Source organism: Haemorhous mexicanus, chromosome 14 (genome assembly GCF_027477595.1).
Source record: "Haemorhous mexicanus isolate bHaeMex1 chromosome 14, bHaeMex1.pri, whole genome shotgun sequence".
NCBI lineage: Eukaryota > Metazoa > Chordata > Aves > Passeriformes > Fringillidae > Haemorhous > Haemorhous mexicanus.
Window position 1 is genome coordinate 12,713,972 of NC_082354.1, and position 136,181 is coordinate 12,850,152.

Here is a 136,181-nt window from a genome sequence, read left to right on the forward strand (position 1 = left end):
ATACTTTGCTTACTTGGTAAATCTCTAAAAGCAAGTTCTTGTACATAAAATTCTGGCACACCCTTTGTTGCTTTGTATGTCCTGTTTGTAAACCATCTGGCTCTGACACATCCCATTATCCAAACCAATCCTGATACTTTGAATAGCCAACTCCTCTTAATCTTCACAGATACTTCATCCCATTTCTTTTTCTTTTATGCAAAATTACCAAGGCTTCCATTCTGAAGACCTGATGTATTACACAGCAGTTTTACAGAAAAAATAATTAGAGGAACACAAAATATGTAATGTGGCCAAACTAAGGTATAGAAAAAGTGTGTGCCAGGATGTCATTTGAAATATGTTCCACTAATTTTTCAAGACTAAAAAAACCCTGCCCACCCTTAGGCAATATAAGAAAATCAAAAATGTTAATGAACAACAGACATTTCTATTCTTCTCAAACAGGTAGCAAATATGATGTACCCAATGTGAGTATCAGCTACTTAAAACAGGTACATATACAGTACAATCTCCAGATATATCTGTGAGTTAAGCTCTTTCAGCCATAAATAAGAAAAGATCTGGAGGACTTCTCTAAACTGGGACAATTAAGTAAGAAAAGGATAGATAGAGAAAATGTGATCATCTTCTTGACACCATTGTCCAAAACCAGCTGTAATATAATGGCCACTCCTCATCCTTTCCAGATGTGTGAATGCACAAAGGAAAAACAAGTTGGTTTGTTACCAATCTTTTCATAGCCTATCTAAAAAAGAGATTTTTCTGTAGAAAATCCAGAAAAATTATTCAGCAGGACAGAAGGCTAATCCTTAGGGCATATCATTTATGTAATTAATTAAAACTACAAATAAGTGTATCTTCTGAAATGCAGTGACTGTATATATTCTAATTGGACTGATACTAAGCACTTCTTTTTTGGCCAAATTACTGTGACAGCTTTCCACTATATGACAGTGAAATGACAGAACCACTCCAATATCAACAGCTTCAGAAGTTCAGACAAAAATTCATCTTGGACCATTAACTACATCTGAAGATACAAGTAAGAATTCCACTGGAATTCCAGCAAAAATAAGGAATAGAAATTGAAAATTCAGCCAACGATATTATTTCAGAACATTAAAGACATCAAAAAACATGCATAAGGATCTTCCTGCAAATCCAGGAAAAAGAGGTTTTCTGTAGTATCTGAAAGAGCTGCAGTGCAAGAGCTTTTGGATGTCTGTGTCTCATACATCTGCTGACTGTAGTCAAGATATACCTTTACTACTGATATTTAGAGGTCAATTAGCTCCAAAGGTATCTTGTATTGGATTGATAATAATGAGCTTCACACCTCTAAGTAAAGTAATTTGGAAAACTCTCACTATATGCTTTTAAATATTATTTGTTGAAAGATAACAATGAGGAAGGTGCTAACCATATTTACACACACTAATCTCTCTTCCTCTTTCTTAAAATTTGTGCTAAATTTAGAGCCTGTCTGGCACAAAAGCACATAGAAGCAAAAATGTGGCTGGCTTGTTATAGGCACATTTGTATTTTGCTTCAAACAGCTAATGGGTGAATTTATGGATCACAACATTATTTTCTCAGAATACAAATAATTGCAGGTATTTAGAATCATGCATAATAAACATTTTGAAATGTGGTCCAGTTACTATTTGAAGATGATTTTTGTCACAAAGACTTAGAAGCTTAACATTTTATAGACACTACAGCCAAGCTAAATACCCAGCTGAAGTCCTTTTATTATGGCATTTTTTTACATATCCTTAAAACTCCCACCCTTCCCATATGAACTACTGGAACCATATTTACAATTGATAGGATTTTGAAAACCATGGATGTTAAAAATGTCGCTGGATAAAAGAATTACTGAACTGTGTTCTTCCTCCTGAATCTGAAGCAAGTTATTAAAAAAGAGGCAGAGAATGAATGAAAGCTTTGGGAAGGGGAAGAAGGAATAAAAGAATTCTGGAAAAGACATTTTCTCCAACCACCTCTCAGAGAAAAACAATGAACTTTCAGAGAAAAAATCAGGAGGGGACATGCATGACTTGTGGTGCTAACAAATCCCTCAATTTTGTATAAGTTATTTTGATGTGCTGCAAGTTTTTAAACCACATCTCTCTGATTACTTGATTTTTTTCCAAAAGTTATTAAAGCACCATATAATTTCCAATTCAATTTAAGCTGTTCTCAGAGCTCATATCTGTGTGAGACCATGAGTGGCAAGCAGGAGAGAACTCCTATCAAATGACACATCTGTCAGGTTTGCTCTCAGTGAGTACAATCCATCCTCTCCTGAAGTTGTGAAAGTTTACCCAAAAATGGAATCAGCTGCAGTAATCTCAACTTTAGAAATATCTGCTCTGAGGATGTATGAAAATTATAATTTCTGACTTAGATTTTATTATTTCAGACTAGGGCAAGTTTACTCTCACTGAGTGCAATTGGGGTATGTGGACCCCAAGTCACTTTTTAAAAGAGAAAGGTCTCTTACCAGTAAATACAATTTCTCCTTCATGTCCCCTGTCCAACAAAGCTTTTAGCAGCAAATATGATAAAATGCTAATTTCTATATACTCTATAGTCCTTCTATTTACAAAGTAGTTTTACAATTTATTATATTCCATTGTACAACTTTACACAGTATGCCATTGTTTCAATTCATAGTTCAGCAATTCAACATGTACTTAGGTAATTGCCTTTCCACATCCTGCTGTTCATTTAGCTTAAAAAAAATAGTAGAAAACAAGCACAGTGGTGCAATGTCCAGGCACTTTCAATGTTGCTCAGCAAAACAAGCAAGCACCCTGTTTGAAAGCATGGCAACTTTTCTTGTGGGGAAAAAAAAATGAAGCAAAACAAACCAAACCACCCTGCAATTCAGTCTTTGCTCATCATGGATGGTTTTAAACATCCTTTGTACAGTTCCAAGAATTCCTGAGGAGGCTCTGTAAAATATGACTGATATGTTTATATGTCAGCAGCGGGTCTGAGTGAGCAGTAACTTCCATCACCAGAGGTTCCACTGATGGCACAGAAGACATGAAGGGAGTCCTGCATCCATGGTGAATGCATTGTGTCTTCATGATAGATCTAAACAAAGCAAAACAATCACAAATTCAGTACAGGTTTCACTTCATTATGATAATCAAGCTGTTTAAAAAGGTATGCAAAAGAGATATCCAACCTTGTCTTCAAAGCTGTTTCACAAAGGCAGCATAACAAAGAAATGAGAAAGAATAGTTTAGTGATTTCTGTAGCATTAACACAAACACCCTTCTGTGTATTACTGGATCACTTTTAGTTACAACTATGCACTGTGGGAAAGAAACAGTTCTCTGCATAACAAATTTTTATTATGTCTCAGCAGCAACAGAATTCCAATAGGTTTTTTGTGAGCCTGGGGAGTACATGCAGCTAAAGCCCAAAGACACTCACTACCTCTGTGTCCAGATTTTGTACTTTGCAGCCTGAAGGACACCCTGACAGCTCAGGATCCAGCTGGAATGGCAGGGCTGACTGTGCATTTATTTTCACCATGTGGTTCACCAGTCAAGTTAGTTACTTTGAAATTGCAGTAGTGAAACTGAGATCACTGGCCATCATAACCAGCCTCTGGACATCCAGCTTTCTGCCAGTCTCTGGAATTTCCTGGACCTGTTCAGCTGCAGTTTATACATTTTTTGTGTTTACATCGTAGCTTAAAAGATCTGCAAATAGGTCACAGGCTGACCCAGTGACTACCTGTCTGCTGACAATATTTAGAAAAGCATGTGCTATTTGCAGTGAGAACCCTAAGTTAATCCACTATACTTTTTACATTTAACTGAGTAATGTTGCAAAATAAGAAAACTTATTCCATTAGGATGAATTTGTTAGATATTAGGTCATTTGATGGCAATGAAAAGTTCAAGTCAGCTGTTGTACATCATGTTGTGCAACACATGCACATGTATAAAGAACAGGGATCATAAATATGGTATTTTAAGCTGCCTTTTGAGCTATTACAAGAAGAAAGTGAAAAGTATATCCTTCCCAGGGAGCCCTTCACTTGGACATTTCAGTCATACTTTCCCCGTTAAGCAAAGACAACACAGCAGTGGATAAATCTACTGAGGTAGCAGGGAGTGTGTTTTAACTGTTTTAACAATGCTTCTTTGTGCTAAAATAATCTTAGCTACTGTACTTTGACAGTGCAGGACTGAGTGATTTGTTTTTTATTTGACTATTGCAAAATTCAAAAGCCACAAAAGTTTCAGCAGCTGCATGCAAATTAGAAGTTTTGGCACTGGCAAATAGCTTAGAGTAAGCAGGTGACAGCTCTTATGAACAAGCCTCTCTGCAGGTAGTGGCAATGAAAAAACCAGTGTGGCAAATGTGCAAAATCAACAGTTTGCACACTAAAACAATGGTGGCCACGAGCAGGATAGAAGGGGAATCTAACAAAAGCAACAGAAATGCAGCAGTCACTCTCACATGGATCCACCCTTACACTCCTACAAGAAAATTCATCCCATCATGAGACTGTTTGCCTGAAATGATACTGTACTATTCCACGACAAGACTCTGATTCCCATAAGCATTATTTTATTGTAAATCAACCTCATTTACAAACAGCAGCCTGGTGCAGTTGTATTATTTTGCTATTTGTAGATTTTTCACTTAGTGTGAACAACTACTCTACTAACTGTGGAATTTATCTATCCAGTTTTAGTGAGTTAACATGTTGCATCTTTAATTCATAGTCAGACTGTATATTGACTAACTGGGAGATCCTGAAAGCATTCTTCTAAATTTCAAGTTCTGTGGACCACAATGCAGTCTGTACTGTTGATTTTATATCCCTGATGCTATAAATCTACAAGCTTTCTTTTGTCACAATGAAGGTAACATTAAAGAGCAGAGGCATGGAAATGACTTCATCTAATTTCACAGCATAATGCTAGATAGAAGTACAACTGCTCTTTGAATCTCTCACCTCTCTGATGCTACTATTAAAAAGTATTTTCCTAGAAAGATCCAAGAAAACATAAAATCATAGATCAGATAAACTAGCATGAATTTTAACAGTGCATAGAAATGGCGTGTTGGCATTAGGCAAAAATGATAAGAAAACATATATGAGGAAAAATAACATTAAAAAATCCCCATAAGCTGGCTATAACTGAGGAAATGGAAATTCTGCCAGAGAACTTTGACCTGTGACCTCTTTATAATTTTCAAATATGATGCAGAACGTGGCACAGGATTTCTGATGACCATGGCAAGCAGTGGTGTGTCCTGAAGACTCCACCCTGCAGCACTCTGAATACCAACATCAGGCTGACACATCCAGTCAACAGAAAGCATTTTTAGGAATCCACCAAATCTGCTGCTTAATTTTCACGTTCGCTTACTCGCCCGTTTATATTTAGCACAGACCACGAGGAGTGATCCCATTTTCAGTTCCCAGCCAGTTCTCAGTCAGTTTTCAAGCACAGAGAGTCACCTCCACGGGCTCCCCACGTGCAGTACGTGCCTGTTCATGGATGATGTCAGAAAGCTCTTTCACCATATCCTGAAAGTTTGATTTTAACCCCTCGTGGTACTCCACTTGATCCTCCTTAATGAGACGCTCGTTGAGCTCCAGAGCAATTCCACAGGCTTGGATAAACTTCCTGGGGAAGAAAGGAATGAACTTGGGGCATTACAATAGCCCAGTCTTCTATCAAAGCAAGCACCTGAACAGACAGGCAAATCTCAGTATTCCCCACCCCCTTTTCTCCAGTGTTTGGGGCAGACAAATTCCAGGGGTATCCCTGGCCCAGTGAGTCAGGGAATGAAGAAGGACTGCAACACAGGCACTGGGCTTTCTGCTGGAGCTCCTGTGAGCCTGGCTCCTCAGGAGGTGGGACAGCCAGTCCTGCAGGGCTGGCCAGAGCTGGGTGCACGTGGCACAGCAGGGCTGTCAGAGGTCAGGCACCCTCCAGAAGGAAATTCACACCATGGAGACCTGTAATGCTCTTTCTGAGGTCTGTTATTCATTCTTTGCTTCATTTAACACACATACATTCCTTTTTTATAAAACTCAATAAAAACACATTCACAACTGAAATGGAGACTGTGTTTGCACTGCAAGGCTGGAAAGTAAAACCATGCATGGCATGTTCTCAGGGATTGCTCCCTGATTGTCAGGTTACTTGGTACACAGAAGGAGAATGGGATTGGCCCAAGTGCTGCTTTCTTCATACAATGAGAGTGGAGAAATGGGTGAAATGGGAGCCACCAGCACAGAGTAAAAATGCAGGGGCTGGTGGGCAGGTGGTTGCATCTGAGAGGTCCAGAAATTGGAAAAACACCTGTGCAAGTCACACAGTTTCAAAAATTAGCAACAGAAACAAGAACAGTGCTCTTCCATAAACTGAGACAGGATCTGCTTTAAAATATTTTAAGTTCATCATTAGCTAGCAAAAAATCCCCTTGGAAAAACTGGCAAACAATGCACAATATCAAAGACCCTTGAGCCCCTGGACTGTCAGATCTCTGGTTTTCAAACATACTTCATGTGATAATCTCAAAAACCCACACAAACTGTGGAAGCAAGTGTTCAGCAAATCTCCTCATGGAGAGCACAGCCCTGGAATTGGGAATGTATCTCTTGATAGATATAATTTCATTGGCTTTTTTCATTGTGTGAGCACCCACAACCCCATCAGATTTGGATCTTTATAAGACATAGCTAAGTATCCAGCATCTGCTGAGTTTGGAGACAGACAAAACCATAATGAGAGCAGGTACCATCTTGCAGCCAGGTGCTAGTTTTTATTGCATCAAAAATCCTACCTGAACATTTCTTTCAACTCATTCACCTTCTTAGCAGGGTATTTGCTGGACTGGCTGTCACTTAGGAAAGCTCTGGCATAGGCCAAAGGACCAGCATTAACCTAGAATGAAAGAAGAAATCATTTATGCTAGAACTCCTGCTGAGATAAAAGAGATATTATGATTGCTTCCTCATATTTTCCTCTTATTTCTGTGTGGAAAAGCAGTGTGGTCTGAGCCCTAAGGTCACTCACCAGCTTCAGAAGCCAAATGGCTCTTTGTGCCTGACCCTTACAGTACAACCTTCAAAACTTAAGTATGTTTCAGCAGTTACTTATGGCTAATTAATGTGCAATTACACTTGGACTTGACACTGGAAACACCACTGGAGGAAATGTTTATTCCTACAAGCCAGCTGCCTGTGCAGCACTGAAGGGGACAGGGAGGCTGTGCTGGAGGCTGCAGCCCTGAAGCCTGGGTAGTTAATGATTTCTGGAAAGTAAATGTGCTGTGACCATGCCTCACCCCGAGCTGTGCATGCAAATGCAATTCTGAACAGACATCAAACAGACTGACCTGCACAGAGACACAGCCCTGCAGTTTGAGCTGCAGCTGGATCATGTCAACATCACCAGCAGAGCTGCAGAGTTTCTGCAGCTCTGCTGTCTTGTCCTTTATTTCATCAGTAGCGACATCAATTGGCTTTAAATTAACTTGATGTTCATAATTGACTGGAATTCTCTTCTTAACATATGGAAAGGAGTTCAAAGCTAGCAGAAACAGCAAAAGAAATGTATAGATTGAGGAGTGATGCAGCACATAGGAGTACTCTTCATAGAACCTATACAAGCAGATTCTTGCCCCTGGGGATGTGAAATCCCAAACAAGGCTATAATTTACCTGGAAGGTTTTTTAATCTGTAAAAATGTGCACTTAAAAACACAAGGTAAATTCCCCCTCCCAACCAGAATATTGTCTCACAATTCTGATTAAGCTGAGAGAATTTGTCACACTTCTTGAATATTTTCATGAGCTAGAACAAGTCTCCTAATAGTTACTGATCCTGTTTCATGTTCAGGTATTTTATTGTACTTACTAGTCAGGATGGTCCTTTTTTTGCATTGTTCTTCCACACTGCCATGCTTTTTTCCAGATAAAGTGTAAGGAGTTTCAAATACAAATCTATTGATATTATGATTTCTTTCAAATTCAGTTTTTCTTTCAGACATTTCTTTGTCTTCAAAGTAGGGCTTCACATAAGTCACTTGAATATGGGCATATTTGGGATCAAGGTCTTTAATGTTGACCTATGAAATAAGAGGGTTACTCACAGGGGGAGCAAAGGTTAGTAAATTATAATTGGCTAATCTATTCACTGGGATCTGATTTAAATTCTCTGCTGACCTGGCCTCACTGCAGGAAGGCCAATGCCATGCCAAATGCTCATTTTGCCTTCAGCTGTTGTGTCTAGCCCATCCACCAGCAGCTAAGACAAGGAGGTGTGGCACAAGAAATACAGCACGTGGTGCCAAACAAGCTGTTCCTGCAGCAGGCAGCCAGGTCCCCTGATCCACCAAGGCAGCACAGGCCTGAGCTACTCAGTCCTTTTAATAAGACCACAGAGTTTCCTTTTAATATGATCACCACCATGTGATCCAGAGCTCATGCAGTGCTGGGCCAGCCAAACCTGCAGGCCTGCACTAAACCAGCTTTGGGATCACCAGCACTGTCTTGGGTAACCAAGATAAACCCCACTGCAGCCTAAGGATGTGCACAGCTTTTGCAGGGAGCATAAATAAGTATTCCATGTGAAAAGAAAGGAGCTAAGGCTGCAAGGCCCCAAGAGGTTTTCTTTTGGACTTGCAGCATCAAAGCATCAAGAAGTAACTTTGCTTCCAGTCACCTGATGCTCTGTGCTGGCTTCTAATGCCTTCAGCAAGGCTCAGTGCAATGGGGATTGCAATTTCCATTCATAATTCACACCTGGGAGCCACAGCAGCACCAGCACTTGTCAAGCTGTGCACACACAGGAGCATGAGGACACCAGGGGCAATTGGAAGCATTTAAGAGGGTGGAGGAGAGGGCTCGTTCCTCCCCTCCCACTGGCAGGGGGAAGGGATGCTCTGCCAGCTTCCTGCAGCTCCACAGAGCATGCAGTTTAACTCTACCTTATTAGAATCCTGGATAATCTTTACAGTCTCTGACCCAAATTTTTCTCCATACAGTTTAAGAAGTCTGAAGGAGATCTCCGAGAGGCCGGTCAGTTTGGGCTCCTTATAGACGTATTCTTTCCCATCTTCTTCCTCAAAGAATGTCTGGCATTAACCACAAAAAAACACAAAAACAAAAACCAACAAAAAAAACCAGTGAGGAATATCTGTGTTTTATCATTTGGAAAACTTTTATGTTAGATTTGCTGCTTGTACAGCAAGCTTCTAGTAACATTTCAGAAAGCCAAAAGGTTTTGGAAGGCTATGGCTCACAAAGTCTCACTGAACTTTGCCTGTTTAACAGCTTCCTTCAAAAATGGTCTAAAAAAATAAAATTCTTCAACCCACACAAACACAACGTATCATTACTTGAGTACAACCAGTGAGAAATCTAAACTATCTGGAAGATGGTTTGGCCAGCATTTGACCTTTTGGAAGGTTAGAAAGAGATAGGCAGGAGAAAAAAACCACAAAAACAAGGTACAGGGAAGGAGCAGAAAGATAAGTGAGCTGAGGAAGCCCTGACAGCAGAGCCACAGGAACAGTCTGAAATTCAAGAATCTGTGTAAGCTGCAAGAGACTTTAAGCAATAAAAAAAGAAATGGATTTCCTGTGCTTTAATTCCTCTTCTATGCAGGGAAGTGGGATTTGGTGTATTTACTGTAAATGGAGACCAAAACACATCAAAGGCTGTGCTTGCATCACCAGTCTTACCCATAATGGAAACAGCATGGGAACCTCATCCTTTGGTGGGCTGTTCCAGTTAGAATTTGTGACACACTGTTAAGCTATCTGTGTGTAGCTGAAATATAAAGCCAGAAAAGCTTCAAAGTGCAAAACTGGATCAAGTACTGGTTGTTGGGATGCTCCACAGCTCAATTTTAAGGGCTGATCCAGTTATTTCCAACTTCTGGAAAACTAAGCCAGCAGTTGTTTCCTTTTGTCTGTTGCTAACTTTATTTACTTTTTACATATCCAAAGTTACAGAGAAGATGAGGGTAAATATAAAATGCATGTCTGCTGCAGCAAAAGTCACTGCTCTGGTATGTTGTGACAGTGACATTCAAAGGTAGAAACCCATGATGGCTTCAGGGGTATTCATCACCTCCTCAAAAAGAAGGAACAAAGAAAGGCAAGGCTAATAAAATTTATATGGTGTTTTCTAAAGAGGGGTCCTGCACCTCCCCTTGGTTATGAGTCCTCAAGCAGAAGCAGGTTGCTCAGAGACAGAAAGGACATGAGGGTATCACACTTTATTAACTGCTGTAGGTGGAGAAAAGAAATAAAACCACAACTGCTTTTAAGCTCAGAAGACTTCAATGAGATATGATAAGATCATGCCACTTCCTGGGACTCTGAGCCCCAGATCTTATTCACTTTTCCATCTACCTCAGCTAACACCAGTACTACCTATCTCTACATGTGTGTAATCAACACTGATAGATATTTTGCCTCCAGCTTCTCTCATAAACCTTTACTCTGCTAATACCCAGAAGGGAGCAGCATTTTTCTGTAGAAAACAATGTCTGTTACTACTACTGTTTATATACTATGGTTACAGTTATATACTGTTACTAGTTATACACTATACACACTAAATTGTGTCTGTGTGACCTACAATAACTATAATTACAAAAAAACCCTCAGCATTTTCTGAGCCCACTAAGGCATTTCCTAACCACTGAGTTGTTTTAAGAAAAGCCTACCAGCAGAATCATAAACTTTATAATAAATCAAGTGCTCTTGAAAACAGATACAAACCCTCATCCCCAGTGTGCAAAGCACTCATGTAGACACTGGTGGCTGTGCCAGAGGAGCTTTTCAACTCCAGGTCTGACAGAGCAGCAGCTTTTGGCCAGGGTGCCTGGTGAGGGGCAGCTGGCAAGCCAGTGTGTATACTTACTTGCCCATAAAAGGCCACTCTGAAAAAGGTTCCAAGGAGCCTCTTCCTTGAGTGCATTACTTCCAATATCTTAGCATATGCTCCGTGGAGTGTTCTGTACAGCTGGGTGAGTTTCTGGAAATCAGATTTTAACATTATGAGGAAAGCCAGGTTTTCCAAGCAGCACATTCTAGCTAACACCAGAAGCTTCAGAGATACCTGAACACAATCCTCTGGAGAACCGAAGCCTTAATTTCTAAAAAAGTTGAACTCGTGCAGTCTTGTTTGAAAAACCTGGTTTTAGGCAGATGCTTAGTGTCAGGTCTGCAGGGCACCAGAGACTGCAGGAGCAGCACTGCCCCTGCAGAGAAGGCTCAGTGCACTGTCTCAGGGTGTTTCCTGACTGAGACTTCACACGCAGAGCAGCTGGCAATATTTTACCCAGGAAGTTTTTTTTTTATTAGAAACAGCTTTACAATGAAAAAATAGGTCAAGGTAAGGCTTCCTGCCCTCTCCCCAGGTTCAGTTATAAGGCTGGATGGGAGGGAAGGAGGTCGTGGCAGAGGGAGGGAAAGTGGACCAGTATTAAGCTGAAGCACAGGTCACAGCACGTGGTGGAGAGGAGCAAGGCTGGGAACAGCCTCCTTCCTTCCTCTCCACTTGCCACTGAAGTAGCCACAGATCTAGTACTTTCTTTGAGCTGTTCTCATTCTGTTTTTAACCCTTACAAACCTCAGGTCTCAAAAAGAATCCAGCTTCAATGAGCATATGGAATGACAGGTTTTTTTAAGAGGAAGGAAGGTGGTAATTATTAACTAAACATGAGTCATCCATGTCATTAGCTTTGATAAACACCTTTCAGATCATTGCTTTCACTAATTTCTTTAATAACCTGCAATGAGGCACAGTGTGTGCTTTACTGACACCAATTCAGTAACTCATAACTTCAAAAATAAACAAATTTTTTACTTCTTATATAAAAAACAAAAAGTTTTTTATTTCTTATTCTTTTATTTCTTCATTTCTTTTTTATTTCAGTCTAGAAAATTGGCCGCTCTATGCAAACTAGTTGAAAATACCCACCTCAAATTCACGCCGCTTTTCATAAATAGGAATGATCAGTTTGGAAACTTCAGAAATTGTTTCATAACGTTCTGCCTTCCACAGGCCATCTATACACTGCTCCAGCAGCTCCACCAGGACCTCCTGTGATAGCAACCAAATGGGTGGTGTTACTAACACTCCAGCTTAGAAGATAAAACCATTTGAACTTCAGACACTTCTATCAGATCCCAGAATAAGTAATTGCAGTTACATAAGTTTAACCACTGTGTATTCCTGGCCTTTCTAAAGGTATTCTAAATTTTGGGGAGGGGGAAGGGGAAGAAGAAGAAGAAAAAAGACAAGTTATTTTTTAAAAGTTCATTAATTCTTCATAAACCATTAGCATAATAGCCAGCAAGTATGTCCTGGTTATTTAGTTACTCCCCCAAGAAAATGCAAAAACTCTGGGAGAGTACAGACAGGACAGCACTGGAGATCAGAGGTGTGTGACTAAGAAACACACCCAAGGAACAAGTATTGGCTGTGATGCCAAGGATCCTCGAGCCTTGAATGGGCAGCTGGGCTGCAGGGCCACCTTGCTCAGCCACATGGCCAAACCAAGGCAGCTGCCCAGGGATGGTGCAGAAGCACTTGTGAGACTTCATGACTCATGGGTGGATCTACCCACTTCCCCAAGGCCTTGCTAGAGTTTCTGGATTGTTCTGCTACCATGGTGTCCTGCAGAACAGCCCTAACTCCAGGGGGACCCTAAGATGACCTTTCCCTTGCAGAGCTTGACTTTGTATTGCCCCTTCTTGGAAACACCACACCCAGCTGTGCTGCCCTGTGCTGGCAACATCAGCGTTTGCATAACACAGCAGGCAGAGGTTGTGGTGCAGCTTTTTCAGCCTCAGTGCTAGAAAAGCTCTTCATAGAACCAAGAACTTACATCAGTTTTACCTGTCTGAATCATACACAGGAAATTCTCCAGAGCAAATTTCTCTTGGGAAATTGGAGTGGAACAGTCTTGTTTACAGATACCAGTGCACAACTGCAATTTGTTAGAGCTCATTTGAATGAAGCCTAAAACTAAATCCTAACCAGATATCATACATCCTACCATCCTCTATCTACAGTACAGGACCTCACCTCACTGTAATGTACATCCATCATCCCACCATCTTCCTTCATTGCACCTTCCTCATCAATGTTGGGAGTGATCTTCCTGAAGGCAGCGCATCCACTGGGAAACAGTTCTGCAGCAGACAAAAGCAACTGGATTAGTGGAATTATCTCAAATGTGTCATGCTGCTGTACTTTAACCTGAGCTGGCAAATCAATACCACTCAACAACTCTCTCACTGCGCCACTCAACCCTGGTGGGATGGGGAGGAAAATCAGGGAAAAGAAGTGAAACCCATGGGTTGAGTTAAGAACAGTTTAATAATTGAAACAAAGTTAACTAAGGTAATAATAATAACAGAGAGAGAGAGATATAAACCTCAAGAAAATCATGTGATGCACACCACAGTTGCTCATCACCTACTGACCAATGCTAAAACCATTCCCACACTGGCCCCCTTTCCAGGTACCCCCCCAGCAAATGTATTGGGCACGACCTTCTGAGATGTGAAATACCCCTTTGGCCAGTTCAGGTCAGCTGCCCCAGCTCTTCTCCTTCCCAGGTTTTTGTGCAGCTCCTCACTGGCACAGCACGAGACACTGCAGAAGTCCTTGGCTTAGAGTAAGCGCTACTGAGAAACAACCAAAGCAGCCGTGTGCTGTCTGCATTACTCTCACACTGAACCCAAAACAGAGCACCTGCTACCAAGGAAGAAAAGTAACTCTATCCCTACCCAGCTATTGCTGGAGAGCTGGGTGGTAAGCACACAGAGCTGCCCACTCCTAGCAAGGAAGCACAGTTAGGTACCCCAAAACTTTGGGTAGTTCAGCCTTTACTGAATCATTCCAGCCTCTGTGTATGTAAAGAGTGCCAGTGACAGAAATAACTCAGTGTTCAAGCTTCATTTAATATTCCTTTGGACTTGTTCCTCTTCCCTTTTAGGAGTTCTCCTTTACCACTACTTGTGGTAAGCAGCCTTTGTGTACAAATAAAACATTGCAAACCTTAAGTACCCCCCCTCTGCAGCCATGTGAAATGTGCATATGTATCACACAAACAAGTCCTGATTTTTCCCACTTTGCCAAGACAAAGTACAGAATTTGGAGGGACTCCAATCCCCCTGAGCAGGGCACTGAAGAACTTTCCAGCCAAGGCAGTGTATGTAATCAGCTTTCATGCAGCCTTAACTTTCTGAAATGTTAAGGGTCCACTTCAACAATTACTCCCTTAAATGGAAATGAGAAATGGGGTCAATATATCAATTGCAGAACAGGTATTTAAAAGAAAACCTGCAATGTGGTGTAACTTGAGAACACACAGCTCTGTCCTTCCTTCCTGTTTTGCACTAAGCCACAAAACTCTCCTTTTTTTCTGATTGTTCTTTACATATGCATATGGTTAGGCTACAGTCTCACTTCTTGCCTGAATTCTGACTGCTTTATTCTACAGTTTTCTGTACTGCCTATAGTAATAATTCTGATGATCATATTGAGTCAGTTTTTAACACGGCCTTCCCCAGTGAGCACATTTCCTAATGTAAAAAACAAGTGAACATTTAAACCAAGACATGATGTGTCAGTTCTTATTTCACTCAGCACCATGCTAGCATGGCTGTCTAAGTGAACAGGAATGAACAACTGTCATTTCTTAAAAACTACTCATCATCTTCTAGCTTTATACACTGCAATAATTTCTTTTTCCTTTTCAGGTTGTTTATAAAATAACAATTTACCACATGGAGAGAGCCTTGTCTTTAAAAAGATTCTGACACCCCCAAACCCCACCATCATCTTCCTCGCGTCTCCCAAACAGCAGGCACTTACTCTTCCTGTGCAGGAACTCTGCAACGAGGGCTGCTACATGAACATAACACATGGCTGCCTGCAAAGCACAAAGGGAAGTTATCAAAATGTCATCTGTACATCTGTCCTGTTGTGCACCAGTTTTCAGTTGCACAAATGACCTCTGAGAAGTCTCCGTTCTTCACGTGTATCTTGGCCATGCTGTCCAGCCACGTCTTCCGGAGCTCGGGGGTGCTTGCGTAAGACTTGGCCAAGCTGTACTGGAGATCCACCAACATTTCTGGGTCCTTCTCATGTTCCTTCATTTGAGCAGTGGCCATGAGCACTGTGCGGATTCTCTTTGTCAAATCTTTGACTTCAGAAGGAAAAGCCGTTGCCTGACACAAAACAAACTGAATTAGAAGCTAATACAGAAACACAGGCTTTGCCAAGGAACGACCCCTTCAGCCAGCTTCACTTCTCTGAAAACACAGAGAACACAGTAGATAAGGCTAATTAACTCTTCCTTACTGAGCTCACACTGCACACAGAGTACAGTATTTCAGCTGCATTCAGGGGCATTTCAGTCATGACATGCACAGGGCCAATCTCTCCAGGTTGTGCCCAGGATGCCAGGCTGGCTGTTCCTGTGCTACAGTGAGGCTGCCACTTTGGCATCCTGAGAAGCTGCTCTGAGAGCAGCACAGACATGCTCCATGCATGCAAATACCTCTGGATGAGACCACAAACCACAGCTCCAGTATTTTTTCATGTCATTCAACATCTGGCTTGTTAGGCTCTGATGTGGTCTGTCTTCAATTCCTAAAGCACTGAAGGCATTTGTAGAGCTTCCCACCACAGGAATGTAGTAGAGAAGCATGTGCTCTGATCTGATCCCCTGCTCAGAACTAGGCCAACATTGAGTTAGACCAAGGCTTGTCCAGCCAAGTATTATAATCTCCTAAAACAGAAAATCCACCCCCTTTCTAGGCCCTGCCCCAGGGCTGCACAGTGCTCTTGGGAAATAATTTTTATCTTAACCAAAACTGGAATTGTAACTTGCACACACCGCCTCTTGTCCTGCACTCCACACCTCTGAAAAGAGCCCAACTATAACTCTATAAACTGTCTGCTGTGGAAAGAAGAAGGTAGGTTCCCCCTCAGCTCTCTCCCTTCCATGATGAGCCTGATTTATGCTCCCTCTCCTCAGATTCCTGTAGCCCAGCTGCTGCTGTGGTTGTGCATGCTATTCTCTCAGTGTGCTGAAATCTCTCCTGTACTCTTGCACTTACACAAATACAAAACTTGATATAATGATCATCTCATGATGTAAATTACAAGCATGTCTTGGTAAAACCCTTACCAATATCTGTGTGCAGAAAAGAACTGAGGTTTTTGCCAGGTATATCCTATCTATAAATTTGTTAGATCACAATTAAACATTCAATGGAAGTTCCCATTAAGCCTTTAGGTCACAGGATAACTGTGGAACTGTAAAAATACTTCCTATTTCCCCTATCCTGCCTTGGCAGCTACTCAGCTACTCTGTGAAATGGAGCACGTTGCAATTGCTCAATGGATTGGGTACAAACCACTAATTCTAACACACAGAGAGCCAATCATTTTCCAAAGAAATACAACCATTAATCTCCACATAAGAGCTTTCTTACATTACTGACACTCAGTTGAATAAAACAGAATACTGCTAATTATTACCTTCAGGCAACAGAAATACCAGAGCCTCCCTTGTCATTTCCCTCAAAGCTGGGAGTTCCTGGAAAGCTCTTTGGACAGTCTGGCAAGCAGAACATGGCAAAGCACAACCTGAGCTGCTGAGCTCCCTCCCCTTGGTGTGAGGCCTCACATTTGGAGCACGACCTGCCTGAGCAGCTTGTCCTATTGCTGCTGGCACGACTCTTGTTTGCTGAGCAAATGCAGCCTACTACAAGCCCATAAATCACAGTTCCAGTCATTAGCCCAACCCTTAAACAGTTTCCTGGAGTCTGTCCCCAGCCTTGCAGCAACAGCTGATAGCACAGGGTGGGATGTGACGTCTCCAACTCACCTTCATAGGTCTGTCACTGTTTGCAAAGTTGTTAATGATGAGCAAGGAGTCCTGAAATCTGGTCCCACCACTGAGGGCCACATCTGCAATTAACTGGCTCACTGCAATTATTATCTGTGGGAAAAGGCAGAGGCTTTATTTAAACAAGCCCTGATAAAAGGGTTTTATTAAGGTCACAGTTAATAGAATGCTCAGAGGAAACCATCACATCTTTTCCACCACGTAAGCAGCGTCTGGTGTTGTGGCTCAGCTCTCACACCCCTGAAGGACAGACACTCCCCAGAGGACCAAACTGCTTTGCAGAACTAACAATCCAACTATTCTAATATGAATCCCAGTTTGGACATTAGCTGCCTTCTTCTGTGATTCTTTACAACCCACAGGGCCTTCATCTGTCCCCCATGGTATCTATGTTTGCTTCAAAAACTACCAATGCCAAAAAAGCAGCTCCTAGGAAATCCCTTCTCCTGCCTTAAGGGCAGCTGTCCTTTCCACCCCATCCCAGCCAGTCTCTGGCACAGAGATGTGTCTGGTGTCTGATACACTAAAACTCAACAGCTTGGAGTACTGGATGGCAATTATTTTACTTAAAGGTGCCTGGACAGGTCATTGGAAATAGGAATTAGGCAAAGCCTGGAAAGCAGGAGGATTTTGGTCCATATGGCAATGACAGGATCCTTTGCAGGTGTGAGGTCACAGATCTCTGTTGCTGTAACTGTCCTTAAATCTGAGGTGTCCTGTCTCTAGCTTTTCTCCAGCCACTGACCTGAAGATGTGTTCTCAGAAATGTTCTCCTTTTGGTGAACTCAAAATTATTTCTCATCAGGAGGTACAGAAGAGCAGAGGCTTCGTTCCTTGTGGAGGACACCTTGGAAGTGCAGCACTTCAGGATCTCATAGCAGAGGGCAGCACACATGTTCACCCTTCCTTTGAAAAATGCTGAGGGAAACTTCACAAGAGACATGCAAATATTAGAAAATACACCACTAAATGGCATAAGGCTCAGATGGGCAGGGGCACAGGGCAACAAACTAAGCTCCAGTCTGGACAACCTCAGCAGAACTTCTGTCAGAATTCTGAGCCTGAAAGTATTTGTGGGAATGAATTTGGGGTCTATTTTTAACCACATTTCCTAGACCGATGGGAACTTTCCTGTCACACTTCTTGGGGATGTGATTGCTTGTGTCCATCTAACCCTTCCCCTGACAACATCTGGGTTTATTGGCAAAATCTCACCAAACTGGACTGACAGAATTATGTTCTTCCAAAAGCCATAATCCCAAGCAGTGGGGCAGAGAGAAGAGGTGCAACAGACATTCCCACCACAAGGTGCTATCTGAAATATCAGAAAATCCATCAGAGCCCCACCAGGAATCCAAGCTCACTGGGAAATGTGACCTGCAATGCTCACGCATCTACTTCTACATGACCCCCCAAAACCATCTAAAATCATGCCTGCATGCCCTCAGGAATGCAAACAAGAGGCTGGCTGGTCCCTTAGAGCATAAAATTCAATGACCTGCCCTGCCTTCCCAGCCAGGGCCACCCAGGGAGCAGCAGGACCAAGCCAAGCCACAGTGCAAGCTCCCTCAGCCACAGCGGGGCTCAGGGACCTGCAGCAGGGACACGGGGAACACCAGCACCCTGGTGGCCTGTCTGTCCCCTCACCAAACCCCTGAGCACAGCTGTCAGGGCAAGCTCAGCCCTGCCTGGCAAGGGACACCTGCAGCAGACAGGTGGGACACCTGTCCCAGTGGGCAGCAGCCTGCTGGGGATGCCAGGTGTGTCCCTCTGGCTGCGGTCACAGGAGGTGGCTGGCAGGGAGGTGACACCACCCTTGGCTTCCTTCCACCTCAGCACAGAGGCTGAGCACAGGGAAGCAGAACAAGGAAGGGCTTTGTGCTGGCATGCAGGGACCTGCTGGGGAGGGGAGATGCCAGCACCTCCCGAGGGGTGGAGGCTGCTGGGATTACACAGCAGCACTCTGCTCCTGCTGCTGCAGCTGGCAGCCAGGCCCAGAGAATTTCCTGGCAAAAAGAGGCAACAGAGCCAAGCAGGTTTCACCTATTCAGAGGAAAGATTGCTCAGTTTGTTCGAGACCCATGGTCCTCATGGGGCACGGTCCATTAGCCACTTTTATCTGCCCCACTACCTTCTGCCCATGGGAGGTGACAGTAAACAGTGGCAGTCAGAGGCTGAAGCTGTTACTGTGGCCCTCCACTCCTTGCATTAAGTAAGTTTGTTCTAGGAAAACTGGGACTGGGACTGCCATGGCTACCACCATGGCGTGGTGGTGACAAAGTCTTAAAACAGGGATCTAGGACCAGTGGCTAGCAAGATACTGGGATTGCACCAAGCAACCAGAATTGGGGCACAGAACACTTCTTGTTCACTGCCTCGGGCCAACAATAATCTTCAAAAAACAAAATGGGAGAAAGAAGGAAAGAGGCAAACAAACATCATAATAACACAGGGCCACACAGATCGTGAGTTCCCCTTGGGAAAGGAGCTCCCAGGAACTGCTGCCCACTGCAGTGCTGCCATCCCCAGAGCCAGACAGGATCATGGCCAGCCCTGGCTGGCACCTCTCCCAGCAGGGACACTGCCTGCCAGCAGAGGCTTTCCAGACACTTCCAAGGCACTGCTAGGGACAAAGCCCTTGCCTGGGAATCCACTGCAGGAGGAGCCCTGTGCACTCCCCTCCACACCAGCTCTGGAGGAAAACCTGTGCCCTTTTCACAGGGAACTGTGTCCCTTTCTGGAGCCCAAGCAGATGCAATGGCTCCTGGTCCAGGTCCAGGGAAGCAGATCCAGGGGTGAATGGCTGCTGGAGGTCCAGCCAGGTCAGGTGCTGCTCCCCAGCTGGGCCAGAACCCTGGGGAGGGCATGGAACAGCCCCTGTGGTGCTGACTGTGCTCTCTGCAGGAGCCCATTTCTCATCCAGCCCCACACCATGGAGCAGAGCAGGGTTCAACCCAGCAGCCAGCTCCCAGAGAGGCCTCAAAGGGACCTGAGGGCAGCACAGCCATGGGCACAGGCAGAAGGATGTCTGAGCCAGCCTTTAATGCACACTCCTCCTCTATGCATGTTTTCCTTTAAAACCTTGAATTTAAAGACAATTCCTAAGCATGCATGGGTACTTATATATGTATTTATCTGTATGTGATGCCCTGAAAAGACAGATTCAGTTCTTAAGAAAACCTAGAGTGTGAAACAAGAACAATCTAGCTTTTGTGGGTTCTTACCAGCCAGTAAAACAGAGGAAGCTTTCTTGCCCAATTCCCAAAACAAACACACGTGCAACCAAAACCAAAGATGCAAATAATTACAGAAGATTTTTGTTCTTTGCTCTCTTACAACATTTTTTTAAAGTCTTTTGCCTATCAAATAACTGGATTTAATGTAGAAGATAAATTATGGGATGCAGAATACATTTCAAGAGTTTTTTCCCTCCAGCAACCATTTGCTGTGACCACAAATAAGAGGGGGATTCTTTTCAATGTAATAGCTACAGAAGGCCCTAAAAATGAAAAATCTTCCATTCTAGCTGTGACAAAGGTATAACTCCCTTTTGCTTTCCTTGAAGTTACACAATACAGCAGAGCTAGTATTTGAAAACAAACTTGCAGGAAAACATTTCATCCTTGACTTGTCATGCAATGCAGTGACCACCTGCCTTGGCCACCATGGCCACTTCAGGCCTCAGAAGAACACTTGAAAGGACTTAAAAGGAAGTCTGGGACTAGTGTGGTTATGGAGTTGGCAAAGAAAACACTTCCTCCTTCTAGATATCATCTGCTGGGCTCATATCTTGCTTTTACAGAAGCCATATATGTCCTGTCATAGGGGAAATGCGAGAAAGCTGAAATCAATAATTTGTGTCTTTAAAGACCCGTGATGTGAAATTCAGCGTGGATTTAGACTGGTATAAATCCAAGAAAACAATCCCACTGCCCCATCCTTGCAGCAGCCAAGCATGCAGCCTCCTTGCTGCCACTGATGTTTTGGAAAGCAAGTGTGGAAGCCCTGGAGGGCTCCAGGCTTTGAAGGCTGACAGTGAGATCAAATTGAGCAGGTGTGCATGTCTGGCTTCACATTTAAAAAAACCCACAGAAAATATGCCAGGAAGGCAAGGAATGTCTATTATTTGCTATAGGCACAAAACAAATATTTCTGGCTAAACAAACTTTTGGCTAGCAAGGGGGAGAGCAGGGTGTGTGCAGATCTGCAGCAGGATGGATCTCGAGGGTAAGCAGAAAAGTCAAAAGAAAGGCAGAGCAATAAACATGCACTGAACCCTGCAGGAAAACTGAGTGATTCCTGCCCCTGCCAGTTGCCAATCCAGCAGGCTTTAAGAAGCCCCATGGAAAAACACCTTGTAGGAGACTACGCTGACTGGAGCAGACAGGGAGCCCTCTGCATTTCTGCTTAGCACAAGCCAGAATCCAGCCCTAGACTTACACTAACTCTTAGCTTTGCTGTGGGCTTACAGCAAAATATAGAAAGCATGGGATTTTTCCACCTTTGAAAAGCAGTTCAGCAGTCTCTTCTTTCAATCTTCTTTCAGATTTTGCTCAGCAGCTAGTGCAAAAGCTCCTTTGGAAGTTACTCTTTGCTGCTTACCACTCAGACCCCATCCGTGCCTGCCTGCAATCTGCCACCTGGATTTTCCTCATTAATGAGGTGCTGAGCTCAAGGGTTTTGAGGTGTTTTAATTAATTTTGTATTTATGATAACTGCACAGCTTGGGAGGAGTGGTGTTCTCATGTACATCAGGTCTGGAAAAATGTCCTTTTGAGCAGTGGCAGGTTTTGACAGGGGCACAAAGGGCAATGTCAGCACCAGTCACTGATCCTTTGTGGTCAGCTTGGCTTTGCCTCTGCTTGAGTTCAGGGCATTAAACAGCCTCACTACCTGCCAGGGCTCAGAGAGCACAGAACAAGGCTCAGCAGAACTATCTTCTCTGCCAGCAGTGGGTGAGGAGCTGCCTGTCAGTGCATGCATTACTCAAGCAATAGCACTGAGGGCAGCACTGGCAGTTTGGGGCAAAGATTCAATCACCAGCTGTTGGTCATACAGACACTAATCCTTGTGACCAAGGCAAGTGTGAGAATTCCTCATGATTTCTCCTTTTGCTTCCAATAAATATTAAATAACTAGAGAATTTAACTTGGGCTGTTCTTTAAATCAGTGAAGCTGTTTTCTAAAACACATCTCCAAAATATCAGTTTAACAGGAGTGTAACCATACTGGCCTCTCTGCCATTCTCACAAGTTCTCCCACACCCTTGTCATTGCACCTACCTTGCTAATGAAAGCTCTCAGAGAGGCAAACACATGCTTAAGGGCTGCTTCTGACTGCCCATTTTTGAGGAAAGCCAGATGAATATCAAAAACCTTCTTCATAAGTGGATTGTGGCCATCGTTGCTTAAAAGCTGGGTCTGGAAAGCAACAGGAGAATTTACTTAGCAGAAATGTTGTACCTGAAGCTGGAAATGACAGAGACAATTTTGCATAACTAATCACATTAATTCTTAAGCCAGATAAGCAACAGGGCCTTCAGTGCAAATATAACAAATAAAATGTGACAATCAATAAAAACTCACAGTAGTTAGCAGAGGCTGTTTTTGCAGCAGAGAAAAAAACGAAATTATTTTATCACTTTTGAATCACTAATTCCAAAACCTAAGTCAATATTCTGTACAACTGTGACTTGTTGCCTAGTTATTTTAAATAAAATATGCTGTTATCAATGTAACTATCACTGTGGAGTTTTTTTCCATTTCTTTTTATTTTTCTTGAAAATTGTTTTGTTTGCAGTCCAACAGAGAGAGGGGGAAGAAAAATAAAATAAGGTCCATTTTCTCACTGGACAGATTACTAGCTGTAGTTAGTTAGATTTCACTTCCCTTGTTTCCTGCAGAATTTTGCCAGTTTGCACCTTGTAGAGATATGGCAAAATGGAATTACTTGGGGGTAATTGATACAGTTTGGTGTCAGACCAGGTGGGCTGTGCCCACTGCCATCCCCACAGGGCTGTGCAGGAGGTTTGGGCATGACACAAGGATGTGGATATCCTGTACTGACAGGAAATCAACAGCCCCCATCCCACTGCCAGTCCTCGCAGACCTTGGGCTGGCTCAGATTTTGACACCTTGCACAGACCTCGTGGTAAGTTCAGGATCCAGAGTTTTACACTGAGCTCATTTCCTGTGGCAGTGGAACAGCACCAGCCCAGCTGCTGCAGCACAGGACCCACTCGTGCCTGGTGTGGCCATAAAAGTGAAGCCAGGGCCCTCTAAAGAGGAAGGGAATCCAGTCTGTCCTGTGGTTTGGAAATCACATTGGTTTTTGGTTCAGCAATATTCCAAAGGAAGCAGCTGAGAAAGTCAAGCAAGTTTTAAGTGTTGCATCTAAATCCTTTTGCTGTTACCAAACTTCTAAGGAGTAATTTAACATCTGCACCAGGATGGCTTTTTGGCCCTTCATGGAAGCTGAAGCTATGAATACCCTTCTCTTCATCTCCATGTAAAAAGGAAATCTTCATCATGCTTGCTCTGAAATCCAGAGCTGTTCTTGTGACACCACACAAGACACGTTGCTACATGCAGGATTCCTCTGACTACCCTTCAGGAAGAGCATTTCTGGGACAGTATTTTGCTGCCATCCTGGGGTTCTCTTCACCACAGAGGCCTTGGTTTTTGTAGATGGCAATGGCTGCCAGAAGCACGAATCCCAGTATAGAAGAGAAGACTTCTACCCATGGTTCTGGTCCTGTCTGCACTGGTAACCACAGCTGGAGAGCCTCAGCCCCAGAGATATTAATGTATAGTGATTCACAGAAAACTGGGCCTTGCTTCTAGGTAATGCACAGTACAAAAGAGTGACTGTGCTAAAAATGTTGGACATTCATTTCCCTTTTCTCTAGTCCTTCTTTTCTACACGATATACATTTCCTCTTATTCTATTTTTGTAAAACCTACAGTCATGGTATAACATACATGGGATTTTCTCTGGCCTTGCAGCTTTGAAGAAATGGAAAGATTGTGTATGGGTATAATTACTCTGAGACCCTGTGAAAGACTGTTTTGGAAAATAAACAAACTGAAAATGATTTGCTTTTGTAAGGCCTTCCATATTCTTCCACTCTAGGAGAACAGATCACCAAAATCCACACACATATAAAAACACAGCACACTTCTACAACATTTTTGATTTCAGTGCTGACCTTGAAACTCTGAGTGAAAAAAGAGATGGTGTCCAGGACTGTTAGGCACACTTCAGTGGCAATATTGCCCTCCAGTAATGCCTGGTGCACAATATCTGCTTCTGAGGTGCCTGCATCTGTGGACAGAGAGAAAATTAGGAGAAAACAGTGTTCAACACTCCAGCTCCCAAAAAATCTAAGTGCTGATATAGATAAGGTTCTCCCCTTGCACTTTCACTGTATTTGGGAGATGATGCAAGAATAGCAAGATGCTGAATTTGCCAACTCCATTCAGAGAAGCTGCCTCAGCCTGATGCCACACCAGAAAAACAGTCCCTGTATTGCCCCTTACTATCACTGTCTTTAAAGGCAGACAGAGCAAGAGGTGTCCAAGCTGTCTCCAGGGAGGGGAGATGGCAAAGTGCTTCAGTGGGACAGAGTGCACCCACATGGAGAGGCTTGGAGCAGATCCCAGCACAGGTCTCTGGGCAGTGCAGTTCTGCTGTTTGCCCTGTTCTCTACCCAAACCAAGGTATCACCTGCCCACACACTCAGCCAAGGAGCTGAGCCAAGACGGGCAAGAGCAGAAAGCCACACAAGTCCTAAATGCCAGGGGTGATTTTTAAGGGGCTGGCTTGAATGCCACCCTCACCCATCCAGGAATGCTGCAGGGAGGCCTGGTGACCACCGCAATTCTGTAAAACCTGAGGAACCTGTGGAAAGCAAGTGGAAGATGGGTGCATGCAGCTTTCCTGAGGCTGGCACACGTACTGTGGTTGAGGGTGAAGGAGCTCTCCAGGCTGCCCAGGTGCTGGAGCCGCGCCCCGGCTCGGCTGCGGAGCGCCGGCATGGTCTGGGACTTCCTCTCGGCCGCCGTGTGCTTGGATAGCCAGGCATCCTGCACCCTGCAGGGAGCAAACACAGCCCTTGGGCAGCAGCAGCAGCCACACCACTACAGACTACACAAGGCACCAGGATGGAGACCTCTTCCCCCGACACACCGATCTGGGGCAGCCCCAGTGGGCCTGCCCACGCTGTGCCAGTCTTGCTGCTGCAGAGGGCCCTAGGGCTAACACGAGAGCAGGGATGCTGCTCAGGAAGCAGGGATGCAGCTGGGGCTCTTGTCTCACCTGCAGCTGGCTGGGGGGGACACTGCCAACCTGCGCTCGCCTGAGCCTGGGGGTCTCATGCAGGAGCTGGAGGGGAGGGAAGGGGCAGGGAGCTGAGATCAGGGGCTCCTGCTCAGGGCACAGTGCTGAGCAGAGCCCCAGACCCACCGGGGTTTGCCCAGCATGGGTGTGCACCAGCCCTTCCCACCTCTGCTGGGGCAGGGAGCACGGCCATGATCCCCACACCCCAGCACCAGATGGAAGGATGCAGTACCTGGCAATATTTCTCTTCCCCACGTATCTGAAGTGAAATAAACACACCCTAGGAAGAAAAGGAAATATGTGTCTGTTACAGATCCTGCAGATCAGGAACGATCCAGCACATTTAAAACCTACCCTGTTCTTGCCTGCAGCCACACTTCTCTCTGCACAAGGGCTTGCATCTGTATTTACAAGTCACTTGTCCTAAAACACTCTTGGTTTCAAAATTCTATGGCACATTTCTGTCTTGTCACCCATCTGTTCTCCCAAATTTGCTGCAAAGTGGAGGCTGTGAGAGTGAAGGGGAAGCTGAGCCCACAGGTGGTGGGACACACCTCAGACAGAGCACAGGGCACTGCCACCAAACCATACTTCCTCAATTTACACTTGCTTCTCCTCCAAGGGAGGAAGAGCATGTCATTCCAACCTGGCCAGACACCCCCAGGGTTGCACAGGACAGTGTGTGCACTGTGCTCTCCTCCTTAGCCATTCTGACCACACCAAGGTGCAGTGTTTGAACAGCAGCCTCATGATACTCACTCCAGAAGCATGAGGACATTGATCAGCTCCTGGGGGGAGAATTTGTTCCAGTAAGCTAAAAGAGTATCTGAAAGAAAAGGAAGAACAGTGCACTGAGATTTTAAAAAACTCAAAGGGGGGACCTTACAGACCAGAACTGATGGTCCCTTGTCTTTCTGGCTGCCCCCAGGGAGCAGGAGGCACCAACCTTCAGAGATCATCTTCACGATGTACAGGTAGCACATGAGAAGTGTCCGGATCTCGAACTGGTCCAGCCGGCTGCAGTGGGACACGCTGCTCCTCATGGAGCTCCTGCGGATCTGCTGGGACACAGCCGTGGCACAGAGGGCTCCTGGCTCTGCACAGGGGCTGTGCAGCATGGGCACAGCAAACCTGGCACACACCAGGTGTGCTGGCATCCCTCCTGCCCCCCACATGTGCACCCCACAGCACCGTGCCTTGGAAACAGCTCATCCAGCAATGAGCAGCCTGGAAATCCTGGGCACATCCACAAACACCCAAACACTTCTCTGCTCAGAGAAAAAATGCCTGGGCAGTGAATGACAGCTTGTCCAGCAGCCTGCTTTCATTTCCCCTGCTTTCATTTCCCCTGCTCTCTGCAGCACCTAAGCTCCTGGACATTTTTAAAGCCAATTCCCATAAACAAAAATTCACTGGCTGCCACCATGTAAAGCAAAAATCTGACTTTCTGTTAAAGACATACACTTCAAAACAAAATATCAGTCATTAAAAAAGGAGGACATTTCATCTTAAGAACTGTCTCCTCCCCTTGATTTTTGGAAGTGTTTCAATTTTCCTCCTCCTTAAGTGACTCAGGCAAAATACGTGAAATCCTGCTGATGAGTCAATTTATGTGGGAAAGGCTTGGGCATTGTGTGGTGGGAGCATGACTTCTAAAGTTACACCAATTTTATTTTGCATTCTCTGTGCTTGCCTGAGCTGTATCTTTTGATAAATGGATACAATGAAGCCCTAGGCTTCTCCTAAAGCTTTGCCTCACATGTTTGGAGAGGGATCCACAAATCTTATTTGCTGTTTATTCTGGGATAAGCTGTGGATGTGAGTCATAATAAAGCAGAAATAAACAATCATGTTAGAGTTGGAGACATGGTGCTATGGCCAGAGATTTGCTAGTGACCATGCCAAACTCTCAAGTCAGCACACAATTCTCTCCAGGGGAGCGGGGCAATGAGCAGAGTCTGTGAAGCTGTGATCCTCCATGGGGAACTGCTTTTACATGGCTCTGTGGAGATTGCATCCCCTAACAGAAAGATTTGCTTCCAACAACTCTGAAAAACGTTCAGGCACTTTTGAGAGGAGGATGTCTGGCCATGGGGGAAGAGCTGAGCTGGAAGCCACAGCACCTCCTGCAAAGCCCATCAGCAGGGCTGGAGCTCAGGGCTTTGCTGGACAGTGAATGGCTCGGCTGTACTCAGTCCTGGAGCTCTTTATTGATTTATGGAGGAGAGCTGGCAAGGCCTCACCTCTTCCAAGCATGGCAGGAGACAGCCATGAGCCCAAGTAATCTTTGCCTTGCTTGTTACAAGGGCCAAAGTTTTTGAAGATGCATCAATGACTCATGCCAACCCAAGATATCTGCAAAGCGCCTTGAGGAAAACCAAGGCTTGGTTTGCACAAATACCTGATTTTCATGCGTGCAATCTGCCAAGAAGAAGAGTACTGAATACCCCTCCCTGACTGAACAGAGGGGTCAGAGGTCTTTGTGGCATGACAGTCACCTTCTATTTGGGCCTGTGGTTACTCGCCTGGGCTGGTTTTCCTGCAAACACTTTATCTTTAGTCAGTGGTCACTGGCAATCTCACACCACGGTGCTTTGCTTCTCAGACATCTGGAAACCAATTCCCAGCACCAGGTAGTGGGGTGCAGCCAGGCTCAGAGCCACCCACCCACAGGGAGCACACCTGAGTATGGACAGATGCACCATAGGAGCTGAGGTCTTCCACACAGATTTTGCCTTTCATCTTCAACAAGTAATTTGTCAGCCATTCTATTTTTGGCTCAGGGATGTTTGAAGAAGGAAAGCATACCAGACTTGTGACTCTGACCTTTGCTAAACATCAATCTGTTTGTTTCCAGAGATATCGAGAAGCTGCCTTTGGAGAGTGTTACCACGGGGAACTCCTTTTCCCTCCCCCTGTTTCACACAGCCTGCAGGCTGTGCTGCTCTGCCCAGCCCCTGGTACATTACATTTTCACTCTGATCCGGGGAACTGGTTGCTCCTTCTGAGTTCAGGGATCCTTTTGAGTCCTCTCTCTTTATTGTATGGCCATTTGGAAGGGCTGCTCCACAGGCTGAAAAAAAACCCCCGACCCCACAGTTAAACCCTTTGCACTTGTCAGCACAGCACAGGCACAGGCAGCACAGATGGGACTTGCCAAAGCCCCATGTCAAAAGCTGGAAAAGGAAAAATCTGGAAAGGACAGTTGGGGTGACACCACACCTGGGGAAAACCATGCAGTCTGTGAGGTCTTTTAGGAGATGACTGTTTCAGGTTTTGGGTAATGGGTTTTGGGTGCTTCAGGCTGGTAACAGCTGTGTTAAAATAAATGGGAAATTTAGAATTTAGAAAAATTAATTTACCTGGATCTTTGTCTGCAATAAGGCTGGATCTGCTTGAGGGGGATGGAAAACTGCATATGAATTCATCCCTGGAGGCCTGTAAAGCAAGATAAGGTTTTGTGACCAATCAAAGATAACATCTATTCTCTTACAGAAGGGAACAGTGCAATACAAAATGGCAGATTAGAGCAGGTTTTAAAAACAATACAGACAAAATCAAAGATTTCCTTACTTCTGTAACAAAGAGACAAAGGACTTGGGGAGAAGCACAAAGAATAGCAGAACATATTAAATAAGTCATGGTATTGTTTTCCTTTTTGTTTTTCATCATTTGAGTTGAAATTCTGAATTGATTTTCTCAGATGTCCTGTTTGTTATTCTTCTGGCCCAGCAAGGAGGAGAGCCCAAGGCCACTTGGGAGCCACAAGCACAGCTCTTGGGAAGACAGGCAGCTCCCCACAACAGCTGCTGCAGTCCCAGGCCAAGTCCTGCTCAAGCTCGTTGCTCTTGGAGGGACTCAGCTCCCCTCAAGCACTGCACAACCTGTCCAAAGACATGCCAGATGTGGAGCACCCCAGCTTTACTCACAGGGCTGGAGGCAGGGCAGGAGGTCAGTGCCTCGGGGCCGGCCACGCGCTGCAGGTTCTCCAGGAGCACCCCGAACAGGGGCAGGTACAGCTGGGCAATCTTTGCCTGCTGGTTCTGAAAGCAGGCACAGAGAAAAATCTCAGTAAGAACCCAGGTTCCCAATGGAGTGAAGAAAGGGGAACTCTTGTATTGTACTTGCTGGAGCCGCCGTGGCAGGAAGGAATGATGAATCTGACTCCATGTTCTCAGAAGGCTAATTTATTATTTGAAGAGATTATACTCTATTAAAGGATACTAAACTATACTAAAGAATACAGAAAGAATACTTACACAATGCTAAAAAGATAATAATGAAACTTGTGACTCTGGAAAGAGTCCCAACACAGCTTGGCCCTGATTGGCCATGAGACAAAACAACTCACAGCAGAATCCAATGAAACAATCACCTGTGGGTAAACAATCTCCAAACACATTCCACATGAGCACAACACAGGAGAAGCAAATGAGATAAACATTGTTTTCCTTTTTCTCTGAGGCTTCTCAGCTTCCCAAGAGAAAATTCCTGGGCAAAGGGATTTTTCCAGAGAATGTGAATGTGACACTCTTGAGCCAAAACACATATATACATATATCTCTATTTATACACTGTATGTGGTGTTCAAGAATGTGAGCTGGTTTGGCTTCTCACCTCCACTTCTAGAGCTGCCAGAGAGGTATTACCCTTCTAGCAACAAGCTTGGGGCACTCGGGGGTTTTGGAGGCTAAATAACATTCCCAGTCACACAGGATGTGTGAAAAACTAAGTCCTGGATTTCCTAACTCTTTAACTGGCACTTGACTTGTATAGTTTGATTTTCAAGTGCAACATCCAGGAGTAATGTAGCAGAAATATTTGCTCCATGCCTGGTGCTGGCTACTGCTTCCAGTCAGAAATTCTCCACAGCAAATGCCTCTAGTGAAAACACTTTGTAGGAACAGATTAATGTGGATTTACTGGTACAGATCAAAATGATTAGGTTGACATTTTCTAAATGGAGGACTCTTTTACATCCAGTTCTTTTTTGTTAAACATATATTATCCTGGATTTGGCTGAAAGGTTAAAAAAATAAATTTAAGGCTTGCAAATTGAGAAGAACCTTTTAAATAATAAATAAATCTAATTTTTTCTTCTGATTCAGTATGGCAAAAGATAAAAGAAATCTTGAAAACCCTCATGGGTTGACAAAACCCTCTCTCAGCTGTTGATGGAGCTGGGGTCTCCTTGGCTGGAACAAGGCTGTGCCAGCACATGCTCAGCCTGTCCTGCCCATGCTGGGATTTCTTTGCTTTGGAGTCTCTGGACATAGCTGAGCATCCTGCCCTGGCTCCAGGCAGCTTCCTGGTCACACTGCCCTGAGCACAACACATACACAAATATATGGATTCACATCTACAACACATGAGAGCCCCTGGCACATTTGGGGCACTCTCCCACCCTTGGTGCCAGGAAGCCATCCATGTTCCTGGACAACGCTCAGGAATGCAGCACACTAGGAGCAATGTGAGGACCAAAACTCGACACAGAGGCATGTTTTCAGGCTAGAGCATGGGCAGGCAGTGTCTGCACAGATAGCTGGGCACTTTGGAGGGCATGTGGGTCAGCAGGGAGCAGCACCAAGATAAAACAAACCCATTTCCAGCCTCTTTCAGCATCATCACATGCTGAGCCTCGGACCAAAGAAAACTGAGACCCACCCAGAGGAAATCCAGCACCTTATGAGAATCAAAATCCTCTCCTCTGAGTCACTAATCAGTAAAACATGCAGCTGACTTGTAACAGAGATCAGCTCTGTTTCCTGATTATAGCATATTAATCCAGGAGATGAATTTAGGCCCAAGACCAGAACATCACTGATGTCCTAATTTTGTTGATCAGCTCTTGGCTAATGACTCTCTCCCAAGTTCCTTAATGGTCTAGGGATAATCACCTAAATACTCAGCATGAGTAAGAGGGCTGCAGTTATTTCCTAGATGTTTTCTGAGCTATTACTGTTGTTCCAGAACTGTCAGTTACTCACAACAGTTCCCTAAAAAACAATTAGAATACCCTTGGTGCACACTGAAGTTCTAAACTCTGGTATGTGATTTTTTTCATAAAATGCAACAACACTAAGTTAAAAAGCCAACAAAACAGGCCTGACCTTGTGCTGGTATCTGTTGTCAAAGGCATGCTTGATCAGGAGGTTTTTTAAGACTGAGATGGCTGTATATCTGATATCATAATTGTCCTGCAAGGCAACAGAGGCTTCTCTAAGAAGCATCCCCACGAGGAAGTGATGCCTGCAATACTCATCAGTTAAACTGTACTCAAGATTTGTATCTGAAAGAAACAACAAGGCAATGGTTAAGGGAAATGTTCCAAGAGTCTGTTCAGAGCAAGACATAACAGTCATGTAAGCCACAGAGTCCTCAGACAGTGTTCACCAGTCTCCTGCAGTGCACTGATCTCTGAATAAAGCTGAACTGACCATGCAGTGTTCTCCAGCAGTGAACTAAGTCATATCAAAGAACTCTGTGCCTTCCAGCCCAGGCTGATCATTAATTTCAGCCCTCACTGTTTCAGCAGCACCTCAAGGAAGCATTTCTGCAATGTGATGCTCTGCAAAGCTTCTCTCTCCACAAGTAATTTGTAAGTCAGAGATGGCTGAAATGGGGAAAGACAGCACAATTTACTGCCTGGGGGTGCTCTGCTCCTGACTGGGGGCTGTCCTGTGGATCCCCAACCAGCCAGGCAGCAGGGACACCAACCTCACCAAGCAGCTGGGGGGTGGCAATGGGCAGTGCAAACGGTGGGTTCACCTGGCACCCAGCCCTAGCAGTGCTGCTCTGCAGCTCATCCCATCCTCCAGCAATCTGTGCTCCTTCTCTGAGGTCAGAGAGCAGAGCAGTGGCATGTAGTGCTGCTGGGATGAGGGATGCCAATGAGACATGGTGCCAAGGGACCAGTCTGCACCCCAGTCTGCACAGCTGGGCAGCTGCATGGCCAGGGAGCCAGGCTGGGGCTCCAGGCTGCTGCTTGGAGAGGCAGATCCTGAACACAGCTCCTCAGGTACAGGACACAGCTCTTTAGATCCTAAGCACAGCTCCTCAGAGGCTGCACTGACTGCCAAGAGAAAGCCAGCTCAGTACCCCATCCCCTTGCTTAACTAAACCTGTGCCCTGCACCTGACACAGATTCCAGCAGATGCTGTGGTCAAAGCAGAGGCTGCTGCCAGGATAAAGCATCACTGCTGCTGAGGAGCCTGGGCAGAGCAGCAGGGAAGTGACAGACACACTGACTGTGGTGCTGGCTGCATGTGCACTGGGGCTGCTGTGACAGCCTTGTCCTCTGCCAGGCCATTCACCAAATTAGAACCAGCACAGGGATAACCCCAAAGTCCTGTGTTCTTCCCCCAGAAGTACAAATGCCATATGCTCAGCTCAGACTTTTTTTTTCCAAAACCCCACAGGTATGAAAGTTCTGCTGTGGTAAGGCAGGGTGCATTCAGCTTTGAAAATCCCAGCCAAAGGGGTCCAACAGCTCTGTGGCTGTAAAAGATATTTTTAAACTCATTGATTCAAAAGCAGCATTTACTGGATTGTGAAACTCTGATTCAGAGGAAAGAAAAAGCAATCTGGAACATTACCTAGCTTTCACTGTTAATCATGCTAGCAAATGCCTAATTGTCACACATGGTTGTTACATTAGTTGGATGCAAGCTAACTGATTGGAAAGTGCATACTTAATTCAACATTAGAGGAGCTGACCATGCCAGTTGGACCTACCTACTGAAGTGAACCATTCCACAGCAAATGAAAAAAATTCTAATCATGTGTAAAAAGAAAAGGGACAAATAAAAAGACAGCAAAAATAAAGAGGAACAAGTAATGCTCTAAATCTTGGAGAAACAGGACAGTATGTCATGTTTTAATATTATTTGTGAGGCCTTAGCTTAATTTCCAGCTTCTGTCAATCGCTTGGATTCTTTCCCATCACAACATTGCAAAAGTAATTGTGTGCTGCTGGCCATGAGGCTGAGCCTGGGGCTTGCTCTGGCTGGTGTCCCCACGTGAGGCAGCAGGGACAGACCAACAACCAGCCCTGCATTAGCTGGGAGGTTTCAGAGCTGCTGTTTCACAATGCAACACTCAACTCAGCAGGATGTGGTTGCAGGGCTGTGCTCTGCCAGCCTGCCCATCTGCACTGGCTGAAGCTGCAGAAACTCTCTCTGTCCACCTCCCTGAGGGCTATTCCTTCTTCTCCTAGAAGCAGAGCAGCAGGAGTTTGGGCATCCCCTCCCTGCACCCACACAGCCTGGTGAGAGCTCAGACACACCAGCAGGGTCTCTCCTGAGCCCTGTAACCACAGGACTGTCCCTAAAGGCAGCCAAGTCTGCAGTGAAGGTGGCTCTGCCATGACAGGCAGGGCTCAGGCACCACTGCAGAGGCACCTCTGCTTCCTCAGCAGGGGCTGCTCTGCTGCCAAGGGCTGTGTGTGAACCTCAGCTGGTAGGTGCAGTCACAATAAAACACAGCAGAAAAGAGGAGCTGCCCTTACAGCTTTTCAATTTAACCATCACAAAGGCAAAGGTGAATGTTAACCAAGAAAGAGCATCCTTATGTTACCATGCCACGAACAAGATCAGGGAGGCTGTGGATGTGTTTTTCTTGGCTGTTTCTAGCAATACTCTTTGTTAAACAATGCCAGGCAAGTAGCCAAACTGAAGTAAGAGATGAGCAGCTGGGCCAGAAAGCTCTGAGGGGTCAGATATTTATTAAAATAAGGGATATTTCATTTACTTCTGCTTCTGCCACCTGTATGTGTGTGGAAGCACTTTGGGACTTGTATGGCTTCACCGTGAGGCACAGCCAACATCCCCTTTCCTCCACCAGCACACATCATCCAACCATAAATCCACAGGGCTTTTACCTGGGGAATCCCAATCCTCCTCTCCAGCACTTACACTGGCCAGGCTGTTGGCACCACACCTGGCAATCCTCCCTGCAGTTCTGCAGCACAGATGAGCCACGAGAGGGAAGGGGGCTCTGTCTGCAGCACTCCTGGGGCTGGCAGGGGCTGCACTGCCAGCAGTGCCAGAGCTCCAGCCACAGCAGCTGCACACAGCCTCGGCTCAGCCCCCTGTGAGCCCTTCCAGCCCCTGCTGAGCAGCTCCAGGCAGAGAGAACAGGGTGTGACAGTGACAGGGTGGGGCTGTGGGGGTGCCACAGCACAACCACCCTTGGTGTGCACCGAGGACCGGCACGGGCTCCAGCTCTGCTGGCTGCCCTCAGGGTGAGAACAAGCTCCAGCACTCTGGGCACTGCTGTGCCTTGTTCAGTGTGAAAGCAGAAGGTGACCTGATCCCCTTCTGGGGGCCACAGGGAGAGCTGGCAGCAGGGCAGTGAGTTCCATCTGTTCTCCTGCATCCCCATCCCCTACAGGACCCCAGGGCAGGCTGGCACTCCTGAGAACAAAGGGTTGCATTGCACAATTTGCCTATTTACTGAAACACAGGCACTGGTTTCCAGATATTGCTAGTCCCATGTAAACTTAAATATAGGAAATACCAAAAAAACTGACTGCATGCCATTCTGGAACAAAATTATTCAAACCTAACAGAAAAACATCTTGTCCTGAGGTTAATGTCCTAACCAGGACACACAGTCCCTTGACACCAAACCAAAGTTCATCTAGTCAGAAGCCATCAGGACTAATAAATCAGCTCTTTAGCCATCTCTTAAGAAAGAACATACCTTGAACTCTTTGCAGCTTGGGTTTGGAAAATGTCATTGGTAAATTCAGAGGAATGTAGTGCTCATGATTGCAAATAGTCTGAAGAAATTCAAACTTGTATTCAACCAGCAGCTGAGATAAAAAAAGACAAACACAAACTATGTTTTTAGTTTGGCCCATTTTCTTCCAGTTCAATGTACTTGTTGCACAAGGACTGGAGAATCTAATAAATCTTCTTTGCTATCTAATAAACAGCATCTGGTGAAACTCACTAATAATTGGCAAATTTTTGTGTTGTTCTGCCTAAGTGTCAATGCATACAGGTGTCACTTGGGACTTCTTTATCTTTTTCATCCAGGCTACTAATCACTCTTTCCTGTCATTCTGACTCTTTACATCACTTTAAAGAACATCTGGCTACAGGCTCTCAGCCCAGACAAAGAGGTCTCTGCTTCTAAAAGACTCTGCAGGAACAGAGTCTAAATGGCCTCCAAGAGTTGTATAAAATAATCACTACAAAGCTTTGACTGATGCAGATATGTACAGCTGCTTTTCAAGAAACCACTTTTCAAGAAACCTACTGCTTACCTTGGGGTCTTTTGGGCTGAATCCAGAAATGTAATCATTTATCAAGTTAAAAACAAATCCTCTGTCCATAAAGGTCAAACAACGCTGGGGAAAAAATAGCAACATGTGACCAACCATTAAAAATAAAAGCAATCATGCTAAATCCCCTCCATACAACTGTCCTGCCAGCAGCCAGATTTCATCTTCTGGCTTGCTGCTGACTTTCCAAAACACACATGATCCTGTTTTTCTGAAGTAATTTGGATGGCTTTACTTAAGTCTCCAGTGGACAACAGAAATATTTAAAATGAGAGTAGATAAATTTCAGGTTCCAAACAGTTGCTAGGAATGCCTGAAAACCCTCAGTAACATGCAGAGTTACTGTCTCTTTGGAAAGAGAAGGTTTCTTTTCTAGGGCAGCTTATCCCCTCGAGAGTTTTTACAACTGACAAAACCAAAGACAAGATAAATTAAAACCACATTTGTTTGCTTGCTCCATATTTCTCGTTGTCAATATCTTTTTTTTTTTTTTTTTTCCCTGATCAAATCCTGGGAGAAGGACAGAAATGCTGACCTTCAGGAAGTTAGCCAGGCTGAAGTTGACATTCCTGGACTCTTCAGGGATCTCGTTGTAGCGGATGGTGACGTGGGGGATGATGGCCAGCAGCAGCGAGTGCAGGGCGTGCTGGTAGGACTCAGGGAACCTCTGCCCTCTGGGCAGCTGGAACAAGAGCACGTCCCAGCTCAGTGCTGCAACTGAGCTGGGACAACTGAGCACAGGCACGAGCTCTTTAGCACTTGTTTTTGTTGCTTCCTAATGAAAGTGATCAGAGAAAGTATTGGCTGCAACTGCAGCAGGCAGTAACAGAAAAGGAGGCTGCACAAGCCATAAGGACTTCTGGAATTTCTAAATTACAACTGAGAGTGAAAGGGTGGAAAAGGGAAGAGTGAAGTGAAAAAGAAAGTGAAGCTGTTCAGCTTGGCAGGGTTTTTTTATAAAATAGAGAGTCACACAGCTTTTCAGAAAAGCTTCTGGAGGAGTTTGTGACAGTTCTGTAATGCAACATTGACCAAATTTATATTTACCTTGATTTTGTTTTCTTCCAGTAAGTACATTGCCATGGACTTTGCCAGTGCTTCAAAGAAAAACCATGAGTACTAGAATGAACAAAGACTACTGTTACTTTTCTCAGCAGGATTGAACATGACTGATACTCCCCAGCTATGTGGGGAAGCACCTGTGTGGGAGGGAAAGCTCACATCCAAATGGCTTTTTGTAAGCACAGCTGTGCTGGGAATAGATGCCTTTGCTACCCAGAGATGTGCTGCCAGTCTTAGGGTGGGAATAGATTTAGCCCCTCTGCACCCCAGTGCACCCTGCCAAGAACCAGCAGAGCTCGGGGTGCAGGCCCTGCAAAGGCCCAGAGAGGCAGAAACTCAGTTTGCCTCCCATGAGTCACCCTCCAGGTGTGGCTTGAGGAAAACAGGTAAAACTGGCAAAATGAACAGCCTTTTGCTGCCTCCTGCCATGGGCCTAAACAGAGGGTCCCTGCAGGAATTCATCTCTGTTTTAAGAGGAGAACCTCAAGGATGTGATGCAGGGAGTTGGTTTGCATGCAAGGTTTGCCCCTGCAGTGGGTTTAGACGGGGGTAAGTGTTGGGCTTTACACCAGACCCCCTTTTCTTCCCCTCCACCCTCGGCAGCCAGGTACTGCCAATACCTCACCTTGAGGAGCTTATTGATGGCCAGAAAATCTGCTGACTGCTTCAAGATGGTGGCCATGGAAAGCACCAGGATTTCGTGGGTCATCTTGGCCTGCTTGGCACTGGGTTTCTCAGCTCGGAACACGTACTGGGGCAAAAGAGCAGGGCCAGGGTGAGCTGTGCCCCAGGGCAGGGAGCCTCGAGGGGCAGGTGTCACCACTGACTGGGACAAAGAGCAGGGCCAGGGGGAGCTGTCCCCACAGGGAGCCTCGAGGAGCAGCGTGTCAGCACTGACCTTCAGGAAGGAGCGCAGGTAGTGGTCTAGCCCTTCCTCATGGCACTTGGACACGATGTGCAGAAGAACCCTGGGGAGAAATGTGGTTTGTGTTCAGCAGCCACAGCAGGACAAGTTCCTCTAGCTCACAAAAGCAGACACACACACACGTGTGTCCCACCTGCCCAGCCCAAAAAGCCTCACGAGGCCACTGGCACGGCCTGATTTGCAGTGACAGCTCTTGCAGGGCAGCACCCCACACACAGCTCCTGCACCACCCTTGCACAAAGCACTCACAGGAGGTGCCCAAAGCCTCCTCTCCACTTCTGTGCTGGCCCAGGAATTACCCAGACAAGCTGACTTTTAGCACTCAGGACTCCTTGCACAAAGAGGCGAGACAGAACATTTTCCATCCTTGTTATACTCTGATGCCTCCTTGCATCCCCGGGATTTATTAATTTTGGAAGCCTCCATTTTTTTTTTTTTATAATTTATTTATATCATGTGCTCCTTGTTATGTGCACTGGATTATTTTGGGTTGTTGCCCTGCAGTGTGGGAAGGTCAAGCAGATGCTGGAGAACATGCCAGCCCTCTGGACTCACTCCCAGGTGGCTGATCAAGGCAGCAAGAGCCTGGTTTCCCCAGCCACTACTGGGGATTTACATTCCACTCCCAGCCAGAGGGAACAACAAGATATTGCATGTTGTCACAGACCTCAGAGGCCAAACCACAAGGAGGAGCTTACAAGCCATTTATCAGATAAAGTGGGTTTTAAATTCCACTGTGAGATCTGATGAGAAAAGATACTGACAAACTAGAAAGCATCAGGCCAAGCTTTGATAAAAATCTCTGGAAATGAAGGTGGCAGCTGGTCACCCAACAGGTACCTGGGGTCACCTGTTGCCCTGTCCTCGCCCTCTTCAAACAGAGTGGAATTACAGTGCTCCACAAAGGAGAACTTCTCATGGTGCAGGGCTGTGACTGCAACATCCCTGGGGACTGGGGCTCAGCCTCCAGTTCCATGGGAGCAGGATGCTCCTGGCACATGGAGGGACCAGAGGAGGTGACATCCAGCACCCCCTGTGCACAGCAGCAGTGCTCTGAGGCAGCACCACGGGAGGAAGGTGCATGTTCTGCATGGTTTAGTGCATCTCTGGGTTCCAGGGGTCCCTGCCAGTGCCAGGCAGGGAAGGTGCCCTGGCTGCACTCCCTGCAGGGAAGGTGCCCTGGCTGCACTCCCTGCAGTTCTGCCCAGGTCACTGCTGCCCTCTCGGGGCTGCTGGAGCTCAGAGCCTGCACAGCTGGAGCTGCAGCAGCCCTGGGGCTCTGGGAGCAGTCCTGGCACCAGGGACTGGCGTGCCAGGATGAGATCAGGACACTGCTCCCCACATCTGCTGCCTGCAGCGGGGACACACCTGGGCACTCTGCAGCCTTTGGTAAGACAACTTGGCTCCCAGAGCCACAAACCCTTTCTCTTTTGAGAAACAAACCAGGAGTATCTTTAAAGTACCACGTTTGTCCTCACACCACCCCCAGGAGAAGAGCCCCACAATGCCCCCATGCCACCCACAGGATCCGGGGGAAGACAGCAGCAGGGGACAGCCAGTGCTGTCACTTAGCACCCTGTCCTGGGAAACCAGCCCCTGCTCTGCACTGCATTTGTGGCCTTGCATTTGTCACTGGATGGTTCACCCAGCACTCACATGGTGCAGTTGACAGCTACTTCATCCTCCTGCGTCACGTTTGTGAGGACTCTAAATAGTTGCATAAGAATTACAGGTAGAAACTGAATCATTACTTGGATCTCCATGGCGTGCAAACACTAAAACAAATGTTCAGAACACAGACACTTTTAGTTCAACATGTTGCAGATGTTAAACATTTACAGTCCTCAGACATTTCTGTGGCAATGGGACAGCAAAGGCTTCAGGCTGTGCAAATGCTTCAGCCCACTGGAGGACAGGGCAACTGGGACCCATAGCAGGACCTGCTGACAGATCCCAGCTGCAAACCTTCAGGGGCAACACAAATCACTCATGGCAGGTATTAATCCTCCTCTCAGATGTGTCCAGCCAGATATGACTTCATTTGAGGTCACATGCTACTAATCTGATTTGAAAAGCCCAGAATTTAAGTTTTGCTCTTAAGTCTTCTCATCACTTGTGTCAGTTTTTTGGAGTCCCATTTCCACAAATGCCTTTGGAGCATGAAAAACTGCTGCCCAGTGACTTTCAGAGAGACTTTTCTTTTCAAAGAGCATAGCTTGCTCCATAGAAAATGGAGTTTAAGGCACTTGGTGAAGGTCAGGATGGTCTTGTGCCTAGGCTCTCCACCAGACTCACAGAGCTCTTGTGCCTGAAGCTCATGATATGAGTCTAGGAAACACAGCATGTTTCATTTTCAGTTTTCAAACCTGCAAATCTAACAAAAGGTTTTTAAATCTGTATCTAGCTACTTAAATTACTGAAATTATTGAGGTGGTGGTGGTGGTGGCTCACTTGTGGTTAGCACATTCCTATCTCCCTGTCTGAAGGCTGCAGTGAGGGTGCTGGGATGGCAGGACTGGGAGCTGGCAAAATGCTCACAACAAAGCAACTGTGATTTTAGTGCTAGGCTTCAAAACCTGCTATTATTTCTATTTCTTTTAATATTTACACCTTATCTGACACATATTAAGTGATACATCCTCACCACTGGAAGTGGAGCTGTTGCTACAGCACCACTCTGAAAAACAGGCAGCTATGGAAGGAAACAAGGACAGAAAACAGCCAAGAATAACATTCCCTGCAGAAGCCCTTGCTGGACCTGCTCCAAAGCCCTTACTCATGCTGCAGTGATTTCCAAAAAGCTGGGTCTAGGTCATAGGTCACCTCTGCTCAGATTTAACTGGCTGATAATCTCACGTATCTTTTTCAGCCTGAAAAAACCTCGTGTTTCGAACGGGCTTCCAGAAAACAAGGAATTGTGCTAGAGTTTAAAGGGCTGAATCAAACCTAGAGCAGCAAGGGAGGAGTGTGAGAGTCCACCAGGAGAGAGCTTTGCCACGAGCATGGCAGAGCAATGCTGACTGCTTGTTTTATCCCTTGTGGAAGGCAGAGGGAAGCAGCACACAGAAAATCGTCTGACAAAATAAATGAATGTAGGGACATGAAAAAACATTTAATTTAAATCCTAGCCCATCTGATAGGATAAAGCAAAAGGAGAGGTACTGCACAATGCACCCAGCAAGGGTGTGTTCCCACAGGGCAGGTTCTGGGTGTTTGCTGACAGTCTGTAGGAACACAAATGAAGCCCAGTGACAGGCACTGTTCACCTTTAGGTATTTAACAAGCTCTCCTGGCACTTCCTTAGCTCCCGCCTGAACCAGCTGGCAGTAGTGGAAGAATTTGTGCAAGTGCATGTCCTGGAAAAGATAAACAAGTTCAGTTCAGCATCCTCAACAACTGTCAGCCCCTACTTTGTCGCTTGCACTTGGAAATCTGGTGACTTTCCTGCAGCAGTGGGCCACGTCCCCAGCAAACCCCATGTCCCTGCCAGTGGCACTTCGGATCCCCAGCTGCCATCTCCCAGGACTGCTCTCTGTCTTTTCCAACATACCCATCCCCTGCTCAGCCCCTGCCTCCCAACTAACCTCAATATTAAGCATAAAACTTCCAGCAGTGCTAAAATTCTCCTGTGGTTGTACTACCCTGAGCCCCAGACCCCAACCAACACTGGCCTGGAGAAACAGAAGCCCTGCCAACAGCTGCAACTCACAGAAACTGCATCAGCAGCCTCCTACTGTCCATCTGGGGCAGACTCTCCTTCCCATTACTCTCCCTCCTCCTCCAAGGTTAGATTTAATTACTGGGTTATTTAACTCTGAAAAGCATCTGGAAATGTAATTTGGTGGGAAGCATAGCTACTATGCTGCTGTCAGTGCCATACAGAGTCAGTAAATCTCCAAAACCAGAATTAGATGCTGAAAGGCATTTTTTCTCAATGTAAATGTAGCTGATGGCATCCAGCCAGGGGCATTCCCCCAGGAGCAGTGCTGACAGGACAGCCCTAGAGAATGTGCTGGGGATATTTGCTGCACATCACGTGAAACTTTGGGAAGTCCACCACTACCATAAGACAGCAGAACACAGCAGGACTTGGTAGAAGAGCCTGAACTGCTTTCAAAGGGAAACCAGGACTGTTTTCTTGTGTCTGCTGTTGTCAGAGAAGTTTTTTTAAAAAACTTAATAAAAAGTCTAATACTAGTTTGGAATCGATGATCTTAGAGGTCTTTTCAACATTAATGACTCTATAGTTTGGGTCAAATGTTTCCTTCAAATGTTTCCTTGGTCCTGCCAGTTACAGTGCACCTGGCCAAGGGAACATCAGCCTCTCCCTAGGCTCATTCAGTCACACAGTTATCTCACCCCATCCAGCCAAGGAGCAGATCCCAGGCATGCTGCTTCAGAAGTATCTCAGTATCTTTGCAAAGCAGGTACCAGGGCCCTCTTTCCCACACCCACTATGGTTTAGCTGTAGTAGAGACACAGCAGTCTCTTCCTTTGCATTTCTGCTGGAAGTTTTTAAGGTGTTTGACTTACCTGGGTGTAAATGGTAGAGTCCAAATGGATTCTGATTTTAAACAGTGGCTTTGCTCCATCCACCCACTTTGCATCCATGCTGGGCTGCTGTGAACAGACAACATCCAAGTGCTTGCTTTCAGACTGTGGTGAGAAGGTGGCTCTGTGCAGACACCTGCTCACAAGGTGTCTGCTCACTACCTGGGGTGGAAGAAGGGGTCCACCCCCAGCACAAACACCACCTTCCCCATGAAAACAGGCACACAGAGCACGGGCTCATTCTCCTGCTCTGTGCCATCTGCAACAGCCCAGCCTGCCACAGAAATACCCTCTGCAACTGGCATACCCAGAAAAAGTGGAATGAAAGGGGTCCTGCCTCCCACCCCTAAGAACTTTAAACTTTGGGAGTGCCCTGCAGTAGAGGGCAAAGCACCAACAGAAACCCACCAGAAAAGTGGTAACAAAAGCTCAGCTTCCCTCCTCTGTGGTATTTTCTGGGTCCCCAGGACAAAGGAGGAATTGAGAATCTGACTCCATGCTTTTAGAAGGCTAATTTATTATTATATTATATTATATTATATTATATTATATTATATTATATTAATACTATACTAATACTATACTAATACTATACTAAAGAATAGAGAAAGGATACAGACAGAAGATTACAAAGAATGAACAATGAAAACTTGTGACTGCTTCCAGAGTCCCAATACAGCTGGACTGTGATTGGTCATTAAGTCAAAACAATTCACATGACACCAACCAAACAAACACATGTTGGATAAACAATCTCCAGACCACATTCCAAAGCAGCAAAACAGGGAGAAGCAATCGGATAATTATTGTTTTCATTCTTCTCTGAGGCTTCCCAGGAGAAGAAATCCTGGAGAAGGGATTTTTCGGGAAATATGACAAAGACCCTCCTCCTTTCCCACTGAAGCCCATTTCAGAATTTGAGATGGCCCCTACCTTGCGTGAGTCAGGGTCTGGGAGCCCCAGGTAGCCGGGGGGCAGGGTGCAGGACACGGGCAGCTGCCGCTCCAGGGGCACCACGCGCCCGTCCTTCAGCAGCGGCACCCAGGAGAACCCCACTGCAGAGGCAACCAGGCACAGGGTCAGCACACACACCCAGCTCAAAAGCAGCTCTGGCTCACCCCAGGAAGTCCAAGGGATCAACCACAGCAGTGTCACTAAAGCATCTCTTGCCTGGTGAACCAAATTCGGACGCGGCGCAGAGCAGCGTGGGGGTGAGGGGCAGGAACCAGCGTGAGCCATGGCTGTGCCCACGGTGAGGGTCCTCTGAGGGCTGCATGAAGGGAGAGGCTTCCCAGCCAGTGGGACCCAGGTGTGCACATGCCTGGTGTTGCCAGGATCAGCCCCTGAGACCCTGATCTCGCAGCAAGTTTTTATTGGTGACTTGCCTGACAACAGCACATTTGTGCAAGTCAGGAACATACAGAAAGAGCTGTCAGAATGCAGCAAAAATTTGAGATTTAATATAAACTGAAACCATGGAGTTTATTCCATTTTTGACCTACAATATCATATTAGGTTGCATTTAGAAAACAAACTTCCTATAGGCTGGTATGTTAATCACAATTTTTTCTCATGTCCCTACATTTGTTTTATCTTGGCCTTTTACACTCCAACAGAAGTAATTTAAGCATCGAACATACCTTGAGTTTCAACGGTGTCTTGTTTTTTCGATGTTGCCTTTGTATTAATTTCACAGCTGACATGATAGAAGGTGAAAAGCAAATGATGCTTTTGATGGAGGTGAATTGGAAGCTCAATTTTAATCTAAAATGATACCATGATAGATCAGACTGTATTTTTAGTTGTGGAGTAATATTTTAGCTCTACTTCATTTCACAAATGTTATGTTGTATGCAGTTACACAAGACACATTCTAACCCATCTTAAATAACTCCTAACATTTTCATCACATTTGCAACATTACTTATTAATGGGGGTGTGTGATTGGAGTGCACAAAGCGTGACAGTAAAGACAGCAGAAAACAAACTGACATTAAAAACTGACAAAGGCTCTGGCTGTGCTGAGCCCTTCTGCTGAGGCAAAGGGCTGGTAATTATCTTTACCCGTATTTCACCCAGCCCTGGAAAAAGAGGTATTCTGAAAGCCCCTTGGCATTGTAGCATCCAGGAAAATCTGCTGTTTCCCAGGCTGCTTTTACCTCATCATAGAACTCGGGGCTCTGGTTGTGGTGCAGCACAGCAGCGTAGGCGTGTGTGGTCAGCAGAGGGCCCCCGGGCTTGCCATATATGCACTGCAAACACAAATGAAGAGCTGAATTCAGGGTCCTGCCACCCTAAATCAGCTGGCCAAATTAAACCAGTGACCATGGGAACTCAGTGCTTTTCTCCTGCCCTGCTCAGCCTGGCTGGTACAGAGCACCCAGCAGTGGCCAAACAGCAGCCCCGTTAAAAGGTAACGTTAACCCACCTTTAATGGTCTGGCATCAGCTTCATCTGAATCCCTGAACTCCACACAGACAGCAATATTCCTTGCCTGAAATGGGGGAGAACAGGAGCATGAGCAGCAGCATCACCCTGAGCCACACCAAGCCTGGCTGCAGGTCACTCCCTGGGTCACTCCCTGGGTCACTCACCTTTGCAAACACCTTCTGGTTCTCATACTTCAAGTGCAGGGGGTAGACATAGAGATGGTTTTTGTAGACAGTGAAGGGGTAACAGTATTTTGCAACTTCTGGGACAAGCTCCTCTACTTCAACTGCAATGTCCTCACAGCCCTTCTCAAAAGGTTTTATAGGAATGTAAGAAGCTGTGAAACAATCTGTAAGAGAATAAGAATGGAAAAATTAGATCCACTAGAAAAGCCTTTTGGACAGGAGATTAGCCTACCTAACCTGTGACAGGAGTTGCCAAAAGCCCATGGAATGACACTGAACACGTCACAAGTCCTTTCTTTGCTTCAGTTTCTTTAAATGCAAGGTAAAGAATCACCCTGACCATGTTTGAAAAACTCTACAAAGTTATGGATCAAAAATGTCATATGAGATTGGTGCAAAAGCAGGCAGCTGGCTTACTTCAGATTTAGGATGTGATGGCCAAAATGTAGAGAGGATCAATCCCTCAGGTAAATATCTGCACTTGGACCACATCTCCTCCACACAATGCATCAGAAAGACTTACAAGTCAGTGGTTGTGCTGAATTACTGATTTCTGATGGCAGTCCTGAGATACTCTTGTTAATGCAACAGCAAAATCCCCCCTAGAAGCGTTAACTCCTGAGGCTCAAGCTATCAGCACTTCTGCTAAGATCCAAGATCCTTACTTGTGAAGTCCAGTGGGATGTCTTTGATGATGATATTTAACTGGGCTGGAATGACCTGCAGCTTTGTCTTCTCTGGTCTGTGTTAGGGAGAGAGGAACAAGAGTGTGAACCTTGAAAGCTCAGGTGCTGAGCACATCATCAGCATTTTTTGCTACCCTCCAAATATTTTAGAAATTGCTGTCTCATGCTTACACTTAACTGTTTAAAAATGTATGTTTAAATGCCTGCCTAGCCCTTGCACCAGTCTCTTGTACTTACTTCTTATACTCAGCTAAAAGCTTCAGCATATCTTCATTTGAGAGTTTGCCACTGTCTTGCTTGTACAGGGGTGAGAATTTTCCATCAGCATCAAGAGTGCCCTGGGAGTCCTTGAAAACTGGCCTGCAGAAAGAAAGAGGTGTATTTTCTAAATGCTGGTAAATATACAGACACTGAGGTCTCTGACACATCTCAAAGGCAGTTCATCAGGCAAGGGGTCCACTGGCCTCTGACTGCTCCCAGTACCACAGACCTGACTGCTCTCCCACCCTGAGCTGGTGCTTAGACCCCACCCAGGCTGCAGCTGTCACATGAAATCACATGGGACATCATTACCCATTCCCCCCTCTCCAGCCAGGTCAGGACACATTCAGCCCATTTCCAAGCCTGGTCCACAATCACAAACACCCTTCCATCCCCTCCCACTAACACCCAGTGGTAAAGCACCTTCACATTGGGCTCAGAGCATAGAAATCCTCTTAGGAAAGGAGGGCACAATAAAAACCAGTTTGGAGACATGCACCAGCTTCCTCCTGGAGTCAGAGCAAGAGACTGGACTCTGCCCTGGATGAATACCAGCATCTCTGCCCTTGAAAATAATAGGTGTCTGTGTATAATAACATTAAAGCATCTGCACTCTGCTTCTGTGCAAGCACGTTCCTCTGAGCCCCACAGGGAAATGTTCCAGGGATGCAGAGCAACACAGCTCCCTGCACAAGCCCCCTCAGCTCCTTGGTGTCCAAAGGCAGCTCTTTACCCAGCAGGAACAAACCTGGAGCCAGTCCAGGTCAATGCCCACCCAGAGCCCACCATTAGGGGAGGGTCCCCTTGGAGGAGGGCTGAGTGCTGGCTGCCAGGATCCAGCTGCATCCCAAACCCACCACCTCAAAGACAAGCAGCCAGCACCGCAGGAACACCCAGTTCAAGAACACACATTGCAAGCTCCAGCCCACTGTGACAGCTTCCTGTGCTCCCGTGTCATTCCCAGCACCAAAATGCAATTTAGCACTAGGAGGCAGTAGATGACCTTGCCTTCCTCTGACTGAGCTTTAAGAAAGTTAGCACTGACATACTTTTGAGTCCCAGTGAAAGAGCAGCAAGGGAATGGGATCACTGCCTCCAGCCATTCCCAAGAACTTTAATTAAAGCAGAGTTTAAGCTAGAAAACAAACCCATCTGATTGCCACTGCCAGGCTGCGAAGTCCTCTGCTCTCATCCTGTCCCTGGCAGTGGCTGGTGCCAGGAAGGAATTTCTGCAGTGATTCCCTTGGTAGCATGGGATGGTGTATTTTGTCCCCAGGAACGTTCTGCCCTGACAGCAGTAGCTGCAGGTCAGTAGGAAGGTTACTGCCTTCCCAGCACTGTTTACTTTTTAATATTTTGTTTCTAATTCTAGATAGAGGATTTCAACCCATCCCAAGTCTTTCTTGGGAGTTGGAGCCAAACTCTGCCCTCAGCTGCAACCTCACTGACTTCAGTCACTTGGCCCCTTGCCCAACCACGTCCCAGGTCACTCTGAGCAGCAGCAGCAGCAGCAGCTCCCACTGAGGGCAGAGCCCAGCCCAAGGTGAGGCACTGACCTGGCAGCCCAGCCGAAGGGCATCCGGTACTGCCCCAGACGGCTGCACACCTGCTTGGCCACCTTATGGACCTTCTGGGCAGTCTGCAAAACACAGAGAGGCAGGTCAGGTGTGCCAGGGCTTGATGCTGCCCCAGAACAGCAGTGAAGGGTGCTGCAGTCTCCAGGGAGGTCCACCTCTCTGTCTGCTCCAGGCACCAGTGCAGCTGACAGACATCCCTGTGTGTCCCTTCACAGCAGCCACAGCTGCCAGTCTGCAAAGCAGCAGCACAAGTTGTGGGCAGCCATGGTAAACCTCCTCAGGACTGAACTGCCAGGGTGTTTATTAGTGCTCTATTTGCCAAAAGCTGTTAGTGTATTTTCCAAAACTGACTGCACTTAGCTCACCCTGTACACTCACAAAGTGTGCCAAGGGAATGCCATCATTACCAGGTATTCTAAAACTGACTTTTCAGGAACTACTCTTGACTGGCTGCAACAGGGCACTATCAGTTCCACATGGATGCAGAGACTGAAGCTGGTGGCAAACAGTAAGGCCTCTTCCTTAGATGTCAGGAAAAATTTCTTCACTCAAAGGGTTGTCAAGCATTGGAAAGGCTGCCCAGAGAAGTGGTGGAGGTGTTTAAAACACATGTGGATGTGGTGCTTAGGGACACAGTTTAGTGGTGGAGTTGACAGGGCTGGGTTAATGGTTGGATTCAATAATCTGATAGGGTTTTTCCAAGATAAAGGATTCCATGATTCTATGCAGACACTTCATTCTGGGGATGAAGTATCCCACTTTTTCCTGTCAGTTCAGCCCAGGCTTTGGCTTGCTGAAGTGTAATGGGGAAAGGTCTGGCCCCAAATGCTTGGCTTTTTCCAATCCTCTGTCTCTTTCCAGGGGAAAGAACCAAGTCTCCCAGGACAGGCCAACTGAAGCCAGCCTGGGAACAGTGCAGACAGAATGGACAAAGCCTGTTTTTGCCAGCAAGAAACTGAAGAGCTGCAGAACAACCCATGTTTCATCCCCCTCTACTCCCTGCAGCAGCAGCAGACAGCACCACTCAGTTGACACTCCCATGGCCCCAGCCAGTACCTTCCCAGGGTCTGAGTTTTTCATGTAGGGCTCTGCACAGTGGGCAATGCTGCCCTGCAGCACCTTCTCCACTCGGGCCACCAGGAAGATCTCTGTGTGCGGGTTGGTCACGGAGAACACCCCCTGCAACAGAGAGGCAGCAGCTGTCACACAGCAGGACCTCAGTGGGCACCACGGGGTCTGGCCTGATATCCCACTGCCCTTCCCACACCCCACACACACCCTGCCCTGGGGATGGGCCACAGGGGTTCACCAGGCCTGAGCATGGCCAGGTCTTGGAACACTCTCCCTGCGCTTTGCCCATCACTGCCAGCGAGCCCTGCACAGCAACTTTAACACTGACCAGAACTCAAGAGAAAAGCTGGCTTCTGGTTACCACACAGTGGGGAACAACACACCCCGACGTCACTGGAAGCCTCGGCAGTGGCACAGAAGGAGGAGAAGGCGAGGCACTGACCCGTTTGACGTAGCGCAGGCAGGACTCGGGCACGCCGTGCACCAGGCTCTGCCCGGGGCCGTGCCCCGAGGCTCCCTCTGCCCGGGGCTCCGAGCCCTCCTGCAGCATCTCCCGCACACACGCAGGGTTCAAGTCCACGTGGAAGTCAGCTGAAATCTTGCAGTTACTTTTCAGGTCGAATAACGCCAAGCTTAGGAAAAAGGGCTCGACCTGGAAATTGGATTGAACACGTGTGTCATAAAAAATGCACAGCACAGGCTCAAGAGTACCAACAGCACTGCTTTCCCTGACAAGGAAACTGGGAACCTTCTGCTCCTGTTTGTTCCTTTAGTTTGGTACACCAGCATTTTACAGAACTGTGACATGTAGACACACTTCTCTTCACAGAAAAGCAAGGCACAGTTCTTCCCAAGAATGTTTCTGTGATTCACATTCTCTGAACCTCAGAGAAAGGAAAAACAATTCTTATCTCGTTTGCTGTGCCTGTATTGTGCCAAAGTAGAATGCAATATGGAGATTGTTAACCCAAAGTGATGGGATTTTGCTTCCTTGGCCTGTCAGGGCCAGGTGTGTGTGTGTGTCAGGACTGTCAGAACAGTCACGAGATTCTGTGCAGTGGAGTGCTTGGCAGATTCAGTTTAGATGTAATGTAATAGATGTAATATAATATAGAATAGCATAGTATAATAATGTAATTAATTAGCCTTCTGATAGGATGTAGTCCTCCTCATCATTTCTCCCTCATCGGGGGCAAAAAATACCCACAATAGTGACCCACAATCCATGTTTATCTGCTTTATGAATATACTGATCTATTTTTTCCTGCATCTTCTTGCATTTTGATCTAGTCAGTTTCAACATGGCTATATGAAATATAAAGAATGAAATCCATATGTTTTTTACCTAAATGGTAAACTATAAAGTCAGGAAGAAAAGATGAGCTCAATTTATTGGAGCTGTTTTAAATTCTGCAATAAGAAATCAGCTTAAGAGTGTTTAGGATCACCTGCTAAAGATCACTATATTTATTTTCCGAAGTCCAGTGCTCTGAATGGCTCAACTGTGACACTCAAAATGTTCTTCAGATGCTATCCCAGGAGGAAAGTTAGCTCTCCCAGCCAGGAGAGCTCAAATACAAGCCTGACACTGCTGAGGAAATGCATGTGCAAAATCTGCCAACTGTTTTGTAACTACTGACCTTAACAGCACCAGGCAAGTGGCAATAATTCATGTATTTCTAATTCAAACATCCTAGTAGGCGTGCATCCATGGAAAGATAAAAATGCAGGCCTGAAGATAAAACTGTAGCATGCCCAAGACATTCCAGCATGACTTGGAGGCATTACATCAATGCTGAAAATGTGCTGATTAGGTCTCACTCTGGACCTGATTAAGGATGGATAACAAGAATCTTTGCTATTAGCAATGCATCCCTCTGCTGGGAGTTACTGAGCCTGGTGTGTCTCAGAGCTGTGAGCTGCCAGTATGAATCAACCATCACAAAAAAGCCTTTGTGATTCTCCCAGGCATCAGACAGGGCAGCATCAGCAGAGATGGGGCAGTGCTGGTGCCTCTGCCTGCCCTGCTGCTCTGCACCCCTGCAGAAAGGGCAGATTCCAGCCAGAGCAAGCACAGGACGTGACAGCAGGGATTTGTTTTGGGAGGAAGGACTGGAGGAGACTGGTCTGTTCAGCCCAGCAGAACAAAGGCTGAGGTGAGATGTGATAGCTGCCTAGAGACATCAGAGGCTCAGGAAATACAAGGGTTTTTTAGGCTAAGGCACAACTTTGGCACAATAACAAATGCATATAACAAAGTGACTGTAAATAGAGTTAGGCTGGGAGTCAGAAGAAGGTTCCAGAACAAGGAAATCCCTTGCCATTAGGGGAAACAAAATAAAACACAGCCGTGAATGGTCTGGAGATGGAGCCTAATCATTTACCAACAGGACTTTCACAGGGATGCAGAATTTGGCAGACACACAGTCCCCATTCCCTGTGCCCCTGAAGCACAGGTTTCCATCAGCACAGACCCTGTCCCCAAACACATTTCTGAACTCTGGGCCAGCAGCCACCGCCTGTCCAGGTCCCACTGGTGCTCATGGCAAAATGGGATCATTTTAACCCTACAGATTAATTTGCCAAGGTGTTTTCCTGCTGGTGAGAGGAAAAAAGACAAAGCAGGACATGCTGGAGCTCCCCTTACGTTGGTGGGTCCTTCTTCTGCCCTGTCACTCAGCTGAGCAAGGAGGTTGAGGGAGAAGTCCTGGCAGCAAACCACGAAGCGCCGGCTGCACTTTTCCTCAAAAGGCTTCACATCTGGCTCAATCCCTGAGAAATCGAGTCTCTAGACAGCAAACAAACACATCTGGTCTCATTAAAAAAGAAAACAACCCCCTGAATCATGTTAAGGGATCACATTACTGCCAATACTATCGTTATCAACTTTTTGAAGCGGTCTGAAAGGTATAAGACATTACAAACGAGTGCAATTTGATGATGTTACACAAAGGTATTCAGGACATGGATTCATGGGGATGTATCAATTTTTAGCAACCTGTTTTGTAGAGCACAGCAAACTAAACCTCAGAATGATTTCAGTTCCTTCCTGCTTTGTTGTAACCCAGGGGATCTTCCCAAACACCACTTAGAGCTTGGGCAAGAAAGCGGAACACAAGACAACAACCAGAAAAGTGCCTTCCACCATGAAGTATGGCCAGCTTAGAGATGGCCCCTGTGCCTGAAATACAGAGCAGGCACACGTGGGACTGTAAACAACATTTCACAGTGGAAGGCAGGTCCAGCTGCACAGCAGTAACTGGTATGGCTAGAAACAGCAGAGAGTGTCTGGCTGGGAAATCCAAACAGGCTCGATGATCATCACCTCCTCCCCAGCCCAGCACAGCCACACCTGGCCTGTGCCTCCACACCCTCCCTCCTCAAAGAGCACACAGCAACCAAAGACCCTCAGCCTCTGACACACCCATTGTGCTGGGCTCTGGGGACAGAGCTGCCAAGCACCCCTAAATACCAGCAGGCATTTTTGCTTCCCTTATTTTCTTTTCAAGAGGAAAGTACATCATAGATACATGTTCCTGCTCCCAGCGTCCTTAGCACCAGGCATACAAGTGTGCATGTACCAGCACTGGCTGGAGCAAAGACTCTGAATGCCTGGGGTTACAGCAGATCCAACTGACCCACACCAGAATGAAGCAGTCTGGACATAGAAAGAGGGCACTGAATTCAGCCTAACCATTTGGTTAGGTAAAAGAAGTTATCTTAGATGCTCTACACTGAGCAATATTTCCACTTTTATTATCTGACTAGAATACAGGAAGCTTCTCAGAGCTTCTCTTAAAAAAAAAAGAAAGAAACCAAAAAGCCTCCTGGATGCTTATCTTCCTTCTGCTAAAGACTCTAAAGAATTGCCAAGAGAAAAGCTCATTTTGTACAACTAAACCTTTTAAAGACTAATTGCATTTCCTTGTTAAACCAGAATGTTCTATTTTACAGGTGTGAACACGCCAAACCAGAAGGAGAACCAGAAACCATGCCATACCCTGGAACAGTTCTCTAAAACTGTCAGCAATTCCAGCTCATTCCACTGAAATCCCACACCTGGACCCTGGCAGAGAACTCAAGTTCAAAGCCAAGAAGAAAACAGGCCAATAGACAATGACCCCCTACTCCAGTGCAGCAGACCAGCACAGGGTGTTTCTTTCAGTTCCTCTGTCCCTACATTTGAAAACTCCCTGAAGACTGAGGCTCTCCCTGTAAACCCCTGCCATGGCCTTTGCCCCCACTGCTCCCTGCACCAGATGTGCTGAGCCCATGCAGCATTGCAGCCATCCATGCAACACCTCTTCTACTGCTTCTTCTTGCAAGCAAGAGAACTTGTCAGAGCCCCATAAAAAACCTGGTGTGAAATCCAGCAACATCAAGATGCATCACACAAATGCCAGCAAAGCTGGAGGGAGGCCATGGGTGGGGCTGCTGCTACTCTTCCCTATATTAGAGCTACCTCCTGAGCACTGACACCTCCTTCTGCTCTCACTGACAGGAGTATGGGCTGCACTTCTGCTCTGCACTGGAAAACATGCTGCTTCTGCAGGCAAACCCTGTGGCCATGCAAGGGGACAAGGGAGGCACACACAGTGAACAAAACCTCACACTGGGAAATGTGGGAGTGTTTACCTGGACTTCTGGGTCAAAAGAAAAGATGTTTTGTCTTCCATCATTCCTGCTCAGTTTGTTTAGTTGATCTGTTTCTCTTCCATACTAGGACAAAGGAAGGCATTGATATTAGTGCCTGGCCACACAGAGGCAAACGCTCGCTAGTGGGAAAGAACTGAATCAAAACAAAATAATTATTTTTCAGGTTGCCTTTGTGATATATGAGCTGATGGAAAGCACTGCCATGGTGCAAGGACAGTGCAGGGAAGTGGCTGTGCTGAAGGAAAAAACAGGCAGGAGCAGGCAACCACATTAGGAGGTGAGGAACACGCAGCCTCAAACCATGGGTGAGACAGACAGGTGGGATAACAGAGACCCCAGCAGGACTTGGTGCCTGCCTGGAGCTGGAGACACAGAAGGCAGAAAATCCCTCCCCTAGAGAAGCTGGACAGAAGTAGCTGTGGATGGGGAGAGTGATCCTGCAAACACAATACCTTCATCAGCTCTGGATGCATGCTTCTCTCCAGGCTCTCCAGGATGTTCTCTGACTTTCCCTGCGTGCTCGATTCATCATCTGCAAGGACACGAGAAACAGATGTTCAAAACAACTGCAGGAGCAGCACTCTGCCAGAAAGCATCCTGCAGTATTTGCTAACAATAGCACAGAAACAGTTTACAGAGACTCTTCCATTCCTTGGGAGTAAGATTTTTCCATGCATTACCAGTATCAAAGTGCACTATTACAGTCTGCTACTCTGTCCAAAGCAGAACCTCACAGAGCCAATTTTCCAGGAGCTTTGAAACTTTGCTATGGATTTCCCTTCCAGAAGAAGGGTCACATTTCCCTCTGCTTTTATTCCTCAGACTATCATCTGTGTTATGCTAAGCCCCTTTGCATGATACTGTGTGTCAGCCACAATTCTTGCTTCAAATTCAGCGCAGTATACACTTCTCCAGGCACACTGCCCGTAAAGGGAGGTGTTTGTTTACAGACTGACCTTGCACAGACTCCACAGCATCTTTCTTCTCTTGCACCAAACTCTCAGTATTGCTCTGAATGATCTTCCTCAGAGTTACCAGCCATTCCTCCATCTCCTGCTCAGTTTCAGCTGCAAGGTAGTGGCTGTACTTGTCTATTGTCTTCAGCTCAAACGCGTAGCGGCGCATCTTGGGACACTGAGCAACAAAAACAGATCTATGCTACATTTCCCTCAGCAACCCAGCACAGTACCTGCCACACAGCTCCTCTCTGGGAAAGCATCCTGAGCTGAAACACCACAAAACACAAGGCAGGCACCCTCCCTGACACAGCAATCTGGCTGCAATCACAGAGGGCTTTGTGCCTTGAGCAGTGCACAGGTCCATGGCCAGCTGCTCTGAGTGAAGGAAAGCCAGACTGGAGCACAGACACTGCACCAAGGAGCAGGAACAAGCTCCTTCTGATATCACCAGACCTTTAATATTTACCCAGAGAAGCCAGGAATTGGATTTGTCTGACATGGTAAGTAATGCTGCACTCCAGGACACTTTGAGGCATCTATCTTTAAAAAGCAAGTGGTACATTGCAGCTTTTTGAAGCTGTGCTGGCCTTTAAACAGCATTTTCCAACCAGAAGCCAAGGCAAATCTGATGCAACTTGGGAAGTACATCCCATAGATCACTGAGGTGTGTGCATTATTGCTTTCACTGTGTTCAGAAAGATAAATGGAAACTCACAGCTCTGACTCACCCATGCTGAAGCAAACCACTGGGGTAATTTAAGCCACCCTGCACCAAGCTCAGTGCTTGCAGCTTCTGCAGAGACAGCAAGGGCAGAAGGCAGAGCAGCAATCCACTGCTGCACCTCACTCTAGCACAACCAAGCAAACCCAGGATTTAGACCTGTACAAAAACCTGCTCCCAAAACCTTATGACCCCTGAGTAGGTCCTGGATTCCCAAGGACTACCTGCTTGCATGGACTTACCAAGGCACAGCTTAAGAAACAAGCAGCTGGAGCAAGCAGCAATTAGAGGAGGAAGGTGCCCCAGATAAATTAATATCATTTACTCACTGGACTATTGATCAGTTTAGCTGGCCAGCTTTGGGTTGGTTTGCAATTCCATGCCTTCAGACCTCGAGAGAGCAGGCCTGTCTGTCTCAGAGCCAAATCCATAAGTCCATGCAGAGCCCCGCAGAAAGGACACCTACCTGAACCACATCATTGCAAGCATCCAAGAAAATGCAGCCCTTGGATTCTTTTGAAATTTTCTCATCTTTGTAGGAATTCAGAATATAGGAGCCATCTGTGAGCTGAGACAAGTAAAAATACCTCCTCTTGAATACCTGCAGAAACAAAAAATCTTGCTCAGGCAAGTATTCACTCTGCTGTGCATCACAAACCACAGCCATGGTTTCCACATCTGCCCTCCCTGCTCTTGAGAAAAGAGTGTAACACAAAACACTGCTGACCCCAGAGTGTTCAGATTCACCCATTTGAATATGGTTTGCTTTTACACAGAGAGATTTCCATCATCTTCTTTAATTTTGATGCCCGTGTTGTTATTGTAAGTTTGCCCATCTAAAGCAATGCCCCAGGGCTCCCAGCTCATCTCTCAGCTGGCTCCAGCCTCATTTATCTTTACAAAGCAATGCTGCACAGTAAATTCAGATCAGCACATTACTTGAAGATCCATCCCACCCTAAAGCAGGTATTTCCAGAGCCTTTTTCAAACAGACCTCAGACTTACAAAGCAATTGTCTGGAAGACTTAGGAACAGACATGTGGAAATTCCTGGCACCCAAATGCAAGGCAAGGGACAATGCAATCCATTCAACTGCTTGGGGTTTTTGTGGCTTTGGGTTTTTTTATACAAACTTATTTTCATGAACTGGCTTTGGCTTAGTGTCCAACTCTTACATCAAAAAGCAGCAATTTCAGGAGAATTGTCCCTGTGTTTGTACTACTGATTTTCATGAAGAAAAAAAAGCACTCCAGTATCTCTGAACACCTTTCTTCATGCTTGTCAGCCAAAAGCTACTGGACTATAATTCAGGAGACCATTTTGGCAGCAATTGTGGTAGCACCAGATGCTGTAAGGAGCAGGGTGCATTTCACTGTTGCTGGGTATCTGTGTGAGGAGGATCATGAAGGAAGCCAGGCCAAGCAGTACTGCAAGGATTTCCACCATTCTACCTGGAAGATCTATGAATAAATATGAATAAACACAGCATTTTTCATCCCACATGGGAGATTACAAGTAATTTCCTGTTTCCATCATTACTGACACCAGCACAGGTTCAGTAAAACCACTGGCTTGCAGGGAACTGGGAGGGAGCCTCGTGCCCTGAAGCATCACCCATCCCTTCTGAGAGTAACCTCTGGCCTCATCTGGATGACTAATTTGCTGCAGAGATGCTCCACGGGCTGTTGAGCTTTAAGTTTTATGAGATTAAACTGAACCTTTAGCTCAACAGAGCATAAAGATACATGGAAAGGCAAGGATGTGAAGCACTAATCCAGCCTAAACACTGATTTAGCACTTCACTGAAGCCATCTCAGGAATTTTGGCAGTGGATGCTACAGAAACCCGTGACAGATCTCTCTCTAGATATTACAGGGTTGATATCCCTTGTGGTTATGGGATTTCATGCTAAACAGTTTGCATTTGCTGAACTCTGTTCAAAAGCAAATGCAGAATCAAACAGCAAACACTCTTCCTGTGATCTCCCCCCCTGCAAGCACTGCTGTCAGAAATCACTGTCAGAAGAGAAATTAATACTCTAAACCTGTGAGCAGAGGGAGCAACCCCTCTTATCAGGCTACAGGGGCTGCTGGTGAGCACTGAGACTGCAGAGGGAGGGCTAGAGCACTGGGGAGGTGCATTTGTGCAGAGAAGGACAGAAGGACAGTCCTGGAGCCGTGGTTGTGGCACAGGCCACCAACAAACCACGCTGCAAACCAGAGAGGGAGAGCTGAGCCAAACCAGGGCAGGTCTCTGCACAGGACAGGGTGCTCTGAAACAAAGGGTGGCAGCTGCAGCCTGGTGAGAGTTTGCTCTGCACATGCTTAGCACAGTGTGAGACACAAGAGCCCAGCAGAGAACCAGCCCTGACAAGGACACGCCACAGCAGCCTCTGCAAGAGGTGGCAAGGCTGAAGAAGGCCAAAGTCCTCAGCTTCCTCACATGTGCCTTAGAGGTGATTATGTGGTAAACCACAAAACTTTCTAAGAGGAGAACCCCAGAATCACAGTGTAGTTGAAAAACAGACTGCCCAGTTTTAGGTCTGGACATGAAGAGGTTTCCTTAGTAACTACTTGGCTTCCTCTTTTTCCTCTTCCTATGATGCTCTGTTTCAAGGGAAAAAACATGAGAAATGTGACTAATCTTCCAGATAACTTAGGAGACCCTTGGCTCAGCTCAGAGAACAGCTCCTGATCCTCAGTACTTTGATATCAGAGCTTCACTGGAGACTCTGGATCTTATAAATTGAACTGAAGTCAGTGCAGCTCAGGTACCTTCTCTGAAAGGCAGGTCTGAGCTGCAGGGCACTGAGGCTCAGACTAGAACAGACCCAACTGACTACCTTGAGCATGAGTGACAGCACCTCCAGAAGTTTCAGGGGGGGGGAAAAGTTGCTTTAAACTTGCCTGGAAAAGCAGAGGATCAGAAAATCCTTTTCTGTCTATCTCCTGCAAGCCCATTTTAAAACTCAAATTAAAATTAGCCCTATGAACAGTCCTGTTCCACTTCCCCTGGAAGCATAACTCACTGAATCAAGCCTTGGCACAGTTAGGCTTTTTGAGCTTATTTCAATACATCCTTACACACTCCCTAACAACCCCTGTGTGCTGTGACAAGGCAGCTGCATGGTGGGACAGCAGACAGGCTCCCTGCCATAGCAAAAACCTGTGGTGGAGCCACTCAAAATCTCTGCACCATCTGAGCAATGTCACACTGGATTATGAAGAGCAGAGAACAGGAGACAAGGCAGCTGTTGCTTTTAGGTCAGTAATGCTACATCTCTGCAGCAATATCACCCCTGCTTTAAAAGCAAAGATTTATATTTTATTTTAAAGCTGGCCTCTCCACATGTTTCCAACAGCAAGGAAACTGTAAATTCAGAAAGCTGTCTTTGCAGGGCAGCTGTTTCCTCTCCTGGGCCTCAGCTGCTCATCCAGAAAACAATCTTGCTTTACTACAACATGCTTCACCTTCTTGGTTAGCTTGCCTGTCGTGGTCCAACGTGCATCAGCCTTGCATGCTGGGGAGGGGAGGGTCAGAAACTGCTGCAGACTGGGTTTTCCAGCCCCCCATGGGATACAAGAGGGGCAGATGCCCATCCCAACCCAAACCCAGCCATTGGGCTCCTGGGAGCTTTGGAGATGTGGCCTGAGCTTCACCTCATCCATCAGTCACTGCACCAAACTCACCTTCATGGTAACAGTGATGGTGCTGTTGACATTTGCTTTGTGCAGCCAGCCCTGCTTTATCACACCACCCTTCTGGGAGCACAGGGAAGAGGAGTCCTGAAAGACAGCAATCATAACAAGAGGTCAGGCAACTGCTTCCCTCAGGAAAGTCCCCTTGGACAAGGGATTTGTCCACCCTGGAAAGCAATACCATTTTAACTACAGCAATACAGTGACATTTAGAATGTATGTGCAACAGGTACAGCTGTGCACACAGTGCTATCACAAATAAAATAAAATAAAATAAAATAAAATAAAATAAAATAAAATAAAATAAAATAAAATAAAATAAAATAAAATAAAATAAAATAAAATAAAATAAAATAAAATAAAATAAAATAATGAAATTAAATGAAATAAAATGAAATAAAATGAAATAAAGTAAAAAAAATAAAATAAAATAAAATAAAATAAAATAAAATAAAATAAAATAAAATAAAATAAAATAAAATAAAATAAAATAAAATAAAATAAAATAAAATAAAATAAAATGTCAGTGATATGCCTTTCCAATAAAGAGGTAAAACAGTTGAGTCACCTTTTAAAAAAGAAAAATTACATCTATTTTGATAGAGCTGCACAGTGATTTTGCAATGAGGCCTGTTGGTTCTTATGCAGAATTTCAAAACTTGAGGAAGATGGAAATTTTCAAGATGGTCTGTTTAGGAAGTTGCAAAATGCAGAACTCTGAACTTTTCCTGTCATATCCTTTTGTCATTCTCATATTTTAAATTTCAGCAAAAACCACCAAACCCCAGTAAAATAACTGAAATGTAACTGGCTGATTTCACATTTACCAAACCACAAAGTTTCAAGTGACCCAACCAGGCTGTTTTGGCACACCAATGGGTTCCACCTGCTCCTGTCCCATGGTCCCAGAAAGAGAGAATGGCTCTCCACTCACACCAAACCATGACCTCCACTGGGGAGGGAGGGAAATGAGAGCCCAAAGTGATGGAAGAATCTCACCCTGGGGTTTCCAGTGGCTCAGCAGCAGAGGCAGCCCCAGCCTGCCCTGCTGAGCCATGAAGGAGCAGGTTTACAGAGCCTGCTGCATCCTAAGGGACAGGGCTTCATTCTTCATGTCCAGCTTCCAGAGTAAACTTTCTGATGCTTTATTTCCCTGGGTAAAACAACCCATGGTTTCTCTTTTATAGTGGTTCACCTTTTTTTATCAAGAGATTTCTTTCACTTGAATTTCCATTACAATTCTAATGCAAATGCTCTGTCAGGAAACTGTAACAGAATCCTTTAGATATGGCCATGCCAAAAGATACAAACCTCAAAACATCTGTGAAAGCCCTTGGAACACTCTTCCACAACAAACCTCACTAACTTCTCTTGTTTGAGGATTTGGGACACTGGCCAGAAGAAGAAAGGTCTCCAAATTTTGATATAGAGTATTTTTGTCCTTTTGCTTTTCTGGAAGCATGCTGATACCAGAACACAGCAATGTCTCCAGCCCAGAGCAGATATTTTTTAAGAGGCAGCACCCCAAGTTGGTGATGTAATGCAAATTACCAACATAGCTAAAAAAAGATTAAGGCCAAAATTGACAAAACATTTCCATTTATAAAGAAACAAACGCAGTTCAGACCTGAGGTTTGCTGGGACATACCCCAGTAATTTGAGAAATGTGCATGAAACAGCCCCTCCAAATCTCCACCTCTGCAACAAAGTTCCCTTTTCCTCTGTAAGTTCCTCAGCAGCAACATATTGGTGCCACGGGAATTTTAAACAGCTGGGCTAAACCCTTCCCTCTGTAAACAAAACCTTCCTAATCTCACGAGCATGGATTAATCTCCACGTGGCACTTGAAACAGAAAAACACTGCCCATCCCTTCTGCAGCAAATGTGCTGCTCATGGGCAGGAAACATGGCATCTGCACCGTCCAAAATAACCAGCAGGTCTGAGATGTCCCTACTGGCAGAGCCCCCAGCCCACCCCCACAGAGGAGCCCCAGGGCTGCCAATCCTCCCTGATGCCAGCTGAGCACAAAGATGCCACTCCAGAGGTGCCAGCACCTGCCAGCACTGGCACAGGATGGGCAGAGCAGGACTGACACACTGTCAGCAGGGTGGGGCAAAGTGACTGGTGAAAAATTGCTGATTATGGGGTAAACCACAAAACTTTCTAAGAGGAGAACCCCAGAATCACAGTGTAGTTGAAAAACAGACTGCCCAGTTTTAGGTCTGGACATGAAGAGTTTTCCTTAGTGACTACTGGGCTTCCTTTTTTTTTCCTCTTCCTATGATGCTCTGTTTCAAGGGAAAAAATCATGAGAAATGTGACTAATCTTCCAGATAACTTAGGAGACCCTTGGCTCCAAGAGATTATCATGTCATACTTTGAAATAAATCACTGCCTCACTTTTGATCCCATTTTCACAGCAGAAAGCAACTCACCAGAAAACTGTTCCTAGGAACTGAATTCTGGCTTTGCCTTGTGAAATTTACTTTTTAATATATTCCTGCTTTTTTAACAGGAATACATTAAAAAAAACCCAACCAAAAAACCAACCTTCTCCTTACCTCATCTTTTTCAAAGTCTTCATCAATTTCAAACACATGGCTTGGAATCTTGTCTGGCCTAAAGGATTTGCTGAAATCACAACACATTTTCATGTTTAATGAATGGAACACGAGGGTTGTATGAGCCAGCAGCTGATGCTGGATCCAGAAGCAGCAGCCAAAGTGCAGGCTACAGAGCACAGAAGATAGATTGCAAGAGACCTACAGCTCCTTGCAGCTGGGGAAAGCTAAATTCTGAGTGCATTTCATGGAAATTAGGCACAAGCAGCCTGTAATTAGCTTTCTCTTGTTAGCTCTTGGATTCTGCAGAGTTTTTGCTGACTTGCATTTATGGAACAAAGAGAGAGCACTCTGGTTTATCTTCCATCTTTATCAAAAAAGAAGCAAGATCAGACTACAAGATTATTCAAAAATTTTAACATTATTTGATCAGCAGTATGACTCCATTGCTGCTTCACATCCCCTCGAGACCCTCAGAACACACCCACTACATCCAATTAAGAAGAAAAAGCATTTAACAAGCTTCCAGCACATGAGCAGCCTGGACAGAGGTCCAGACATGCCCAGAGTGTGGGCAGTGAGCAGAGCAGGCACCATCACACAGGAAATAACAATCCAGCAGAAATCTGAGATGGATGTGCCTGCCTGAAAAACCCAATTAGCTCTGGAGCTGGAAGCACTGGCACAGCCCAGCTTTTCCAAGCACAACTCCCCAGCACTGGCAGCACCAGCAGCAACACCACATCACCCTCTCTGTGCTGGGCACAAGGAGAATCTGCTTGGCCTGTGTGAGGCACACAGGGAACATCAGCCCAGTGGGACAATGAGGCTCCTGTGCAGGCACTGCCAACACTGTTTATCCTGCCTGGGTCTGGGCTGCAGTCCGTCCTCATCCCAAACAGAGGGGCTGTGCACACACTGGCGGGTGGGAAGCACTGACCCACTCAACATTGTGGGCATCTCCCTGGCACAGCTGAGGGGCAATGGCATGGCAACACAAACCTCTGGCTCTAACCTTGCTTGTGGGACAGGCAGCAGGGAAAGGGCAGACTGCTCCTGCTAAGGCCTGTGATCACACAGCAGCATTCCAAGGCAGCACGACACTTACCATGGCAACATCCGAAAGTCTCCTGAGTATTCCTCATATTTGTAGTTTACCACGAACCAGTCAGAGCTGTAGGTTTTAATGCACTGAAAGGAAAACAATACAGCTCTCAGAAAGCTACAGCAAGCAAAACAAAGCCCAGCACCAGCCTGAGAGGTTACACACTGCAGGGTGAGGTAAGCACAAGCGGGAAAGGCGTGGGCAAGGCTCCTTCACTTGCTCCATGTAGCAATGCAGAATTTCATAAGGAACCTTTTCAGCAGAGAGACAAAAATCACACAGCATCTGGCCTGCCACACAGCCACAGATTTTGGATTTACATCACTCCAAGGCTCTAAAAAAGGAACAGTGATTTGGGAGGAGACTGTTTTCCAGAAGGCAAAAGTTTTCTGTCCTCAGAAACAAAGCGCGTCTTACTCCACATGACACCGCTTTTTGTTCTGCTGCACTTGAAGGGAATGGTCCTGGAGAGCAGCTTCACAACAAACCCACAGCACTCCAGATGCTCCAGGGAGGTTGTGCATCCCTTTGTCAGGCAGGTGGTGCAAAGCCACACACCTTGGCTGTGTCCAAAACCCACTGCAAGGACACTGCACGTGGGATACCGGTGAGAACTCTCCTGAGCAGCAGGTCGGGCAGGGCTCCCCACAAAGGAGAAGCCAAGGGAGCTGCAATGCTGTAGATCAGGAGCTACAGCTGAGCATCCTGTCCAGGGGCCATCGAGGGCTGAAGGCAGGTGTCACATGGGCTTAGCCCCTACCTCTTTGACAAAGAGACTCTGAGCTTTCTTTAGAGCATCTTCTGGCACCGTTGACTGGACAGTCCTTCTCTGTCGGCCGATGACCGAGATCTGCAGGAAAAGGAGAAGACTTTTTCAGCACAAACTGCATCTTCAGGGCTTGACACTCACTTTAAATAAATGTGGTGGGCCTAAGCCACCAGTGGGTCATTTTGGTTTTATGTGTCAGTAATGCAGCCAAAATTAACATGTGGTTAATGGTGGAAATTTTCCAAGGTAAACAGGACGGGAGACGAGTGAGCCTCAAAGATGGGAAAGAGCCAGAGCAAACTCACAGACACATCTTCAATTGGAAATATCAGGAGGTCCCGGAGGGGATCGCTGTAGATCTGAACTCTGCGCTGCAGGATCACGTTCTCATAGTCCAGGGGTTCCACCACTTTCGTTTTTTCCTGCAGGAAAATCAGATTATGAAAAATATTACCTATGTGGAACAACTAAAATAACCAGACATCTAGACTAACATCTTGTGCTAATTTCAAACTGTATGACCACTGGACTGCCCATTACTCAGCACTCTGCTGCTCCTGTGCTGCAGGTCACCATGCTGAGCATGTTCTGCAGAGAGGGAGATGGAGGGTTAAGTTTGAAGCAATAAGCTATGGGAATAACAAAGCACTGTGCTGCTCTGTTTCAGCACAGTCTCTAATTTCCTAATGGAGCAAGAAAGCCTCCTGGACAGGCTTTCTTTAACAGCTGCAAGATCTTTATGTTTGAGCAGCTCATCTGTGCAGCTTGGCAGAAGCACAGGAAGGCTCCTGCACTGGCTCTGCCCAGCTCGGGGCTGGCTTTGCTTGAGGAGCAGATGAGAGCTGTGCTCTCCTAGGAATGAGGAGAGCAAGGCTGCAGCTACCACTGCCAAAGCAGGAATCTCAGCCCCTGGAAGGAAGAACAGCATCCCTCTGGAAAGACAGGAAAGCCCTCTCCAGAAACTGCAGCCCAGACACAGCCAAAGGCTAGAGCCCAGTTTTATTCTCGCTCACATTTCAGGGAAGCAAGAGGAACTTCTCCAAAAATCCCTGGAGTCACAAGCAAAAACTATTAGAAGAGTTTCATTACATTCCTTATTGTACCAATTTTGTCTGTGTAACGAGTCCAGAAAGCAGAACTTAGTAAAATGAGAAAAACAACTTCTGAAGCAGGCAAATGCCATCTCAGCTGCCCAGCCTGACTTCAGGTTTCATGAGCAAGAGTCAGGCTCTTAGCACTGCACTGTGAAAATCAAACTTCACACCAAAAGCCAGCCAATGACTCTGTATAGGACTGGTCACAATAAAAAAGGAACCAAGATCTGACCCATCACCTCTGTCTTGTTTTGAACCTCAACCAAATCCTGATCCTTGTCCCTGCCACAGACACAGTTCATGAAAGCCCTGCAGCAGCACGAGATGCCATGTGCCTCTGGACATCCTTGCAGGACAACATGGGGAGCTTGGGCTCTCCCCTCTCAGAACAGGGACATCAGATGCTTCCCCATGGGCAGCACATGTGACTCTCCAGCCAAATGGCTTTTCTGGGATCAACTGCTCACCATGACTGGAGTTAAGGACAAGACCAGTACAAGATCTCTTGCTGAACACAGCACAACCAGCAGCTTAAAAAAATGAGTTCCAAATGAGGACTGAAAGCTCAGCATTGCATAACACCACTGGATAAACAGCCACACCGCCTTGTTTGAGAGTCCAAACAATTCAGTATTTTCTGTGATATGTGAAATAAGCAAGGAAGTCAACATTGCTCTTCTATAAACAATCCTAGCCAAAGGTCCTGTGCCTGTTCTGTGCCTTTGGCTCCTGGGATGCATTAATGAAACACCTCCTGCCTCAGACAGTTTTGCATTTAAAATGTCTCTTTTCTGTGCTGCAGAAATCCAGCATGAATTAGCTCAGTTATCTGAAAAAGTCACTTTCTTAATCACTCTCTGAAAACTTCACTTTCCTGCTTGCACAGTCCTGAAAGGAACCTCACACTCCTCAGATTACCAGTGAGAAAGACAAAGGTCAGGCAGCAGAGAGCCCAGGCTGGCTGCCAGAGCATCCAGGGAGCTCCCTCAGCCACGAGGGATTTGGGAATGGGGTGACAAATGCTGCCAGTCCCACTGCACACACAGAACTTCTTGCTTCTACATCCAAGACCTGAGCTGTAAGGGATTTAATGAGAAAAGAAAGAGTCCATCTGAAAAACAGGAATCTGAAAAACCCAACAGGTAGACAGAGAAAAGGAGCTCATTTACTCTCAGTCAGTCTCATGCTCATTAATTGCTTAATTGAATTTGGTTAATCACCTGAAACACCAGTCTTATTTCAGGATAGCACTGTGCACTTCTCAAAGTCTGCCGAGCTCTGCAAATTAATGTGAATTAACAGGACATCCATTTGCAGGTCTGGGGCCCCAAAGCTTTTCCCTCCCAGGACAGCAGGCAGGGGCCCAGAGAGCAGGCACACAGCTCTGCCAGCCTCTGATTCCCTGCAGCAATCCTGGCAAAACTCAGCAGCCCTGGTGGGTTAAAGCAGTGCCACGACCCCTCACACAGGCCCCCCTTACCTCACCCTGCAGCAGCTGTGACAGTAAATTAGAGCCCTCCACATCTCTTTGGGAATGCAGACCTTCCAATCACACTGTATTGTTAGTCCTTTTTTGTTTTGCAACATGGTCCTGAAACTAGGACTGTGTTTCTAAAGGTGTCCCTTTAAAAAGTTGGGGCTTTGATGGCATTTCTGTTCTAGATCTGATACGTCTGATGACCAGCAAGACAAAGTCCTGGCAGTCATCCTGGTGGGATTCAATGACAGCTGAAGGGTAAGAGCTGCAAAGCATCCCAGATCCTCACATGAGATGTTTGGAAACTCACAGAGCACTGCCTACAACAAATAAAAAAAAAAATCCATAAAACTTGCTGCAGCCCTTCTAGTCTGGTGGATGTAATGATATTGGAAAAAACGTGTGGTGCAGGCTGTAATCCATATCTGACAAACCAGTGCCAGGCCCTGTGACATGCAGCTGATGCCTGAGGGATGGAGGGACATGCACTGGCACCCAGAAGGGCTCTGCAGCACCCAGACAGGCATTTCTCCTCTGGGGCTGTCAGAAATGCAGTCCTAGGGCTCCCCTGCCCCTGGCTGTGCCAATTCCCTGTCTCAGCACACAGCAGCCCTGGGTCCATCCCCTGCAGCCCAGCACAGCCCATGCTCACACCCAGCACATCACCCCTGTCTGTCGTGGCTGAAGCAAAGCAGAGGGTGTAGGTCAGGCTGTTTGTCAGCAAGCAGCTGCTGAAGGAAGGATGTGGCTCCTGCCTGCCATCGAGGAAACAAACCCCTCCCTCCACCCTAAACTGTGCAGGCTCCCAGTGGGACCAGGCAGGCTCGGGTCCTGCAAACAGACCCTGGGGTAAGGAGGGAGCCATCCCAAATATCTGCTGCCCTTTTGACCCTTTGAGTCCACACACTCCCATCAGTCCAGAAAGGCTGGAGATAAAGCTGAAAATGGGATTTCAAAGTCTTAGTTTCCCTGAAGGTTGAAGTGTACCCCAGGCTCACACTGCCCAGCACTGTCACAACAGCAGATGGCACCCACCAAAGTCATTACAAAAGCAAAGGAAAAACTATTACACTAAAGTAATTAGAGTCTTAGAAACCGCAAATTCCTCCACAGGGGAAGCCAATACCCAAGTACAAAGAAATGCTGCCAATCCAGCAACAAAATCAATCCATTTCTGCAGGAAAAAACGTGCAGTGCTGCCAAAGGCACCCTGCTCTGTGGCACACGCAGCAGCTCCTCATCCAGGCAGCAGACACTGCACTGGGACCCTCCTGAGAACACAGCAGGGACAGCCTGGGCTCAGCTGCCCTCTCCTGTGGCTCCTGTGGATGCAGCACCTGAGCTCACCCAGCAGCAGCACCCAGCCCAGAGCACCACAGCTCACTGTGCTGGGATAAAAAACAAGTGAAATACCTCAGGGAAAAACAAGCATGACTTTAAACAAAGACAACATGAGAGCAGTGTACCCTCCCAGATAAGCCACTCATTCCTCTTTAAAAAACCTCAGGCTGAAGACCCCACACCAGTCTGTTCCCAAAACACACCTTGCTCCTTCTGCCCTCTGCCTCTGCCCAGCACAGAGCTGAGCCCAGGGCTGTGTGCTGTGAGCCCAGGGCTGAGTGCTGTGAGCCCAGGGCTGAGTGCTGTGAGCCCAGGGCTGAGCCCAGGGCTGAGTGCTGTGAGCCCAGGGCTGAGTGCTGTGAGCCCAGGGCTGAGTGCTGTGAGCCCAGGGCTGAGTGCTGTGAGCCCAGGGCTGTGTGCTGTGAGCCCAGGGCTGAGTGCTGTGTGCTGTGAGCCCAGGGCTGAGTGCTGTGAGCCCAGGGCTGAGTGCTGTGAGCCCAGGGCTGAGCCCAGGGCTGAGTGCTGTGAGCCCATCCACCAGGCTCACGGGGCTGCGCTGGGGCAGCAGCTCAGGCTGAACAGGAGCCTGAACCCAGGGCCCTGCTGGTCCCCCTGCCTCGGGCAGCCTGAGCCCACACCCTGCCCAGGCCAGACACCAGCAGGGAGGGCAAACACACTCACCGACACGCTCACACTCTTGCACACTACTCACACTGGCACACTAATCACACCCTTGCACACTGTTGCACACTCACTCACACTCTCTCATTGCAGCCCTGCCCAGTGTGTGCCTGCACATCCCAGAGCAGCCAGGGACCCACATGGGATGAGTTTTTAACATGCTGGCTGTTCAGAGCAGCTGAAGAGAGGAGGAGGAAGAGGACGGATCACGTGTATGGATGTAGCTGCATTATCTCAGATTGCACAACTGCTCCCCAAAATTCAGCCACCTTTTTACAGCTATCTATTTGCTGCCTCACCTGTTGCAACCATGCAATGCACTTATGTGGAAAGCCAAGCAAAAGTCCAAATTTTAAACTAAATACCAAAGGGCCAAGTAGGTGAAATGCACATAAAATGAGAGGAAAAGCTAAAATAGGAGGTGTACAACTACCCTTGGGACACACCTGTCACAGCTAAAATCACATCACTTCTGAGACTGGCAACACTCCAGGGCAGAGGGACCACTCCCCGCTGCAATGCACAATCAAAAACAGCAGAGAGAAGTCCCCATTTTTTTATTTTGCTCAAGAAACCTGACTGCACATGAGAGAATTCAAATGATGCCTGGGAACTGAGCAAACTCACTTGGCAAACCATATGGGCATGTGGAAATGAGCAATTTCTATCCACAGAAAAGCTTTTCCACAGCCGGGGATTCAAAGATCAGGTCAGGGAAAACTCACGCTGTGTGGCCTTTAAGAGCTTTTTCCTTTTAGTATCACATTTGTGACTTTTTCCACCCCCAGCTCCTGCACTGCCACCTGATCCCATTGGCACACTCTCACTCAAGCTTGCAGAAAGGCTGCAGAGCTCAATTTACAAAAGCTCAGATTCACTTCACAGAAGTCATCCCTGCAGACTGCTGGGCATAAGAAAGAATCATGAAAACCCAGAAACTCTGGGCTTGGCCATCCAGTGCTCATGGAAGTGCCATAAAGCTCTGCAAAGCCAGAATAAGGCCTGAGCCCCAAGGACTTGGCATTCAAAATTCCAGGAGAAGGGAAGAGGTGGGAACAGAGCTCAGGGAGGAAGGACACGCAGGGAGACAGTGTGAGTCAGCACATATGGCAGCAGCCACAACACAGGGCTGCCTCACTGATGCCAGGAGGTTTGGGCTTCTCAGCTAAGCCACACTTTGGGAAGAAATCAGCAGGGAGGCAATGAGGCAGCTCTCAGCAGGTGATGGGGAGCTGGTGTCCACGAGCCTGCTGCAAAGCCAGCACTCAGCTGGATGCAGCAGATGCACAATGGTAAAACCTCAAGGGTGAAAAACAGTCCATAAAGCTGGGTATGAGCAGGCCAAAACTATTTTTACACTGGCTAGAAAGAAGGAAGCTTAAAAAGACAAGAAAAATGTCCAGACAGGAATCCTGGCTCTGCTAAAGACACCAAAACACTGAGATACCACAGCTGCACCTGGGACAGGTGAGAGGGATGGGCTGTAAGGTGGGCATGCAAACACACAGAGCATCCTGTGAAAAGGCAAGGGAGGAAAACCTCACCAGAAGGAGGAGAAGCAGGGGAAGGATGGAGAGGGAAAGGTCTCAGGAGCTGACCCAAGGTGGTGCAGGGAAGGGCAGAATGGGGGCTGGGGGCTTTACCCATCTGGGGATGGATCTGTGCAGGGGCCACATCATGGGAAGTATGAATTGTGCCAAGGTTGGGCTGTGTAGCTGTGAGAGGCAGGAGATGGGGTCAGGGAGGCCAGGAGGGGGTGGCAGAGAAGGAGGGCACTGCAGACTGGGGAGGAGCCCCAGGGGCAACCAGGAAGGGAAGAAAGAACTGGTGAGGAGAAGGGGCCTGCCAGGGAGTGATCAGATCAAACACACACAAACACAAACACACACACACACACACACAGAGCTCAGAGCAAGGCTCTGCACAGCCCTCCACGGGCAGCAGCACAGCAGCCTCCTGAACAGCAACACATCATTGCCAGGGCTCCCAAGAGACAGGGGTCTGTGTGCCCCACATCCTCCCTGCACTGCACAGAGATGCCTGCACCTCCCAGGAGCTCTCAGAGAAATGAAAAGCTGTCGTGGGGAAGGGGAGGATGAGTGCACAGCCCTGGCACCCTGCAAGAAAACATCAGCAGTGGAAATGACTCACTCTTTCCATCCAAAGCTCGAATCAAGAGCCAGCCCCCTCTCCTGTGCTTCCCTCCACCCCGCCCAAGTTCTGTGCAGAAGCATTTCACAGACCCACAGCCCTCCCCTCCTGCATCCACAGCCCTGGGGGTACCAGAACCCGGGTTCTGGGTATTTTGTAAGGTGGAAGTCTCCTTTTTCAACGTAATGCCCACTTCCCAGTGAAAAAGCAAGTGCCTACAGTGACACTGCTGTCCCCGAGAGCAGCACAGTATTGGTGTGAGACACCAGCTTGGAGAAGGCTTGAAGAAATAGTCAAAAAGTAGATGTCACTGTAGACATGCAAACATTTAACTGTCATTATTAGGCCTGTCAAATAAAATGAATTCAGGCCTTAAAGTGTCTGCAAGTTGGTTTAGAACTACAGGAAACCAGAATAATCAGCACATGACTCTTCATTTTCCTTCCACTTACTCAGAAATGGACTCCACAGTTCACAGCCTTTAGCAGATCCTATTCTGGAGCAGAGCTCTGCAGCCACGAGGGGCAGGAACACCATTTTTTTTCCTGAAAGCTTGAGATTCTTGCATAATCACTTAAGCAAACAGGCCCCAGAAAAGAGCTGCATTGCAATGGAGCAGTGAGAGCTCACAGCCCCAGTGTGACTGTGAAGGCAGTGCTGCCACTCCAGCCCAGCTGCACTTCACCTCCACACATCACCTCTGAAAACCCTGAACAAGTGCAGAGCCAGCAGGAGAAGCACTGGCAAGTGGTAGCTGGGCATGGCCCTTGTCTGGCACGAGCACACACTTGAGGTGATCCAGCTCTGCTCCTGCCCAGGGCAGGGCATTAGGAGCAGCACTTTGCTTTCAGTACCCTCGTCCCTGTGCCTGACCTTCCCCAGGATCACCAGTGCTGCTGTGTGACAGTGACAGCTCAGTTCCCTTTGCCCGGGGGCCTCAAGTCCCCAGCCCCTGGAGTCCTGTGAGTCCCTGCCTGCACAGGCACACCCTGGCTCAAAGCCAGCCCTTCTCCTCCAGGGGCAGAGGGAGGGACCAGGGTGGCTCTGTGTCAGCCAAACTGCACCTGCATCCAGCTGAGCATCTGCTGCAGAGCATGAGAGAGGTGCAAACACGTCACAGCTTTGATTTCCTCCTTCGGAAATAATAGAGCTGATAGAAATTGGCAAAAGGGGTGCTGGTTTCTATGGGATAACTGAATTTCTGCCAGATATGACTTCTCAAAGCATTCTGTAACACAGGCATGCTAAAAAAGGAAAATAGTAATTACAACGACAATAATACATGTTATTTATTTAGGTCCTTAACTGGAACATCCCAAAGTGCTCTTCAGATGTCACTTGTATTCCATCATTTATTTATGTAGTATCAGTTTTATATTTAGCATCCAAATCCAGAATAGCCAGCTCCAGGACATCTTAAAGCAATTAATGGCACATAAGCAGAACCCCTCCCTTTCCTGTCTGTCTCAAACTCTTGTTTTTCTCTTGGGCAGCCGCTCACACACGGGGCTGAGCCAAGAGCAGGGGAGCACTCCCACCCCACCCCACTCCTCTGGGGCAGGGACACAGCCAGGAGCAGGGCAGGACACTTGTCCAGTGTGGTGGTGCTTGCAGGGCTCCCAGGACGGGGAAGAGATGAGAATCTTGACTCCATGGTTCAGAAGGTTGATTCATTATTTTCTGATATATATTATATTAAAAGAAAATGGTACATTAAAACTATACTAAAGAAAGAGAAAGGATTTCATCAGAAGGCTGGAAAAGAACGATAATAAAATTTTGTGATAATAAAATCTTGTGACTGACCAGAGTCCCAACACAGCTGGACCTGTGGTTGGTCATCAAGTAGAAACAACCCACATGAGACCAATCAAAGATGCACCTGCCACATTCCACAGCAGCAGATAATTATTGTTTACATTTCATTTCTGTGGCCTCTCAGCTTCTCAGGAGAAAAAATCCTGGCAAAAGGATTTTTCAGAAAATATGTCAGTGACAGTCCAGGCCCACGGAGCAGCAGAGGGGAAGAGCAGGGCAGGAAGTGCCAGGGCAGTTTTGGGTGCCTCAGCAGCTCAGAGAACACGCCAGCAGCACAGCCAAACCCCAGCTGTGTCAGGGCTGGTTTCAGCAGCTCAGGAAGTTGTCTCAGCCTCATCTGTGCTCCATTTTCAGGCTGCAGGCACTGGTGCAAAGGGGCTGTAAGGTTTAACTCTGTTCCCCCCAGCAAACACAGGGGAGGCTGTGGATGGGCTCTGCAAGGAATGGGCTCTTGGAGGCTTCAACCCACCCACAGACAAAGTGCTGCTGTCAACAGAAGCACCCCAAAGCTTCCCCAAATAAAACCATCCCTACAATTGCAACATCGTGCAACAGGACAAGGGAGAGTTTAGGGCCCCCCAGGCACTGTCTGAGTCCAGTACAACTCTCCTGGAACCCAGAAGTGCCATGGAAAGCAGCTCTCTGCTGGAAGCTGGGTCTGTCTCCCTCAACACCAGCTTTGTGGGCATTCAGCCCATCCTGGCCAGCACCATCACCTCCCTCCAAGAGATGGAGACTCCCTTTCCCTCCCCTGACCAAGACCTTTTTACCTGCCCCGTCACAAATGCAGCTCCTGCCGAGCCTCTCATGTCCCCGTGTCCCCCCATCCCTTTCTGGCTGGCACAGCAGCTCCCTGGAGTCCCTGCTCCAGCTCACCCCATGTCCCCAGGGGCCACAGACAGAGGCTGTGCCTGGCAGAGCCCTGGCAGACAGGCAGCCAGCTGCCCTTCTGAGCCCTGGCTGCCTCCAGAGCTCCAGGACACGTGCCCTGCTCCACACACAGACACTGCAGCCCAGCCCACATCCAGGCTCTGGCCACGGCCAAAACAGTCACAGCCAGGGCTGTGATGGCTCTCCTGGGCAATGTGCAGCACTCTGACACCACCAGCTCCCACCACTGCACAGGGGAGATGTCACTTCTCCCTTGCAGTGTCCTTGCCCTGGGGACAGAGGCCAGGCTGCAGTGGGAATGTCACCCAGCAAGGAGCCAGGGGCAGGATGAGGAGTGGGGAATGCTGTGGGCCAGCACAGAGTCTCCTTCCAGATGCAACCACTCCCCAGGAACAGTCCTGTGACAGGAGATATTAATAGGGGAGAGGAGAAACAGCTTTTCAGCAAGAGAGAGGGGTGAGAAAGGGGTCAGGAACAAGCAGCCCTGACCCCATTAGAGAAGCAGCAGGAGGCAGGGAAAAGCTGCAAAGATAAGTCAGGGCTGTGTTGAAGGAAAGAGGAGCCATCAAGGGAGAGCTTTGATTTGTACTTTTAAGGGAATGAAAGAGATGGAAGAGTTGGTGACAGGGAAAGATATTCCAGCATTTTTAAGATGACAGCAATGGCCACAAAGGTATAGGAAAGTACTCTTTTCTTCCTTGCACAAAGCAGGAGTGAGGGGGCCAATTAACCAGGGATGCTGAAGCACACGTGTACCCCAGGTCTGGCTACTGCTCAGCTGCTGTGTGTGACCCTGACTTGCATTCTCAGGCCACAGAAATGTCAAAAGCTTTTTGCAGTTTTGCACCATTAGAGATAATAAATCAGCATGCAGAGGGCTAAGTGAAATGATGAAAGAGCCACCCAGCTGCATATAGAAAATGATGCTGCACTACACACTACAGCAGGCTGTCCTGGTTCAAATGCTCCTGGTGCTGGGGAAGATACCTGCAAATATCTCCAGATACCAGAAGAGGCTGAAACAAAGCCCAGGAGCCATCCCCTCACTGGATTCTGAGAGCACAAATCCCAGCTGCAGTGCTGGCAGTGGCTGCAGGCACCACCACCAACCATCTGCTCCAGTGCACTGACAGTGGTGGGCTGGGGCAGGTGCTGTCAGTGCAGGGACACCTGCATTTCCAGGACATTGTCCTCAGCACTCTCAGCCTTGCCCAGCGAGTGCTAAAGCCCCAGCTGGCAAAATGTGGTAAGAGATAAACACACGGGGTGCTTCGTTCTCTTCCCAGAGCTTTCCTATAACAGGCAGGAGGATGCAAACACTTAAATGATGCCTTGGGAAGGATAAGATTTTGCACCCATCAAAAGCTTGTCATTGCCTCCAAAAACTTCCAGAACTGGACACACTGACTGCAGCTCATCCTGTAAGAGTCATACCTCAGCACACAGGCACTCAGAAGAGCAAGGAAGTGCTCCATCTCTTAAGGACTGGGCATCAGCAGGAGGCAAGCCAGAGATTTGTCCCCACACAGCTGCAGGGTGTACTTGGAGCCTTGCTCCTCTCCACCAAGCCATGCCCTTCATCCACTCCACCACTGGTGTGTGCTCAGGCAGGGCAAACCCAGCCACTCCCCTGGCACACTTGGCCAGCCCTTGGCTAAACCCAGCCCCTCAGGGCACAGGAGCCCTGATTCAGGAAAGCATGTGATTAATTTTAAGAATGCTTTTAAGTGTTTTCTCGAATAAGCCCCTGTGAATAAGATTCTCTCCACAGACACTTCCACAGGCATCACCAGGGCCAGCTCTGGAGGCACAGCAGGCACGTCCTGCCCTGGTTGAACCAACAGCAAAGCTCCTGCCCACTGAGGCAGGGGCAGAATTTCCTCCCGTGCCTCATATATGTCTGTTTTTCCATGTAAATTGTGCAAACACAGCATGCTGACTACCCCCGGGGGAACAGGCATATATTCTGTCTCTCCTGAGCGCCAAGATCACTACAAACACTGCATATAAACAGGCTTCACATTGATCAAAGTGAATTTAGCTTATTAAAAGAGGATTCTATGCAGAAAGCTGATTTCCTCTGCATGAGCATAAATCAAGACACTAATAATATAGTTTAAGCTGAAAAAAAAAACCCACAGAAAGAACAAAATGCCTTTTTGCCTCCAGTCAAAACCTCCTTAGTATCACCATTAAGGAGCTTTATATCTCCTTTTTGCCTCTGACTGAAACGGAGCCACCCAAAGGAGCCCAGCCCAGCCAGGATCAAACAAAACCCATCTCCTCCTGGCACACTGCCCACCCTCTCACAGGGAGCACATCCCCCAGCACCACAGAGAGCAGACACTTGCCCTGAATACCTCTGCATGGCAAGGATCCACGCAGTTGTTTGTAAGCAGAGGATCTCCCCCACTGCCATCGCTGGCAGATTCGTGGCCCAGACCTGTGAGAGCCACCAAGCTGTGCCCTGGGGGTACCCAGAGATGCTCCCCTGGCCTGCCTGACCCAGCATGGGCTAATCCTTTGCAGCTGCTCCTTCTCAGATAAGACAGTCTGGCTCTGCACCCTTTCTAAAATCCTCATGGCAAAGCAATAAATGCATCTTCAGTTAAACTGTAGAGAAATGATCTAAAGAAAATCAGAGCAATTGTGCGAGACAGAATTGCCACCAGATGACTGGGTTTGGCAGCACTGTGGGAAAATGCATCATCTGTGTTTTGTCAAGTGCTTGCTGCTCTGATCTCGTGCCTCCCACACTTTTAATTTCCCTGTCACGACACAGAGAAGACACTTCTGGAAAACTTGCACTGGGTTGAGACACAGCCCCCTCTCCTTGCAGGGTCCCAGAGCTGCTGAGCACATCCCAGAGTGACAGGGCAGGCACAGGGTGTCTCTCAGCTTTGGCCTCACATCCACCCAAACAAGTGCAGCTGGTTTGGGTCCAGAAGGACCCAAGGAAGGCAGAAGGAAGAGCCCTAGCTGTTGTCCTGGCAGTGTCACAAGAGCCAGGATCTCCTTCACACTCGTAGGCTCTTAAACTGCTCCACTCTACAATGCCCCACTGCACTCCGTGGGCTGCACATGGGGAGGAGGAGAGCTGCACAGGCACTTCCATCAGAACAAGGCCTGCCCACCTGAGCACACAGGTGCATCCTGCTGGCAAGTGTCTGAGCTCTGCAGCTGCCCAGGTGCCCCATCAGCCAGTGCCCCCAGCAGGGCTCTCCTGCCTTGCTGCTCAGCTCTCCCATTATTAGTCAGCAACATCAGAGGATGGGAGGAGGGAGATTGCATTGAAGGTCTGAGCCAAAATCACCCATCTCCATCCACTGCCAAAGGTGCTGCTCTCTTTCAGCTCTAGCCCAGATGCCTCTCCCAGGTGCCATCAGCACTTTGGCTCTGAAGCTGCACTTCTAACACAGTATTTTACTGTTGGTGCCCCAAGGTTTAGGCTGCAGGTCATCTTTCAGTTAAGAATGGTTTAAGTTACCACACTTGGGCTTTGACTGCTCCTTTCTTTAACCTAATGTTAAAATTTCCCTTTATCTTTCAAGTGTGTCATTTATCCCACCTGCCAACAAACACTTCCACTAAATTTGTCTGTTTATTTAAACAGTGACATTATTTGTCAATTAGCCTGCCAAAACTTCATCCCTAGTTGTAATCAGTAGCACACATCAGGGACCATTCAAAGCTGAAATTGATACAATCTGCCCTGCAGCCTCTTGCAGAGAGGAGCACAGAGAGAAGCAGGGTTCCCACAGAGCCCTGCCTGCGGCACCCGGCACTCCCAGCAGGGCTGTGCCTGCTTTCAAGGGATTCCTGCTGAACTGTTCCTCCCCAGCAAGACTTCCCCTGCACAGCCTGTCTGCGAACGAGATGCAAGGCCAGAATGATGCCCAGGATGCTGGGAACAGCAGCAGAGTGAGAGGGAACAGGAGCCCCAGGTGAAGGCACTTCATCCTTCCCCGTGCTTCACACAGGGACCAAAGTGCCCCGAGCTCCCCTCCACAGCCTGTGCTGACTTCCACTGCTGCAGGTCCCAACTCTGCTCACCCTGACAGCAGCAGCTCTGACTGCATCCTAGCAGCTGGTGCAAAGGGCAGAGTGTGGACACAGGCACTCCAGGACACCTTGGAAAGGGACAGGCTCCCCTCACTGCCAACCGCCACCATATCCAACCCTTTCACAAGCACAAAGGAGCAAAGCCCTGCCAAAGTCAACAACGTAGATACTCTCCTCGCACTAGAGAGGCATAAATCAAAAACCAGGAACAGAAATAAGATGGCATGGGCTTCACTGCTCCTGCAAGACAGCAGCTTTGTAAGCACACTCTACCAGACATCATGCTCCTCGGGCTGGACACGGCGCTTCTGGCTAGAGAGACACCTCCTTTAACACACAAATTGTGGCTCTGGACAAGCTGACCACTTCCATGGCATTAAAAGCTTTCCTCACTGAGCTGTTTTCATTTATGAGCATTTCATTCACTGACTACAAACAGCTTCTTACTCCAGACAGTTCCTTGTCTCGCGGCGTGCCCTGAATGCCCAAAGTGCTGAGCTCACCCAACACACTGAGAGAGCCCCGTGGTGCCCTCTCCTCCTGGGGATGGAGGTGTGGGCTCTGGTACCTGCAGCATTAGCTCTGCCCACCACCCCTTCATCCCCACTACCAGAGATAGCTGTGCTTTCAGCTATGACTGCCCCAAGGCAAGCAGACAGCCACGGCACTTGACAAGATGACCAAGGGAATATTAAACTATTCACATACTTTTTATTGACTCAACATCACCTGCTCTGTCCAGGACGCAGGAAGAGGATGGGATCCTGCCAGGCAAAGGCTCCAGTGCAACTCCAGTTTGCTTCATAAAGTCCCAGTTCCTGACATCCTGGGACACAGTGCATCACTTGCTGCCAGCCTGCTCCACCCAGTTATCAAACCCCAACTCCTCCTTGGCCACCCTCTGCTTCCCTGAGCTCAGCACTGCCCCAGGGTGAGGGATCACAGTCCTTATGCTGGGCCTTTCCATCTGCCCCACACTGGCTGTGGCAAGCAGAAGGCAGATGGGATGGGGAGGTGCTCACACAGCTCTGCAGCTGCCCAGCACCATCAGCACCAAAACTGAGACTCGCCTTGGGAACAGGATCAGAAACTGTGACTTCTCAGTCTCGCCCTCACTCCACCACTCCCACCACCATTTCTCAGGATCCTCTCTGTACCCTCCCAGCAGCCAGCACACCAGCCACAGATATCCCTTCCTCACAAAGACAGAGGGGAGCCAGTGTTTTGCAGGAGCAAACCTCATCCTTAATCACTGAGGAAGGTCAAAATGCCATCTGAGACAGTCCTATAAGCTTGTGCCACCTCCCTCCTCAGTCCTTGATCACTGCAGTGCCTTATAGCCCTTCCCAGGGATGCAGGAGGGCTGGGATTTATCCATTGCTGCTGAACTGTCGAAAGCAGGAAACTCTGCCAGGACCTGGATCAGGAACACCTGCCCTCACCCTCCTCTGGTGCTTGGCTGCAAACACACGAGGCAGCACAGCAGCTCTGGGGTCTGTCTGCCAGAAAGAGAGGAGCTGGCAGGGACAGTGTGGGCAATGAAACCCTAGAGGGGATCAGGAAAAGAGTGGCTGCCTGACAGACTCTGACACTCCTCTGGGTTCCTGTCAAGGTTTTATTTATCTTCATCTGCAGTCCCACCCATCCCTTCCCCTTCTGAGAGAAAGAACCTGACACAGGCGCCACATAACCATTTGCATGTAGGATAACAAAGCCCTTCTGGTCCTATATATGTAACTTTATTTTTAATGAAAAGTTCCATCAGCTTGTACAAAGCCTTTGTCCCTGTGTATTGTTGATGAAAGAGAGAAAGCAAATCACATGGAAGCCCACAAGAATCCCCAAACAACTGCACATAGGAAGCAAAAACTAGCACGAGGAAATCAGGCTAGATTATTACCGTGGGTTGTTTTTTTTTTTTTCAGGCTTATAAATCTGTAAATTTACAAGAAAACTTCATTTTTAAAAGAAATGTTCAAACCTCTCAATTTATTTAACAGCACATGACATTCAATCTAATAGTAGAGAACTAATAGGAATTATCTGCTGAACTTGTACTGCACTTTCTGCATATCCCATTCCCTAACCTTTCTTCCATCAAAGTCAAGGTCAAAGTTGATTACACGCCAGAGTAACTCAATGAGCAGCAGTGAAACACATCCAACAAAGCCTGGGAAGCTGTGAGCTGACCCCGGCATCCTCCCAAGGCGCAGCGCTGCCGTTTGCACAGCTGTGAGCACAACAAAGACAACCTGCTGCAGCATCCCACATGCCGGGATGAAACGCATCTGACCACGCGTGCGACTTTCACCCCAGACCCCTGAGCACGATTCCCGGGATCTATCGGGATCTATCGGGCTCCCGGCTCACTCCAGCGCCTGTGCCTCCCACCTTGCCCGGCCGTGCCCTTCAGTCCTGCCCTGTCCATGTGCGGGGTTCACACTGTCCGCACCCCGTTACTCCGCTACCTGTTTGCTCGGTGCCCCGCACTCAGGCTCCCGTTAATTCCTGCTGCCGCCGCCCCACGCCAGGACGAAGCGCCGCTTCCCGGCGATCCTCCCGGCTCGGAGCGCTCAGAGGGGCGCGGTGGCGCAGGTGGGGCGGCCGGGGGGATGGCACGGCACAGCACACACGGAGGGGACCGCAAAGAGAGATCCCCATCCCCTGCCTTGCCCAGCCGCGCCCTCCTCATCCCTTGCCCAGCGCTTCCCAAATCCTGCCCCGCCGCTCCCTGCGCATCCCCCGCTCTGCCAAGCCCCGACCCAGCTCTGCCCTTTCTCCAGGCCCTCTCCAGCCTCTTCCTCTTCCTCTCCCCGCATCCCCTGCCCAGCTCTGCCCCTTGCCAGCGCTGCCGGGCTCCTCCCGCTGCCGCCCACCGCCGAGCGGGACCGGGGCGCGGCCCCTGCCGGGCGCTGCCCGCGCTCACCAGGACGAAGGAGCTGCGCACCGCCTCCGAGACGCTCTGCCGCAGCTCGGCCGCCGTGCCCGGCTTGCTGAGCCGCTTCGTGAACTTCCTCACTTCCGACATGGCGACATGATCCGCGCCGAGCCGAGCCGAGCCGCGCCGAGCCCAAGGCTCCCTTGGCGCTCCCTCGCTGCCGCCGGGCGGGCGCGGCCGGGCCGGGGCGGGCGGAGCCGCGGGGCGGGCCCGGGAGGGTCCCCGCTCGCCCCGCCCCGCCCGGCCCCGCTTTGTCCCCGCCGCAGGTGGCCCGGAGCCCGCCCCGGCACAGCGACAGCCCCGGTGCACCCCCGGCACCGCGGGGATGCAGCAGCGGCTCGGCCAGCGAGGGCACGGCGTGCCGGGGCTCGGCCTCCGGTGAACGGGCTGGAGCTTCAGAACAACGGCACCCGCGGAATGGGGCACGGGGCCGCTTGGGCTGGCCATCTCCCGGCTCTCCCAGGTGTTCCTGCAAGGCTAAGCTGGACCCAGGACAAGAGCATCTACTGAGCATCTCTGTGCTGTTGGGGCTGCGTGAAATTTACCAGGGTAGCGGGCTGTGCTTTGGATTTGTGCTGGAAACTGTGTTGATAATTAGGGATGTTTTCCTTGCCGCTGAGCAGCGCTGACACAGAGTCAAGGCAAGAACTTTTCTGCTTCTCACGCCACCCCAAAATTGCAGCAATGAGTTAGGAGGGGACACAGCCAGGATAGCTCACCCCGAGTGACCCAAGGGACATCCCACACCCTATGGCAGCAGCTGACTGGTGTAAAGCTGGGTCAGAAGAAGGAAGTGGGGACATTCAGAGCGTCTTCCCAAGTCACCATCACTCATGAGGGAGCTCTGCTGTCCTGGGGATGGCTGAACGCCTGTCTGCCCTGGGAAGTTGTGAATGAATTCCTTGTTTTGCTTTGCCTGTGTGAGTGACTTTTGCTTTACTTATTAAACTGTATTCAGTTTCCTCACTTACATCTTCTAATTCTCCCCCTACATCCCACTGGGGGGAAGGGATGGAACAGCTGTGTGCAGCTGAGCTGTGAGCTGGGGTTAAATGAGAAAATATCCAACCTATAGAGTTTGCTATAGGAAACTGCTTTGATTACAGGAGCCATGATCACATGTGCCTGCCCAGCTGCAAAACCAAGAAGTAAGGATATGAGAAGATTCCTTAGGACTCAATTCCTACTCCCCATTTCTTTGTCATTGTGCACTTCTTTGAAGGATGGTGATTTTGAAATTACAAGAGAGAGCCTTTGTTTTGTTTATTAAAACTTTTTAATTTTTTTTTTTTACTTATTTTGTGTGTTGTGTCTTCACAGCAAGATACTGAATTGAATAGAGTTGCCATGTAGTCATGGGAATTTACACACATTGTGCCATATGACTGATTAAATGCTGTCTACAAGGATATCACTGGAATTATAGGCATCCCGTAAATCACACAACATATAGAGAAGTAGTTTTGATTATGAGAGCCAATCTGTAGGGGGCAATGAATACAGCCATTATGATCCAAACCATTTAAAATGTTATTTGTGACTCCTAAAGCATGCAAGCCAGTTATTGTTCTGCTTTTTAGGAGTTCACTGAAGGGGCAGCAGTCACCATTTCATATGAAATATTGCTCTGGGTTTTTACATCAGAGGCAAAACAAATCTGAAATTTTATTGTGAATTATCACATATCTATTAGATGTGGGATAGAAAAAGTTGACAAGTTAAGGAACTTGCATTTTCACAAACGTGAAGCTTTTCCAAACCCAAGTTAAATGGAAAGCATTGTGATGCACAATTCCAGTAGCAGCACTGTGAGGTTCACTTCCTTATTCCCACACCCATGAATGTTCTTGTGGAGATTTTTATCAGCCACTTCAAATCCTCACAGCAACTCCCCTGCACTGAACTGGCAAATCAAATTATTAGCTCTCCTTCGCCTGGCCACAAAAGGGCAGGTAACACAACGATGCTGGTCACAGAGTGAGGGTAGCCCTGTTCATGCTGGCTGCTGGGGACAGCCCCTGGCCCCTGTGGTTCCCCAGAGGGGGCTGGGCACTGCAGGAGAGCCCACACCAGTGACTGGGGCCACCACCTGTGCCAGAGCCATTCCTGCCTTCCATTTGCTACATTAGGAACAGCTCTGAGAACCAGAGTGTTTGTGTGGGGAGGAGAGTGCTGTGATGGTCACTTGACAAGAAATAAAACCCTCCCTAAAGCACACACTCCATTTCTTATCTAGACAGAAGCAAAAGGTTCCCACTAAGATTCTGAGCCTGGCTGGGTGCCAGCATCCAAAGAGCTGCCCATCAGCATCCCACTGACCTGAGCTCAGCAGCCAGGGAAGGCCCGGGAACAGCAGGCTGCTTTTTGAAGCAAAGCATGAAAAGGAAAATAAAAGCAAAGGGAAGGACACATCACATGGAAACAACTTGCAGAAAGCTGTGATTCCATCTTGGGCAGACTAAACATCAGAGTAAGAGTCTCAAGCACAAAAAGTGTTAAGGCGAGACAACAGCAGCCACAGTACTGCTGTTACAGACAAACCCAGGCCTGCAAGGACTGTAGTTTTCATCTCCTTTTTCACAGGGAAAAAAGGCCAGGAATGGTTTATCAGCATACGAAAGGCACCCAAGGACACACAGGAGCATTTGGAAGTGCTGAGGAGTGGCACTGCCTCAGATAACCAAACTTCCTCCAACTCAGTTTGCCATGGGGAACTCACAGATGCAAATGTGCTATTTTCATCTCTTTGTCTTTTTGTTGAGACTACAGCCTTGAAGTACCCAATGTCATTTTGATCCCACACCTGCCTGTGATCAGAGGGTCAGCAGCAGCTTGTAGCTCCCAGTGAGGATACGTGCTGGAAGGTGCAGCCAACATGGGCAAAACAGCTCTGCTGCCACACTGCCTCCCCAGCTCTGCTGCACAGCACAGACTACAGGAAGAGAAAATTTCCAGAGGACATCATATTAGACTGAGAGTGGCATCCTTCCCACTTAGCAGTAGCACTATAGCACAGAAGATGTACTAACGAAGATTTTTTTTTTTTTTTTTTGGCCAAATATCTGTCAGTGCAGCTGATGCTGACATAAGGTCTGGAACCATACATAGGGGACCCTGACTGAGCTCCCCAAGCCTCCCAAAGGGACTGAAGGGTTAGTGGCAAGCTCAGGATTTAATTTCTCAAGCCATCCAAGATAAAAGGCACTTATTATCACCCAATAATTCCATTTTTCACTGCTTTCAGTGGTTATCTGTGGGCCTTACTAGCACCTGCACATGAGCCTGCCCCAGAAAAACACCTATGTGCTTAATTGAAGCAGGTGGTTAACCAAGAGTTTCACTGCACTGAGGAGGGTCCTGCATTCCTACAGGGAACCTGCCAGACTCAGTTACCCAGATCCAGATGTGCTTTTTTTTGCTGGGCAGGAGGAGGATTATGAATGCCATTACATCTTCCATTTCCCAGCTTCAAAATTCCTGTGAGATACAGCTATGATGTTTGAATGTATTTCAAGTACTTCAAAATTAAAAAAAAAAAACCCAAACAAACAATCCAGAAAGTGTCCTTAGAATGGTATCTGCACACTGACCCCTCTTGATAGCAAAGCCAAGGCACAGACTGCCCCAGGTCCACACGTGAAGAACTCCTTAAGCAACAAATTTTGTGCATCTTGTGCCTTCTGCCAAAGCAAGGGGCAAATGAAGTGCTTGGCTGTCTTGATCAGCCATCACTCCTGAGCTGCACATGCAGCCAGCCAGCGCTGCTGGTGTGCTCAGGGGAAATCAGGGAAGTCTCAGGAGAGACAAACACTGTGCAAGGCTAGGTAAGACAGGAGCAGCTGGTCAGTCACCTCAGCTGTGGCTGTTCCTCCCCGGGAGCCACATGCCCTGTCACCCACCGCTAGAGGTGGCAGTGGCACTGTCATTAGCAGCCACTTGTTGGCTTCTCCAGGCTGTGAAGGGAGGCTGCTCCAGCCGGCCAGCAAGAAGCTGGTCCTTGGGCTGCAGAGCGCTGGTGTTAAAGGGCTGCCCTCTGCTGACTGATGCTGGATGGACGGGCACAGCCCCCGGGATGGGAGGAGGGCCAAAGGCAAGCACTGCCCTGCCCAGGAGGGCACCCTCCGGGTGAGCATTCAGCTCTGCAGGAGCACACACTGCTCTCCTTGCTCACCTCCTCCAGCTCCTGGGACGGAAGGCACGGCAGCTGCAGGTGCATCCTGGCAGCTCCCATCAGCATCCACCTCCAAGGAAGAGCATACAAGAGTTTCAGGGACCTTGGGTAAACTCCTCCTTGCACAAAGGGTCAGTGAAGTAGCACTAAGAGGTACCACCAGTAATGGTGAGTCCATGGGATGTCCCAGGTTACCCTTAGAACATCCTTAAAGAGACAATATTGACCCTGCAGTCGCCAGAATTTTATATTTAGTATTTAAAAGTTCTCCCAAAGTTTACCTTGTGAAAAATAAGGTAACATCATCATATTTGATTTAAAAAAATGTGACCAAGATGCTGCTTCTGAAACACCCAGCATTAACTATTTTCAGATACAGAACTACAAATAAGATAATAGCAATCCCAGCTGTATCTAGATCACTTCTTCATTTTTCATATGTGGCTTTTTTTATTCTGCCACAGAGAACTGAGCAGAGATAAACCCTCAGTCCATGTATTCTGCACACCCAGACACTGGAAGGAAGAGAGGTCAAGATGTGGTTGTTGGTGAGGGCCAGCACTAGTCTCACTGTACAGGTGGAGAGCCCTGACAGCAACTGCAGAGCTGCTGCCTGCCCCAGCACATCACAGACATGGTCACACACCACAGGGACACCACTGCCCTGGCTGCCTCACTGCCCTGCAGGCTCCACCCCTAACCCCAGGGAGAAGGGGCAAAAACAATTTCTGGTAAATTGGGAATACCTCAAAAGGCAGATGTTTGAATCTGTTCTGGTGTTTTACTACTCTGACAGGAAAAAAACACCTAACTCAACACTTTTTACATGTTTATTTAAACAGGAATTTCCTCTATCTCATTTGTGCCCATGGTCACTTGCCCTTCCACTGGGTATCACCAGGAAGTCTCCAACATTTACCTGGTCTGGAATTTTTACACATGGGCAGGATCCCCCTGAGATGGCTCTTCTCCAGGCTGAACAGACCCAGCTCTCTCAATCTCTCCATACCCTGACTAGCCCTCTGTTGGACTCTCTCCAGCAAATCCCTGTCTCTCTGTGTACTGGGCAGCCCAGCACTGCAGTGATGATGCTCCTGAGCTGTTGCCTCTCCCTTCTGCATCCTGGAGCACAACTGACCAGGTGGGAGTGATGGAAAGAAAGCACAGGGCTCAGGCTAAGCTGTAGAGCTCCACTGTAACACAGCAACATCCAGCTTATCAGCCCTCCCCTATTTATCTTCCTCTGCTTGAAAGCTTTAAAGATCATTTACAATAACTGCCACACACAAGAGGATTATTATCTCACACATAACTCCCATGAGCAGCTCTCTAGCTTGGACAAAGAATACAGCAATTAAGAGGTGGATACACACAGCTGCTGGACATCCCCTCTTAGGTCAAAATGCCGTTGCTGCCTGGTCCCAGCCCAGTATTTTTCATGACAACTCTGTGAAAAGGCAGAAGAAAAAACTCCCTGATGTCTGTTTCCTTGTATAGCTATGTGAGGCCAACTGGAAAACTGTATGGGGGTCACCATTGCTCAAATAAATCTATTTCACAATATGCTCTGCAGAGTCAAGTACTGCACAGGTCAATAAATTAATCTCTCACCCTTTCAAAGTTTCTACTTTGTTACTGCTCTTCATTATTTGTCTTCAGACAGCAAAAGGAAGGAGCAGTTACTTCCATAAAAACAGAGTCTGTAGAAAACCTTAGGCACAAATTGAACTAAGCAAAGTCAGCAGGTCTAAAAAGACAAAAATGGGATATTTAGATATGCAAGCAGAGGAAGTAAGTGGAAGCAGAATGGAAGACAACAAGGAAACACCTTCTATGAGGCTGGTCACATACTGGGACAGGTTATCTACAAAAATGTAGTGCCATTCCTGGAGATACTTAAAGGCCTTTGCAACTTGCTCTGACCTGGGTGAGCAGAGGGGATTGGACTAGAGTTCCAGAGGACTCCCTAGATCCTGAGTAACATGTGATTCTGTAAACAAGCTGTTCTGTTAATCACCATAATATAACACCAGCCTTTATTCAGGAGGGTACTAAAGATAGATTTAAATTTATGCATGAACCCTACAAAAATCAAAGGAGTTACAGTTAGTGGAGAAACAAACTTTCTGGCACAGCTCTAAACATGTGCTCATCACTTACTGCAGTTAAAGACAAATCTACCCACAGGCTTAAACAAGTAGTCGTGTTGCTTTCTGAATGGCCTTTTGTGTGCTGCTCTGTACATAGCACTTGGCTTCACTCATTTTTTGTGCTCCATTTACTGAGCATTATAGTCTGAGCAGAATTCCACCCCAAAGCCTGAAGCACCATCACTAAAGCACATATCAGCTTCTAACCATGTGAATTGAAAAGCCTCCACTGCATCTTAGCAGGAGACCAATACTATTAACCAAATACTAGGAAAGCAAAAGTAGCAGCAGCAGACATCAGCATAAAGAACACGGATTCATAACTCCAGCAGCACGTCCTCAGAACCAGCCAATGGTTCCCTACAGCCTTCCAGTTTGTTCCCACTTTCACAAAATGAAGCAACGTGCTTATAAGCAGTTCTCAAACAAGCAAGGTATCATATATGAAACTACAGAAAACAGACACAGATAAAACACAAAAAATTTTGCATTGCTGATATTCCAGCCAGAAGCAGCAGGTAAGTTTGTCTCAAAAGGTTAACAGCTTCCTTACACTTCTAGGTTCACTGGCTCATTTGAAGAGTGGCCAGTTTCCAACATGTGTTCAGCAAATTGGTAATGACAGGCAAAAAAAAGCACAGTGGCCTTCTATGATGAATCAATTCTGCCATGTCTATGGCTAATGCTCATATATTTAACACTGTTAGAATCATGCCAGCTGCAGAGTTCAGCATTGCTTTCAGTTAAAAAACAAAACCCAAAAGAATCTTACCAACCAAAAGAAACAAAGACACCCCCCTCCCCTTTATAACTTCAGAAAAAAGGACTTGTGCAGCATCTAGAAATCAAATTTTAGCATGATTCAGCCACTCGATCTGTTGTTTTTGTCCCTCTGTACGTGCACTGGGCTCGGTGCCCAGCTCTGAAAGAGACAAAGGTAGCAGAGACACAGCTTTGTTTCCACCCACAGCCACTCACTGCCAGAACCAGCTGCCAGGACCCAGCTACAGCAGAAATGAGGTGCTGAAGATCTGTGACACTCCAATCACCTCATTTTGTTGATTCTTGGGAAGTGACTGGGTTAATTCACATTTCCTGCACCAAGGTTCCTCTGCAATGGCAATTCCTCACTTTGCCTCTTGGGAATTCTCACCTTCTGTAAGCAGAATTTTGATGACATGAATGCCAACCTTTTGTTCCTTAACCGAGGTTGTTAAGGAGCTCCCTGGAAAAAAACACTCCAGAGGGAAGAACCCTCCTGCACAAAGAGAAATGTTTTATTTCAACAGATCTCCATCCATGCTGTGCTTGTGCTCCAGCCAGGAACATCACTGCAGAGCAAGGGCACTCCCTGACCGACAGACAGTGAAGGCACTCGACTGAACCCAACAGGCTCAGCAGGGAAACTGACATTTACCTGCAAGGGGAACTTGGAGGCTGTGGACAAAAGCAGAAGGCAGCACATAAGGTACCAGAGAAGTCTCCAGACCCAGCAGTGGCTGAGATCAGACAGGACACAGCACCACTCAGACTGGAACAACACTCAACCCACACAACTTTTGGAAGGAGAGGGAAAGAGGCACTGATTTCTAAACCATCAAAACTGAGCAGAACAGTTCAGCTGGGGAAAAAGCATTGAGAATACTAGATCAATGCAGAGGAACACCAGAACTGTGAGTGCTGAAAAGCTAAATATCAAGATAAATAGAAGTCAATCTTCCTCAAGATCAGCTTTGTTTACTGCCTGAATAATGAAAGCAATAACCCTTTTTTAATGAGCACCTGAGTACTTAACTGGTCTAAACACAAACATCTTAACAGTTTCTGGCAGCTAATATGCAAAACTAAGAGTTCAACTTATATCTCCCAAGTGGTCATGTTGGAAAAAAAAAAATTATTCAGATCATTAAGAGGTTACAGAGGAGACTTTGCATAGAACATGTAAAAACTGCCAAAAAACTGCAGGCCATTCATGTTGCATGAACCCCTCCCAAAGTTCACTCAGCCACACACGTACCTCTAACACTGCACGTGGACAGCAGCCAGGTCTTCAGTCACTCAAAGCTGGGTTTGACCCATCCTCTTCTGTGTATTTCTTAGCAGCTAATAAGAGCTCCCTTCTCCTATTACTCATCCCCAGTTTTGGGATTTACTATTTTAACTATAATATGGGAAAAGCAGGAGTGAAAGAACAGCACACACACACAAAAATAGCATACCCAAAACCCCCAACGCTAAGCTCATATGCCTCTTCCTCCAGTCTGGACTTTTAGTTCCAGAGAAAGGAAAGACACAATGTGCCAAGACTCTGCAATTAAGGTACCTGTAAGCAAAGTGATGGCATTGCACTGCATAAAGCAGCTTCTTAACTTGTATGAGTCAATAAATACGTAGAACATCTACAACAAACCCTAAAAGTGTCTGGGAACAGCTCACAGAAATCTCACTCAGTTACAGTCTTCTACACAGATATTGCATATATTATAGAAACTGATTTTTGGAGTCACAAACCAAATGTCTTCTTGTGCCACCTCCTCAATTCTGTCAATTCAGTGGAACTCAAAGTAACAAAAGAACCCTGAGATAGTTTAGCTTGTTTCATCCTTGCAGGTATTTTCAACTCTGAGTCAAATTCACCCAACTGTGTTAACCGAAGATAATTTTATATAATAAGTGTGTACCATTCTTGTATCTATTTTGACTGATAATAAACCCCTTGGAATTGCCTTTCTTGTCCAAGACAATTCTACACAAAGTCATAGCCAAATTCACCTGAGTCGAAAAGAATTAAATAGTGAGACTCACTCCCTGCCTTCCCATGTCTTCATTCCTCCACTAATGGGAAGGAGAGGATTCTGTGCACACTGCTGAAGTTTTCCTCATGTGAAACTATCATATAATTACTCTTAGTTCTACTTAATATCAAGTTGCAGTACTCCATTCCCCATTCTTTCAGAAATAAAGGTGTGACAAGATCAGGAAAAGTAGAACTCAGAAGGTAACAAGTGCTTGCAGGATCAATGATCTCAGAAACAAGTTAAAACAACTTTAGACAAAAGGCAAATTAACAAATCAAAACAGAAAAGAAGCAACAATTTCGAAGTGTGTGACCAAGTTTAATGATACAGTTGTTCTCTGAAACATTTGACCATCAATAACATTTCATGGGTTATGATGCCCAGAATGTTACTTCATAGGTGTTTCATATGAATATTTACAAAGACTTTCAAAATTCAATGGCACTAAACAAACAAGAAGAACTTAAAACTTTAAGCTACAATGCTTAAAAAATGTAAACAGTTTATTTTACATAGTTGTAAAATATAAGAACTTTCTAACGTAGCTTAATTTTATCTGGAAGGTGAATATATCCTGGTGCCCGTGAACACGGAATGAGAGAATTCTTTACACAAGTATTGTGCTCCAGTGTGCAAAAAGTTATATATAAGAAAGGAATCTAAAGTCCACAACAATTAAAAGACAACAAAAAAAATTTTCACGTCCTGAAGTTGAGAAATTTATAAAAACATTTACACATGGTTGCTGACCCATCAAAAACTTGCATAACTTAAAACTCTGAATATTAGCTACTACAAATTCAAGATCTTTCTCCAATGGAATTTTGTGCAAAGATCAGACTACATTATTCAGCATTTTTCCAGCCTTCCTTTCCCACCCCAGCTCCTGACATCTAGTGGCCAGAAGCACCACTAAAACCCTTCTGATACAGGTTCCAATTCGTGCATGTATCCCAAAGGCACACACATGTGCAGACACGATTTTGTGCAGAAACCTGTGCAGGTTCACAATGACATGGCAAAACAACTGTAGAAAGTTGAGAGTCTAATGTTTGGCAGGATTATTCTTACAAATTCCTTTCTATCCTACAAGCTCAGGTGTTAACAGGCACACTGCTTTCCAAGGATCCAATATTTGAGTAGCCTTAAAATAAAGATTTAAAAATAAATCAACCCATAACATTATTATATTAGATACTTTGCTTTTGCCTGCATTATTTATGGAATTTCAATCCCACAGTACCATAGCTTTATGCTGTCAGTTGCAAACCAACTAAGATACATATTTCTTTTTGTTAATGAAGACTTTAATTGCTCCAGTAAAGTCAGCTGATAAAAGCACTTCTGTGTGATCTGTCTTCAGAGCTCCTTAACAAGAATGAGAATAAACTGTTAGTTCATTAAAAAAAAAAATCACACTCTCATTAAAATATATGACATCACTGTGATATCCTTCTTTATCATATTTCTGATTTCTAGCCAATACTTCAAGAAACAGCTGCATTTCTAGGAAAGAAACCTTTTCATTAATGGTTGGTACAGCTCTACCTCCAAACAGCTCCAATGTAAAAGGAACAATCCTAAAGTACTTAGGATGGCAACTGCACTCCTCATCTCACATCCTCCCTCAGCTTTTAAGAATGCAACAGCTGCCAAAATGTTCAAGGTGGAATGCTAAGTTGGATTATATACCCATGCCACTGCAAGGACTTTTCTTCTCAAGAAACCCCCACCCAGATCGGAAGTATTCATAATATTTTCCTGCTCATGCCATGGTACCAAGCAGATTTCACCTTAAACACCTACCAGAGGGGATGGTGTCTGATATCTCACAATCTTCTCCCTTACTTTCAGCTTCTTGCTTTTCAGAAGTTTCCAGTGACACCATCAGACCAGGATTTGGAGCAAAGATCGCAGAGGTGACGACTGCATTGTGCGCTTCAGAAAGACAATCCAATTTTGATTACCTTGTTTCAAGAATTCGTTAATTTTACAACAATAGCAGGCAGAACTTCTAGTAAATATACAAGAATCTCAGTGCTAGTGGCCATCAGGTAAACTCAAAATTTAAGGAACAACTGTCATTGTTCTATAATCTAAAGGATTTCAGAAGATGCTCTAAGTGCTCAAAACTAACTGTCAAGAGGTCCAAAACACATTTGATATAAACATGGCCCACATTTTCCAAAAACAGTGTGTATGCGGAGCAGATAAAAAAACTGGTTTTACCCCACCCATTTTTGGTTTTAGTCTGCTGTGAAAGAGAAAGTTAGCATTTGTTTGCAAAGTCACTTTTCCATAAAGGATTATGGGTTGATAATTATTTTGATTTCTAAAATTAGCCAGCAAAACATTACATTAATTCACAATCTCTTACTGAAGCTGGACAAACTCTAAGCTACTTTGTCTCCTGTGAGAGAGGAGACAAAGTAGCTTAGCTCCTCCTCTCTCCCAAAGAGAGTCTCCTGTGAACAAGGATTCCTGACAGGCCACCAATTACCATGCATCCTGCTAAGAATTTGTTCACACTAAATGCATAGCAAATAAAATATTTCAATTTTCAAATCATATGAGCTTTGATAAAACAAAGATCAAAAGCTGGTTTTTACCTTTAATGCCTTCCCAGAAGTCATTTCGATCTCTTCTTACAGAAGTAAACTTGCTCAGGTCATGGTATGTACTCCAAATATAGACATATTTATCTTCTGAACCACTTACAATGTAGGTAAAATCATGGCTAAAGATTCAAAGAAGGAAAAACATTACTTTTCTTAGCTGTTCAAGCATGCATTACAGCAGCTCTGCATCTGTAAACTCTGACACTAACAGGGCTACAGCACAGTAAGTAGAGATGATTTAATCTGGGAAATTTATCTGGAGCAGGGGGGCTGAGCAAAATGATCTCCCAAGGTCCTTTCCAACCTCAGCTGTAGCACAGTTCCTGCCCCCACAGCAACAGTAATGGACAAACATCTCACTGTCCACAGGATGCAAATGCATTCACTCACCCACAGGAGCTCCCAGCTCATCACTCTTCAGAGTCTTTTTTTACCTTTGCATTCCAAGCCAAGTGATATTTCAGAAGCTCAGTTTCATGCCAATGTAGATTATTTAAACAAAACCCTCCATACTTCAGCCACAGCATTTCCCAAAGCCATAAACTTCATTGTTACAAAACTGTCTTACCTAAAGCTGGCTTTGATTTGGCTGCTGCTGTTGACATAACCTTTGTACTTCATAGATAAAGACAGATCTCTCAGGTCATACAATCTGATTCTGGAATCATTTGATGTCACTAGTATCTAGAAAAGAAATAAATAAATTTAGGAGTGGAAACAATTAGCCACCTGCAACCATTTTTTCACCTGCACATTAATCAGAGCATAACATCATTAAAAGAATATATATTTTATTTTACCACTACTTAGTATTGTATTAGCTTAAATCAGCAAAGAGTAAGGCTCATTTCAGTAGTGTTAAAAGACTTTGCACAAACTTACTAAGCATTAGATACAAATATCAGAATTCAGTACTGGGCCAAAGCTGCACTGCAAGACAGTACCTTATTTTCTCCAGGCAAAGGTTCAATGCCAGTAATTTTTCTTCCAACTCTATTTCGACCTCTGGTAGAACGCACATGTATTTGTGTGTGATACTTCAAGTGCTGAAAAGATATCAAAATGTGTCCCAAACTGAAACAATTGTGTAAAAACATTAGTTTGCTTCAAGCTCTAACAGACTTGTTTCTTGGTATTTAAATAACCATGACTTCTAGATCTGTTTGTTATTTAACATAAAAAATTCCACAGCCTCCAAGTTTTTTTACCTCTGTGTCATAAAAGATGCATCTTCCATCATAGGTGCCTATGACTGCATATTTGCCATTCTGACAGAAGTTGGCAGCTGTAATCAATTTTGTCTGCCCATCCACTTCATTCCATAATGCCACTTTTTTGTCAGGAATGTTCCAGAGTCGGAGTTTTCCATCCAATGAACCACTGAGGAAGTACCTGTCATCCTGGGAACACACACAAGGTTTCATCTCCACTTGAGCTATGAGTAAGTTTCTGCCTTCCTTAAAACCTTCCCACCTCATTTCCAAACAGCTCCACTACAGAACTTCCCAACAAGAACCCTCAGACAGCGGATTATAATGTTTAAGAAATTTGTGGCAAATGGAATTCAAATTCTTACAGGTTTTTTGATAAGATTACACACATGTAGTTATACCTCAGGTTAGAAAATTGCTCACTGTTAGCACAGGTAGTTTCTACCCTCTCAGCACTCACCCTGCCAGGAGCTGAAAGCTCCTTTCAGGGTTTCCCATACATGCACTAGTTCTGTATGTTTAGGGAACAGTGACAAACACTGTTCTTCCACTTGAGTTTTATTAATATTAGGAAGCTTGATTACAGTATTTTAAAAAATTTGTAAAATGTAAGCTGAAATTAATCTCTGGAGGCCTCTGATCCACCTCTCCTGCTTGTAGCAAGGACAGGTCCAAAAGTTTGATCAGGCTGTAGTGGGTTATATTCTGTCAAGTTTTAAAAATTCTCAAGGATTCTGTGGTCTCTGGATAATCTGTTCAATCTCATTATGATTTTTTTTCCCACAAATATTTAATCACAGTATTCCTCACTGGAAATTCTAACTTTTCACAAAGTTACTCTACACTATACCAGCTGTGATGGTACAGCCAACAGACAATTCACTTTCCACTTCACATGTACACATGGTTAAACCTCATGGGCAGTCCTGGTGATGTTCAGTGAAGATGAACACAAAGTCCTGGAATATTATCCATATTTTTTAAGTGCACAAACTATTATTCAATCATTTTATTTTTTTAATTTAAAAAAAGGGGAATGGAATGTTGTAATTTTAAATGTTACCTCTATAGAAGTAAGAGGGCAGTTACACTTACCCTTGGATGGAAAGCTATAGCAGTGACAAAGTCTATATGCTGGAAACAGCAAAGACATTCTCTTCTTGATATATGCCATAACCTGACAGTTTTATCCATAGAAGAAGAAAGCAAGAAGTAATTCTGTGAAACAAGAGAATTACACAGTTATTAACAGACACAAAAGTAACAGGAAATACAGAAGCAATTTGATTGGTAGAGCCTTACCAAGGCTATGCTGCCATGAAATTCAACATTTTATATTTTCTGATAAAAAGGTTTATCCAAATTACCATTACTGATCAGTGCTTTCCTTAAGAGCTGTACACTGACCCTCGGTAACAGAAAATTTTCTGGAAGAATCTCAGTGAAAATGAATACTTGGAATGTAGTTAAAGAATTCAGAGAAGAAATGGCATGACAGACCTCAGAGATGCCTGAGATCTTCAACCAGACTGTGTTCCTAAAACTACAACTGCATTCCCATGTGGAGAATTATCTGAATAAGTCTGAGGTGAAACAAAGTAACTCTTTAATTTTAAAACACATGTACGTGTTCAGCAACTTCAGAACATGTACACTTTGCCCAAAAAGTGAAGCATACTGAAGACAGGAAAAGAAAACATCATATAACAGAAACCACATAGCTCAGTGGAAAACCCTTCCACTCTAAATAATTTACTTTCATTATTGAATACACAACTGTAATTGTTACTGGCTTGTTTGAGTTTTTTTAAGACCACTCTTAATTACACAAGTAGAAGAAGGTTGCTCACTTTATTCCAACTATTTCAGCTAGCATAGATGTTGCCTATACAAAACTACTCTTAACTTCTAAGATCATTTCATACTGTTTAAATGTATGGTTCCAGTAGCAACTGACAACAGAAAACAAGGAAAACACAGAAGAACTGTGTAGCCTGTATTAAGCTGCCTTACTTTAGACCAGGAAAGATCAAGAAGATCTGCTGTGTGGCCTTTGTATTTGCAAAATGGTCGCTGACGAAACGGGGCATTTTTATCATCTGGGTCTTCATCAACTGCACTGCAAATCTATCAGAGAAATGTACAAAAATATTACCAAATATTAGCTAGAAAAATTTACCATGAGGCACTTACTGCTTAAAAAAGTATAAAGACAAAAAACAATTTCAACAAACAATATTGCACTAGTCAACAACCAAAGTAAATGTCAAGTACAATGGGCTGTGAAACATCACCCTGGAAGGGCAAAATTAAAAAGTTCTAAATTTTCCATTTTTCAGCTCTTATTCAGTGGGATCAGTTTGACAGCAATTTAAGCAATCACCTGAAGATAAGCTTTTGGAACAAAGCATATCAACCTTAAAAACTGTGTTCCACTTCAGAATATAAACTGTGAGTTCAGGTTTCCAAGTTTCTAGTGCATATCATGAATGACAACTTCCTAGTAAGAGACCAGTTCAGAACTAACAGGTGTAAAATAATAATTTAAAAAAGAAGTTCCTATATAAAACCTCTCCAGGAAAAAAAACTAACCCAAACCCAACAAAACCCAACTACTCAAAACAGCATCTCTGGTGTGTGTGGCTTAGCAAGCCCACTCATTTACATGAGTTAAAGAGCAATTGCTGGCCTCCCTGCTTCACCCTCTGCCAAGACAACACACACTAAATAATGCTACTGCCAAGATGTTCATTTAAACCCTGATTTTGTCATCTGTTTCTTATACTACTGGAAGCCAAAAATAAAATTTAAAAAATCTTAAATACATTAATTTTAATAGCAAGGTTTACTACAGTATCTGGAAACTCTACAACTAAGAGTGTCTGAATACTTTTCTTCAGTCATGTTCCATTTTTTTCTACACAGATGTGAAAAATTTAAATCTGTCAGGTATCATGCTTCTGAGAATCCCATTGCTCACTTTGGCCTTCCTTGGAAAAAACATCAAGTCAGACACTAACCACAAGTAATGGTCAGAGATAAAACACTAAGACAGGAAATTCAATGATGGAGGGCTTTTCCCCTTAGCAATTCACTCAGCAATCTCCTCTGGCAGGAGGCCACAGCACAGCTATGCAGATTTTGTAATGCTTTAAATTCAGTGATGGGCTTCCTTGCTTGCACCCCTTAATATATTTGATTGAAGACATCTATTGATATGACAGCTTGACAAAAAGACACAAGCCAAGAACTCTTTAATGTGTGTTTGGATAAAACAACAATGAAGATCTGGCTTTACAAACCAGACCATCTCTTCCCCTCCCAACACCTTGTGTACCTACCCCTGCATCGGTGTCAGACTTGGAAGAATTCAGGCTCTCCTGAGAGGGAGAAGGGGAGACACGGCCTGGAACACAGACAGAAACAACATGGTCAGCATCAAGTTCCCAAATACCCAGAATTTCTACTGTCTCAGAGCTCCAGACATGCACAGAGAGATACCTTCTGTGTTGTACTTCATGCGCATGTTATTGAAATAGTCAAAGGCATTCTTCAAAACCCATATCCTCACTACATTGTCCTGCCCTGCAGATGCCAGTAATCGACCACAGTGAGAAAATTTCATTGTCCAAACAGCACCCTGTCAAAAAAAAAGAGATAACTCACAAAAATTGCTTTTCTGCGTACAACAAAGACTTTCTACAACGTCAACTGAAATGATTTTAGACACACACAAGATACTACAAGTAAAATAGACTGTAGATCAAAATGCTGATAAGTAATTGTAAAGACTGGTGGATTGTGTAACATATGTACAAAAGCAGTTTAAAAGAAAAAGCCCACAGGGCAGATGACTGCAAGAGGGGAGTTACAGGAGGTCAGCACAACCACAGAATTCTACACAAGACTTGTACAGTTGTCTGAGGGACTCAGAATCTCCTGTTTGTTTTGTAGAACTGACAAGTACTTGTAGCTGCACTTGAGGTTTGCATGCTTTTTTTTAGAGTAGAAACTATGATTGGTTACACCAACTGGCAACCAAAATGGGTACTACATATATTTGTTATATTCATCATTGGCATTAGAGTTTTGCAAAGCCTCTGATGATAATTCTTTCTCCATTGCCAAATCCAAAGAGTTACTAGTCAATAAAACATAACCACACAAGCAGTATCCCATTTCCTCCTGCTACTGAATAAAGAGCTACTAGGCATTTGACTCCATCATGCTCCACCAATCTGGAGGGACTTCCTGGGTTTAAGAAGTCAAATATTGGCATGATGGAAACTAACAGGGATTACCAGCAGGAATGGGAAGTTCAGTTGTGGATGACAACTTGGAGTCACTGGTCACTGACTGGTGTAGGTCATTACCCTCAGCCCAACACTTAGACATGAAGGATTGCTTCCAACGTCAGAAAGCTGCTGTCAGCAGAAGTTTGGGAAATCAGGAATACTAGAATGTATTCCAGACTCATAGGGAAGCATGCACACTTCAAACAGTGACAAATAAGTAGCTTTTCTGCCTGATTCTCCACAGGCATCTTTGCAATATCCTATCCTGGTTTCTCCCCACCTTATCATTCTGAACACACCCCATTAACCTCTCTCAACTTTTGCCTCCAAAACCTAGTAAGTATTTCTGTACAATATTGTGTTCATCTGTCTAATAGACTAATTTATTTACTGCTGAGCAGGGCAAGCTTGCTGCTCTGTGCTCAGTTCTGATACAGGAAAATAGCCTATTCCAGCCTGAAGTTGTAACTGCAGGAACTGAAAAACCCAAATACCACTTGATACCATAACTCTTCAAAGGAAAGCTCTGGAGAATCCCTGATGCCTAGGAATCTACATGCTTTTTACCCCCTCAAGATCAGGGCAAACCAGCCAATTTTTTTTTTTTTTTTTTTTTTTTTTGCCAGACTATTATTTTCCAGAATGAAGTTTTTCCACAGAGAATAAACCTGACAGTCATTTTTGGAGGTCAGCAAGTAGATGAAAATGAGAAGTTGAATCTCAGGCTGAACAGATTGAGCAAAACCACAGATGAAATTTGAGACCTACCATATGCTCTCCACTGAGATCCTGAACAACTTTAATTTGTTCAAAATCATAAGGTCCCTTGAAGCCATGTGCTGCTTTGAACTTAACTGGTCTTGTATAGGGCATTCCTTCATCATCACTGGAAGAGGGATCATCTTGATCTGTGTGAAAGACTTAGAGGAACGCAAATTCAGTACCAGATATTGCAGCACCCATGTAACATGTTAGTAAGCTTTTTGGCAGTGGATTAGTCTTGAATTAGAGAATTGCTACAGGCAATTTAAAGATCTTAAAGTAAAATAAGAACAGTATTGCATTAAGGTCTAAAAATACATCTGCATTAATTTTAGGCTACGGCGAATCCAAACACTGAACACTGAAAATAAGAACTGCTATCAATTTTTGTTCCGCCCCTTTCTTGGCACCTGTCTTGCATTCAGGAGATCCTGCACTAAGTGATTTCTGTCATTTGATATGTGCTGAAAATGAGTCTATTGGCTTTTTCTCTCTGAGTACACTGCAATGGCCTGGTGGCTTGCCCATGAAGTACAAGAATTGCAAAAGAGCTGTGGCCAACATCCAGTGGCAACACAAGACACTGAAGTGCAGGAGTTCCATGGCACTTCTCTCAGGCAATGGTTACACCAACTTGCTGCAGCACTAGAAGTCTGTCTGAAAGATACACTGATGAAACAAGAAGGGGAGAATTCAGTTGTAGTTGGGAAATCTAACAGGAGCTCATGCTATATGAAAATTCCAGTTGTAGTACTGGTTGCCAGAAAACAATCTGATTTACTAAAGTAATGAAGATAATCCCCCACTTCTACCTTTGCTGGAGGTAAACCTCCAAAAACGGAGGAGTAACCTTCCAAAAAGGTGTACATTTGATATCAAAACCTCTTTCTAACAGCACAACAAAAAATCAGAGCATTAAGCTGGTTTAGTTGAAAAGGTCTCTCAACTATTACTTTACAAGAATTTATTCTTGTAACCTGGTCATCTCAAAACGCCTACTAAGATACAAGGTTCGACTCTAAAAAAAATCATATCACCAACTGCAGAACAGTGGTAGAATGCAGCAGTGTATGTTCCTCTGCCAGCTTCCTAAAAGCACAAGGATAAACCAACTACCCTATCTAAAAAAAAAAAAGGATGGTCATTTACCTTCATCTCGAACACTCTTAACCTTATTAACAGCACGTTCACCATATTCCTCAGCAAGGTGCTTTGCTTTCTTCACAGATTTGCCAAGGAACTTTTTCAGTTGAGTCCTTAAAAACAAGGGTACATTTTCAACATATAATAATGGAAAATTGTCCTTTTTTTTTGCTACTATAATCAGTAATTTTGATCTGCAATGCAACCTTATCTTTTTTCATCGCTACTTCTTAAAATGAGCAGTAAATTTGACAGCAGTCAAGCAATCTTCAGTTCAACCACAGAGCTACAGGCTTATGCAAAATCAGGTATCACTACTAAAGTGATTACTTGAAAGGCAACTTGTTCAGTAACCAGAAAGGAAGCTTCAGCTTGGAAAAATAAAATCTGTTTTTTCTTTCTAGGGAAAGGAAAAACCATAAAACAGCATCTTACGTTTTCTGTTTTAACCTCCCTCCATCAGTGTCAGTTTGCTGTGTCTGCATTTTGTCTTCATCATCAGACTGTGCTGCATCATTACTAGGAAATACAGAAGTGATTGTTTAATGATATCATAATGAATCTAAATTGAGTGAAACATTAATAAAGTAGGCTCTGCATTTAAGGATCCATCTTTATTCCTCTATGTAACACGTTGGAAAAGCATGGACATTATTATAATCACATAATAAACAGGTCTTTCAATTCTTAAGCATCTTGATACTAAAGCTGCATATACTCTGCAGGTGCCAGATATATTATTCCCTGCCACAAATTTCCAACTTAAGCTTATAGTGATACTTTGAAAGCTAAGAGCAGACAAAAGACATTAAATTACTAGGAACTGGTAACATGCCACTTGTTCTCGTATCTTGCTTTCCACAGATCAAATAAATTAATAGTTGTTAACCCTGAAATAGAAGTTTTTTCACAATGGAGTTCTAGAAAAGTGAGTTTCTCAATAATACACCAATGCAAAAAACCTAGAAGTTGTCTGATATATAAATTCATACGGGCCTTTGAAAAGAACAACTAGACTGACATGATATTCTGATCATTAAGCGTGTGCCTTTTTCTATCAAAGATTGCAAAAAGAGTCCATTTTAATATTAGAAGGATCTAAAGCTGTATTAAGAACAGGCAAACCTCAAAGCAGTCAGTTACACTAATGACAACAGATCTTCAGAGGAACAGCCTCCTATGAAACACTGAAAAACCTACAGGAGGTGGTGGCATGAACAACATCCAGTACTTGAACGTAAACTGTGTTTAATTCAGCATAGAAATGACATTTAGTACATCAAAGGCTAACTGGAGATCAGTGGATTTTCAGATGTACATGCTTGTCAAGGTCCAGCAAGATCAGCAAGTTTTAGTGAACTTGAGAGAAATCAATAATGAGCCTGATTCATTGAGAACTGACTCAGATTAGTCAGACAGATTGATTGGGGCTCTTTTTACCTGCGTAAGGGCGGCTTCCGTTTATGCAAAAACCGTGAGAGCAACAGCACCTTAAGAGCTGAAAGCTCTCATGATTCATACCTGACATATTCTTTAGTTCTCCTCATGATATGCAAAGTCAGGGGATTAATGCCTGTTGGCAACTTTTCTTCTGCCAAACTCAGAGGTATTTCTTCACCTGTATCAAGGTTTTTTATCATTACACTTGCTAGAATTTCCTATGGGGAAAAAAAAAAGATGTGAAATGAAGAGAATTTGATTAGACTTGAAAACCTAGAGCAAAACAGAAATCATCAAAACTTACAAATCACTTATCATAATGGGAAATTCTGTAGCTCACTAAATATTTATTTTACAAAGACAAAGTTTAAATTAGCATGTTAGTGCAAACATTATCAACCACTAGACAAAGATGAACAGTTACATATCACAAGCTTCAATTTCATAAATCAAAAATACAGCTATAGAGACATAAATTACTACCTGACACTTTTCATGCTAATATCAAACATATGCAATTAAAAGACATTGCAGTCTTCCCCTTTCCTACTCCAGTTGCTGTATCTTGGTTTAGCTAAAGGCAAACTTAACATACAGGGAGAAAAGGAATTGAGAACTGACTAGCACCACAAAAGAAAAAGTTAATTTGGAGTATCTCATGAACGCTTACAAAGGTTCAGCAACAGTTAAAAAAAGCTATACAGTGATAGACACAAATGAAAACTTACAAAAGCCAAATATCATCAGGATTAGTAGAATTATTAACTGAAGAAACTATTTTTTAGTATGAGGAAGATAATTTTCCTATTGCTGACTCCTTTCCCTTTTAGACACATGACAAAATGCCAGGTTTGCTGCTGTTCCCTCCAATGAAAATCCTATGAGGTGGTTGCATAGCTACCAACATGAACTTGATGGCATTTCAGGTCTGTTACAGCTCAGACTTCCAAAGGGTAAAGGCACACATGACTCAGGGGACACAACAGTTCTTAGGTGGACAAAGCCAGCTGTGCCATCACTCCTATTTGCATTCCTGGTGAAAGCATGGAGTGGTTCAGAGAACAAGGAGTGACCTGACTACAACATATCATCTACCAGACAGGGAATGCAAGCACAAAGGTGTTCCATGTACAGACCACAGCCATAGATACCTCATCTGTGAGCTCTCTGCCAGAGTTAGACCTGGGTCTTTGTGGTCCAAGTACTTCATTTGTTGTTTGGCCATCAGCTGCTTTCCCGTTTTCCTGAAATGGTGCAGACATAGACTGCATTATCTCTACTGTATCACTGAAGCAATAGAAAATGTTCCAGTCATCAAACTCCCAACCATTTCCCAATACCTGGGCAGTGACGATTTTATCTCCACTAGTTGCACTGGCCAAATCCAAGGAAGGCTGAGAATCTTTGGGCACACCTTCTGTCACTGAACTTGAAGTTAAAAGACCACCAGCTGTGAAGCTGTCTCGAGAAACTGAAAAGAGATTTATTAGAAAGAAGAGCATAACACTTGCCATAGAGATCAAATCCTAACATCAGTTACAGGCCTGAACACCCTTTCTGACTAGTTTGGTATTTTTTTAATGATCAACTGCCACCATATCTAACTTACAATTATGTATTTCATATACAGCTGGAGGTTCAGGCATGACTTCACACCTAGGCCTCTTAAGCTTTATTAACTTCTTCTTAATAGTCATTTCCTAGTAACCCAGAACTACTCATTTTCATAAGACCTCAGTCCACACCTTGACTTGGATTTCTATGCAAATACAGACCACACACACATTTTATTTGAAGTAATTGTTTTTTAGCTTATATATTGATGAGTCAACTTCTCCTTGCTATAGCTACAGCTATTTTAGTAGGAAGTCTTACCTTACAAGAAAGTCTGGGAATGAGGAACACAAGAAATTCTGGGAATGAGGAACACTTGTAAAACAGAAAGGTATTACTTCATTGTAATAAGCTAAGATTGTTGCAGGATTTTTTACCTATCAGCTAAACTAAAATCACAGGACTGAATGATCCTTCACTCAAAACACAAAAAATAATACCCCATCTAAAGTAGAATACTTGCCTTCTAAAACAGGTTTTTGCACTTCAAAATCCAGTTCACTCTTCTTCTTCCGGGGAGGTGGAGCTGGCCGTGCAGGGGGGGGTGGTCTCGGGGGAGGGACATTGGTGGGAGGCGGGGGCCGGGCGGGGACAGGTTTCTTTGTGCTCGCAACTATGTCAGGCTCCACAGTCAGCTGCCTGGGGGGCTTGGCTGGGGGCATTTCTTCTGTTGTAGAAAGGTCTTTGGTAGATAAATCTGAAGCCACTTTTTCTAAAGTATTTGCCTCTTTCTTGTCTGTTATGTCCTCGTTTTTTGATGTTTCTCCTTGTGCTTCAGTTTCATCCATTTTATGGTCAGTTGCATTTGTTACTTTTGTTGGTTTATGAGATTCCTGTTGGTCAGAACTAAACAAAACCTTCCCAGACTCCAATTCAGCGTCCTTACACGCACTCTGATCCTCTGGTTCCCTGGTGTCTTCTGGTAATGGTATTTTAGCAGCTAGTACTTCTGGGACATCACTAATGATACCTGCTCCAGAAATCCAAGCATTTGCATCTGAAGTTGGAACAGTCAATTCATTTCCTCTAGAAGCTAAAGCATCATCTTCTAGTTGCTGGGCCTTCTGGCTTTCTTCTATAATACTGTCAATAATCTAAAGAAACAAAACAAAATCATTCTACCAGTCACCAGCAGGCACCTCCTGGGTACACAAACCAGTCAGCCTGCACAATACCCACAAGAACTTTTCCACTGAATAATTGTTTTATATAAAAAATGCAGTTTGTTTAAAAAGGAGACCAGAACCTTGGTGCAGAAATGGGCATTTTCAAAAGATAAAACAAAGTAATTTCCAGTCTTCTTCAATATACTTGGAGAGAAAACAAAACTATTTTTTGTTAGGAAACAAAAGCTGTTCATTCTTCAGAGTTCTCATGTACTGCTAAATATGATTCTGTAAATTACACAAATAATTCAAAACTGGTGAATCCTAAATATGTTTTTAGAACACTTAGTTTGATTTTTACCCTTTAGATAAACATTCTTACTAACATTAACAACTAATTCTAACCTATGGTTGTTTCAGGATGAATATTGATCATTTAATTATCTAATATTTTTTGTATGAAGCTGGAAGCTCAAAGCAATATTTAACTAACCTCTTTTGAATCATCTTGTTTCATTTCTCGAACAAATGTTTCATTTCCAGCTTTGAGTAGTTTATTGTCCATATCCTACAAAAGAAAAAGTCATAACATGATGGTATTAACTTCTTCAGTAAGATGATTTAACAAAAATACAGTTCCAACAAATTAAATAGCATAAAGGACAAGCAATCTGCCACATTTTCACACATTACTGCTGTCAGATGTTTAAGCAGTAATGCTCAGTACACATGAGTAGTATCTCAGAGTCATGCACACTATGCAACAAAATAGTCATATATGAGAGGCTGCAACCTCAACTAAAATCAAACTGAAGGCAGCATGAAGTTCAGAGAAATAAACACATGCAATAATCTGAAGCAAGGAAATTCCATATTAAAATATTTTCTCTTTTCTTTATCAGCTTTTAGGAAAGGATGCAAGAACTGTATAACAGCCACATAGAGTAAAAACTATTTAGAAATTCCCAAATTAAGGCAGGCAGCTCTCTTGAGTGGTCACAAATATGTGTCTGAGGTTCTAACATGGAATCTTACATTCTACAATTATTCCTAGTGCCCACTGTATATTCATTGTATATTTTAGCCATCAGTCATCTTCATGCAGATCTTTCCAAAATCCAAATAAGCTGAAAATATTTCATTTGTGAGTAAACATTTTAATCAATTCCTGCAAAATTTTAGGTTCAGAACCACATGGTTTTTACCATAGGATACTGCTTTAACCTCAGGTGATACAGACCAGTCACAACTTCATCATACCCCTTCTCTTCTATATGAATTATTAGAATCCTAAAGAGTTTGCATTAGAAAAAAACCCAAAAAACCTTTAAAAACCATCTAGTCCAATGAAAGGCCACAACATTACATTGTCCATAGGCACATAGATCAGCAATATCTAAAGTGGAACCTGATGGAATCCTTGACATTGGAAGGGATCTGCAGAAATCCAGTAGCCCTTGGAGCCAACTAGAACAAGGTATTTTCAATCATTTGTCCCTGTTTTTTTTATTTAGAGTGACTGTCTAGTACAGATATTTAAGAAATTTCTCCTTAGACTTTGTCTAGACTCAGACAACCAAACAGAACCTCTAGAGCATCCTAACATATTATGTTTGAAATTCCTCCCTTTCCCAAACTCTTGCAGACATCCATCTTGGAGAGCTCTGACCCAAAGAAATGGCATATTGTGCAAAGACAGCTGCAATTACAGAAAAATTCTTCCTTCCTCTCCACTCCCTCCTGCCACAAAGCATTTCTAATCTAAATGCAAGCTTTACTTTGCTTTATTATTAAAGTTTATCTTCAAATGTATGATGACATAAATACTTAAGTGTAATCAGTGCCTACAGAAGCCTATTATATTAATTTCCAATTCTGTTGACATTAAACTCACACACCTATTAGACTTCGGACTTAGAAATATTTCTTACCCATTCCAAGACAAATGATACCATTAGTCACACATTCACTGAACTGATATGATACCAAGCAGAAAAGCTACTACTTTTTCCACCTTCAGAAATTTAGCTTTGAACAGGGGATTTAGGAAGATACTTCAAAAGATTAAAAATCTAATAGCAATCTAGAGAACTCCATAGCTAATAATTCATGAAGACATTGAAGTGAGTTTTGAAGTTCATTGATTGCACACAGTTTAGGGGAAATGATAAAACAACATTGCTTGAAAGGCTTACACATGTAATACTTAATTATTAAAGGGACATTAAACAGAACACAAAACTGGGGCCCTGTTCCCTAAGAGGTATAGCAAGATATGGCATCACTGTTAAAATACTATTGATTCAGAGCAGAGTACTGCTGACAGCTCAGAAACACTGGCTTCATGAGGATTTCCCAACACTGTGCAGACAAACCTACAAGGCTTCATTAGGCAGAAGTGTTGTACAGCAGCACCTTTGGCCCTTCTGAGAGCAGGAAATGAGTGTTATTTGCACAAGGTTCCAGCTCCTCACCTATTCACTGAGTGCTGCATTCAGCCGCGCTGTCACTACGCACAGAATACCAATTACCTGTGTGGGAAGTGGCAACGCTGTCTCATTAAGCTAAATATAGTGGTTTATCTTCACATAACCTAGAGGGGAGGTTTCTGAAGTACAAACATTAAGATTTTTCTTATTTTGGAGACAGAAGAGAGCTCAATCAACTATTTCATATAAATCAGACCCAAAAGCCAGGTGGCCACAGAGCCTTGCTTACTACTCACAAATCAGTTGAAAGAGCACAGTTTAGTAATCACATGCAGATTAATTAAATTGCACATACACATTTCAGAATAAAATGAGCTTCGAGACACTGTAACATACCCTAAATAAAAGGAAAGCTGGAATTTCAAGACAAGCACAATTGCTACATACAACAAGGAAAGCCTGTAATTTCCTCTGTGTGCAGATGTCAGGGGTACTGCAGCACATCTGTAGCACACTAGGTGGAAATACTCAACCCTGTGTTCATCTACAAGCACTTGACTGATTTTAAGAAGAAACTCACCTTTACTACACTGGTTCCAACTTTTGTTGGTGACCTGTTAGAAAGAGAAGATAGACTTAGGTAGAGTTCACAGACAGTAAGTTTTGTTTTAAACAGTCTATAACACAGCCTTCCTTTGCAGAAACCATATACTTGATAATTTAGATGAGCAAAGTGAACGTTTCTCACATCACTTCTATACAAGTTCCCTACTCTATAACCACACACAGATCCATAGCTTCTACAAATTCTGAGTTTGCCAGCAGAATCTTCTAGAAATCACATATCATCCTTTTCTAATAAAAAGATGTTATTCCAAGTACAAAACTAAAAACATTTTGCATTAATGTCCACCCAATGCTTGGCATATATATGCTAATTTTGAATTCTCAAATTCAAAATTAGCATATATATGCCAAGCATTGGGTGGACATTAAAGAAACAAAACTCTCAGAGAGCAGAAGCACAAACACTCCAGTACTCTGCAAATCAAGTGCTTGAATCCTGATCCATAGAGTTGGCCGTATCACAGCCACTCTGCTCTTCAGACTCTTAGCAAACCTAAGATCTTGTTTCTAATCAGGACATTTGGTATAAATAGAGACAAAATACATTGTAACAGGAAGGAACTGGTGTACACTACTTTCCAAAATACTCACAGTGAAACAGTGACTTAGCATTAGCAACCACTCACACACCACCTCTCATTCCACTAATTACATGTAAGAACAAGCGATCTTAGGGGAATGGTATCACGTAATTACTTCTTGTCAAGTCAATTCAATTAGTGGATGGTCAGCTCTTATTATATCCTGAACTTACATCTTCTACAAGACTTTCGGAATTCTGGAAGATATTTAAATATTGATTCACACTGCTTACTCTGACTACAGAATCTTGCTGATCCATAAAGGGAAGGTTGGACCAGATAATTTTTCCAGGCTGCTTCCACCCTGAATTGTTCTAAGATTTTATCAGTTTGTCAGTCACAAGCAGAGACAAAGTTGCAGATTAATTCCCTAAAAGCTTACTACCAAAAGAACTGCCTGGATTGCACGCAGATCCCAGCTGACCACCAAGATCAGTGACACTCTGAACCTCAAGTATCACCTAGCATCAAGCAATACAGATAAATATTGAGATCTCAGCCTCATTTGCCCCTCCTGCCTCCAAAATCATTTTAAAGAACAATACTTCCTGAAAAAAACCCCACAAATATTTCCAATTGTTTTTTAAGAATTTCAGCTCTTCTCATTACCATCTGGAAGCATTTAATCACAAAAAAGCAAAGATCCCATTTATACAGCTCAGCTAAGTAAACAAGAAAGTACACTCTATCACTGCAACTAATTTAACATGCTACACTAAGGTGCTTCTGTCCAAATATTAACTTCAGGGACACAATACCTGTGACATTCTAGGAGGATTATACCTGTTTTGAGGTATAATCCTCCTAGAAAGCTCTAAGCCCAATGTGCAAAAAAAAGACAAAAATTAATATTTTGGCCAGAAAAACAAGAACATTTTTTGTATCGCAAACTATTGCTGGGAAAGGCCACAGCCTGTGTGAGATTTCTGGTTACTGAAACATTTTCAGTTCCACTATCAACTCTTGGATTTTCTTAGGAGTGGCAGAAATGCGTCACAGTTCATTAAGTCCATGAGATGACTTTAACAATGAAATATTTATAATTACACCATTAATGCCTAGGCTTCAGCCAGGGTCCTATTTTACAAGACACGGCTTAACAACCTGAATAAGACAAATCCCTCAAATGCAAATAGATATTTCAGTTTTCTACTGTGACACTTCCCACTAATTAGCCCCTCACTTCTGGTACAGGCAACTCATTCCTACACTGGTTACACAAAAGAGGAGGTTCAAAAGACACTGCTACTGTTTCAGACTTCTTCAGCTAATTCGTTTTGCAGAAAATCGGCACTCAAAGAAAACCAGATGTTACTTTCCATGCTCAGGCTACTCAGCTCCTTCGGGAAAAAGGTGCTTGAGTGGTAAAGGTTACAGAACTAGCAGGTGTAGAACATAACACCGCGCTGATAGCTTGACATAACCCCCACACACAATTAAGGAGAAGCTTTACCATGGAATTTACATGCTTTTAAAATACTGGAAAGCTTCCACAACTGTTTGGCAAAACCCCCACTTTCAGATCAGTTTGTAATACAGGCAGGTATGTTCAGTGTCTTGCCTGAGAGGACTTGAGCTGTGTGTCTGTCAGCAGCATTGCTCCCAGAGTCGCGAGCAGTTACTGTTTATGTGCTACTACATTTACATAAAGTCAGCCAACTTGGTAACTGAAATCTTTTGTAGTTCAACACAACTCTGGAATGGTCTTGTCTTCCCAGCCACCTGAACTTACAGCCTTCTCCAGGCCCCTTTACTTTAAGCCCATTCATTTTCTAGATGCAGTGTATAAATCCTTTCATTTTTAAAAAACAAAAATACAGTGGAAAAAGTGTCTGAAAATATTTACATAAGATCAACCCAAAGATCAAATATTGATTTGGCTTTGAAAGGTCAGGCAGCACATGAAACTGACATATGCCACAGAAAACACAAGGCAAAAACTAATCTGGTATGAACATTTACTAAAAAGTGGGATTTATAAACTGATAGCAATATATCTTCTAAACTGCATTTCACATAACTTCTAAATTATCTTACATTACACCACTTTTACACCAGTTTAACAAAGGAAGGCTTCAAGGTTATCTACAAAGATTAAACACAATTCAAAGAAATATCCCATTTCACCTGCACAAATATATGTCTGATAAGTCTGAAAGTCAAACAAACTCACAAACAAACTTTTTTTAAAAAATTATTTATCCCACTATCAAATTCATCCTGACAGTAACCAGACCACACTAAGCTCCCATTCTTACTATCGGGGAGCTCCAGCCTAGCACCTGTTTGAAGTGGGCTTCACATTTTCAACATGTTGTTGTTAAGTTTTGTAACAGAAAACAAAACATTCAGCCCTTCAAACAAAAAACAATGTGAGTACTGGCCTTGGGCAAATCCCAAACCAACAGTGCCTGCCTTCCTGGGAGGATGTACATTGTTATACAACAGGTGTGCTAGCAAGCAGATGGGAAGGTGTTTGCAGTGCAGAGAGCAGCTGTGCCCTGTACAGAACATACAGGTTAAGCAGCCAGCCCAGAACTGCCTTCACTGCTGTCCTGCACACGATGTTCCCTTGAACCTGTGGCTGCCCTGGAAGCTGTAATTACTCCTGCTGCAGCTCTCCATGGCAGTCACACCTCCAAACCTACAGGGATTCACTGCTGCAATGCATGTCTGGGCTGCCCTGGGGAAGCTCCTGTGTGGGAGCTTCAGCAAACTCTTTTGCTGCCATGATCAGCTTTGCACATTGGCTAAAACACTCACACACACAAAAGCTGTACTAAAAACGTCTCACATGCCAATGAGGCACAACTGAACCTTACCTGTCTTCCTACACAGAGGAATACTAAATTCTTCAGGAAAAGCATCATGGCAACTTCTAAAGTACAGGACTACTAAGGTTACAATCAAGAATTTAAACAAAACAGACATTTCTCATTACCTACACCATCTCTTTCGTTTGGTTTCTCATAACAATTTTTAGGATACAAGCTTACTAGGAACAAACTTGCCCCCTCACTGTAAGGCACATGAAGTCCAAATAATTAGGTTTAACAGTTCTTGATTTCAGAGTGGGTGGATCACTTTTCCTATAAATAAGATACAGAGGGTCTGTCACGTGCCTGCATCTAACCAAGTGTGCCTTACTTCATACTTTCCTTCTCTCAAAACTGATATCAGAACAGTCCCTGCATGGGACTGTTCAGATCTCTTCATTTCAGCATCTTTTCCTAAATTCTTCCATGGTTATAGTGCTTCTAAAGTGAGTGACAGAGGTTAAATAGGGGCATCTTCTGTCACACCACCTCTTCCTTTTTACTCTAGACTTAGTTATCCAACAAATGGACACCCTCCACATGTCAAAAGTAGAATTACAAATAAAAGACAAGATCTAGAGCAGAAGGGAAGCACAGGGGCCTTGCCAGAGGGGATGCAGTAATCTCAGAACATCTCCAAACACACCTCACCTTAGAGAAGTCATCACCCCAGAAATGCTACCCCAGGAACACTACCTCAGACCATTCTAATCTGAAATAAACACTTTGCATCAGGTTCTATAATTTCTGCTAATTAGTTCTTTAAAAGTACCAGCTACAGACGTAGTCAAGGATGAAAATATGGTGCTTTCCTTGAGAGGGACTCAAGTATCAGTACTTTAATGACTTAACAGTGGGAACTGGGAGCCTACATCCAACTTTAAAACTCCACTCTTAAAGACCAGACAATTAATAAAGCAAGTAAACAGCAAAGAAGTCAGCAAGCTGACGTGAACACTTGGCACCACTTTCAGAGTTTCTCTATCAGCAGCTATTAAACTTCCCCACATAGAACAAAGGCTAGGGAGGGAGGAAGCTACAAACCTCACATTTTTAATGAGGGCAAATGTATCTACACTGCTTTGCTGCAAACTAGTGCTGCCAAAAAGATTTTACTGATCATCAGAACACTGAATGCAGGAGGAAATATCTGAAACTGCAGAGGGCAACACGTACTTGTTTTCAGTTGCCTTGTCTGCAACAAGAAGGTTTCGATTTTTTTTTTTTGTGGTTTCAACTCAGCATCATTACACATGCAAAATAATATACCAGCCTGCTTCCTAGAAGTGTCCAATGCATGTGTGAAATTAGCTCTTATGAAATCTCAAAGCTTATTTTGAGAAAATACTGTCCATATTGTGAGATTCAACAACAGACTGAAAAACAGACCAGTAGCTGTACTGCAAACTAAGCCCATGGACATCAACTCCTTACTTGACTCAGGCTCACAGAATTCTATTGACTTGAGTCAATGATGCATTGACACAGGTTATGGAAGAGCACTAGAGAAATTGAAAACATCTTTTAATTTCTAGTCAGTGACTTCATATTATGAAGTTCTGCTTAGATACAGGTGGTGGAAACCTGCAAAGCCAGGACACACAGCATGATCTGTATCAGACAAAAGGTGGATGTGCAGTTGGGCAGATTTAACAGCTCACTTCTACCATAGTCTGCTTCCCCTTTCCTGTCTGTGGTCTCTAGTCACACTAATCCCTCACCTTCACCCTCTCCTGTCACAACCCTGACAGGTTTCAGCTGCTTTAACTTATTGAACAGTTTTTGCTGTTTCTAGTTTTCAGCTGTTTACTTTGAGTTAATGCAACTCAGAGAAGAGTTTGATCAGTATTCCTAGAAGGAGGTAAGCAGTCGGAGAAAAACCTCATTTCACTACAAGCACTGTGAATCTGGCTTATCACATCTTGCAGAACTGTATGCTAAGATGTACTTTTCACCAGGCTACAGCTAAGTAGCTGAGTTCAGAAAAACTTTAATACAGGATCTAAAGGTGAGGACAAAAGATCTAGTTTTTCCTTTCTTGTAGGCATCCAGTGACCACTGAGAAGCAGCCTAAAACAAGCTCCTTGATCCATTATTAAAGCTTCAAATGGATCCCACAATCCATATCATATTTACTCTATAAACAGGCCACGTGAAACCTCATCCTACCAAGTAAAATATTGAAGAGGTTTGGTCCAGGCTACACGAAAACCAGCACTGATACAAGCCATAACCTGTCCAGCACACAACCAGAAAGATTTACAAGAGGGGCACATTTGGCTGACACCAATAACACGGTGTCAGGGTTAGTTCCGAGGCAGCAGCACTGGGATGTAGCTCACAAAACGCTGGTAAACCTTCACTACTGGAACCAACTGGCTTAGGGCAAGAAGCATCAAAGCGACACCGAATCACAGATTTGGTAGGGTCGGAAGGGACCTCTGGAGATAATCTAGTCCAACCCCCATTAAAAACAGTAAAAGTACTAAAGGCACCACTAAAAACAGAGCACAGAGCACACCAGAAGTTGTTCTTCACGAAGCAACAGCTGCCTGTTGCTGACGAAGCTCGCTCGCCTCTCCTTCCTCAGAAAATCTGTTATTTTTATCGCATTTCAGGGATTATTCTGTCGATGCCGATGCCATCTCTCTGCCATGCCCGTCTCCTCCCAGCACTACACCCGCTCCCGCCTCAGGAAGGCAGGTATGAGCTCATCCTCTCACGGCCGCGCCGTCCGCTGCAGCGCCGGGCGAGCCCCGCTCGGTTCCCGCACCCTCCGCGCTCCGAGGGACCCCGAGCTCTCAGCGGGGGCCGCGGCCCCGCACTGACCCCGCTTCCCCCCCGCACCCCCGGGAGCTGCCCAGAGACGGCGGGGCCGCGCTGAGAGGAGGGACGGCGGCGCGAACTCACGGCGCGGGGGAGCCCGCGGGGTGCACGTCCTCGGGCGCATCGTAGAACTCCTCGGTGTCGCTGTCGGACGCCATGGCCGGGCCGGGCCGCCACCTCCGGGCACCGCGGGCCGGGCGGCGCCGCGCGGGTATCGCGAGAGCGGCCCGGCCCCGCCCCCGCCCCGCGGAGCTACTGAGGGCCGGGAGGGAGGGAGGGGCTCCCCCGCGCGGCGCAGCGCCCCCTGGCGGCCGCGGTGAGGGGGTGAGGAGGAGCTGCCGCCGCTCGGCCCGTGCGGAGCCGCCGGATCGCAAAATCACGGAACCGAGGGGAGGAACAGACCGCGGGGTCACCGAGTCCAGCCCATGGCCCAACACCACCTGGTCAACCAGAGCATGGCACCGAGTGCCGCGTTCAGTCTTTCCTTAAACACCTCCAGGGGCCGTGACTCCGCCACCTCCCCGGGCAGGCCCTTCCAATGTCTGATCACCCTTTTGTGAAGAAATTCTTCCTAAAGTCCAACCTAAACCTCCCCTGGTGCAACTTAAGGCTTTGTCGCCTTGTCCTGTTGCTGGTTCCCTGTGAGAAGAGCCTGACCCCCATCTGGGAGCCAAAGGATTCTGTGATACAACCGGGTGATAGAGAATTAAGATAGTCTATTAGACAAAATGACAAGAACTTCTTAAACATTTTTTTCTCATTAATTTCTGTAATGAATCCTTGAAACCGGCAGCAGGAATTAATAATATGGTTCCTTATTTGTTTTTCCTCATATTTTCCTTCCATAAATTTTCATCAGATCTTCTGGTTGGTTTTGACCTCTCATCTAATTATGAGTGATCAACAGCAACTCCCAGAGGAAAGAGGCTTCCCCTTGAAACCTGCATTGCTTTTAATATTTGCTCGGTAATATATGCCTGTTCCTGAGCCAAAACGTTTAATCAATACATGTGACCGTGGCAGGCTGAGCATAAATTTAGGCTTCCCTGCACATTCTCTGCACTGACCTCCAGCCCGCCTGGCTCTTTGGCTCCTTTAGCTCAGCTACAGCTCTTTTTCTGACTTCTAACAAGCACAGAGTTTCCCAAAGCAGACACAAACTGCAGTTCTCTGTCTATTCTCTTATTTTTGTAGAATAAGTAAAGGCTTAACACATTGAAACAGATACTGTTGTCAAATGGTCAGCACAGAGGTGGTTGTGCACATGCAGGCAGGTACATGCACACCTGTCCTGCACATGGAGGTGACATCAGGCTCCCATTCCCTTAAAAATCATTATGCTTCTCAGGCAAACCAGCAGAAGTGCAGGAAGGAAACACACTGAAAATGCATGAGAGTTCTGATTCTTTTTAAAAATAAGGAAGAATGAGCCTAGCATACACCTCAAGCTCTCAATGTTGAAGAATTTGAATAAATAATTAGTACAGAAAATTGCTGACTTTATTCATTGCACACTGTTTCAGCTCTAACTGACAGCCAAACACAACAATTGCATTAGAGTAAGTAGGATGGCCTCTAAATAATTAAAGTCAGTAATGATGTAACCTTAGCTGGGGAAGGCAGATGGCTCTGGAAACTGGAGAAAAATGCTATTGAAAGGCATCTTGAATTGTTTATCAGTTTGTCACTCGTGGCAGCTGCATGACTTCATGTTTTATTAGGCAGAGGAAATTATGTCATTGCAGAATTAAGGAACATTTAAACAAAAGCCCAGTTTTGGTATTTAGTCAGGTCTTACACAATTATTAAAATTCAGCTTTACCACAGTGGTCTTGACCTTTCCACTCCAAACCCACTTGTTTTTTTGCATCAGAATGGCTTTTCAGAGGTTGATAGAGCCCCTAGATCAGGAGTATTATAACCACAGGACCACAGTGACACAGCCATGCCTGATTCGCCCATGGAGACAAATGTAATAGTGGCTACTAAAGTGTTATCTAAGCACCAGGAAACCCTCTGGCCAAGACAGAGCCAGAACAAGGGCTTGTTCCTGGTGGGGTTATGCTGGCTGCTGCCTCTGCAGGGTGTTGCTGGGGATGTGCAGTGTTTTCAGGCTGGCTGACTGCTGTAATCTCTGCTGCTCCTAAAGATCAGCAAGAGGACAATTGGGTGTAACAGGGACAAAGTTTCCCGAGATAGAAGATAAAGGTCATAATTAGTGTTTGCAAGTGACCTGGCTGCTTTCTCCCCAGAACTGGCACAGCTCTTCCCCAGGTGCAGGCAGGGAGGAGCACCAGGATGGCAGTGAGGGCTCATCTCACCTTGCCATAGGAGTGGGATGTTTGGCTTGGAGGGACTGCCATGCCCAGCTCTGCAAGAAGCTGTTAAATCTTCAGACTTGTATCTGATATTGTCCCTGGCCCAGTTTTCTCAAAACCAAACCCACATGAGGAAGAAGACAAGATCATAGGTTAAAATCCTTATGGATGGCAGACTCCTTGACACAGCAGATTGTACATGTGCTAAGATTGGCTAACATGAAATCATACACAATGGAATTCCTTGAATTGTTTTCTGACTTCCACATCCTGCTCAACCATTCATCTATGCGTTTCACACCCAAGTGAGCACAAACTGGTCCCAGTGTTTCCCCAGTACACCATGGCTGAGTCCTGTGCCCAGCAGCTGAAGGTCCTCCATGCCCTCTCTGATCTGGACCATGTAATGAGAATTTTTGTCTTCTTCAGCTTGGACATGGACTTCCCACAGGGCCTCCCATGAATCAAGCTCATGTATCAGCTTGTCCCAAGCACTCTGGGGGGTGTCAGCAGGACCATCTTACCAAAATCACTGCTGACATGTGGAAGTTTCCTGGTCTTTTGCCATGGCCCGGCTGACTTCAAGCATAAAGGCTTGTGTCTTTTTGAGTGACTTTGCTGCTGCTTTCATAGTTCAGAGGCTCAGAAAGCACAGGAGTCCCTCTCTATTTCTTCCTAGCTCATTTGCTAGCACTGCTGATATTGGCAGATAGGTTTTGGCCCCACTAAATCTTTGTATACTCACTGCAGACAGATACAGGGTGGATTTGCAGACTCTGCAAAATATCACCCATCTCTGGATTCATCTGGTCTTCTAGGGGCATAAGATTTTAAAGCCAAACTGTTTTCTATCATTGCATTAAAAAAATAAGGGCAAAAAGTATTTTTAGGGATAACTTGGAGCTGATTCTGTCCTGCAGCATAGATAGTGAGTGATCTCCTGTGTGCCCTCTGGGCACAGGGAGAAGCAAGGGGCACAAGTGCTGGAAGAACTGCTTGTCCCAGTCTACCATAGGATGAAGACAGTCAAAGTGAAACCCAAAATATCTGGCTGAACAAAGAATTACACCGAGGTTTACTGCATGGCATCCTGGGGCTTGGACATGCCTCTCTGTATGACCTTGCTCCCTGGGGATACAGAGTTTGGTGAGAGTAGAAGAGACCTGTGTGGAACTGTGAATGACATCAGTGGCCAAATAAAACATGGTAAGTGCCTTTGATTCAAAATCCTGAGCACCAAGCCTGTCTGAGAGAGGCAGGGAAACAGGAAAAGCTGCATACCTTGAGCGCCATGTAGGAGCATCTGTCTTTGCCAACTTGTTTGACAAGCCATTGATGCAAATCATGATTTCTGGTTCTCTTTGTGAGAACTGCTCCTGCCCAGTGCTGCAAACCACTGTTGATGCACGGGCACCTTCCCTTGGCACCTGCCACCACTGTCAGCACACTGTGTCACCTTGGTCCCTGTGCTGTCCCAGGGTGAGCGTGCTGGGAGGTTTGGTGTGTTGACAACTGTCTTGCACAACTGCCTGGCAACTTTGCGTGAGGGGTGGTCACACAGGATGTGTGTGCACCCAAAATGGTGCTGAAGTGCTGGGAGGATCATAGGAAGATGAGGAGGGGCGAGAAACTTTGGCAAGTATTGGCAAAGAGAGGAACCAGGGGAAACTGGAGGAGGGAGGAAGGATCCCAGCTAGCAAAATGCTATGAGGGAACTCAAGTCATCCTGCAGGGGGTGAAGAAATGCACTAAGAAATGCAAACACAAAGATAACAGTAGACTATGGTCCAACACCCACCTCCAGGCACAGGGGAATGGGAAATCTGCACTGGGAAATGGGAAATGCTGGGAAGTGCTCTGTACTCAGCTCCCACATTCTTCCCTGGGCACCCAGGTAACAACAGTGATGAAAACCCCATAAATAGCAAATCAAATCACAGTAAACACACTTGTCAAAAATGTATCAAGCAAAATGTTTCCTGAGGAAGGCGTGGCAGGGAAGAGAGATATGGCAAGGGTGTCTGTGGCTGTGTGTGTCAGGTGTGGAAACAGACAGTGGCATTTGCCAGCTGCTGATGACTGAGTCACACTACAAGCCCTGTGCCTGGGCTATTTACACCAGCAGCTATGAAACTGGTTTGTTTTCATGCAGGTTATGAGTCTGATAGGGAATGGTGCTATAACACATGCCTTTCCTTTCTGGGAGCATGGGAAGTGCTCAGCACAAGGCATGCTGTAGGAAAGAAAATATCACGTAACTGAAAAGCAGATCTGGAAAATATTTGTCCTGAATGGACTGAGCAATCTTTTCCTGTTGTGATTAAGAGGGAAAGGTCCTCTGACTTATTTTTTCTGAAGGTTCATCAGGAGCTGTAGTGATAGGACAAGGAGTAATGGGTTCAAACTGAAAGAGGAGAGATTTAGTTTAGATATACAGAAGAAATTCTTTACTGTGAGGTACTGGAACGAGTTGCCCAGAGAAGTTATGGAAGTCCCATCCCTGGCAATGTCAAGGCCAGGTTGGATGAGGCATTGAGAAAACTAGTGAGAAGTGCCCTTGCTCTCTTCCTTATGGAGATACACACCCATGCCTGGCCGTGCCCAGCAGGGTGTGCTTTATGCTACTGAAGGGATTGGCTTGTTTTTTCTCTGCAAAGGCCAGATCCACCCTGGAAAATCCAGTAATGAGGCTCCTTCCCATGGCTCAAAAGGTGGGAAGAAGAGATTTAATGTCCACTGGGAGGTTGGTGCCCTTTTGCTCCAAACACAGGGTATGCCCAGTCTGGGTCCTGCCTCCATCCCACTGGTGTAGGGACACGGTATGTGGAACTGAACAGCAGTGCCTGGTCCCTGGCAAGGAGGAGCCAGGACAGGCTGAGCAAAACTGGCAGTGCCTGAGGGGTTTCCCTGCTTCCAGAAGCAGAGCATCAAACTTTTCTGTTGGAAGTAGAAATAACCTTGTTATTTTATGGTCAGTTACCCAAAGTGTGAAGCAGGAAAAAGTGCAGCTACTAAATCAAAGGTGAGGTGAAGACTCAGTGCTTGCTGAATGGGTTAAGAAACGGTTGAGAAAGCCCCATCTGTCTTTTGAGGTGGCCTCCCAAAAACTCAGACTGTGCATGGCTTTCTATTCAAAGGATTTTCCTGCTGCTCTGACTTGCACATATCATCTGCTCTCACAAACGAACCAATTTAACTACACAGACGTGCTGTTTAACCGCTCTTCCTGGCACGCTGACAGCTCCTGCATGTGCAGATGAGTTGTGTCTCAGCTTTGCCAATGCAAGTGCTCTGTCCTCCAAATTTCCATGTTTTATTTTTGTCTGAAGGTGCTCAGTGAATACATATACAATTGTTACATTTTTGTTTTCTCTGCATTCTGTCTCTAGATGTCTGAAAGTGCACTGCTATTTTCTGAATCAGGCTTAGCATATCAATGTATAGCAGAGCTGGGAGTTGTGCTCTTCTCTGAACATCAACTTTTGTTCTTCATTGCAGCTCACCAAAAATCATGATCAAAGAAATGAATGCTGGCATGCACAATGAAAAAGAGTGCACTGAATGTTTTTGTAAGGAACAATGGAGAGCAGCTTTCTTTGAAGTGAATTTTGTCAGATTTTAAAAGGTAATTTGTTACTTATGAAGATTAAACAATTCCAGAATTAATGTAAGTGTTGAAAGAGAAACAAATACATATCTTTTACTGACAAGATTTTACAGAACACTTATACTGAAAGGGAAAGAGAAATAGAAAAGATAATAACATTACAGTGGAGGAATTATGTTGCATACATTTTCTGTGTTGGACAAAATTAATGCTGAAACGGCTGCATTCTAAAAATGCTCACAAGAATCAGTCTGATTTCTAAAGACACTGAGGAGTCTAGAAGTTATAACTTTATATATACAATTAACATGAATCCAGTCAGGGCTAAGAAAACATCTTTTCCAACACCTCTATTTAATAACCTGTGGCTGCTCTCCTGGGCACTGCCTCTCTGACATGGTGCAGCCAGCAGGTCAAACTGTTTTTAACTGTTTTAACTGAGATTTTATCAGCCCTTGGCCTCTGGTTTAGACTCAATTCCTCCACAGAATAACTGCAAATGGGATGCAGTTGTAGGAAGGGATTTCCATGACTGTAAGAAATTTTACTTGGAGGGAAATGAAGTGGTTCTGTTGCACACAGGTACCTGCAGGGCAGAGCAGGACCTGGAAGTTGTTGCCCTCTGGGCAGGAGCCATGCTAGAGCTGGAACTGATTTAGGGTTTACAGGAGGGATTTCAGTATTCTAAGCTTCACTGCTAAAACTTTGTCTTTCTGACCAGCTTCTCATGGTCCCATGGCTTGCTGGTTCTGTGGGCTCTGGAGTTCATGTGCAACCTCACTTGTGAGCCCAGATTTACCTGTAGCTGCACTGGTACTCTCCAGATCTGGGTTTCCAGTTCTTCCTTCAAAACTTGCATCCTCTTCCACAAACACACCAGCTGCTTTCTCCAGCTCCTTTACCTGTCCACAGAATGCCCACAAAATGCAGAACACACATCAGCACTTGCTGGGAGGTCCTAGGGAGGTGCTGCAATGCCCAACCACCATGGCATGAGTCAGAGTTTCCATGGCAGCCCCAGCTTTGAATTCTCCTGCTTTCATGGTTTTCTCCCTAAACCTTAGGATTAGTTTAACCCAAGTTTATATCATCTATCTATCTATCTATCTATCTATCTATCTATCTATCTATCTATCTATCATCTATCTATCATCTATCTATCTATCTATCTATCTATCTATCTATCTATCTATCATCTATCTATCATCTATCTATCTATCTATCTATCTATCTATCTATCTATCTCTCTATCTATCATCTATCTATCTATCTATCTATCTATCTATCTATCTATCTATCATCTGTGCTTTTGATGATAATTTTTTTAGTGACCCATTCTGCGGCTTTTTCTCTTGATAGACTCTGGGTCCCAGAGGAAATTAAATTGTTCCTTGCTGCTCTTTCCAGTGTCCAGAAAGAACACATCATGAATATCTGTGAACCTGGGTGGACAGATGTGGGAGAAAATTCTGAAATGGGCCTTCTCAGTTTTTATGGAAAGAATCTACCAAAAAAACTCCACTGAACCACCTGCCCCATTCCTGGGGATGAGCTTTACTCTCTGGTGCAAGAAGTGGTGTTGACAGAGTACAGAGATGGGGAGAGAGGTGGTGGTGTAGTGGTAGTGGTTGCAGAGAGGTGTCAAGGCAGGGTGGCAGTAAAAGCTGGAATAACAGTGGTGATGGGGTCAAATGAGCATGATCTCTCCCAGATCAGGAGTATTTGTTGATATATCAAAGTATTTTATGTGGTAATCCTAGGGCTGCACTGCAGCTTGTCAGAGTTTAATCTCATTCTCTTTTCTGCTTTTTCCTTGCCAGCAGGGAGTGTGTCCTATTCTGCCATTGTGGTTTACGTGAAGGATCACTCAGGGTGCAGCAATTTCCTGCTGTACACTTCCATTTGTGCCTCTTTGCTGCTGAATATATGTCTTTAATTATAGGCAGCAGAAGCAATTTATTTGTTTAGCAGTGGCCAGGAAACATACCCAGGGGAGGTCTCTGAACATGACCACAAAGCTGATAAAGATTAATGTTAGGTGATAGAACACTGGATAAGGCTATTCTCACATTTGGGTCAATATCTGCTATTCATAGCATGAGCATTAAGTAAATGAATATCAGCTTATTATGTGCTATTATATTTAATGAAGTTCAGCATTTACTTTTCCTCTGAAGACTGCCAAAGACCACATTAACATTGTTGTGTGCTCTGGCAAGCAGGAGAGCAGTGTGGTGAGTTTAGCACAACAGTCACATCAGAGCTTTCAAAAGGTACTATGTGACCTCTATGTTTTATTGTTAGGCACAGCTAATGATATTTTAGTTAGTCCCCATTGCTAACACAGAATTCATTATTAGTGGGTATAAATCTCTTTCCTGCTACAGGTGTTGCTAACTGCTGTGGGAGCTAATAAAGACATCAGTAGTCATTTATAAAAAAAGAAGCTCCAAGGGTATTGTTGTTATTGTGGTGCTTTAGTCAACAGCTCCAGGTCCCTGCTGTGCTGTGTTTGAAATAACAAAGCAGCTCCTTTGCTGACCCCTGCACTTCCATTCTCACCCTATTCATTTCCTGCATTGATTAAAAAGCAATAATAATAATAATACCAGAAATATTTAGGAAGTGCAGAAACCTGGCTGCATCCTGCACATGGTGGCCAGTCTGTGTGTGTGTAAGCCCAAGCCAGGAAGCTCCTCACCCCCCTGAACAGCTGCCTCCACAAGGCTGCTCCCAAATCCCTGCAGCCTGGCAGGATTTCTTCCTTTATCCCTTGGCTGTTCATCACCTCTCCCCTGCTCAGTGACCACTTCAGCCCACCTGCACCCATTCTGTAAGGCCAGGACTGCCTGCTGCAATCCCCTGCAATGCCCTGCTCCAAGGTTAATCCAGAGGCTGAAGATCCCCAGTATCACCCACCATAAAAAGGAAACCAATACACATCCAGCAATAACTTTTGTGGAGTAACAGGAGTTTACTGGGAAAGTCTGGTTTTCTGTTCAGTGTGTTGAGTCACGCTGTGGTTCTGGGGGAGCTGAAACCACTCCGGGAATTCTTCAGGCTGTGCTAAAAAGAGCCTGATTTATTGCTGAGGAGCAAAACCACCTCTGGCTGTGGGTAATAAACAACCATCTATGGAGGCACAGAAAGCAGTGATGTGAAAGAATATAAAATTGAATGTATTTCTTAGTGACACAGTTATTCAAGAGAGCCAAGCCATGGAGCACTTCAGATGCTTCAGGACAGCACTGCCAAGCTCTAGACCAACACTGTGCAGGACCAGCATCTGCAGCAGCATGGGGCAGATTGAGGGTGTTCACAGCCCCACTGGGGATGAAGAGAGGACCTATAGCTACCAGAAGATAAAGACAAAGAGGGAGCTGCACTGAACCCCTGTGGATGAGAAGCATCTGTGTGCTCCAGAGCAGGACCAGCATCCTGCAGAAATGATTTTCCCATCTAGGGGAAATAGTCAATATTTTAGGCTTTTCTGCCCCCTATCAGCTGAAAATTCAAACTAAGGAGAAATTAAAATCTCAGACATTACATTTTGAACAGAAGTTCCTAAATTATGCAGAAGGAGTTACTGCAAGGTCTTTGGATCTTTGTTCTAAATTTAGAGCTATTACTGGCTGTAAATAAAATCCTTGTAGCTGCTTATATACAACATTTTTCCTTCTTTTGGTTAATTTTGGGGGTGTTAAATATGTATTACTAACTGATTGAAATGTCATAGTCCTAGATTAAACTCCTCTAGTGGAATGAAATTAAAGGTTTCTGCTCCTGGTTTAGAAGGACCCAGAGTGACTGTTTTATAGTAGCAGCAAAGCCAGAATTACAGGTTAAGCTCCCAAGTTGTGTGCATGACTAACACCAGGAAAACAGAAACAGTTTGAATTTTAGAAGCTCAAGCCAAGAAACAATGAAGGAAATGTAACTTATTTTAGATCCAGTGTTCTCCTGGAAGGAAGCAACTCTTGCTAAATCCCTGGGCTCTGATGGCTCAGGGCTGGGGGTGCGTCCCAGGGATGATGCCTGGACCCTGTGTGGATCTGATATTTTCATCCCAGATATCCCACAGTGCTTGATTTGGTGGGACTGGCCAAGGCTTGCAGCAAAGCAGCAAAAGCTGTGCAATCACCTCTCTCCTTCTTGCTGTGATTTAGGAGCTCATACCCACAACAGTCACTGCCCTGCCAATGGTTATACTGCCCTGGAGGGCCAGAGTTCTGGCAAATGTTCATTGGTTAGGGAAAGAAACCCCACACAAAAACCTGTTTGTGACTGCATCAAGTGCTCCTCACAGAGGCTGCCCAGAGGCTGGGCACCCGCTCAGGTGGATGTTCTGTGGGAACAGTGGGTGTTCAAGGCCAGCCCTCCCCATTCTGCCAGCTCTGGCTCTGCCAACAGTGGGAGGGAAGCAGACAGGAGTGGAGGCTAAAGAACAGCCTCCTCCAGAATTTTCTGTGCCTCAGATGACCCCAGGCAAAACAAGAGGGCTACTTATGTCTGCTTCCATATTTAGTACAGGAGGGAAATGCCCTCTTCAGCAGGAAGGCAGCATGCTTGACCTTTCTTTCTGTGTGTCCCAGCACACAGAACACCAGTGACCTTCATGAGAGTAGGGAGAAACACATCACTGCTGAATTTTGGGGAGAACATGGCACATTTGTCACTGTTGGTCTGGGGCAACCAGGAGCCTTTCACCATCTTCAGCCCTGCAGCGGGATTCTCCATCCAAGGTTGTGACTGGTCAGGAGTTGGTGGTTATGGGAAGAAGCAGCAAAAATGCTCACTGTTGTGCTGATTTGATTTTAAACTTTCACCTGAGGAATGCTGAGTCAAAGATGCCTTGCTCCTCACATGGGCTAAAACTACCCTGCAGAGTTCAATGGGAAGGTGCTGCTCTCAGCTGTCTTCTGCTTCATTTCCTCCTCAGCCCCTCAGCCAGCTTCATGACATGCCAGCAAGTACAATTTCCCATTTCCTTCCTCAGCTAATCCTCAAAGGAACAATAAATAACAAGAGGAGTCCTTTATAAGCAGATATGAAGTACTCACATCCACAACCTGTTACTAAACTTACAATGTAATTTGTTGTCAGAATATCTCTTGGTGTGAGCAGCACTTGGACAGGTCTGTGCTACAGAGTGTCTCACTTCTCAAACTTCAGGGTTTCCTCGGCAGCAGCGTCCTTCTATTCTTCCTCCTGGAGGTGATTCTCCTGAGCCGATGGAACTGATCAGGAAATGAACAGAAAAATTCTCCCAATAAACTCATTTTATGTGAAAAGATCAAATCAAAGGTTAAGATTCTTAACTGAGAGAGGGAGATTTAAGAATCTTTTAAATACACCTTTTTTCAGCAGCTGGTTCTGAAATGACCGATAAATATCCTATTTCCACAGCTGAAAAGGCAGCACCAAGGCACAGTGGCTCAATCCCCAGCGCTGCCGGGAAGCCGCAGCCCCATCCCGCACCGAGCCCCATTCCCGGCCCCTGATGCTCCGCCGAGCTGAACCCCGAAACAGCGCTGAAGGGCGCCAGGAGGGAAGCAAGGGCCCTGCTGGGGAGGGAAGCGGGGCCGGGAGAGCGGCCGGGACAGCACGGCTGCTGCCGCGTCCCCAGAGGGTGGCGCTGGGGCCCCGCCGTGCGCAACTGGCAGCGACCAGCTCCGGGCCGGCGTCACCGGGCAGCGAGGGGCTCCGGACCCGTGTCACCGGGCAGCGAGGGGCTCCGGGCCGGCGTCACCGGGCAGCGAGGGGCTCCGGACCCGTGTCACCGGGCAGCGAGGGGCTCCGGGCCGGCGTCACCGGGCAGCGAGGGGCTCCGGACCCGTGTCACCGGGCAGCGAGGGGCTCCGGGCCGGCGTCACCGGGCAGCGAGGGGCTCCGGACCCGTGTCACCGGGCAGCGAGGGGCTCCGGGCCGGCGTCACCGGGCAGCGAGGGGCTCCGGACCCGTGTCACCGGGCAGCGAGGGGCTCCGGACCCGTGTCACCGGGCAGCGAGAGGCTCCGGACCGGTGTCACTGGGCAGCGAGGGGCTCCGGGCCCGTGTCAGCTGGCAGAGATGGGCTCCGGTGTCACCGGGCAGCAAGGGGCTCCGGGCCTGTGTCACCGGGCAGCAAGGGGCTCCGGGCCGGTGTCAGCTGGCAGAGATGGGCTCCGGTGTCACCGGGCAGCGAGGGGCTCCGGGCCGGTGTCACCGGGCAGCGATGGGCTCCGCGGGGTGTGCACTGCCCCGGGGTGCCCGCAGAGCCCTTCAGTGATGCTCAGAGGTTGCGGGGTTCCACAGAGCCTGGCTCCCCTCGACTGAGCCGCACAGTGAAGCCCCGGTATCGAATCCCGCAGGAGGCTTTGGGGCCACTGCTTCCCCTGCGTGGGCGCGGGTTTGGCACTCCAAGGGGGAAGGCACCGTGTCTTGCCGCTGTATCCAACAGCTATTGCCATCCGTAGGGGAAAATGAATCACGCTCTGTCCCTGGAAGTGTTCGAAGCCAGTTTGGGCCTTTGAGCAACCTGATCTTGTGGGAGGTGTCCATGGCAGGCAGACTGGAACTCGATGGTCCTTAAGGTTCCTTCCAACTCGAAGCATTCTGTGACTCTGTCTCTGCTCAGGGATTGGCAAAGGAATCAATTTAAAGCCATTTATTTGTCTCTGCATGGGAGCTGAGCTTAAGCATGCTCACTCCCTTGGGACCTTTCCACTTGCTTGTCTTTGCAACAGTTCTCAGGGGTGGTTCTGATCATGTCTGCAAGAAATAAGACTCTGGTGGCTTTCCCCTCGTCCTTTCCAATGGTTGGTTCTTGGGTATTAGTTGAAAGGCTGGATAGCATGTCTGCAATAAAGCAAGTTGAGATCTGTCCTGTGCCTGGTTGACTTGGCTGGTCTCTTTCCTAATTGAAAAATGCAGAAAGCTCCCTGGCCATCCTGTACAGATATTTCACAAAGGCTGAGAGGCAAAATCAATTTTAAATGGATTAACTCTTATGAGTGTACCTCTGTTTTCTTGAATATATATCACAGAACAATTTAAATAGATTAAGTCCTGTGAGTTTAGCTCTGTATCCTGAATACTGTGGAATTATGGAAATCTTGTTTTATATCTCTGGAAGGACACTGATTCATCACACAAAGCAGAGGTCTAGTGCAGGCCACTAGAGGGGCAATGGAAACAGATCCCCTTCCTTGGGGCTGGGGGAGAGTAGACCCTGGGTAGCAGGGCAGGAGGTGTCTGGTACTGGGTGCTATGCTGAGGATGGCACCCACAGCTCATCTCCCCCTCCTGCCATCAGACTTTGGGGGTTTCCACGGCACATGGTGCTGCTGCAGGGGACCGAGCATGTGTGAATGCAAGGGTCACTCTACCGGCAGGGGGATGTCTGCTGCTGGAGCCCTGCAGCCCTGCTGCCTCCTCAGCCAAAGCAGCATAAGGCCCCAGGCATTTGGCGCACGGGCTGCTGGAGCTTTCTCTGAATACCTGGTTTGGAAGGCAGTTTGCAAAGCCATGGAGATCTGTCCCTCCCTGGCACAGTGCTTGCAGGGCAATGCTGGCACCAGGAGCCTGGGCACTGCTGCAGTCCATGGAGCAGTGTTCCAGCTGTCTTGTTGGACAGATATGCCTGCCTGTGCTGGATCTGCAGCTGCTGTAGGCAGGGACCCTGTTTCACACTCACAGCTCCCTCTGGCCATTGGGGCCACCACCTCCAATAGGGTCCTGCTCGCTCACTGCTTGCAAAGACAAGACAGGATCTTCCTGTCCTGCAGATTTAAAGTCCTCATTTGTTTTTACAACAGCCAAATGAGCAGCTGACTCTATCAAGGCCATAAAGAAAGACTTGCCTGATCTGCTTCAAGTATACATCCCAGACTGAAAAACGACATGCATGCAGCACAAATAAATATGTCAAGAAACAGAAGAAAACAGTTTAAGAGATATCTGTGTATAAAAAGCCCAATGAGTAACTGCTAGTATAAACTTTGGAAAAAAAGGAGCCACATCCTTACAAGAGGAGCCACAGCTGGATGCACAGGGGGCAGCTGCCCAGGACATCAGCCCCCAGAAAGACTCTCTGAGGGCTCAGAAACACTATCTGGACACATGAGCACCTGCAGTTTGCAGTGCTATCCAGCAGAAGTGTGATGCACCCTGCTAGCTTGCAGGAAAGCAAATATTGACATTTTGGAGAAACTTGTAAATAGCATCTTGGATAAAACTTTATTTAAGCAGACAGGACCTTTATGCTCACAAGCAATGTGGAGTCCAGTAAAGACCAAATGTCAGACCATGGCCTTAAAAAAGCAAGACAAATGACTACAGTAAAGGACACATTACAGTAAGTAAATCTGAAATCAGCAGCAGGCCTCAGAGGCTTGGAGGAAATAGAAGCTCATCTCCTCCTCCCCATGGTGCAAGGTTCAGGACATGCAGCAGAAGCCAATTTAGATGCTCATGCTACTATTAGCAGCCCTGAACCAAAGGCAGAATATTCCTCCCCCTTCTCCACTCTGTGGCAGTGCTGTCACAGCACAGGCAGCTGCACCTGGGGCATTTCCCATCGAGCTGCTCCAGGCAGAGAAGCAGTGTTCCCTCAGGAGCAGAACCGTGGGGCTCACATGGCAGCCCCCAATGCTGGACACAGCAATGTGTCCCCTGGCACCGGAGAAAGGCTGGCACTCACCTACCCAGGAGGGGTCTGAGCTGGAAGGAGCCTCTCCTTGTGACACAGGAATTGCAGAGCATACTCTAAATCAAAGGGGGCAAGGTGGAGCATGGCATCAAGGCTCCTGGCATGCTTTGTGCCTGGGTGGTGCAGTCCTGGCTGGATGCACTAGCAGGGCAGGGAAGTGCACTCCATGCTTTGCCAGCCATTCACTTGTGCCTCTAGCTAGTACTAAAAATAGGTCACTTACATCAGCCTCAAGTTCATCACCAAAAGAGAGCAAGCAGATTTAATTCGTTTGAACACAGCTTCGTCTAGTCTTCAAGGGGAAGATGTGAGGCTGGCTTTTGCGTTTATTATTTATCTCTGATGGAAACCTTTGGGGTGCAGTGGCAAGGCCAGGTGGGGACTTCTGATGGCAACTGTGACAATGTGTCCTTTTTCCTGCTAATGAGGGTCAGGCCAGATCCAGCCCTGTGTCAGCAGCTCTGCTGAATCCAGGGGTTACACCCGTGTTCAAATTACTTCCCGTTAGTTAAAAACTGAATAAAGGAAGCTCAGTGAGGCTGAAAGCCCATGCAAAACCTGCACAGCATGGGGAACTGTCCACATTACAGAAATGATTTTTCACTTCCATATAGGGGATGGCCAAGTCAGAGACTTTCACAGGGGGTGGCTGTCCCAGAGCCGTGGTCTTAACAGAAAGTGTAGGTCAGTCAGTGTTTTAAAGCATTTAACTCAGGTGCTGAGAAAAGCAGCTTGTCAGGAAACAAAGTTCATACTCTTGTTGGATGCATCTGGCCCTCAGCAGATTGAAATTCAGGCTCCACTCTCATTTCAGCCACTTGCATTTGATTTACTTCTTGGTCAGGAATGATTTATCTATTTCTGCCTATTGCAGTTCATTAGATCTAAATAACAACCATCTTGCTTCAACCTGAGGGCTCATCCAATTCTTTATGCTGATGTGCTCTGACACAAAGTCAGTCAGGAATGTGATACGATGGCAGCATTTGCTTTGAGCCCACTAATGTGAGGTGCTCTGGCAGGGAGCTGTGCCTGGCTGCTCAGCCCAGGGCCCTCTGGTGCAGCAGTGCTGGGCACAGGCACCTCTGGTACAGCACCATGGCCCTGACAAGGGGAGCACCAGGGCTCTGGCTCGGGGACTGGCTGCTGCTCCAATGCAGATAACACAGTCCTGGCTCCAAGGAGGCTCTTGTGGGAAAATGCCAATGGGGCTTATTTGCTGTGGGACAATACTAGCAACAAGAACCCACAAATTATGAAATGACTCATCTTTATCTGCAGACCACCAGCTTGCCCTGGCTGTTGGGGGGGATTACAGGGTGATGCTCTGGTGATACTCAGGGTGAATTGATCTGCCCTTCTGGGTGGGAGGTGGGGGGTGTGTGTGTGTGTGTGTGTGTGTGTGCATGTCCCAAAGTGCACCAGGAGCAGGTCAGCTCTGCTGGCTGGAGCTTTCCTCCCAGCTGGTTCCTTGTACATCCCTGTGTCCCTCTCTGCAAGGTACCACCAGCCGTGGCATCCTTTTTTCCCACCCACAGCGAGAAGCAGAGCTGGCCTTAGACCACAGCCATGTCAGGGGACTGTGGTGTCCACACCACGGGGCTCGGGGCATGGAAAAACCCCAAACACCCAGCAGCATCCAGGAGCAGCAGACAGAATTGCTGCAGGGAGCACACTGCTGCCTGAACCCTCCCATTCCCAGGGGTAGCATCGGAGCTGATAAAAGACAATTTCCCACACATTCTGCAGCTTACATAGTGATGAGCTTCTATACTAATTCCCAGGGGGAGGTAGCTGAATTATAATTGGGTATATGACGTAGCAAGGGCGTAACTTAAGGCTCAGAAGCCTTTTCTGAAGCAGATGAGTATCTTGATTACTCTGTCTGCATTTCTCGCCAAATGTTTGTTGAACGGGGCGTATTCGTTATCTAGATCCAATGCGCTCCCTCCTGCTGCGGGCGCTGAGGCAGCAGCTCCAGGCCAGGGAGAAGCCGGGGAGGTGCAGGTGTGTCCAGGAGCGGCTCGCCAGCCCCGGGCGTGCTGCTTGCGGCCACCGGGACACACACAGGCGCAGCTCTGCTCCCTGATCCTGGTCACAGGCACTGGCGTTTGAAATATGGACAGCTGCTTGGGGTTCTTTTAAATGCGTTTTTCCAAAAATCCTACACACTCCTGTGGGAGTTTTAATTCACATTTTTTTTCTGATAAATTTATCAGGTAATTTTTTTTTAAACCATGTACAATTTCAATCAACCTTTGTGTATATTCTGAAGGGAGAAATGTAGGACAAAGAGGAAGGGGAAGATTTGAGGTTCACTCTCCCAGCACCTGCAGAGCTCTTTGGCCAGTAAATGATGTTGGGGGCACAACTGGCAAGATCCCCATATATCTCCTGGCCTGAACTGTCTTTCTTCGGGCCCAGACAGACCTTGAAGACCACCGAGGACAGTTCACCCCTATCCAGAGGAGACACCTCTCAAAACAAAGCCCATTGAGGGCTGCGCTCAAAGCCCAGCTCTGTCTCCCAGAGCGTCTGGGGCAGCATCTCCCTGCAATCAGGGAGAGATTACCGTGGGATGGAGCACTGAGCTGCGGTGTGGAACAGCTGAAGCCCTTTCAAAGTGCTGGGTTACATCATAAAACTTTAGTCACTGATGAAAACAGGGGGGGATAAAAATAGCACAGTGTATGTGTGTAACATATTGTGGCACATCTGGTTACAAGTCACTTTTGGGACAGACTTTGTTTTGAAGGAGTGGGACCTCTAATGTTTGTGAATCCTTTGCAGGCAGGCTAATAGCAAAGGAAACAACTGGAAAATCATCTGAATACAAGTGGGTACAAGGAACTCCATATATGCTACAAATGCATGTATTTTGGCAGGGAGATTTAAGGGAATTGTATCCATATCTGATTTCCAAAGAATTACTAAGTAGTTATTTTTGTCAGCCAATTCTCCTAAGGGAATCGTTAAGGGAAAAACATCCAATGGGCAGCAAAACAGTGTCTCAACAAACTCCTGAAAAGACAAGCTGTAATTTCAGAGTTAGAGGGAACATTTCAAAAGGCACAGTAAGTACCTGCCAAGTGCTCAGATGTGTCCGGATTTCCACCAGCCCCTTCTGCCTTCGCTCCCTTGGGGCTCCCTCCGCAGGGAAAGGTTTCGCACCGACCAGGAGGCTGGGATATGTCCAAGCCACAGTGGCCACACACAGGGAGAGCTGCCATAAAGGCAGAGCTGAGTGAGTGAGACCTGACCGCTGCTGGCTCTGCTTCCCCCAGCGTTTACAGGCTCTTAAACGGTTTGTTATCACTGGGCTCTCAGAGGTGTCAGCACGACTAATGCTGAAAGTGGGACGATGTCCCCAAAGACGTGGACTCTTTTTGCTTTGAATTAAGCTCAAATAAACAGAATTAAAGACCATCTGGCTGAGGGATTGCAGGGGAGCAATCCAGCAGAGAAAACATAGGTGAAGTGATAATGTTAGTGACAGCTTTTGAGCAGAAAGGCCCCGAAGGTTGAGTCTTTGTCTTAATTTTACACTGTTGGTTTCATACCCTTCCTTGTATCCTGAGGAGTATTATTACAAGATATAAATAGCTGTGGCTGAGAACAGAGCAACACCTTTGTCTCTTCAGTGGCAGAGACCATAGTTATGGAGCACTAAGCAAGTAAAAACCAAACCACTTTAAATAATAAGCAAAACTGATGAGTTTCGTTCACGCTTGTAAGCACAATTACATTCTGTGATGGTACCTCTACTTTCAAATGAAGCTCAGTCTAAAGCTGATTGGGTTGACAAGGGACCACTCTTCCCTGAAGTCCCTGTGAGCCCCATGCAGATGCCCAAAGCAGCAGAGCCCAACCTCTGCAATGTTCCATTCTCCTCAAAGTGGGGCAAATGCTTGGGACAGAGATGTCAAACTATGAGAGCAACCGTAACATTTGGGGACAGGGATGGAGCAGGGACAGATGTGGAAACTGCAATTACACCTTGTGGGAAGCAGCTTCTGCAAAGCCCAAATATCCTCTGTTGCACCTGGCAAGCAGCAAGTTCACACACTGGTAGGTGTGACAGTGACGTCTCCTCTCAAACACTACAGAATCTTCTGGCAGTTGGATACTCTCCTTTGTGAAAAACAAAAGCTAGAGACTATTTTTAACATTTTGATTTCAGGGGTCAGTATATTCAAATATTTATTGAATCTCCACTCTTGCAAGGGTGTGCCCCTTTATTTATAGCTGCTTCATGTTTCTGATTGTGTTTTCTCCCATTCTTATGTTGTTCCAGCTAAAACAGAAACTTTTACAACCCTCCTCTGCACATTTTCCATGTTTGTGTTACACAGAGTAACTGAGAACAACAGCACTCATGGTGAGAGCTAAATCACTCCTGGACCAGTGAATGCAGTTGCTGTAGCAGAAGTTTGTACTAAATTGCTGTTTGGGAGGGACCAGGTCCTCCACTGACTCCCACAGTCATCAGAACCTCTCACTTATCATCAAGATGTCAGGGAGGCACCACAAGGCATCCTCACTGCTCTTTTTTCTGGGGTGCTTGATGCCCAAAAACCCCAAAGGCAAAGGGATGGGTGAATCTATTACCTGTTTGTTTCTGACGTTTACATTGTATTTGGCAGCACCAGGATGGAGTGGCATTGCCAAACCCAGGCTTTCTTGTAGTTTTGGGTTACACTGCCAGAATCCCTTGTTGGACTCAGGGCTCACCTGGAAAACCCTGTCCTTATGTTATCCTCATTAAAATGTAAGAAATGGATGTGGCCAGCACTGCCAGCATCAGGCAGTGGTTTGAACACTGTCCTGGGACAAGGTCCTCTTCTCTGTGGCCTGCCTGGGAAGTTGTACCAGGCTGCTGGCAGGGTCTCCCAGAGCCGTGGGTGAAGACAGAGGCAGGGGAGAGAGTTGATCAGTTATTTCAGAGGTGTGGTGAAACATCAACTTTAGAGTGAAACACTGAAATTTCATTTTCATGTCTTCCCACTTAGCTGCAGGCTACAATTCAATTAGAATTCAGATGCACTGCACTGAAGTGCAATTCCTCACTACCCCTCAGGACCTGCATAATAAAAAGCAGGCAGCATCCAGCATACCTGCTGCATTCCCAGGCATCAGCAGCATCACAGGCAACTAGGAAAGATGTGGTGAGGCAGAAGTAGTAATTTTTTTTTCAGACATCCTGGGCAGTAATGTGGTAGGAACAGTAAAAATTAGTGCTGTCAGAAATGTATATTTTTAATTCTAAGTCTGCTGATGAAAAAAATAACCACGGGAAGTACCTCAATGTCTTTTTTCTCCTAAAAAGCCCATGGTATTTCAGAAGTCCTTCTGGGTACCACACACAAAGAGTTCATGCAAGGAGACTAAAGAAAGGGTTAAGCAGCTCTGCCTTGAGACAGAGAAGCTCTGAGGGTGGATATGATTTTTCTCATTTAACGAGAATCCTCATTCCATTTTTTTAATAAATTGGCTCTCTGCCAGGAGAAGTCACAGAGAACACACAAACCCCCACTGGGACACATGGACTGGCCAGGAAATGAAGTTGAATATTAAAAATATTACATGAATACTAAAAATAGTTTTAAAATATGCACTAAATTCCTCCCTGAATTAAAAAAAAAAACAAAAAACAGAAAAAAAAAAAAAAAAAAAAAAAACCACAAACCCCAGCAAAACCAAACCCAACCCCCAAAGTTACTGGGCATCACTGCATGCCCAGGACAGCTGTGAACATTCCAGCAGGATGGAAGCTGCACTGCAATGGCTGTTTCCCCCAGCTTCACATCTGCCCACACGAGAAAAATTGACTGTTGCTGTTGCGTCCAGGATATGTGAGTGGAAAGAAACAGCAAGAGCCTCTCTGCCAGATAGTGGCAAAAGTGCCAAGGCAGGGAAGGGAGGCAGAGTGTTAAGTGGGTGTGATACAACAGAGTGTTCAGCGTCTTCAGGAAGGCACCCAGACCTTCCTGAAGGGAAATGAAGAACCAGTTTTCTTTTCTCCTCTCTGCCTGACCACCTGGATTAGAGCTTCCCTAAGGATATCTCTCCCTGGCACTGAAGGGATTGCTAGAGAGCAGATATCTGGGGCACTTGAAAAAAGTGGAGTATCAGCCTTGTAAAGCTCCACAAATTCCTAGCTGTGCAAGCTCCAGTCATCACATAAAAACCACTGTCACAGAGCCCAGACAACACAACCCTGGAGAAAAGACACTCAGGACTCAGGACTCGCTCCTGTGCCTCTGGTTTTACTGGCACTAAGAGGAGTACTCACTGTGCTTGCTTGTCAGACATTCACAACTATTTCCAGGAGCCTTTCAAGGATATTTTGAAAACACTTTCTATATAGTTTCATGGAAATAGTTTTCAATGATGTGTTGAGCCAAATGAAGCACAGCTTCACTGGCCCAGACACCCCATTTTATTGTATTGTTTTCGATATCGTGTTTCCCTGTTTGGTGTAGGGGTTTGCTACTACACCCTATGGACAGATGCTCTGTGGGATCTCCATCTCATTCTTCAAGGGCAATGTTTACAGCCATCAGAGCCTGCAGCTGGGACCAGCAGTAAATAAGGAGTTTCAAAAGCAATTGGCTGGGTTCACCTCCACTATTTATCCTGCTGCCAAACACCTATAATTTCCCTGCCAATACTGATGAGCTGTTATTTACAACCCCTGCTTTATGCTAATTTATTTGATCTCCTTGAAGGGAGACACACTGCTGAGAACTTCTGCCATAACACTGAGAAGCAAGTTTGATATTAAAATAATATGCCCTCACTGCCCCTACAATAGCAGAGTTTTATCAGTGTTGGGGCACAGCCAGGAGAGCTGATGGTGATCCAGGTTTCTGTCAGTACTGATACTCTTTGCTGTGCCCTCTCTCATACACAATATTTAGGGTAATATTGAGTGATACAGAACATGTATATGCAGATTCATGAAACTTCTACCTGGCATTATGCTGTAAAGAATATGGACTAGAAGTACTGAAACCATGATAATACACTCTGACTGTTGTATTGTTTATGATCAAATATCCCTCTCAAAATGAAGCTCACCTTAGAAAGCCCCTGGAGAGAGTAAATCTCTGTGGTCAGCATGGACATTCCTGGGCAGACCTTGCAGAGTCTGTTCAGGAGCTAGGCTGTGAACCTATCAAGGAGCTCAGGCTGCTTCTTTTCCATGCATGTTATGTTGGATTTTTGTTTCTGAATTTTACTTTCCTTATGCCATTCAGGCATAGGAGTTCAGGATCAGTTGTCTCTGCCCTCCCTGCTGTAACAGGTCTTGGTGATACCTATTCAGGATGCAGTAGCTGAAATGTTCCCCTGTAGATAAAGTATTGGACTGAACATCTTTGTTTTCTCTCTGCAGTGATTATCCTTGTGCTGCATAGAAAAATAAAGACAGAGACTTGCACTGCAGTCATGGCTCAAAACTTAGGATTTATATCCATGCAGCTACTGCAGTAAAATACCCTGTAATGAGATATCTGGTCTCACTGGGTTCTGCTGATGCTGTGCACACTGCAGCATCTCAGTGGTGCAAGCACAATTTGTTTATCTCTGTAGAAACAGACCCTTCACTGTTGTTGCTGCAGTGCTGGTTAGCCTTACTAGAGGTGCCTGAATCTGCCTCAGGGAAGATTCCCTTGCCTTTGGGAATATCATGATGAGGCACTATGTTTTATCCTGTTGCAATGTGAAACTTTTTTTCTAAAGCATTGCTTTGGGAAATGGCCACTGGGTAGTCCTGTGTTGTTCTCCTTGTTCTCCTGTCCATATTTTGGCATGGCTCAGAAGGTTTTCTAAGATGCTTTAATATCAGCTGATGAATGGAGTCATTCCACACCACTGCCAATCACTAAATTTGCTCCACTTAGAACCATTGAGCTGCTCTTGCTTGGAGATGGATTTGTTAATGTATTTCCTGACAGCAATCAATAATTTATTTTATATTCATTGTGATCTCTAATTGGGAGTGAACCCTAAAGACAGATTGCTTTGATATAAGAACTATCGACTGCTGCAGAAAGCCCATTTAGCAGCTCACTTTGTGGAGAATGAGAGCACACAGTTGCTCTCACTGCTTTTGTGATGTTAGGGGTGATCAGAGGCAGCTCTTCTGCCACGACAAGGCTAGGTTTTGTCACACTCAACTTTGATCAGATCCTACATCTTTCAAATGAGCAGTGCTCCACAGATCAGCATGAGTGTTTGCAAGAGGTAATCAAAATACAGCCTTTCTTACCTTTCTTTTTGTGATAGGAAAAATAATACACAACAGAAGTTCATATCTTGTTTTGATATTGCAGTGATAAATGGTAACTTAGTAAGACATACAGGGGCTTCTAGAATTCCACATTTTCTATCCTTACTGCTAATTATAAAGAAACTAAGGTACACTGTTTTCTTCACTATGGGAAGAAATTCCACTGGTATCAAACCAGTGTATGGATCATGCCATGTGCAGTGAGCAAACGAGGAGTGCAGTGCTGTCCTGCAAGGCTCCACTGCTTCATCAGGAACCACTGCTCTCCCTGTTGCTCCAGGGGAAATTGTATATATAATCCCTCCATCTGGCACAGGCCACTTCTGCATCCTGGCTGAACTGTGTTGGCTGAAGCAGTTTCCTCTGCTGGCACTTGTTCCCTGTTCATCCCCACCTGTGGGAAAGGAAAGGAAGATGAAAGTGATGTTATTTATCTGCATTCCTGGCAGTGTTGAACTCCCATTTCCTCTTGGTGATAAGAAAGACTTGTAACACCAGTTTTATGAGTTAAAAGTAAGCTGATTTTACTCAAATTGAGAATTATTATTAGTGTTTTAAAATTCCTGTCATGTTCTGAAAGCTGCCCTGCAGTCATATGAAAGGAGTTAGAAACATTTGCCAGCAGGGAACAAAAGCATAAGCGTGCAATGACAAATTGTTTAGCCTGGAGAATACACAGTCTGCAGTGGTGGAAGTAGTTGTCTGTGGTGATTAGCAATTCTGTGCAAAAAGTGTTGTTCCCCTTGCTGCCCAAGCCAGAAGAACAGTGAGAACTTGCAGAAGACATTGATTAACCCAGCACTTCTGTTGGCTGTTGGAACTTGTAGAAGTTGAATGCAAACATAATTATTTCATGAATCATAAAATATCCCCATGCTGGCACTTCAAAGCTCAATGCTGCTGTACAGACAGTAAAAAAAAAAAAAAAAAAAAAGGAGTGAGAGATTGATGGGAATGATAACAAACACCTTATTGTAGTGCATTTTGGAAATGCATAGCATTGAAAGAAAGTATTGTATTTTGCTTTTTTCCTCAGACATTTGTTGGAAGCACTTCCTGACTTGCACTACTTCACTTTTTGCCTAACAGTGAGAAAGAATTACATCTGGCTATTTTTTTCCCCATGACTTTAAAAGCTATAAAACAAGCCAAACTTTAGAAAAGACACAATGAAGACACAAATCTGACATTATAAAAACCCAGACAGCTGAGACTTTGGACTTGCTGATAATCTATAACTCAAACTTCAGATTCTTACCCCTCTCTGGGCTGCCTCAAAACTTGCATAGGAAATCAAGATAAAAGCAATGTAGAGAAATAATACTACTAAAATATTGAGCTGCTTCACTCTTTTTTATAAATTTGAATCTCAAAGAGAGCAAGCAACGAAAGACTTTACAGGAAAATTCCTGTATTAAAAATGAAAGCTGTTGTAGAGGGATACCTGAAT

General features: G+C 45.6%; 2 protein-coding genes across 7 annotated transcripts; both read right to left on the reverse strand.

Annotated features, from left to right (window-relative positions):
- Positions 1–1,734: 1,734 nt before the first annotated feature.
- On the reverse strand, positions 1,735–79,412 carry DOCK11 (dedicator of cytokinesis 11). Of its 6 annotated transcripts, none has more exons than XM_059858962.1 (54): positions 79,227–79,412; positions 63,091–63,207; positions 62,777–62,866; positions 62,020–62,102; positions 60,912–60,981; positions 58,341–58,436; positions 55,118–55,252; positions 53,928–54,105; positions 53,424–53,503; positions 52,951–53,034; positions 50,963–51,103; positions 48,758–48,967; positions 48,301–48,423; positions 47,224–47,306; positions 45,644–45,766; positions 45,386–45,462; positions 44,700–44,884; positions 44,534–44,599; positions 44,265–44,357; positions 43,746–43,869; positions 43,039–43,160; positions 42,088–42,171; positions 40,821–40,910; positions 39,211–39,329; positions 37,528–37,597; positions 37,255–37,380; positions 36,615–36,686; positions 36,103–36,249; positions 35,550–35,633; positions 34,982–35,093; positions 31,390–31,568; positions 29,209–29,322; positions 28,642–28,717; positions 28,249–28,352; positions 26,226–26,340; positions 26,039–26,105; positions 25,512–25,559; positions 25,259–25,324; positions 24,900–25,033; positions 24,150–24,265; positions 22,225–22,362; positions 17,688–17,870; positions 16,922–17,035; positions 15,039–15,254; positions 14,899–14,956; positions 13,102–13,208; positions 11,992–12,114; positions 10,930–11,043; positions 8,985–9,131; positions 7,913–8,123; positions 7,393–7,586; positions 6,838–6,938; positions 5,534–5,672; positions 1,735–3,108 (listed from the first exon to the last, which is right to left on the reverse strand). In XM_059858962.1, exons 1-54 carry the CDS (start codon positions 79,326–79,328, stop codon positions 2,986–2,988), a joined length of 6,273 nt encoding a protein of 2,090 aa, XP_059714945.1. In that variant the 5' UTR covers positions 79,329–79,412; the 3' UTR covers positions 1,735–2,985. The 6 variants fall into 6 exon arrangements, with proteins under 6 accessions (XP_059714945.1, XP_059714944.1, XP_059714942.1 ...); XM_059858961.1 differs by having other exon boundaries at positions 26,226–26,337; positions 42,088–42,174; XM_059858959.1 differs by having other exon boundaries at positions 42,088–42,174.
- Positions 79,413–88,654: 9,242 nt separating this feature from the next.
- On the reverse strand, positions 88,655–112,038 carry WDR44 (WD repeat domain 44). The gene is made up of 20 exons (XM_059858989.1): positions 111,910–112,038; positions 105,556–105,589; positions 103,040–103,114; positions 101,904–102,534; positions 101,167–101,297; positions 100,978–101,070; positions 99,908–100,044; positions 98,822–98,905; positions 98,393–98,499; positions 97,250–97,401; positions 95,688–95,826; positions 95,528–95,592; positions 94,200–94,313; positions 93,282–93,404; positions 92,184–92,375; positions 91,920–92,021; positions 91,544–91,659; positions 90,967–91,094; positions 90,164–90,295; positions 88,655–89,725 (listed from the first exon to the last, which is right to left on the reverse strand). Exons 1-20 carry the CDS (start codon positions 111,981–111,983, stop codon positions 89,631–89,633), a joined length of 2,724 nt encoding a protein of 907 aa, XP_059714972.1. The 5' UTR covers positions 111,984–112,038; the 3' UTR covers positions 88,655–89,630.
- Positions 112,039–136,181: the final 24,143 nt, after the last annotated feature.

Excerpts from the sequence above, each read along its gene's own strand:
- DOCK11 (XM_059858959.1), bottom strand. The coding sequence starts at position 79,328 with ATGTCGGAAGTGAGGAAGTTCACGAAGCGGCTCAGCAAGCCGGGCACG. Across the intron at positions 36,250-36,614 it reads TGGAAGAAAACAAAATCAAG|CTGCCCAGAGGGCAGAGGTT; the intron begins GTAAATATAAAT and ends CTCTTGTTCCAG. Across the intron at positions 29,323-31,389 it reads ACAACAGATACCAGCACAAG|AACCAGCAGGCAAAGATTGC; the intron begins GTCAGGCCTGTT and ends GCCTGCTTTCAG.
- WDR44 (XM_059858989.1), bottom strand. The coding sequence starts at position 111,983 with ATGGCGTCCGACAGCGACACCGAGGAGTTCTACGATGCGCCCGAGGAC. Across the intron at positions 102,535-103,039 it reads AACAAGATGATTCAAAAGAG|ATTATTGACAGTATTATAGA; the intron begins GTTAGTTAAATA and ends TTGTTTCTTTAG. Across the intron at positions 92,022-92,183 it reads GCATCTTTTATGACACAGAG|CACTTGAAGTATCACACACA; the intron begins GTAAAAAAACTT and ends ATATCTTTTCAG.